Raw genomic sequence first — 142,911 nt, 5'->3', positions numbered from 1 at the left:
CCAAATTGCACAGAAGGTTAGTCACACACGCACACACACAACCACAAATGCACACGCATGCTGTGCAAATGCCCTAAAGCTAGTCAGCAAGCAGCTCTCTCTTAAATGTCAAAATATTTGACATTCTAAACACCCCCGCCTCACTCCAGATTAAGAGTGGAGAGAATGCAGCCAACATCGCCGGGGAGTTGGTCAACCTGACCCGGGGGCGGATCTATGCCGGTGATGTCAGCATGTCCGTCAAGCTAATTGAACAGCTGCTCGAGATACTGGACGCTCAGCTCCAGGCCTTGAGACCAGCCAATAAAGAGTCAGCAGCACGCAATTACAACAAGGTAAATTGTTGCTGTTGTCAGTGTGGATGTGTGCTTGACCTTTCCTGGAAATGAACAGAAATGTCAACGATGACGATTCTAAAAGATATCTAACAGATGTTTTTCTGCTTTTTTTTTAGCTGCAGAAGAGAGAACGCACATGCAAAGCTTATGTTCAGGTAAGATAGATGGATAGACAGCTAGCTAGCTAGCTAGCTAGACTGATAGATGTAACTGTCTCTCCCCTCTTGTTTTTCAGGCCGTTGTTCAGACAGTTGACAACTTGCTTGGTCCTGAAGCTCTTGTGTCCTGGGCTGATATGAGCAATGCTGACCAGTCACGCTCTGCGTCACTGCTATTAGATGCAGTAGAAAAAGGAGCGTTTCTCTTGGCTAATAACCTTTATGAAGCACGTTTCAGTGACAGGGCACCAAATGTTGGTACGCTGACTTTTTCGTCCGTTTTCTTGTCATATTCTCCTCAAACTAGCAGCTCATCCAGACTTGTGTGTACCTCTGGTCCTCTTATGCACAGATCTGGAGGTGTACGTGTTAAATACAGAGGCGGACATACAGGACCTGAAGTTCCCTAACACTTACGACAGCGACAGCATCCTACAGATATCAGCACTGGCCCTGCAACAGTACAGCAACAACGGTATGTGGCACATAGGAGAAACTGATCAGTGTTAGTTCAGGCAGGGCACATCCTCAAGCTCTGCTGCAATCAGGCAGATCAGCTGATCTCAGTGCCAAGCCACATGAGCTAATGGCTAAGCTGATACTTGTTTACTGAATCTTTAGGCTGCCTATAGCTTCTGCACACATATAAACCTCTTTGCTGTGTTAGCAGTGCCTGCCCTATCCTATACACGGGGACCTGGTGCTGCACTCCCATAACAGAGCCATAGCACCAAATATAAGAGCACTGCAGAAGGAAATATTAATCTTATTTTCACAGCAGTAGTTGTGACAAAGATATTTATTACAAACAGATTTCTTCTTAAATTATAGTTATTAAACCATGGCTAAGACTGATTGTTTGGAGAATTAATACTAGCTTTTCTCAGATAGTAAGATTTCAGACATATCATTATTCCAGATCAATTATTTCATGCTATTTTATATTGTTTTTTCTCCAGGCCAGGTGAAATTAGTCCTTTCCCTCTACAAGAACCTGGGCTCCTTCCTGACAACTCAGAACTCGACCCTGCGGCTTGGACTGGGGCTGGGCCAGAGCTCAGAGGTCATGCACAAGAGCCTGGTGGTGAACTCTCATGTCATCTCTGCATCTGTGCACAGAGGATCCAGCAGAGTGTATCTCACCGAGCCAGTGATCTTCACTCTTAGGCACCTGCAGGTCTCTTAACTCTGTTCAGCGTAAAAGTCACATTGAAATGAACAAATTTGTAACACTTTGCATAATTGCTGTGTCAAACATACTGTTTATTGATGCCTTTGTTTCCTCAGCTGGAGAACCACTTTGGTCCCAATTGCTCTTTTTGGAACGCATCAGGGGTTTCTGGGAATGGCAGGTGGTCTACACAGGGCTGCCGCCTGTTACACACAAACAACACACACACTACTTGCGCCTGCAACCATCTGTCCAGCTATGCTGTCCTCATGACATACCAGCAACCTGCTGTAAGTAACACACGCTGACACATAGCAGCATTTAATTCGTGGAAGCTACTGTTCGCCATATTGCCATTGTGCATTTGCACCGTTTGAGCACAGAATGTATTTTCAATATGTTTAATTTGGCAACTATTATGCCAGTATGGACGTACCACTGAAAACAGTCACGTTTTTTCTTGTAATTTTACATGCATTTGCTTGTGTGGTCAGACTAAGATCTTAAAAGTCAGATTTTGAGATGAACAGCTGACAGACTTTAAAGTTGAATAAAAAAAAAACTTGTTCCATCCTCACCCACCAGGAACTTGTCGATTCCCCCCGCCCGCCACGGCGCCCATTTGTGGTTGCACAGTTGGAGTTCACCCCTGCTGTTCTCTCTGAAATGTTGTTTAAAAATCAAGTGCAAAGTGGGTGATAATTTGGATTTGTGGCTGTAAAAGAGAGAGTGATACATGTAGCAGAATATTTTTTCTGCCATGAAATTAAATTTTGTGTTCTCAGTAAGATGCTCACTCTGTTTGGTATGATTGCATTCCTTTAAATAAATGTTATGTGGAACAAGGATAGAAACACAGCAGTTTTCAGCATGTGATATGCCCACAAACAAATGGGCATCAAGATAAATATCTATGAATGTCTTACACTTTCTTTCATGTCTGCTTTTCTTTGTCAGTTCGGAGCTGGTGTGGAAGAGCTTTTTGTCTATGTGGTTTCCTGGGTTGGCATCTCGGTAGCATTGGTGTGCTTGGCGACCTGCCTTACCACACTGTGCTGCCAGGGGGCGCCCTGGCATACAGACCACAGCACCATTCACTGTAACCTGTGGGCTAACCTGCTCATCACTGAAGTTCTTTTCCTTGTTGGTGCCAACAAGACTCAGTACACTGTTAGTGTTTTATTTCTTTTTATGATGATATTGGACTAGAAAACAATAGCATTTTAAAGAAGTGCGTCTTGATCTAGATAATAATTTTAAAAGCTTGACATAATAACTCAATAGTAATAAATCACTTTTTGGCTGCCTCCTGATTTTTCAGGTTCTCTGCTCCATCACCGCCGGCCTGTTGCACTTTTCGCTGCTCTCTGTGTTTTGTTGGTTGTGTCTGGAAGGAGTGGAACTGTACCTGCTCCAGCGGGAGGTGTTCGAGGGGCGGAACTCCAGGAGGAAGTATTTCTACCTGTGTGGATACTCTGTTCCTGGGCTGGTGGTGGCCGTGTCCGCAGCCATCGACTTTAGAGGCTACGGCTCGAAAACTGCGTAAGATGACTGGTCTGTGGGTGTGTTTGCTGTGTGTGGCTTTGACTCCACATTCTTGGAAGCTTGCATGGGGACAGTTACTCCGTTGTTTTGTCATCTCCTGCTTATTAATTTGTTTTTCTTAAGATTCCTATTTTCCTGTAATTCGTTGTTTTGTTTGTATATATTTGCAGATGCTGGCTACGCACAGACAATTACTTCATCTGGAGTTTCCTCGGACCTGTTGCTGTCATCATTACGGTGAGATTTCATCTCGTGTTAGAAATGCCAACCGTTTCCTGTTTGACTGTGTCATAGCGTCATGATCAGTAATTTTGTTTTAATGAGCATATATTTGACTGTGTTTGATCTTCCTCTTTTGCCATCAGTTAAACCTCATTGTGTTGGTGATGACCTTACATAAGATGCACAGCACCGCTGCTTTGAAGCCAGACTCCAGTCGCCATGACAACCTGAGGTTAGTAAGAGTCTCTCGTGCCGAATTATTATGTGTCATTGTGCAAAGCATGAATTGATAACTGCCGAATGAGGCAAGACAGATAAAAATAAATTGTGAGTCCGTTTTATTAAACATCTTTCGAGTGCATTTGTTATTATTAATGTTGAATGAAATTTCATTAATATCATTTAATAAAGGTAAGAGAACTGAAAGAAGAAGTGCAGCAACTGTAGCCTTTAAAAACCCGAATTAAATGCACTGCAGCAGTCTTGAATAGCAGCATGACCTATGTAGACTCTGCGTCCTTTTGAGTGAGTAAAGGTCAGACCTTAGCATTGCTGCAAAAATGACAAATAGAGGGAAGAAAAAGCATTCATTCAACAAAAGAGAAAAAGTCAGCGAGTGTGTATGTGAGTAATGTCGAGCATGTTCAAGGTAGTGCAGCCCACATCTGTCACAGCTTTCTTTCACAGTTCCTGTTGCTGATGGGGGCTGTCAGATACATTTGGCTTTACAAACCTCAGTGCTGTTACATGCTCCTTCCTCCTCTTTGTGTTAATAATTTAGCTGCCCTGTGAAATAGAGGCACAGTTGAATTTTATTCATTTTCAACGTGAGGCAAGTGAAAACCTATGTTTTAAATTGCTCATCAGAAAAGTAAAATATGTCTTTGCTTTGGTGTCTGCAGGGCATGGGCAGTTGGCTCCCTGACACTGCTCTTCCTGCAGAGCGTCACTTGGTCTTCAGGCCTCATGTTCCTATCTGCTCCATCTCTCCTCCTGGCTTACCTCTTCTCGTCCCTCAACACTGCCCAGGCTCTTCTTATCAGCATACTGCACTGCAGCCTCGCCAGGAAGGTCAGTGTCAGTGAGCATGAATCATTAAATAACTGCGGGTGTCTGTCAGTGGCATAATTTATTTGAAGAAAGCCGTCTTCTACATGACTAAATAATGTTTTAGGGTCAGAAGGATTATGGCCGTTGCCTGCGTCTTTCGCAGTGCTGCGCAACTTCCTCGTCCAGCTCTCCAGACTCGGTAAAGGGTGCCGCCCTTAGATCCAACAGCCGCTACACCAGCAGCCAGAGTCGCAGGGCCACGGCTAACAGACAGGTATGCTGAAGCACTCTGTGCCTCTTAGTCTCCTTCTTTGTGTCTGAGCCAGGTTTGAACTTCTGTAATATGTCTGTTTCAGAGTCGTATCAGAAGGATGTGGAATGACACCGTTCGCAGGCAGACTGAGTCGTCTTTCATTGCAGCGGATGTTAATAATACACCTACTCTTAACCGAGGTACAAGAGTTTATAGCTCAGATATGCTGGCTCTGCAGACAAAGAATGTGCCATTTATTTTCTCCCTCTTTATCATCAGCTGCTTTGGGGAACCATTTTCTTACTAACCAAGTGCTGCAGACTCATGCTGGAGCCTCTCCATATGACACAGTGCTGGCCCAGGGATATAATCAACCCTTTACCTCCACAGGTACATCCTAATACAGTTCTCTATACTCCCTGCTTCTCTGGCTATTCTTTTCTTCTCTTATTATTATCTTTTACCATTCTCTTATTTATGTATATGCACAAAACCCTGCAAAGCTCTAGGCTATGCTGAATACTGAGTGACTGTTAGACCACTATTATATACAGTAGCCATTTATACAAGCAAAAATTTTGTTTGTTTAGCTTTTAATAGCCTAAAGCTTTTGCACAGTACAGTGTTGTCTGTTTTTGTACAGTATGGATGCTTGGATTTGTTTGAGTTTGTTTAAATCTGCTTTAGTTGTTCGACTTGAAATAATTGTTTCTTTTTTGATACTTTTCCTCTCTGTCTTTCTGTCTTAACATGGACCAGTAGGAACCTTCAGAAACAAGCAGAGTATGAGCTCTTCCCTCTTGTGCTCACTTGAATCATTGAGCGCCACTCCCTTGTGCACTGTGCTTCAATTCATAGACTATCTGTGAAATGTTTGCACACAGTCACAATGCACAGACCATAAAGACATAAAGCACATTTCTCCATGTGGCTACATAACCAAACATTTCATTCAGAAATATTAATATCCAAAACACTCTCAGCAGGAACACCAAACGCTGCCCATTCATTCATTTGGTCATTCATATATATTTAATGCTAAAGTTCTTATGGGTTCCTTGGCTTTTTGTGACTGGCATTTTCTTTTTTCTCCTAACAGAGGGTGGCGTTTCACAAAGCCAGGAGTCTTGTGGGTTGGACAGTGTGTGTCTCAATGGAGGCTACACCCCCAACACCTTCACCCTGCACGGTTTAGGGACGACTCCTGGGTCCCGAGCTGGAGTAGTGGGCAGCACTGACCTTCTGAGGGACGGAGGAGTTGGAATGGGAGGGGACGACATCTCCCCGGGGCTCCTGACACCGCACGGGGGAGCAGATCTGAGCGGTGGTGCTGGGATGCGTCGTAATCTGTCCGATGCAGCAGCACTAGAGAAGATGATTATTTCAGAGCTGGTACAGAGCAACCTGAGGCCTTCAGTTCCCATGCCTGTTCCTCCTGAGCGCTACGGCAGCTTGGCGAGGCCGCACCACCACGACAGGCCGGCTCTCACTCACACTGCCACGTTAACGCGACACGCACAGCCGCCACAAGAGGGATGGGCTACCTCCTTGCAGCCAAGCACACGGCATAACGCACAAGAGGGCTGGTCACAAACAAGGCACCTCACACAAGACACTGAGACACATTCCACGACACGTGGACAAGATCATACCACAACGCCTCGCTTACAAGACGGCTGGTCACACGCGCGCATTTCTGGGGATTCTGAGTCCCGTGAGCTGCTTAAAGATGGGGACCACTCACAGCTGCAAGGTACTCTGGGACGCCGTGGGCTTCAGGAAAGACAGCAAGCGCGTCCCCCTGATGTACAAGCACGACCTTATTCCACTCTCAGCCGCACGCCTGGTACTCTGTCCCGCCACCGCAGCACTGCAGAGTCAAGTGGAGGGACGGACAGAGACAGGGAGAAAGAAAGAGAGCGAGACCGGGATCGTTATCGCGACAGGCCCCTCCCACCTCCTCCTCCACCTCCACCACAGGACTCAGAGCCCCTGTACAAGGCCCTGGAGGAGCCACTGCTGATGAAACAGAGGGAGGCAGGTGTAGAGACATGGAGAGGCGGCCAGGACAGAGAGAAGGATGAGACGTTTCTATTAAAAAGAGATGGAATGATGGATGATTGGAGGAGTGGAGGAGAGATGGGGAGAGATGAATCTTTTACCTCTCAGAAGAGAGATGGAGAGATGGACAAATGGAGAGGCGGGATTGACAGAGGGAGGGAGGAGTCTCATATGCTGGAGAGGAGAGATGGAAGGGTGGAGGTGTGGCGAGGAGCGGAGACAGAGCGGGAAGAGACTTTTATAACTCAAAAGAAAGATTTTGGGATGGATGGATGGAGAGGTGGAATAGAGAGAGAGAAAGACGAATCCCTATTTTTAAAGGACAGAGATGGTTGGAGAGCAGGGATCGAACGAGAAAGCGAGAAACAGAAGGACAGAGTGCTTGACGTGTGGAGAGGAGGGATGGATGTAGACAGGGAGGAATCCTTCCTGTTTGAGAGCAAAGATGGAGGTCCAGATGGGAGGAAAAGAGGGAAAGACAGAGGGTCTCTTCGGTATGGTGAGCGAGAAGATTCTGACAGCTTCTCTCTGCCCTTGACCCCAGATCTCGACCTTGATGCTGACTCTTCACCTATCTACGCCCGAGATTCAAACCCCTCCCCTCTCTACCCTGGAGACCGCCGCTCACCGCCGCTTAGTATCTTCCCCCGAAGCTCTCCGCCGACAAATATATTCGCTCCACGAGAAAGTAACTCCCCTCCCAACAACCTCTATTCCCGCCATTCCCCGCAGGTGTACAGCCGGAGCAGCTCCCCTCCTCGCTTCTACACCCGCAACTCCCCCCCGACCCTCTCGTACCCAGACAGCAGCCCCGAAGGTCCAGAAGAAGTCAGCCCCACAGGTCAGCCTCAGCGGCCATCTCTGGAGCTGCCGTACAGCCTCGGGCGACCCCCGCTGGGCCCTCGGCCTAACCACCTCCAGACCTTCTACCAGCCACCACCGATGGCATCCAATGGAGAGGCAGGGTACACGCCAGAGCCCTCCTCTGAAGGAGATGATGGACAGATGCAGCGGGTGACGAGCCTGTGACTAGGGCGGTGGTGATTGGGGCATAGAAATCAGGGAGGAGGAGGAAGATGGTGATAATAACAACACATAATGACGATCAAGCTGATGGAAACGATTATGATTATGTTAATGAAAAGGTTAATGATGATGGATGATTAACAGTGATGCCTATGAAAGTGATGGCTCCTCCCTGCTTCTATCTCCCGATCACCACGAGACTTCCCCCCTTTCCATGTTTTGTTACTTTTGTATGACTGTGATCCATTGATAACTCTTCCTCCTATTCCCCTCTCTCTTCTCTCTTTCCCTAAACCCTGCTGTGTCTTCCCATCTCATCGGTGCTTATCCTTATTGGCCTGTCGTCTAAGTTTCTATTGCTTCATCGGCTGGGTGTTGCCCCTCCCTGTAGCAAGCAAGCAGTGTGTCAAAGAAGCACTTGTGTGTTGCCAAAAAATCTTTTCAAAGAACATGTGCATGACTTTATAGTGGCTTTACAAGGCTACATACTGTAGGAGGAAGTGCTGAAGTGTGCGTGACGTACGAGTGTGCGCGTAGCTTGATGAGCACGGGTGTGCGCAAGGGAGTGTTTGTGTGTATGCGTGTCTGAGAGAGGAAGCGGGAGAAAGGGTGTGTGTATATACATCATTCTTGTATAATTAATGTATCACAGTGAAGCATTTTATCTATACCAACTGGAGGGCCTCTTAAACACATCCCCTCCTACTGATTTTGAACTCTTGACCAATCCTATTTCACATCAAGACCAAAACCTCTGCGCCCCGACCTGCCACTGACTGTAGGTGATGGAACTTTTGACTGCAGAGCCAGAGATCATGTAAAACCTCAGAACTTTTCTGCAACTCCCCCCGAGATCCTTGTACATATCGCCTCAAGTGTTCTGATTGTCTTGTATTGCTATTGAAGTTCAAGTAAACGTGAAAAAAAAGGTTCCTGTTTGTGTTTCTGTTCGTGCATGTGTAAATGTAAATGTGTCAACTTGCAGATGAGTTAGAGCTGTCTACTACTGCAGCCAGAATGATTTTAAAAAAAAATTACAGTTCAATCAGACCACTGGCTTATTACACCAACAGAACATTGTTAGAGTTTGTAGTCTAGACTCTGAGCTCATCTAACCCAGCAGATATGGTACATATAGGAATTGGGGAATGATGAGTAAACATGCCCCCTGGAGTCTACAGGTGAATGCTGAGGCAGTGGAGAGGTCGACACAGCAGGAAGCAATTCAGTGCAGCCACCTCATTGACAGATCAGAGGGAGAGATGGAAAATTCTGCAGCTTTAATAGACCAACAAGTTGGGAGGGTGTGCTTGGTATGTGATGTGAGGAGAGTGAGAAATGTTCGTGTCTAAGAAGCAATGTAGTCTAAGGTGACTGCCATTGGTGTTTTAAATTAATATGTTATTTTATAGGGAAATATTGAACCTTAATGCATCGATCTTACATCTAATTAAGATATTACATGCAAAGCAACAAATTCGAATGATAAGAGAGATTTCCCCAAAATAGACAGTAATGAGAATGAGCTCAAAGTCAATCCCGTTGCAAAATTTAAATGCTTTGGACACATCCATGCATTAATAATAGTGCAATGTCATTCTGTCAGGAACTATTTAGCGGCACAGTGATTGCTTTTAATTTTGATATTTTAAAGAAAAGTTGATAACACTTTTACATTTCCCTAAATAAGGTTTTGGATTCTCCCAAAGATGACGAATATAAGAAGAGAAGTGTGATGAAATGAATTCAATACTAAATGAACTGCAGTTGCATGGGTTCATCACAAAAACATATAGACAAAAAAAGCAGTCCATATAATAAATGTGAATGATGCTGTTTGCTTTCTTGTGCTATCTGCTTAAAGCTCCACTAATCAATATTTCTGGATTAGCCCCGAAACAGATCAAATGACACAGTGTAATGTAAAGTGTTGCTTGTTATGACAAAACAGCAGAGAATTATCGCCCACTTTCCAGCTCATTTGCACAGTGCTAATTGAACATCTTTGGCTCATTGTTTTGATTTTTACAGCTAATAACTCTACTGTTTTGATCCGGGTTCTCTTTAATCTTGTTTCAGTCGCAGCAGGCTGCTGTTTTAGGCAAGCTTTGATAAATCTACCCCGTGCCACCTGGCCAGCACCAAACAGCAAGAAGACAAAGTTAGTGACTTTCTGAAAAATTAGAAACTTACCCGTGGAGTCTGGGGAGACCAAATCAAAGCGAAAAGAGAAAAAATGTTGGAATTCTCAGGTGGACAGAGACGCTTTAGTCCAAATGAGAGATGACATGTTCTCTGTCTGCTTATGTAAACATGTGAAAGCTGTTTTACACGCTTGCAGTAGTGCCCCCAAGTGGTCAAACCCTTTAATTACATACATTACAATGAAATTTAAACAACTAAAAATAACTTTTATTTTTAATGATCTGTTATCTACAAGCATGCATAACTTCATAATGTCTGAGAACTAGTGGCATCCATCCTCTTCCATAAACAAAGATCCTGTTAGGAGTCCTCTCACTTACATAACACAGAGATGGACGGATGCATCCAATGAAAACACCCGATGCAAACCTTTTAAATGAATTGCTTTTTTGCTATTTGTGCTTTCCTTCAACAACATTCAGTGGGTGGATAAATAAACTACACAAAATAATTAACTTTTGTATGAAATATTTTACATGCTACATACTAAGTCATTGTAGAGTGCTAATTATTAACACTATCATGGACATAAAAAAGTGCTTTTACAGTTTTTGAATTGTAAAAAAAAACTATATATTTACAAGTGATATGTGGAGTGATAGTGATTCTGCGTTCAGTCTTGTTTGTAGTCTCATCTCACAGGTAAGTGTTACATGTGAAGCTAATGTCAGTTTCAAGGACAAAATGTTGACTGCTTGCTTTGACAGTATTTCATAAGGTCTGCTTTCCTTTTCTCCCCTCACTCTGTCAAAATACTGAGGTTTGTAGTTTGATTTCACAGGAAATGGTCTTGCATTCTTCAGATCTCTTGTCTGTCCAAATCAGTCTTCAGGCAGCAGGTGGATGCAGGTGGATGCAGGCAGATGCAGCGGTAAGTGGGAATGAGGTTTAGCAAACAGTATGGTGGGGTGACAGGGGGCTGTCAGGGGTCTCGGTCGGAGAGAGATCTGAACTGGAGCTTTTAAACATAGCCGAGATGTGGAAGGCCTGGGAGAAATATAAACACATGCCCAACTTGAGGATTAAGCAGACTTTGACATGTGGACACGCATTGATGCACAAAGACAAGCAGGCAAGTTATACTGACCACCCAGTAGGCAGTGAGAGCTCCCTGTATGTAGCCTGTTAATACATCAGACGGGTGGTGCCTGTAGTCTGAGATACGGGTCAGGCCTGTGTAGATTGCCAGCATAATCAAGAAAAACTGCAGCATGGGTCTCAGCAGCCGAGCTCCACGCCACGTCAGCCGTGCCTGCAGGTAAAACTATATTACAGAAACAAAAACAATATTAAATGCGCTGAGCAATACATTACAGATACAAGACGTTTACAAGTGAAGAGATAATTGTGGCTAAAGCTACGGATTACAGTGGGGAGGGGGAACAAAAGTTCTCTCTTTGTGTTGACGGTCAGGGAATTACAGCTTCCACCAGAAGGTAAGGGCTATGGTGGATGGTGATTGGATAAGTGGTTTCTGAGATGGGTTAAGATATGTTTTTGTTTTTTTGTGAGAGAGGTTTCATAAATGTGAGTGGTGTGGTAATGACAAATATATTTAATTTTGATACTACAAATGATTAAACATTGCATATGAAGGTTATAGGCGGTTATAGAATCTGAAGCATCTTTGAGAGTACTCAACACCTGTTTCTGGACTTATCAGTTATGGATAGTTAATTCAATTCAATTGAGTTTTATTTATATAGCTCCAGTCCACAATACCTCAAAGTGCTTTATATCGTACATAAAGGGTAAAGACCCTGCAATATTAGAAAGAAATCCCGAAATGGCAGAAACATGGCAAAAGACTATTCATAGATATTCATAAATATATATATTTATAATGTAAGCATTCATCAACTACTACCTTTGTATGCATTACTTTCTTGAGTCTTGGTGACCAAGTTCAACATTTTATCTATAATATTTTGCTAGCATTTGTGTTTGAACTCTTGATGAACAATTTAACTGTTAGCCATATTTTAGCTAAATAATGAGTAATAATTTTATTCATAAGATTAACTAGCTATTTAAAGTGTTTATCCGTTATGCTTAGGCAGCATTTGGTTTACTATTAGTTAACAGTGTCAACGAGCTAATGATGTACTTCTGTGTAGGTTTCCTCACCAGCTTTAATCATTTATGCATTCATCTTTTTCTCTACTGCTTAGTCTTACTTAAGTTTACTGTTCAGACTTGTATGGGTGCAGTTCTTTAATTTAATGGTTATTTCATTTTTTTGATTTAGTTGAGCTCTGTTAGCTGAAAACTTAGATACTAAAGAAATACCACCGGTGATACTTGTGCCCCTTCTTGGGAACATGGCTGGGAATTACTCTCTTAAGGCACTTTATAACCATTTTAACTTGACTTTTTATCCATCTCCCCTCTTTTTCACCAGTGCACTGTTAAAGCTTTCACGATAACTTTCAATACAACAGGAGGCAAATAATCTTGTTATTGTTTAATGGTAAATTAACAGTTAAGTGTTGTTTTATGGACACACGAGCAGCAAAAATTATTCTGAAATTATTCCTGATCTACTGTCACAGGTGTGTCACAGCCAACGCGCCACTCACATCATAAAACACCCGATATTGTGACGAGAGACTGTTGTGAGTCGGCTCTCATTGTCATCTAACAAAGTGGCTTCCACTTTTGGCACCCTAGTGTTCATTTGCTCAGAGAGATGCATGAAAATCACATTAAATTATCAACCCCCCACTCCCACCAAAAAAGGTACCATAGAAAGTCAAAAGAAGACAAAGTCAGGACAAAGAAAAGACTGAAAGTGCACAACTGTGCCTTCAGTTCCACTTATGAATTAGGCAGTGAGTTCCTAAGTTTAAAAAAGATTTTTTTTAAAAAAAAATTATGAATAATAATTTCCCTCTTAAAATAAAGTGGTGCTAGTGACACTGTGAGAGAACAAAGTCGGGTAGCTAAAGATCCAGATGTGTGCTCCTGAAATAATAGATGTCGCAATGACCCCTCTGTGCTTTAGTCACTGAAGGTGTGAAACACTGTTTTATATAACAGCAGCAACAGCAGTAAAAGTGATTCCTGTGCATCTGTTTCACTTTAAAGTGGGTAAACCCTCCTTAAAATGCTGTTGTAAGCTGAAAACTTTACAGTTTGTTGACTCAGACTTTGTCTAAGCCAGGTCCAAATCTTCCCACCAAAGGTTAATAGTGAAATACGCTCTCTTTGCATGTAATATAAATATGTAAAGTTCTATAGGACACTATAGAACATTTAAGATCAATCATGAACAATCATGTTATATTTTCTTTACGCTGAGCTTGTTAGCTGTAAAAATACTTGAATTTCTGCTGATGCACCATTTACGTCTGCATAAAAATGAGTACACATATTCACACACACACACACACGCACACGCACACACACACACACACACACACACACACACACACACACACTCTTGTACAATAGAGCAGCACAGTGAGACGAGGTCACACTCCTCCCAAAGCAGAACAAAGCAGTCTCTGTTTGTGCCGTATCTCCCTCCATTCCCTCATCTCTTATTCTCTCGCTCTTTGATGCTAACTGGACTGGGGATGAGTCCCTGTTTCATTCATTCTCTCTCAGCATTTTACAGAGTGATGGTAATTGGAAATTGGAGAGACAGTCAATTTTCTTTGCCAGTATGAATGTGTGGTGTGTGGGAGAGAAAAAGAGAGAGAGATAGAGGAAGAGAAACATTTTTGAAAAAGGGACTAATAAATAGAGATACTCACAGCTAAGTAGAGCATTGTGAACATTGCAAAAGAAGCATGGCCCGAGAAAAAGGACTTCCTGAAAAAGTGGAGAAGTATTTAGAATTGCAAATTTCAATACGACATTAAAAGCACAAATTCATGAATGCAGACACACACCTGGCTTCCTCCTCTAACTGGTGGTCAGGCTGGCGACAAGTCACTGTTTCAATGTAGGTCCCAGGTGTGCAGTTGAGTGATGCATAGGTAATGCCGCACACTGACAGGAAGTGCGGTCGCAGCCGTCCCACGCTGAGCTTGGCCATGTTGGTCAGTGATTGGCCAACACAACATCCAAACAGGAAGCACCCCAGCTCCTTGTACAGGCACGAAACGTATACGTTCCTCACAAAGGCCTTCGAGCTGACACCGTGGAAACGCACCCGATAACACTCGCCGAGGGCGATCTAGATTCAGATGCAACGTGAGAATCGCAAGATTACATGTTGTTGTACAATAAATGACAATGGGATGACTGATACGACAGGAATGATGAAGATGATGAATACTCACAGTGAGGCCGGTGATGATGATGCCACCTGTGATGAGTAATTCATCTGGTATGGCTTCTCTGTGCAGGTAAGGATACGTGATGCTGGGATCCCCACAAATGAAGCCTCTTCTGTAAGGACTCAGTGCCTTTAGCTCACATGCAAATAAAGGGATGGAAGCTGAGTGGGAGGAAGAAAAGGGAGAAAAATAGAATTAGACCAAAATTAAGTATTTTAAATCCCCAGTTTCCCTCTGGGTGAAAGTATTCTTTGAAAGTGATACATGGGAGGAGAAAAGAGGAGTAAGTTCTCATCTCAGGTTAACCAAGAAGAGACATTGTTAATGATAGACAAAAATAATATAATCAAAACATAAATTTAAAGCTACATAGAAGACAGATGAATAGGGATTTTGAGAAAGGAAAAAAGTTTGGGAAAGTAAGACGGTTACAGAAAAAAGGAAATCCAACTTTTTCTTTGGAGAACAACCATTAGGAATGTCGGGGTCGTAACACTCCTCCACTGGGACCAAAGAAACTCAGAGAACAGCCGAAAGCTCCAGTTTCCTTACTGAATAAAAGCTGAATCCACTGAGAGTGGAAGAGCGGAGCAAGGCAGCGCTCAGTAAAAGACCCAGTTTGGCTGCGCATGTGTGTATTTGTGTCTAAGTGTATGCATTTCTGTTGATGAGGAGAGAAAGGGGGGGTTGTTTGTGACTCCAGTTGAGCTCTTCCCAACAAAACAAAGCGTAAAAGCGCCAATAGACCCGAGCCAGAACCAGCCTCACACTGTCTCTGTTTGTCTCTCATGTCCTCTCTCCTTCTCTGCCTCCTGTTTGCATGCCTGCACGCACACACAGAAAAGACAAGGGTGGGGAACAGACATCAAAACAGACAAAGAAAGAGAGAAACAGAGACTTCTCGCAGGGCCTCCACCCTTCTGCACAGATCCAATCTGTTTACAGGCTACTTCTCTGTCCAGCTTGCTCCAGTCAGCCAGCATTACATAACCCCTCTCCCACCACCAATACCACTATGAGCTAGGGTCAACAAGTAGAGTCGTGATCATGTATGTGTACACACACATGTGATAGTCATGGATCGTACATTATTTATTGAATTCCCCCTGGCCTGACTCTACCCTGAGAACTGTATGTTGTCATGGAAACTGCACAATTCCCTGGGCAATGCACAAACCAGCTGGCACAAAGAGCTGAAGAGCAGCAGAAAAAGAGGGGTGGCATGTAGATGAAAGGGGCGAAAACGAACTTTCTGTCTCTTTTACTTTTCTGGTTTCCTCCTTTTTTCACCTTTTTATATTTGCTGCTTTTTTTTTGAAGACTCTAAGATCATCACGTTTATAAGTACCCAAATACCCACTGATTTCTTGATGAAGGGATGAAAACAAAGTGGAACAGCACTTAATATGGGCGACGTGATCTTATTGAAAGCAATAACAAGTGCACGGGATTTTGTCGCTGATGAACAAATTCCTCAATGACTCGAGACTGTAGGAGAACATATGGATTTAAACAAACAACAAATGACTCGCTTTGATAATACCCATATTTCTTGAATTATTTGGAAGAATTTAACAGAATTGTGCAAAAACATCCACAAACCCTTTTCGAGACAACAGAATGTTATTAGCTGATTGAAGTCTATCAACTCACTGCTGAATCGACTGCAGATTTCAGCTATAAAAACATTCACGAGAAAACAAGTTTCTTACGTTGTAGCCTACAGTTAAAAAAATACAGAGACCCATTCAGCATATCGGTTAGTGTAGTTTGTACTAATGCACACTGGCACCAGTGTAGTTGTAATTAATGAAAAAAAAAAAACTGCACGGAAGTCCAGTAACACAATGAACACAGGGCTGTATCAGCTTATAACACAGGGTTAAATGTTGAAGTATGTTATGCTGCGGAATACATGGCCTTGTACAAGGCAATGCAGACCCCTCAATAAGCAATATAGTGTTATGTTAAACACTGACAAATCCAATTAGCTAGGCCTTCTTACCAAGAAAGAGGCAGAGCAGGTCTAAGCCGACCAGAAGTTTTCTTTTGGATAAAGCCGGTCCAGTTATCTCTATGAGTTTCTTCCCAGTGCCGTTCTCCATCCCCAGGCCGCTCTTGTTTTCCGTCAGTTTAAGCTGGAGGTCCGCGCTGGAGACGGGCACACCGGCGCTCTGCGGGGCAAACGTATCCAACATGACGATTAGCTGCGAATTGTAGGTCGGTTGTAGATCTTACTGGCATCAGAAACTTGGGAGCGCCCTTTGGCTACTCATGTGCAGATCTCCAGGGAAAGTGAAAGTTAATCCAAAAGTTCCCGGAGTATTTAATATGCTACCTGGAGCGCGTGGTGACGTGTTTCTTCGCTGTCAAGGTGGAGAAATGTTTTACTCATGTTGGTGTCAGTCTGCAGGGCTCGTTCAGACTCGCTGAAGTGCCTCCGTCAGCTTAAAGATATGCGTGGTTTGCGAAACTAGTTGATAAAATCTCTCACTCTCTCCCTCTCTCTTCCTGTCAGCTCATCGAACATTAGGGAAAACAGGGAGGGAAAAATCCGCAAGTCCTAATTAGAGGCAGCACATCAGATATGTGTCACGGTGTGACGGTGGTTATTGCATGGATGCAGTCTGGAAGATATTTCTCCATCACTACTACTGTATGACTTATCGCCTACAAAAATGCAGGTGATGGGGGATTGGGAAGAAATCACAAGTAGACTAAATAAAACTTCTTATCACTTTAAAAAAAACACTGAGATTCGAAGTATTTTAAGTAATTTAGCCCACATTTAAAAAAAATACAAATATTTGCCATTGATCTGGACATATTTTACTTTTTGAGTCTGATTACTTTAGTACTTTTTAAATGTAATTTTTACATAGTTGTTTGAAAAACACATCGTGCTTTTTTTTATCGTGGTTTATTGACCCCTTCAAATATATCATAAGTAAGAATAATCCTCAACTGAAATCTATAGGCGAATTCTACAAGATGGTGGTAGAAGTAACAAGTGGAGAAAAAGATGTTAACAGTATTTTGAGTTCATACAATCTTAACAAGACTGAATTTTCTTTTCTTTTCTTTTCTTTTCTTTTCTTTTCTTTTCTTTTCTTTTCTTTTCTTTTCTTTTCTTTTCTTTTCTTTTCCAATACAGTTTAAACTCTCAGGCAAGCCTTCTTGAGCTCTTCTTTTGGATGCTGGTATACTCTTTTCTCTGTCAAGATGATCCCACTGCTTCAAGGATGTTGAGTTCCAGGTTATGAGGAGAGCAGTCCACGACTAACAGTGAGTCATCATATGTTTTTCTTTCCAGCTATGCTTTTCTAGAATTGGCATTATCTTTCTTCTATTGAGGGACACGAGTGCCCAAAAGAAATAAATTAACACATTATTAAATAAATGTGCAATTAATTATTTTGCATTTGTAATAAACAAACAGTTTATTAAATATTTAAATTAAATTTACTGATATTTAATTAATTGCTTGTTACAGATTTTTATTCATTAACAACACACTTAGTTAATTATTTCATGATGTATATATTTAATTAATTTTGGCCCTCCACGTTTTCCAGATCTCTTCCATACATATTGTGGATGATTTCAGCCATAAATTTCAAATTTGGATTAATAGCTCTATTTGACTCATTCACTGTGGTTTTTGTGAAATTTGGCATACCCTATTCTTTTCTTCCTGTTTCCTTTCCTTGAACGTAGCTTCTTGACATTCACCCTTCCACTGAGGTCAAAATTTTGAGGCTTCTAGTGAACAGAATGGCTCAACTGAAGGGCCAGATGGAACTTTCAGTTCCCGTGTCGGGTCTTAATAATATATATTTTGTTCTTCTTAATATGTCCCTAATACTATCCTAATAACTACCCTAATAACACCCTAATTCAATACCCTGTTGTACACAACAATATTAAGTTTATATTTTATACTGTGGGCCTGTGTTAAGCGGCTAAAGAAACAAAACAAAAAGTATTCCTTTAAAAATGGTCAGGTTTGTGCCTGAACTATAAATGAGTGAAAAAGTAACCAATGTCCAAAGAAAAATTTAGAAAGACCTTCAGAAAGTTTGGAGAACGATGACTGAAAACCAATTTAAAACATTACAAGTAAGTACTTTATAAAGATGTGGTTCTTGTGTCAGTGACAAATAATAGTAAAGTTCAGCTTTTGGAAAATACCCACAGTGGTTTGATGCCAATGTGTGAAAGAACTGTGGTAACTGGAACATGCAGTTCCATGCAACGTGAAACTACAGAGCCAGCAACCAGTTATTTTAGCTTAAAAGCTAGGCATGAAGACTGGAAACAGCTGATAACGTCTATACTGGATACAGTCTATATGACAAAAGGGAGCACAGTCTATCTACCGGCAATGCTATATACTGGGAGAAATTGACCCAAGCTGGTGTGCTGTCACACTCACGGGAAGAACCACAAACAATGTAAGTGACCCAAACACAGTGATTGGAACATGGGCAAGAAGTGGGTTATATTATTATTGTGGGCAGAAAACCCTTTTGGTCCATGTTCCTCTGGGAAGTGAAGGGACATGTGCTATGGTGCGGCTGGGAGCTCCACTCATACTCATTGGAAACCAGGTAAAAGCCATTCCACAACGCACCACACGTACTTTAACAGCCAAACGTAAAAGACACATTTTGGCAAAAAAGAGGGACCCAGGGTACCCATGCGTACGACCCCAGACTGAACTCTCCTACCTGGATTGACTCCATAGGGGTGCCCAGGGGAGTTCCGAACGAGTATAAACTAGCAGACCAAGTAGCTTCAGGATTTGAAAGTATATTCATCTGGGTAACGCCTAATAAGAATGTTGATCGCATTAACTATGTACATTACAATGTGCTGAGACTCTCTAACCTTACTAGGGATGCCATGGAAGGGTTCGCAGAACAATTGGGTCCGACCTCGTTGATGGGAGTGCAAAATCGAATGGCCCTTGACATGTTGTTGGTGGAGAAAGGGGGCGTCTGTGCCATGTTTGGAGACATGTGCTGCACCTTTATCCCCAATAATACTGCTCCAGATGGCTTGGTAACCCGAGCTCTGGAGGGCCTGAAAACTGTCTAAAACCATGCATGAGGACTCAGGTATCGACAACCCGCTGGAGAGCTGGATGTCATCCGTGTTTGGCCAATGGAAGGGTTTGGCTATGTCGGTTATGCTTTCAATTGCTACATTTTTAGGGATACTGGTCACCTGTGGTTTTTGTCTCATTCCGTGTGCCAGAGCATTGTTGGTAAAGGTAATAACAAGGGCTGTGGACCCCGGAGCGGTTGTTCCGATGTCCATAATGCCACTGATTTCTTTCAAAATGTCAAAAGAGGGAATGTGGAGATACAGAAATTATTTTACTGCTAGAATATAACCTGCATTATTAACATTGGATTAATAATATATCCTACAGCCTTGATATTGCATTAAAGATGTTTATTAAAGCTATGGCCATCACCTTAACCTTTTTATTACAGGTGCAGCTATGATTATTTTACACACATTGCATGTTTGTGCTCATTTAGTGTTGATGCTCAGTCTATTAAAGAAGGTTTTAAGCTTTGTGGAGCGCTATGTCTTCACAATCTATTGTGTAGGTGACTTGGAGCATAGAAGGATAGACAGCAAACACGCTTACAACACACATATAATCCAGAAGCCTGCCAGGCCAAAGGCCCGAAATTCATTTAGCTTCTAACTGCATTTCAGTTTACTTAGTAACAGATGACAGAAGACCAGTTAAGAAAAGGACAAGTACTCAGAGACCATCTAGACTTGAAATGTATTGCCATGTATGAAAGATGTTATAGAAAAAAGAACTTCTGTGTCTGTTTTTAGCCATCTAAGATGTACCTTTTACTGTAATCGATGTATTTGATCTGTAATCGACGCAAGAAGGGGCGTTAACCCTGATGTTATATAACTATTGCCAAATGTATTTTTAGCAGGAGATGGTGTGCTGATGTGATGCTGTATACTTCTCCTCCTGCGTGTGTTTTAATAAACTCATTGTTTGATTGCACTCTCCTGGGCCTCCGTTGGTTTGTTTCATTTCTCAACATTTTCGAACTCGTGACATTTTGTTCATTTATGCCTTTGTTTTTGTGTAGCAAAATCAGTAGCACCACTTTCCTAAAAGTAAGCAAACCAACGTGTACACTGAAAAATATCAGCACAACAAAAAGTGACCCTATTTACAATGACAGAAACAAAAAGTCCCAGTTGTATGTTTTCTTTTAGAAACTTTGTGGTGGTTGACTCCTGAACGAACCAAGGAGGGGAATAACCAAAAAGGCACCAAAGATATGTTTAAAAAAAAAAAACAATTTTTGCCTCGTCTTACAAGAGACGAGTACAATTAAAGACTTTACATTTTGCTGTACCCTTTTCCAGTTTTCATACACTTTAAATGTACTTATAAATTTCCATTTTTTAGATGACCTGGTGCGATAAGCTTGATTTTTTAATATGTTGCATTTATTTTCATTACGTGGGACATGGAAAACAAAAGCTTGCTCACAAGGAAATAAAACACAACAACTTTACGAGTCGTTTTATCCTCACAAGTAGTGTTACAATGTATAAAAAATATTCTTTTCTTTTTTAAATTAAGAGTAAATTAAGAAATTGGTGATTAACTTATTTTGTTAAGTGAAACTGCAGCACAACATTCAAGATAAACAGTTGTCAGCAGTAGGTGGCAGCAAAACCCCTATCAGTGGATGCTCTACTCTAGCAATTATCCTGGGGTTTAGCCATTTTTGTTTTTGTTTTCATACATGGAGGAAGATAGAAAGATAGCATGATCCTGACTGTGAAGTGAAAACACAGAGAGCTACTTCCCTGTGAGAAAACCCAGCACATCATAACGTTTGTTTGTTTTTTTGGTCAATTAGGTGAAGTGGGGCCACATGTAATCCTGACCACAGAAAATCCAGGACGAAATGTGCGTGGGTGTGTATTTGTGCAAGGTTGTACGTTTAGCAGTTGTTTACTTTATCTGAGGCATTTAACAGTGACATAGTTCCTCTTTTACCTTCCTCCGACATTTCGTCACTTTCCGTAAGGAAGCTCGAGCGTCATTTTGTAAAATGATTTTATTCTCATACATTACAAGGCCTCTATGCAACTTCCTCTTAACAAAGGTCTCTGAAATCTTTTAAAACAGCACGCAAGGTGAACAGATGTAGATCATAAATTCAGATAAACTAAATAACACACACACACACACACACACACACACACACACACACACACACACACACACACACACACACACACACACACACACACACACACACACACACACACACACACAGATGCTGTTCGTTTTTAACAAGCTCAATCTTTTTCAAAACAGCTGGGAAACTCTTGAGGAATTTGTCTGTGCTGCCTTATTTTTAATAGTTTGCTTATTTGTATATTTGTGGTTAGTTTCATTGAGGAACAGAAGACATGGGTTTGCCCTGGTGGAGCATATGACCTTCTACAAATGCTCGTAATGCTAAATTTCTTATTTTCTCTGTTTCAGACTGACTTCCTCATCTCAGTCACCCACACAGCAAGAATCCCCACATTTTTCCCATTACCGTGTCATGCTTCTCAGTTGTCATTCCTCATGATATTTTAATTAAGTACTTTTTTGTTTTTGTCTTCCCCAAAGTTTAAGGTTAGATAGCGTCACAAAGGCCATGACATTATCTAATGTTACTAAACAAAAAGCAATGGAAGATGTAAAACTTACCTGTGTATTATAATGTAAAAAACATTGTTATTGGGCTTTGCATGAATGCAGCAATAAAGGTTTTTGGACATCACTTAAACTTTCGAAAAAATCCCCCAAAAACTCAACAGAGAAGAAACTAAGAAAAACTTTGAGACAGTTCAGCTGAAAATCTAATTTGAGAGAAACTGAGCTGAAAGTTTTGGCAGAACTAACCTGTAGTCAGTCAATGTAAATAGTGACAGTGGCCCTCCTGTCAGGTCTGTACTGGAATGGTTCAACCCTGTGAGGTGAAAGTGCCTACTCTAACCCTGAGCCTACATTTTGGAGAATTAATAGCCCGCAGATACAGTTTATCTACAAAATATAGCAGATAAACTGTGGCTTTCAGAACATCCTTACTTCTATCTGGCATACATTTAACAAGATGATTGACACAATAGCGTCACACAGCTGCTTCAGATTTGTCCGCCGCACATCCATCACGCAAATCTTTTAATCTAGTGTGGAAGCAATTACAGTGAACTTACTATCATATTGGAATATTCACTTTGAGATGACCTGAGCTTTGAGACATGGCCCTTCACCCTGCTGGAAGGAGCAATCACAAGATGGGTAAAGTGTGATCATGAGGGAAGACATATGGTCAGCAACAATACTCAGGTGGAATTTAAGCAATTCTCAGTAGTTATTAAAGAGCCCAAAGTGTGCCAGTAAGCAATCCCCTGCACAACCAACAACACCACCAGCCCAAATTTTTGATGCAAAGGAAGCTCGATCCAAGTTTTTATGGTGCTTTCAGCAAATTTTGACCATACCACCCAAATGTTGCAACTGACATCGTGGGTCATCAGACCTAGCAACAGTTTTCCAGTCTTCAGTCGCCCCACTTTTTTGAGCGTTTACAAACTGATTAATAATAAGTGGATGTTTGAGCTGCTATCATATGTATACATATATGGAATGAACAGCTCAACTGTAGGTATGCAAATTTATTGAGCAAATCACAGTGAGTTTTGTACAGTGCATACAAAATATGTAAAAGAAAAATTGGGAGTTGAAAATTTGTAATCACTATAGACTCAATATAAACTATTGAGTTCCATGCTCTGTTTTAAACTTGTCTGTAGCCAACAAAATATCTTGTAAATCAGGGCCCTATTAGGAGACATAAAAGTAGAAGTATTGGAACTTAAAAATCATTCAAATAAATAAAAAGTGCCAATATTTCTCTACCACAAGTTGTTCACTAGTTTTCTACTTAACAGCACTAAAATGCTAAGCAATGATGTCAGAGATGAAGAAACAAACACAGGAACTAAACATGGCGCACAGGCACATAAATGTGTTTTATTGTATGCAAAATAAGTTTGTAAGTACATGACAGCAGAGCAATAATGTTTTTAAATGTTATTCTTACTAACCCATAACCTCTTTTGAATTCACGTGATCTAAAAAGTACAAAATACAGCACAAACATTACCCTCTGTGTGAACAATACACCATCTTTTTGGTTTCTATGATAAAGCTATATATATATTTAAATATTTTTTTTGTATACATTAGTGCCAGAATTTGCACTGTGTTTGTTTTCTAAGTGGTAGCCACTTCCTTTTACCCATGACTTCTTGTTCAGGAACAGCCACAAACATTCCCTTAACATGATCCAAAAATAGTATTAGAGTGCCATTACCATAAATCCCAATATACACTATGCTGACTCTACAGATCATCACCTGATGCTAGAGGAAGAGTCTTCACTAGTCATTCACCATCAATTACACAATAGACTGTAATGCCTGTGATCAGTCCAGTTAGTTCTTTTACAGTAACCCCCCCCCCCCCCCGCATGTATTCATATCTGCATTTAATTATTACTAGTTTTTTTTACAAGTTTTTTTAAAATGTGTAAGTCACTTTTACACTGGTGATAATAAATAAATAGAAACATAAACAAATGGCTGTCCATGTGTTTTTATTACTGGTTTATTGCTACCTTGACTTCCCTGTCTTGCAGCTTTTTTTATGCTGCACTATCCAGCAGAAAATTTCACTGTAAACTATCAAATAGTTGTTGATATATTTTAGTCTGGACCAACATCTAACTTCAGCATGACTATTTATATGAATGCGAATAAAGTGTTTATGTAGTATACAGATAGCAAAAAGCCCTTTCTCAAATGTGTGTGGATAGCGATGTCGGCGTAGACTCTATTGCAAGACGATCAGTGAAATGAGCACTCGTGAGGTAAGGAAAGGACAAAAAAGTAATTAATTGATAAGTTTATATTTAACATCTCATTGTAAATGTCACGTCTGTGCAGAAAGCAGCACAAGCATGTTCTGTTTGTTTCAACTTGAAATGTCAGTCACAAGTTATTAGCTGCTTCTATAGCTAATAACTGCCTTTTGTGTTGATGGTTAGTTTTTATAACAACTGCATAAACTGGAAGACAGACATGTCAAACATGTTGAAAAACTGAAGCATCCTGTAAGTAAGTTAATGCATATGTAAACATCACATTTTGAATTCAGAAAGCCAGATAGCCATGCCACTCTGATAGAATTCATGGTTTTGCGGCATGTACCTCGTTTGGGTTTCTAAACGTTCTTTGATGGTGAAGCAAGTGGTGACTGTGATGGTGAAACTGATATGCTAATGAATAGAAGACCAAGCTATTACATGGCATGTAAAATATTTAGAAAGACAATGAAATAAAATAATAATAATAGAATAAAGATAATAATATTGGCCAGTTATATTTTGACTTTGTGTAAGACAGAAGTTCCTTTCTTAAATAAAAGCATTACTTTTTTTTTTTTTTTTGAGAAAATCACTCTCACTATGTAATCCTTTTAGTGTCACTCTTCAACTCTTCGTGCCTTTCCCCTCTCTTATACAGATATGGTGGGGAATTCCCATACTTCTATTATCAAAGCATTGAACTGTACCTGTTAAGACTAAAGTTTGACTAGCTGAAAAGGGAAAATAGTTTTTGCAGTATTAATAGATTCCACCATCCAGCTCCTCTTAATAGCTGAACCTCTTGCGGTCTTTCTCTTTCTTGGGCTCCCTCTCTCTCCCTCTCTCTCTCACTCACACACACACACACACACACACACACACACACACACACACACACACACACACACACACACACACACACACACACACACACACACACAAAACAAAGGGATATCCCTAGCTTTTTTTTTTGTTTTTCAAGCTAAAGTCAGTCTCATTTCACATGCCTCTGGTGAAACTGCTTGTAGTTGCTCCTAGCAGATAAAACTCTCTCGCTCTCTCGCTTTCTCAAACGCAAGAAGGGATATTCCTGGTTATTTTTTGTGCAACCAGTCACACTGTCATTTGACATGCTCCTGGTAAAACTGCTCCTAGTACTCTCTTCCCCCCTCTCTCGTGCTCTCTCTTTCGCTCTCTCTCTCTCTCTCTCTCTCTCTCTCTCTTTATTATTATACATACAAATGCCCTACACTGTCCAATCACCCACAAACCCCAAACACACACCGACATAAAAAAAATGAAAGAAAAAAAAAAACTCCCATAAGGCCTAAGACAGCCGCGTCCATATTCGCTTTTTTCATGCGATCATTATCTCCATTGTGCCACTTTTGCCAGTCCTGCTTTGTTCAAAGTGAAAAGGTTAGCTATGTTTGACTGTTTCGGAATGTAGTGCAGTTGAAGGTATCGTCTCTTCTGTCCCTTTCGTTTTCCACCGCACTTCTCTAGGGTGCACTTGCGCAATAGCGAAGAGCGCTGCGGAAAATCTGCGCGTCTATTTTCTCACCTCCTGTAAGACCAGGGAAGGAGGGGGTGTGAATGTGTGGGGACGGTAGGGAAACCCATGACTTCCGCGTTTTTCCTCCCTGTCTGAAAGTGACTTCACGTACATAAATAGCTATGGGTGCTTACAGTTGAAACATTTAAACCAAGACACGCAGTGGACTCGGCGGACGAGCGGACTATCTTTTGGTCGTCAACCAACCAAAGCCGGACCTATAAAACTTTAAAGCTCGCTCAAACCTTTTATTCTGAGAAGATAAAAGCTGCTCAGTGTGAACTTTTTGACCGAAGCTCAAGCGACCCTACTGCGGATTGATGGGACAGCAAGCCAAAGACGTGGACGTTGAAGCGCTTCAGGAAAGAAGCCCTCAGCGTGGAAGGTGCCTGGACAATTTTTTAGTCATGTCCATCAGCTTTCTTTTTGTGGCAACCACAGCTCTTGCAGTCGGAGGAGCGATGGTTGTGATGGAACTGCGGTCGGACATGAAGTCCTTGAGTTCGCCCCCATCAGTTGGGACGCCGCAGAAGCAGACGGGAGACGCATCTTCCCCAGCATATAAGGTAATTAATTATTATCATTTTGTTCAGAAAGTTTGTATAACCTTTTACTTTATATCGTTTCTTTTCTTACATTTATCCATTTTGATTCACAAATTCTTTACTGTTTTGCCAACAGATGGAGAAATTTTCCTATTTACAAGCCGCCAACTCAAGTAAGTCTTTTACTGATTTTCCAAATATATAAAGCCATGTAACATAAAGTCTTTTGAATCTACAGAAAAAACGGAAGTTATAACATTTTTTTTGCAAAAGATTTAGAGTAGGCAGAAAATAATGACCTCGTGGTTTAACGTTATTGTTAGTCTTTTACTGTTTGCTGTTTATATGAAAAGTGTACATTTAAGTTTTTGAGAAAAATAAAAACCCTATTTTGCATTACAACAAATGGGGTTACAAGTCTTAGCAAATCTATAAGTGTAACCGCCAAATCTGATTATCTTGTGTAAACAAAAACTAAAATAAATGTAATTGTCTCCTCTTGCAGAGTTGGAAAACTCCACCATGCAATGGAAATCCATCTCATATGGTAAACGGACAACTGTAGGAAGCAACTTTGTCTTCGACCCAGAGCGGCATTCACTGACGCCAGTACAAGATGGAGCCTACTTCATGTATGTTGAGCTAAATTTCACCTGCACTTCCACATGCAACGCGGGTGTTCTCACGGTGAAAGTAGGTGATAAACTTACCTGCAAAGTGGAGCTTCCAGCAGGTATACTACCTGTGAGCAGGAAATGCTGGACTGTTGCTCAACTAAAAAACCAGGGAATGCTCACTCAGATGACAGTACAGAAAGGCCTAGAAGACTGGAAACTGGAGCTGCAAAGCTCAGGATTTGGAATTTTCCTCATAGACCCATAGATGCACATGCTGGAGTGCTACTGCTGTTATCTAGAAGTAAATGGACCCGAGACACGTGGGTTGTAACGAGTAAGAACAGAAGTCTGTTTTTTCATAAACCCACATAGTTGAAAACGGACAGGCTTGGGTGCCGTTTTTCACAGCTAAGACGAGCTTCCTTGCAAAGGTTCTAGGAGAAAGAACCTTATGAGACTCAAGAAAAGCTGCATTTGTGATAATGCAAAGAGAATATGGAGAGACTAGAAACTTGCCTCATTGTATGTAATTATGTAAAAATGTTTCTCTGTATATTTATTTGGTGATATGGAATTATTTATGTACTTATGTTGCTTTTATTTATAACTTTTATTTATAGAAATGTTTATATTTTGTATAGGATTTTTTTTAAATGTACAGTAGATGTCACTACACTGATATTGATGTGCAATATACAGATTTCAAGTTGTCATTAGGCCTCTGCAACCACAATAAAAAAAAAACCCTTTCAGGGATGCATTTAGTTCTTCTGTTGTTAATCTGTTCTTGGAAGCAATGAGTAACCAAGTGATGAGTGAGATTGTGCACTTATGCAGAAAAAAAGTCAGAGTTAATCAAAACATATCCAGAATTTCTAAAACATTCAGTTTATTTGTTTATTAATTACAATTAAGTGTAAAGACTCAACCTAAGAAATTGTTTTGCTTTTAAAAGATGTCTAAGTCCTGTGGACGAACCCATTGTTGAATGTATTTCTCTGTTATCCATATTAAAAACATGGATGTGGTGACATGAAGTATTTTTTAGTGTTAAATAAGAAAATGTGAAAGCGACTGTGACAAATTTTACCTCAATGTTACACACCTCATTCCGGGAACTGGATGCACATCACATCCTGTTTATTTACCATGATGTGTGGTGAAGAAAAAAAAAACCTATAAGCCACCAAACAAACACCTCCCGTATATACGTGAGATGGAGATGTCAAGTGAAACAAAATTTCATCTGGTGCTGTCATAATGAATGAGGATTTTCATGGTTCCAACAAATGCTCAAAGCAAAAAGCAGGCTTTAGTACATGTACATATAAAAAGATGGTTTTGGTCTAAAAGTAAGTACTGAATGTAACGAACTAAAACAAAGTAAGTTTAATCATATCCTTACTTTTAAAGATGAATGTACACTTTCTGCATATGACAAAAACACATGCACTATCAGTGCATGTGTTTTTGTGCATATGCAGGTACAGTGTTTTTCTTTTTTTTTTCTTTTTTTTGCTTATATGGACTCACTTTTCTAAACTAGTGATTTTCAAAACTGAAAGAAACATATAAATAAAGAAATTTCAAGTTCAATCAGTTGTTTATTTTTACAGGTACACATTTGGTGTGATGCATTGTTTTTGGGACCAGTGGTTACGAGTGAACCTACAGCTCCCGTTATCTTTATTGAAGTTGTTTACAGCTGGTTTAGCCCGCAAGTTTGTTGTTTTTGTTCATTCCTCTAAACGATTCAGTGGCGCACACAGCTGTACATAGCTGTACCTTAAAAATTAGGCAGATACATTTATAACTTTATTGACTTTTTATTTAACATTTAGCAATTTTCTGCCAGCCTTCCAAACATGGACAAGACTTGTTTGGTGCTGTTACACTGCTGTAATGTGTATAGCTAAGTTAAAAAAATCTTGGTTCACTTATGGCACATCTGCAGTAGTGTCTTTGGACACGAGAAGTCACCACCTACCAGCATTGCACCCTTAATAGGTGACTAGGTAGTGGCAGGTGTTCCACCTTTGGTACAGCTTCCTGCAACCAGTCAAAAACCCTGGTGAACCTGATTGGCCAACTCTTTGACTCCTGCTTTGTCTTTCATGGACTACAAGCGGGCAAATGCGGCGTTGCAAACTTTCTGTTAAGAAACCTCCTCGTAATGTGTTTCTACAAACTGTAAAGCTTAGGGCAAAAGGCCATAAAGTTGTTTAATCTCTCTTTCTTGTATAACAATTACTGTTTTTTGGGAGTTTCCATCTTTGGTGAGTTCTGCTATATGCACCCACATATACTTAGTGTGCTAGCAGCTGAGAAATCTTTGGTATGATAAACTTGGTTTGTAATACATGTCCCAGGTTGTTGTGGTAGTTTTATAGTTTTCTTCTCTTATTTTTACTCTAGAACAAATGTCTTTACTTCTAATAAATTTTTATTTGTTTATCTTTGAGCAAAATCTGAAAACAAAAGGGAAAAAGTTGCTGCGTAGTTTACCTTTTTTGACTTCATGTTGTTTCCTCAGTGATTTTCCTTATTTCATAGTGCAGTCAAATAGTCAATAGCCTGTCAAATAAACTTCAGTTCTATCTAAATTCAGATCAAGTTAGATAGGACAGTAGCATTGTAAATAAAAGACAGATTTTGAAAAGTAAACCACTTCTCTGCAGCTTTCTTAGCCAACTATAACCGTCACCGCACATAGAAACTCGTGAAAAGTTTGCACGCTGAATAGTTTATAGCAGCTCTGTTGCAGCACATCAAATTGCCCTTATACCTTTATGATTAAGTGCTGGTTTCCCCACACATATGCAACAGTGCAATTTCATATGCTTTGTCAGTCACTCCTTGTGCCACAACACCCACACACACCTCAAAGCATGGCAGCTCCTGCCAAAGAAAACACATACCAACATGTACCTGCAAGCTGAAAGAGAAAGTGACCTTTTTTCACCTTAAAAATGAACAAAAAACCCCCAAATTTACAGTAAATTCCAAACAACGGAACTGACAATATTTTTGGCAACAAACATGGATAATAAATCTGATTTTGCTGACTTAAAAGTACTCTATCAAAATTATTTTCAAACATTTGACCTGTTAACATATGCATTAAACAAGATTAGCTGTAAGATTACATACAGTTGATGCATGATGGCAACGTACCCTTTACTTGCTTACAAGAGACAAGTCTGAAATGGAGCTGTAAAAGTGCTTTCGCTGAGGTGAAGATTCACAAAACACTAGTCAAGCTTCTTTCTTTCTTCATTTTAAACCTTGCATTGTGTATGGCTGCAGCTGCTTTTCAGGACTCATGTGTGTCAGTGTCCCTGTTTGCACATCTCTGGCTCTTACCACCAGATCTGTGAATGTGCAGCCCTTGAAACGTATTGCATTGTGAATGTGCATGTGAATTTGCATGTGCATGAAACACAAGACTTTTACTATATGTGGAATTACTTATTCCCTTTTCAGTGGACATTTATCACGTCAAACAGATCGTTACTACTGAAGCATTAAGGTGCAAGCAGCCTTTTATTGATGCATCCTGTTACTGTTGAGGAGGAATGCATCAGATTTTATGACCTGAATACATGCTGTGTTTGAAAGCTCATGATGTTCACAAGAAAATTTGTCAGGTTAGTAGAATGAAGCAAAATGTGCCACGCTTGCTTCTGAAATGTAGTTGAAGTTGAAGAAATGTAGTGAAAACAGAGACTTGAAATAGTATGTAAAACATGGGTGTAAAACCCAAGAAAACTATGTAAAATAAAGCACTAACATAAATAGACAATGGACACATTGCACCGCTGCAAGTAATAAACCTCAGCAACATGATATGTTTGTACAACCATTGCTTTCGAGCTCAAGTTTGCAAAGACTATCTTGGTTTGAGCCTGTTCCTCTCTGCACAGATGCTTATCTGTGTATTGTGGCAGGAAATGACCCAAATATTTCAAAGGTATCTGAGGTCAGTCTTTCCACTTACTTATGTCTCTGTCTTAGTGGTGATTTAGTTACCTGTCTCTGCACCTGTCTTTACTAGTCCATGTGCTTTAGTTTTATTCTCACTCCACATCACACACTTTCATTTTTCTGTCTTTCCACTCTACTGCCATGGAAGAAGCCATTTTTGGCTAATGAACCCTCATTGACTATCTATATGGTTTACTTCTTTCCACTTGAAACTGCTTCAGTGATGTGAAACTTTCCCCTAAAGTGTGAAAGTAGCTGAGTCAGGAACACTAGACCCAGCATCTCAATACCCCCCCCCCCCCCCACTCCACTCCCTCCCCCATTTTCTCCTCACTGCATCCTTACTCAACCACATCCTGCACTTCACACACACATATAGTGCCTTGCAGACATTGGTGTTTGTTGCATCTCTCAATATGCAGCTATGTAATGTGGGTTGTCTGTGGTTCATCACAGTGTGTTTAAGGTATCCAAGCTGTTTCCAAATGATTTTATGAGTGTTCACACAGTTTTATATGTGAACAAGAAAAAAATCTGCCGCATCTCATTCTTTCACTTATGAGATATCTTCTTATTCGTTGTTCTTGTTGTGTGTCATAATCAGGATATGATACTGCTTTGCAATTTGTTTGATGAAAAAAACATTATTTATTTTAAACAAGAAACCACATTGCAAAAATAGCATTATATAACCTGAATATCAGATACTTTTTTATAAAACAACAAAATGTTATTTCTTCATTGGTGATCCAAATACATACACCGGGTACAGCATATATTATCTATTTTGTGCATATATTATACATAGAAATCATCCAAACAGATGGTGTAAAATTAACATTGAGTAAATAGAATAAGATAAACTGGCACACACGTGTCTTTAGGGATATACCATAAAGGCCCCCATAAAGTTAAGAGTAGACCCTCCATGAATCTTCGTTATATTCTTCAGTGTCACATAAATTTCATCTCCAACTTGCAGCTGGAAAATCCCAGCCAGGTAACTGTTCCACAAATCTTCTGAAGCCTCTGGAGGCTTCAAATGAGGTTTTGAGGTTGAGCAATGAATACTAGAAGAAAAATATGATAGGTGTCACATTTAAATCAACTCAGCACAAACATAAAAATTACAGACAGGCAACACACAAATAAGCACACCAATAACAATGGGAGAGAGGAAAGAAAGGAAAGAAAGAGTACCTTTTTGATTGCATAAGTTCTATAGGCTTATCATAGGCTTTGGTCTCCTTCAGGACTTTGTGCTGGCTAAGTGAACACTCTTCTGCTGCATTCATAATCACTTTGGAGTAGATATAGTAGTAGCCCTCCTTTTCTACTGTCAGTCGGCCTTCTTTATACGTCATGTCTTGGGTGACTGCGTCACCCTCTTTTGCCCATTGCACTATATCGTTCGTCCCCGGCTTATTGGAGCCTTGGATAAAGAGAGAGAAAGCAGTTGCTTGGACCATAATTTATCTGAAGAGCTCATATGCAGTGTTCATGTTTGAGTGATGAGGGGAGCCTCTTACCCAGCAGGTGAGCAAAGGGTCTCCTCTCATCTCTGCTCATCTTCCTACCTGTTCAAGAAAGCAAGGGCAGATCAACTAATTGATCAACCAGTGTAAAAAAACATTTTTAAATATACACATAAAATTCTTAAGATGAAGTTGTGGGGAAAAACAATACAAAATTTCAACGTGTTAGCAGTCTAATGGTCTAAATTATATGATGATTTAATTGTTCTGGCTTCCCTTCACAGACAGTCTTCTATGCAGATCATGAATTATCAATGAATCATGTTAAGAATGGGCATCTCAATACCTCCCACCAGACTTTCTGGCTTGGGGTTTGTCCGGTTCTTAAGGTCAGGCTCATGGTTAGAAGAAGAAGCCTACAGGGAAGGAAAGATAAATACAACACAACAAATACTGAGTGAAAATCTTTGTGTGTTTGTCAAAATGTAGGAACCTCATGCAATAAGGGAAGGTGTCCTTTAGAGATGTATGGAAAAACACATGCACACTAAATGTAAATTCTGCAAATACATTATATATATATATATATGTATATATACAAGTAATGTTTTACACATTAGATTATTTTTGTATGAAACCACATACTCCAATATTTTTTTCAATAGTAACCTAAATGTAACAATAATATTTTCAATAAAACCTGAGATCTTAGGTTTGATTTTTAAGTGCAGTTCATATTATATACAAACAGAGGGCATAACACGTGAGAGGCAGGTGAATAATAAACAGCATTATGAAACTGTCTTTAAAAAAAGTGAAGTTAATGTTGCAGCTTTGTGCTTGAGATACAAATAAAGGGAAGTACAACTAGAGAAAGAGTCCAGTTGAAAAACGTGTCACTATCGACCTATAGCTTAAAGAGCAAACGAGGACCCACACCGAAACGCATTTAGCCCTGCAATGACATGTCTCAATATGACGTAGGGGCAAGCAGGGAAATTCTAAAGAGAAGGAATTTCCAGTCAGTCCAAGCACTGACACTTCTCTCTTCTCTCTTACAGCACACATGTACGCAATCACACACAGACCTCATGCTCACCTCTGTCCTTTGGTAAAGTTTGTAGATTAAAAATCCCTCGACGATTATTCCCAACATGGCCAGTCCCACCAGCAAGAGAAGAAACTTTTGGAGCTGACTCCCCCACCTTGGTTTCCTTTCAGGGGGCATTTTAATGTAGCTGGCCTGACTGTCCACCACAAACACCTGGGGGCAGGCACCTGCGCCGCCCTCTGACATCCCACCAGATCAGAGACAACCTAAGATGTTAAGGGTAAAGGTCAAAGGAGATACTGAAGGAAAAAAAGTTGTACAGTAGAGTGTAAAGAAATGGGGGGAAAAGGAAGATCGGACAGGAAATATTTAAAAAAAGAATGTGTGACAAAGCAACAATCTACACATAAACAAATCAGTTATTTTACGGTCTATTTAGGTTAAGTAGCCATGATGCAAGCAGTTTCTGAAAACAATGTGATTTCTTCATATCCCGACTACTTGAACAGCACAGTGAAAGACAGCTTGTCAATCAAATGAAAGAATAATAAAAACAAAACTCTTGTAAGGGAAAGGGAAATTACCTTGGATTTAAATGTTCCTCCACCGCTCAGCCAACCATCCAGTGTAGTCTCTACACAGTCCTCTGAAGCTCGTTTGGGATATTTAATAGCAAATGTATTCTTAACGCATTTCAAAAATATAGACCTAACAACATTCTCTGAACTACGCTACTGACTCATTTATTAAATTTTTTTCCCTCTCTAGATATTTTCTCTCGGAGCAGATATTGGCACTCAGTCCAACCTCTAGTGTCCGCTTGCCTGCTGTCAACTATCGCAAATATTGCTTTTCAGCTCATATAAGGAGGAAATGAAGATGACACGGGGAAGGAGCAAAGACACAGAGACAAAGAGTGAGAGAGTGAGTAGTGTGCGTGTGTGTGGGGCACTCCCTACAACTGCTGAATATAGTTATCATCACAGCTGACACTTCCTTTTCTTACTCTTTAGTTTCTGCCTCACTGTTCTTGATGTTTTATTGAACAGTCGATGTTGGTTTTAAGTTGTTTAGATTTTTTTTTATCAGTTTCTAAGAAAGTCGCTTCATCTAGCTATGCACATTTATAGCATTTCTAATACTAAGCAAGTACGCAGTGTGATGTTAAACTAAGTACAGCAAAACCAGATGAGCTGGGGTGGCAAGTTGTAACACACATCCGCACTCTTGACCACTACCCAGCCCTCCCACCACAGTGTTGCACTATCACCCACATTGTAAGTGATAATCTTGCATTAAACCCCCCCTTTCACACATAAAATTTCTTTCTGTATTCTAGGTGTCTCAGGTGGATTAAGCAACTTGCTTTTATTTTCATTTTGAGGAACTTGCGGTGTTTCTTTCTCTTTTCTTTTTTTTTTCAACAAGCAACAGCTTGCAGTGATTGAGCTTGATGGTTTGCAGCAGTTTGGAAAAAGTGAGACAACGAGACATTTTTTCCTCACTTTTGTAAGTAGTATTGATGTAGTTCTCACTTTTTTCCTTTGAAAAAATGTTTTAGTGACATGTCATTTTTTAAATGTATTTACTTTTATTATCTAACATCCTGAAAGTGTGATTCATCTTCATGTAAATGTGGACAGCTAAGTAGGAGTACAGAAATGCAGGCAGTCTGTGTTGGTTATGGTTCTTTTTTTTTTTGTTCTTTCGCATTTCCTGTTTCATAATGCAATCCTCGTTTTGAATTGTGGTACTGAATGCTTTCTTTTTCTCCCTGCTGCTTAAACACTGTCTCTAATGTTATGAAGAAACAGTCTTTTTGGTATCCTCTTTATCATAACCTGAAACCAGTATTTTTACAATCTGTTTTCTGCTGTAGGAGGGGAAAGTTTGACGTGACATACTCCATATGGTGAAACTACACACACACACTTACTGACTTGCAATATAAATTACTACTTCAGACACATACATTTAGACACACAAACAGAGATATGCAGTGTGTGCACAGGGCACTTGCAAGTTGCAAGGAGGGCAGAGACAAGTCTGCTGCCAAGGAAGGCCTGACTGTAGTTGTTGTGGTCGTTGCATGCTCAGTCCAACATGAATGACAAAATGAACAGACTCTGACAGACCCAGTGGTGAGTTACAGTAAAAGTGCTAAGACAAACAAAAAAGCAAGACTAAAGGAACTTCTTTTATTTCAGAGAGTATAAAGTTGACTAGTTTTAGACACATTAAGAGAAATAAAACCTACTGTAGGAAACCTACTGATACATTCAGAAAGTGGGAGAGAAAGTGAAGGCAGAACTTTGTGATTTACACAAACCCAGCATGTACAATCCCCCTGTAAGCAGGGAATTCCTGGTCAAGAATACACACAATCCAAATAACTTTCATTGAAATAAATTTCAACAAATCTGTATTACTAAGAAATTAAAGGACAAATTAGCACTCACACTAACAAGCAAATTATAACTTAATACTGTAACAATACATAAAAATGGTAGTCATTGAATAATGTATTGAATTGAATCATCGCTGTAACTTAATGGCTCTTAAGATGAGATGCAAGGAAATTATCAAGAGCAGCACAGTGCAATGAAAGAAAATGGGTCAGGAAACAAAATGTCAGGGAGTGCAGACACTGAAGAGGAAGCATTTAGTTTGAGAAAAAATGTAAGTTCGGTAATACTCTGAGTGTAACTGCAATATTTGCATTTACTTTTAAGTAAATGAGATTTGAAAATGAAATTAAAAACTGCAGTATCGGTGAAAATCTACAATGTTACAGAATCCCTTAAACAATAGAATTGGAGTCTCAATCATCTGGGGGGGGGGGGGGGGGGGAATCTAGAGCTTTAGTCAGCTTACAGTGTTTAGTCAGCTTCAAACTGTGCTACTGTAGATGTACTTAAGAGATTAGGCAACATATTGCATAATTCATCTTTTTTACTTTTCTGCTCAAAATAACAAATTGGAAAACATTGAAATTTAGTGCTTTGGTTGGATAGCTATATTCTGAGAACGCCACACCTCTAATCCCCTCACCTAAACTGTTGAACCTTGAGTGCTTCATTTTTTAATGAATACTCTTAATAACATTAGCGACTTTATATCGGTATTATCTGAACGTATAACAACATCTAGTTCTCTATTCATATTTACAATAATAATTGGCAGCTTATTTCACAACAACCTTACTTTTATGCAACCTTTTGTTTTTACTTTAATGTGGTTCAGCTTTAATTAATATTAGCTACTCAGCTAAAGTTAGCTGCTAAGCTACTTTTAGCTACTCTATCAGCTGTGCAAGCTAATAGTATGTGGTTTGAGTTAATAACTACATGAGACACAGCTCTAAATATACCTTAAGGAAAAATATAAAGGTTTTACTTACCATGCAGTTCTACAGCAGTAGTTAGAATGTGGATTTAATTCAGTGGACTGCTTTGTATTTATCCATAGATAAAGACAAAGAAGAAGTGGGGTGCCACCTGCTAACTTTAGCCACTTTTTGCCTCCTTTTTGCCTTCCCTAATAGATCCATGCTTGCTTAAACCAGTTGATTTTAAATACATATTTGAAATCTAATATTTGAGTGCTCACTGCGGGTTAGGGACAAGACCCTGCCCCAAGTGGAGGAGTTTAAGTATCTCGGGGTCTTGTTCACGAGTGATGGGAGAAGGGAGTGGGCGATCGACAGATGGATTGGTGCAGCGGCTGCAGTGATGCGGGCGCTGTTGTGGTGAAGAGAGAGCTGAGCTTAAAAGTGAAGCTCTCAATTTACCGGTCAATCTACACCCCTACCCTCACCTATGGTCACGAGCTGTGGGTAGTGACCGAAAGAACGAGATCACGAATACAAGCGGCGAAAATGGGTTTCCTCCGAAGGGTGGCTGGCCTCTCCCTTAGAGATAGGATGAGAAGTTCGGCCATTTGGGAGGGGCTCCTGGGCGCCTCCTGGGCGAGGTTCTCCGGGTCAGACCCAGGACACGCTGGAGAGATTATATCTCCCAGCTGGGCTGGGAACGCCTTGGTGTTCCCCCGGATAAGCTGGGGGAGGTGGCTGGGGAGAGGGAGGTCTGGGCTTCTCCGCTTGGGCTGGTGCCCCTGCGACCCGGCCCTGGATAAGCGGAAGAAAATGGATGGATATTTGAAATCAAATCCATGGGCCCTTATTATTCATAAATTAAATAAATTGACATATGACATATTGACATGTGTAATATTACCCATCTGTAACCACTGTTGCTACCATGGTATTACTTGGATATTAACTGGTTATAACTTTGCTAATTGAGTGGTAATAACTTAATAATGTAATAATAATAATGTAAAAATGTGGAAATTACCACTTTATGAAATTCTTGTTTCTGCCTTGTTACCCTAATATTACCTATTATTTTATTTATTACTGAGCTTTAATATAACGTGCTGCCATACTTGTTAAGGCAGTAACTAATTATGCTGAACATATTAAAATAAAACAAAATAATGAAATTAACATCAACGGGTGATATAAGTTTAACAAATGAGGAGTCGATATTTTGAACAAGAATACATGAATGCGTTTATTTCAACATGAGCCATTTCTTTTTTGTAATTTCCATTTGTAATGGTTCATTATGTGCATTGCCTACTTCAATCATCTTTGATGCTTATTTGCGTAAAAATAATTTATATCTATATCTAGGGAAAACATTTGTTTGGGCTGTGGTTGGTACTAAAAGAGCACAAAGTAGGGCAACAGACAGAGATGGATGTGTCAAGGAGTGTCACAGTTTGTGTCCTATTTCAGAAGTTCCGAGACCCAGAAAATTACCCATTTTCCTTGAAACCAAATGTGCTGATTATACAGACTGTAAAGTGGTAAACCATGTCTGCAAATGTAACAGCACTGTTTCACACAATCACTCTATTTAGTAAACATAAAAAACTGTCTGCCTTGGTGCAGGACAGACATTGTAAACGTATTATAAATCTGCAGACTTTCCCTTCCAGGTTATGTAAATATTAAGGACAGAACTCTTAGATACATTTTAAATCAAACATCATAACGTGGCCTCCTCCATGTTTGACAGATCACATGGGATTCTTTGGATCAGGAGTTGTTCCTTTCCTTCTCTAGCCTTTTCTTCACATATTTATGGTACATGTTAAACTTGGTTTCATCTGTCAATTTTTTTTCCAGAACGGTCTAGGCTCTTTTATATGTTAACTGGTCATTTCTAATCTAAGAAATCTCTTTTTAACCACTGTAACTAGTGGTTTGTATGTTGTTGCAAACCCTCCATATTTTCATGAAGGAGTCTCTTCATTATAGACTTTCACAAGTGTCTAAGTAGATTATAGACTGCTTATAGAGTTGTACGTTACTGATCATGGACCTCCGGAGACCTTCAGAGCTACAGCCACCCTCAATGTTTGACTATAAATCCACTGTGGTGGTGTACATGGGAAAAATAACCAAAGTGTGTCGATATCCAATACTTTTTAATCGAAAAGTGAATTGTCAGAGAAGGACAGACACTGCTGCATATGACACCAATAATAATGATCATTAGGTTTTATTTAGACTTTGGAAGAAATGTTGAATACTGGCTTGTTGCTGATTGGCCAGTTTACTAAAAAAAAAAAACCCTTCTTGTTCTTCAAATGTGAGACGGCTTTCTGTGAAAAATAAAAGTTGGTTTTCAGTTTTGTTTTTCAGTTTATAGTGTTCACTGATTCGTTTATTAAAAAAAGAAAAAAAGAACAACTGAAACCATGAAATGGAAAAAGCACTGAGGTGGCACCAAAGTACTAGAACACTGTACCGTTAATATGTCACTAGATGAAATAATGAGAATTACTGGTGAGCTGTAATTAGGTGCAGTTACTCAATAGCATCGCTAAAGTACAGTTTTTAATGTATTCATAGCTTACGAGGCATTTCTGTGATATAGGAGGCTACAGTGTTGTAAAGATAGATAGATAGATAGATAGATAGATAGATAGATAGATAGATAGATAGATAGATAGATAGATAGATAGATAGATAGATAGATAGATAGATAGATAGATAGATAGATAGATAGATAGATGTTAGTTAATCAGTAACCATGGCCCAGTAATATACAGTGGGGCAAAAAAGTATTTAGTCAGCCACCGATTGTGCAAGTTCCCCCACTTAAAATGATGACAGAGGTCAGTAATTTGCACCAGAGGTACACTTCAACTGTGAGAGACAGAATGTGAAAAAAAAATCCATGAATTCACATGGTAGGATTTGTAAAGAATTTATTCGTAAATCAGGGTGGAAAATAAGTATTTGGTCACCTCAAACAAGGAAAATCTCTGGCTCTCACAGACCTGTAACGTCTTCTGTAAGAAGCTTTTCTGTCCCCCACTCGTTACCTGTATGAATGGCACTTGTTTGAACTAATCATCTGTATAAAAGACACCTGTCCACAGCCTCAAACAGTCAGACTCCAAACTCCGCCATGGCCAAGACCAAAGAGCTTTCGAAGGACACCAGGAAAAGTATTGTAGACCTGCACCAGACTGGGAAGAGTGAATCTACAATAGGCAAGCAGCTTGGTGTGAAAAAATCAACTGTGGGAGCAATCATCAGAAAATGGAAGACATACAAGACCACTGATAATCTCCCTCGATCTGGGGCTCCACGCAAGATCTCATCCCGTGGGGTCAAAATGATCATGAGAACGGTGAGCAAAGATCCCAGAACCACACGGGGGGACCTGGTGAATGACCTGCAGAGAGCTGGGACCAAAGTAACAAAGGTCACCATCAGTAACACACTACAACGGCAGGGAATCAAATCCCGCAGTGCCAGACGTGTTCCGCTGCTGAAGCCAGTGCATGTCCAGGCCCGTCTGAAGTTTGCCAGAGAGCACATGGATGATACAGCAGAGGATTGGGAGAATGTCATGTGGTCAGATGAAACCAAAGTAGAACTTTTTGGTATAAACTCAACTCGTCGTGTTTGGAGGAAGAAGAATACTGAGTTGCATCCCAAGAACACCATACCTACTGTGAAGCATGGGGGTGGAAACATCATGCTATGGGGCTGTTTTTCTGCCAAGGGGACAGGACGACTGATCCGTGTTAAGGACAGAATGAATGGGGCCATGTATCGTGAGATTTTGAGCCAAAACCTCCTTCCATCAGTGAGAACTTTGAAGATGAAACGAGGCTGGGTCTTCCAACATGACAATGATCCAAAACACACCGCCCGGGCAACAAAGGAGTGGCTCCGTAAGAAGCATTTGAAAGTCCTGGAGTGGCCTAGCCAGTCTCCAGACCTCAACCCCATAGAAAATCTGTGGCGGGAGTTGAAAGTCCGTGTTGCTCGGCGACAGCCCCAAAACATCACTGCTCTCGAGAAGATCTGCATGGAGGAATGGGCCAAAATACCAGCTACTGTGTGTGCAAACCTGGTAAAAACCTATAGTAAACGTTTGACCTCTGTTATTGCCAACAAAGGTTATGTTACAAAGTATTGAGTTGTATTTTTGTTATTGACCAAATACTTATTTTCCACCCTGATTTACGAATAAATTCTTTACAAATCCTACCATGTGGATTCATGGATTTTTTTTTCACATTCTGTCTCTCACAGTTGAAGTGTACCTCTGGTGCAAATTACTGACCTCTGTCATCATTTTAGGTGGGGGAACTTACACAATCGGTGGCTGACTAAATACTTTTTTGCCCCACTGTATTGCATGAAACTCTGAAAAGGACCATTCTGTATAATGAGTACTTTTACTTTATCCATCGTAAGTATATTTTGATAAAACATTTGTCATCTTATTTAGGCATTAGAACTACTACTGTCAAAGTCTTATTAATTTAGGGACCACACATAGCCCAAATAAATGTTCAGTGGCCCAAATAAGTAAACCAATAGCATAATAACCTATTTAAAAAAAAACCCACAAAAGCAAAAATCCCTCCTTTTTTGTGTGATCGTAAAAGTACATGTGAAAGTGTTTGCATTTAATAAACCATCCAAAACAGGCGGTGAACAGCTTGAGAGTTCTTAAGAAAAATAAATGCAATTTCAGCAATATTTCTCAGTGTTGATATCTCACTTTTTATGAGAAACACTGGGAATTACGTCAGCAAAGATCAGGCGCTTTACCATCTTAGCTCAGTGTGGTTTGGAAAACCGGGGATGATGTCTTTCCAGTAAGAAGGAAGTTACACTGATCCTGATTTAGCTCCCTGGGTGTGTGTACAGTGTTGATGTTATGTACAGGCCCGTGGAGTCTAGGCCTGTCAAAAACAAACACCATTGTGCCCGCTCGGCTGAATTCTACTGAGAACACTTTTACATCTATGAGTAAAACTAAGTCACACAGTTTGGTAGTGAAAACTTCATCACTGACACCTCATTGTGGGAATACCCAAGATCATCTTTATTATTCGATTAATAATAGCTTAGTGCATTCACAACAACCGTGGAAACTAGCATGATGAAGAGGACATTAACTCTGGACTGCATTGACCTTTGCAAGACAGACTTTGAAAAGTATCTTTCAGTTGTCTCTTTGGATACATTCACCAGCTTCTGAGTCCAGCTATGAAACATGATCTCACTCAGAAATTACAAAACAAACGAAAATGTGTTGAGGATGTTCTACACTCACAGTCGGCGACTCCAACTTCATTAATCCATGTCGGCACCTTGAGAAAATATTTCTCTTCTTTTGCACAGTATACTATATGAGGGATATTTTTGTACCTTAAATAATATTTCTCCATAAGCACAGTATGGTTGTGATTACCCATACAGGATGTATATTCGGTTTATTTCATACATTGGTTGTACAGCCTGTAAAAGTGGGTCAGTATATGGGCTATCATGAGGATTAAAGGTTGTCCCTTGCAGCACTTTATTTATATATTTATTTTACTGTAGATATAGGCTTATAACTTTTGTTTTGTATGGTAGCATGTGTCTGTACAAATGTCTACTCAACTGAGCTGAGCTAAATGTCTCCTTGTCAAAGTTGGTTGGTTGGTTGTCCCACTTCACATGCTCTGGTGCCGACTGCATGAGCCCTAAAATCATACACAGTGTTTTTTATGGCAATGTTTAGAGTTCATTTATCTGGATTTAACATAGACTCCCATACTGCGTTGTTCTCCCCCATCTCCGGGAGCGCGCCTACTGACTAGGTCGCATTTGTCACTGCATCCGGAGTCCTGTGAGTAGAGCATGTACAAGCTGACTCAGCGAAGACCTCAGCCCTCACTGATTGGAGGAAGACTGCTACTCTTCTTTCTCTGATTGGCCCGTAGCAGTACCATCTATTGCGGGCCTCCACCCAATCCCGGCATCGTAAAGTTCTGCTGCGGAAGAGGGGATGCTAAGGAGATGGCTCAACTTAGATAGCCCTGTGTTTTTCCAATAATATTTTCGCCATGGATGCACTTTGGAGGAAATCTAGAAACAGAGGACGGCTGCTTGTGTTTGCAGCAGTCTTTGTGTGGTATGCAGGGTCTGTGAGCTGTTTCGGTCAGAGCCAAGACAGCGAGTTTACGTTTCTGTTGCCAGCAGGAAGATCCGAGTGTTTCTTTCAAAACGCAGTAAAGAACGGTACGATGGAGGTCGAATATCAGGTAACTGTGTATGGGGGGTCCGAAGAAATAACCACTCAATGTCTACACAGTTTATTTCATAATAGCAGCGATAGCGGAACATGTTGTAGATGCCTTGCGTCACTCCTTTCAGCTAACGTTAGCTGGCATGCATGCATGCATTGTGCAGGTATTTTAATAAGCCACCATTAACGTCACTTTGAAGAATAATAAGTTATTACCAATGCATCTTTTGTTCCACATTTTCCTGAAACGGTAAGCAAGTCAAACCAAACCAACACGTCAAATCAAATCTAATTTATCTGCCACCGTTTTATAAATAAGGTGCTTCCCGAAAGTCAGATGCTTTCCCTGTACAGATCAATGATAAAAAAAATAGCGTACCGGAAATAACATAAAAGATTTTAATCAGTCACGTGTCTGATGGTTTCAGATCCTGCTGTTCGAGGTAAACCCGTGATGCCAACTCGCTGTAGTTCTTGACCCAGCTGGTACTAGGACTAATACTAGAACTAGTAAAACCATGGTCTAACAACCCCCATGGGAAATGTCTATGCCAGTAAGAAGTGTGTAAAACTGACAGTGACTCAGATCTCAGTTCAGACAGTCTCTTCATACTGATTCATTGTGATTCTGTGTGATGCAAAAAGAAAGAAAGAAGAAACAGTGAAGTTTTCCTTTTTTTTAAAAAAAAAAGTTTGTGAGTTAAAGTGTTTAAGAATCATGACCAAAATAATTATGAATATGCAGTAGTCTTTGCTCTAAATGAGCAGCTCTATTTTCTTAGGATTCATTGTTTGCTGTGTAAAATCAGACTGCAAAGAATCAGCAACATCACCAATCTCATTAAACGGCAGAAATATTAAACAGTATCTCAACAATAATGCAAACAATAATGTAAAAAAAAGATTATGTAAATATAACAACAGAGACCAGTTGGAAAATCAGCTGAACACAGAAGTAGAAAAGTAACTGTTGGGCATGGTATTAAAAGTTGTATGCTGCAGAAAAATTACAAATTGCGCAATATACAAAAAACAATGTGGGACCCAATGTTGTGAAATTATATTGTTCTAATTAGATGATTTAGTCACTGATCTAACTTGTTGCTGATTCATGGAGGAAGGCATTATATTACCTTTATGACTGTCCAAACAAGGCAGCACCTTGTAAGTATCAGTTTAAACAGGCTTTAAGACAGGAAGTAATACAAGTCAACCTGTTGTTTGTTTAGTGGGAGAGTCCCTCTTGAAAGTGTTAGTATTAGTTTGGCTAGAGACTTTTCTTTTACTGCAAAATGTTTGACATTTGAATTTGAAGGTGCACAATGTGCTTATGTGAATGTCTATTTTTCCAGGTAATAGCAGGTGCTGGTATGGATGTAGACTTCACAGTAGTCTCCCCTCAGGGCATCCGGCTCATATATGAGTCACGACGCTCTGATGGAGTCCACGTGTAAGTGGCCTGAATCTGTGATCATTCTTCATATATACCCTGTGGGTTATTACAACTTAGTTTATATTTGATATTTGCATTCTCTGTTCTTTCAGGGTGGAGCCCACAGAGGAGGGAGACTATGAAATCTGTTTTGACAACAGCTTCAGTCGCTTCTCAGAAAAGATGGTGTTCTTTGAGATCATTATTGAGGGCCAAGGAGGAGATGTGGGAGGAGATGATGAGTGGGCGGGCTTAGAGGAGCCTGAGGGAAGCCTTCTTGAATACAAACTGGAAGACATCAGGGTGAGTTTTAGCTTTTTGAATTCAAGCAGAAAAAGGGCAAGTTGCATCATTTGTTCCACTGATAAAAATCCTTTTACTGTCATTGATACCTTATTGCGTAATTAACGTCACCACTAGGAATTTAAAAACGCCGCAGCTTTTTTTGTCATCAGTTCCACACACCTCGTCTGGTTTTACAGAAACTTTCTTCAGAGTGTGTCGTTTGTTGTTATAAAAATAGTTCCCAAGCGAGGAAGTTTGGACATCCTCACTCAGTCCACTTGAAAATGAGTCATCATTAAAAAAATAAATTCAAGTGAATCATAAAACACACAGTGAATACTCAAAACTGTCATCATGATATTTACAGTGTGTTTACTGATTCACGGCGTAAACTCATGCATGCTGGAAAGCTGCTTTTCATTGACTCAAAAGGATACGGTTTTTGATTCGTTCACATAAATACTGTAATTTTTATAGTAATTTACTGTTATTTAATTTATTTTTTACCTTAACTGTTTGTATCCTCTTCCCTTTACTTTAATAAGTTATTAGTAAAATTAGTAATTTAGTCCCAGTTTGTGGGTAATGTAGACACTGTGATGTCATCCATCGCAGTGTCTGGGTTTAAAGCTTCAAAGCATTTTGGACACCTGCAAATGTTGTCTGTTTGTTTTTGAGGCTTAAATTCACCATATTGGGGCAGGAGATTGTTAGTGCTCTGTTATAGGCTACCACCAGCAAGCTTGGTTAGCAACTGTGTTAATACGGAGTACGCGTGTGGCACACCAACACACATATGCCTACCAATTATAGCTAATTACAAGCCAAGTGAAATACTTGAAATTCACTCATAAAAACTGGAGAACCAACTTCTTGGATGGTCTCACAGGCAGACATAATATTTGCCATACAGTCTATTAAAAATTTGCCAAAAATGGCGAAAAAAGCACAAACACAGCGTAGCGGACCAAGTGAAGCACTGGAGCTACAGATTAGCCTGTGTCGGCGTGCCTCTTAGTTCACATGGACACAATCATGAAAGAATATTAAAAAAAAAAAAAAAATCCATGTTAGTTTAGTTGTGACAAATGGGGCAAACTGTTCATAGAGACCAAAGTCACTGTAAACATGCTTTTTAATGGTGTAAACTTGGACATTTTAACATGCGAGTTTTTGTGTTGACTCTCTTTTGGAGCTTCAAGTGGCTTAAAGAGGAATTTGACTATTTTTGGCACTATTTTGCCTTGGCTTCGTTACTTAGCCCTGGTGTTTGCCACTTGGTGTTAGTGTTCTTTGACTGGCGTCCTCTTTTAAAATTACATTACACTGTTTAGGAAAAAAATCATTTCATTAGAAATACTACACTTTGCTTTTAGTGTGTAACATCTGCTTCACACTAAGCATGTTGTAAGAAACTCAAAATGGTATAAATTACATAAATATTTCACAGGCTCCAAAATTATATATGCAAGGGAAATGCACACTATGACAAATGGTTATTTATTTACGTTATTTTACCTCACCGGATATTAAGGGAGGAGAAAATAAAAAGCAACCATCATACAGAGAAACAGTGGGTGAGAAGAGGACGGGAAGATGCGACACTGAGAGATGAATGACTTGATCACATCTTAATAAAGCCTTTCTAACATGTGATCATGTGGTCATTTACAGTTGATTTACAGTTGACTTACGACGCAACTTTCCATGGTGGTTATACAGACTTAGAAATTAGCCACAACTTAACCATGTGTCTGAAGCAGCGTATACTCTGACACTCATCTGTGAAGTGATCAGATCATTAAAGTATTTGAGTAAAAGGGAACTGAATTTCGTTTGGGTTTTGAACACATTTCAAACTATTTTATTTAACCCCACTAGAGATGATGGAGAGTCCCATATATGCAAGTACAGCTTATGAAACTGAAAAGGCCTTTTAGTTGAAAGGTGATTTTTCAAAAACCTGAAAGATGTCCAGCTGCTTTCGACCAACACTTACTACACATACTAGTATGCTTCTGCTACTAGCCTCTACTTGGATAGTGTTTTTAGAAAAGGAAATCATATGTCTTTTACCTGTCATTCTTTGATATTCAGTTCGAACAAATTATGCTTGAGCTGTGAGACACAGACAGGCAGGGGAAGTGGGAAAGTTTTAAAAGACAAACTAATACACTCTTGGTTTTGTTTTGTTTTTGTGGGATTTTGCCGACGATATAGAAAATGTCAAATAACATCTGCTTCAATCTTTACACAGTGTTTGCCAGTTTTGAAGACTTAAATACTGATGCACCTGCTGGAAAATCATTGCCTACTTGGCAAGTCAAACTAGTTAAACTAAACCACACGATTGCTGCATGACGTATTATGGGTTTTCTAGCTGACAAACTTACATTTGACATGAACTGAAACGGCACAGAAAACGCATCTCTAAGTTCTGTTTTGACACCAAAATGGAAGTTTAGAAAAGTCATTAAGCCATTTGCAACTTCTATTTCTTCCACTTTACCAACTACACAATTGAAAGCTCGGTACTTTTGAGACCAAGCATAGCCTGTCATTTTTTCCCCTCTCGTTTCTTTTTCAAATCCCTTAAATCTTTGCTCCCTGTTGCTATCCATGTTTTCATGCCGGGCTTCATTCCCCTCAGGAATCCATGGAATCTCTTTACAAACGCTTGGAGCGCAGCCGACAGATGCAGACGGTGCTGCGCGCTTTCGAGGCACGGGACCGAAACCTTTTGGAAGATAACCTGTGGAGAGTCTCGTTCTGGTCGTGTGCCAGCGTGGTGGTGATGTTGTGCGTGGCTCTTACACAGGTAAATAAACATCTCAGCTTCACAACCTCAATAAGGGAAAATGATTTGTTTTGTACTTTAGGCAGACACTTTTCAAACCTGATATCCTGCCATCTTTGTTCACAGGTCTACACAGTCCGCAAACTGTTTGATGATAAGCGGAGGGTCCGCACATAGAGGGATTGTTTTGAAGTAATACATGACAGACCGGGAAGAAAATCAGCTGAGAACAAGGCATTTGGTTACCCATTCAAATTATTACTATTGTGTATTATTGCTCTTATAATCCACATGGACACAAACAGTCACAATAAATTCTGCTGGAGTTGTATTTAATTTCTGAGACCTTGTTCCACATTTCTTTGTGAGCAATAAGTAACATTGTTACACCCTTAAGGGTAACCAGATGAGTAAAGGGTTTAGGAAGTTTAGGTTAGTTAGTCATTTCTGTCATTTAGTGCCTTTAACGTCAGATCTTACCACAAGCCATCGAGGAAATGTTGTCCTGTTGTACTGTCCCATACTTCTGAAACTGTGTAAAGGTTTTGGGAAATTTTCACCAAAGGTGTCATTACCTTTGAAGGTCAATAGTGTAACAACACTTAACAATTGATCTGTGTAACTTCTTTGACTGCTGGTTTACAGGGGATAACATTGTGCAATAGTGTTGCTGGCTTATTTGTCCTCAACAGATCCTGCCATCGTAACAGCGATTTTAATTGTCATCACTCCAAGTGTTTCCTCGGTTATAGCCTTAGGGATGTTTTTCTTTTTCTTTGAGAGGTTACTGATTTATTGTTATGTGCCATTAAAGGACAGCTGACATACTTACAAATAAAAATGCAGAACAAGAATGAGGGATTATTTTTAGTGATTAATGATGACAAACGCGTGTCAGTTCTCTTTTAGACTTGTATACATGCAGGATGTATGTGAATGTAAGTTCATGTGTATATATCAGGATTGTTACATGCATGTTTGGTTTCTGACATTTTGGCTTCTGGGGAATCAGATCGGCCTTTTTTTTTTCTTCTTCTGATGTTTGTGTGTGAAAAGAATGTAATTTTGATTCTACTCAGCTTTTTATTTTTTACCAGATGCATTGTGTGTGAGATACTTAAAAATCAAGTTTTCATGGGAGTCACTGATCAGAATAAATGCATTTTTACACAGAAATACTTTGATGTGAGGATTTTTTTTCGGGATAAAAAGCAGCTGCAAACAGAACTGATTAAAGAATTGTCTTTATAAATAAGTCACATGATGAATTCCACATCAGTCTTGAATGAATAACATGCAGTAGATCAGCATGCCAAGGTAAACACACCTAGTAGGACAGTTAAGCTAAATGTTATCACAAAGCTTTGCCTTCAATTTACTTTTATTTCCTCAGGTTTGATAAACATTTCTGATAAAGAACAAAACAAATAATTTTTTCATGATTGCTACACAGTAAATTAAATAATAGAAATACTAAGTAAACTTAATAGTCTACTTGAATATACAGAGGATGCCAGCATTTCTCATTCTAGAAGCCAACGCATACAGAGTGTCAACTTTTGTCCAGCCACGACTTCTCTTGTAATGTATAACCATTATTTCTGCATGCACTTGTTATTTAAGTGTCTAGCTTAACAATTATACGTAGGACAATCTTCCTCCTGCTGTAGAGTCTGAGTTTCCCTCACCAGTGGTTGGGACGAGCAGGGACTTGCGGTGGCCGCCTGTATTAAAAGGTCACGAGAAGAAAAAAAGATTTTGGGTAACGGTATCAGTAAAACACAGCGGACAGAAGAAAAGGTGAGGAAGAACAGGATTGCATACCTTTAGTAATTCCTTCCCAGCTACATGAACGGCAAAACACCAAAAGCAACTAGCTTTCATCATGCTTTGCAGAAGATCTTATCATGCCGCATACAGAAAGTGAAATTTTTCTCTTGGTCTCCTAATCTTACAAATCAAAAGTTCTTAACCTCAATTCTGTGTAAATGCTGTCACAAGAAGCATGTTCTGCATGTTTCACTCTTTGTGCAAAAAAAAAAAAAAAACTTGAGAAAAGTGAAGAAGAAGAAGCTGCAGCCACCAAACACTTGTCTTTTTCTATTCATTTATTCACTCCATCACTTCATGAAGAAGAAGAACGTCTTCCTTACATTTTTTTCCATTATGGCTTAGATTTTTTTTAAGTAATTATAATTCCTTTCTTTACTGTAGGCACTAATGAGGATGAACAGTTGTGGGAGGTAATTGTCAGACTGGGTGTTTGACTGGGTAAGTTCACTCTTACCTCAACTACTGTATATTTATTGTTGTTAAACCAGAAAAAACCCCACTGCTCCAGCAGCAGTGGGTTTTTCCCCTCTTCTGTCTCTTGTTTACTTGGTCTTTAAAACAGAAATGGTAAAACCTTACCCATAAAAACTTAATTAGTCAAAATTATCAAGCATATAAAATACTGGTCACTCTAATTTGTATAAGCCTGTTTGAAGCTGAGAAAAATTGAGAGAAAAGTGCGGTTTTACTTATTGAGGTGAATAGTGTGTAAAATTGCTGACAAAATATTAGCAAGTACACATAATACAAAAAGTTATAAATTGTATTGTTGTAAGACACATTTCAATTTAAATGCACAATGAAAAATTCAGCCTGACTTGCTGGTTCCACACTTTTGAGCCATTAAAGTCATCAAATTTATCCCCTTTCATAATACTAAATGCAGGAAATGTCATTATGTACTTGTTAAAAAAAATCTCACAATTACATACAATATGCTTCTGAAATGCACAGACTGAAACAGCATCAGATTACTACTTAACAGTAGTCTAAAGTTACAGGAAAAAAATTAGTGACTATTTCTGCTTAAAAGAAATATATAAGTGTAAACAAAGTCTTTAAGACCAGATAAAAAAAAGGTTTCTAATCAAGAAGCGAGGGCTCTGAAGGACGTATGATAGTAGGTCGGTTGGGAGCAGCCGGTGGTCTTCTGCTGCAGGAAAAGAGAGGAGAAGAGGTATTGGGGGAAGGGAAGGGGAGGGAACATGCAAGGAAAAATATTATCAGAAGGTCATGCATCAGTTTTTCCCAAACCACCAACAAAAGCCTGAGTAACACATAGTGCAGCCCTTCACCAAATGTTTCAGTGCAACTTTCCCCAATACCAAAGCCACACAAAAAAAGCTTCAAGGTCTGTATGTGTGTGTGTGTGTAGTTTTACCTAGGAACGCCCGGTGGCAGCGCTGGAGGCACACGGGCCGGCCTTGATGGGACTAGAGGAACAGAGTTGGGATCGCCTGGAGGCCGGGAAGGCACGGGAGGTCCAAATGCTGGTGATGGGTTGACAGCAGATGGAGGACCTGGAGTGGCCCCCCTCACCCCTGGGGGTCGGCTGGGAGGGGCCCCTGATGCGGTGCCAGGACGGGATGCTGGAGGACTGAAAGAAAGATACGGAAAGATATTTAATATCATGTCAAAAACAAATGTCATATATTTAATTTTAGCATAGCATATATTTAAATAGGGTAAACGATACTGTCTTTTTTGATGTTCCAGCCGACAGAACTCATATTATGTGACTTTTATACTTCAATCTGTTTCATTACTGCAAAAAACATGAACATAGTTGGATGCTGGTATAACTGAAAATGCTCTTTTGCATTGGTGGAAAAAACAGTCTTTAGCTGACCTCTGCTGGACATCTGGAGTAATAAAATGAGTCAAGCCTAGTTTGTCTGTTTTGCAGAGAACTAACATTACTTTGGGATATTCAGTGGTTTGGAAACATTGAAACAAATCAACAGTGACTATATGTCTATTAATAGTAACACTGGGTCTCTACCTGGTGACCACAGATGTCAGTAAATTTAGAGTGAACTTGTCTTTGTGTTGCCCAAAACACAGATGTTGTGGGTACTTCCCAAATCACATGAGTTCATTGTTAATACAAGTGTGAAAAGGGTTTTAATTATTATTAATATTGTTTTTTTATTTCCCTTTATTATTTCCATAGTCTCAGCAGCTTTGTTTTATCTTGTATTTAAGTTTTAATGTAATATTTTATGTAAGTGTTGTGTGAATTTGTCCAAAATTATGTTGTACCTTGGCTCTTTGGCAATCCAGGTATCGTCGACGGGTGGCGGGACTGGAGTAGAAATCGTGGTGGTGCTGATGTCTCCGATGATGACCAGAGCTTCTTTCAGAGCGTGGTACATCCTCAGCATCTCATCTCTCCTCTGAGCCTGCTCTGCTGACTCCTCCATCAAGCTGCCCTGGTCCCCTGCAGAGTACAGGTAGGCAAGCAGCTCTGAGTGGATGAAGTCCTTGGCCTGGAAGTGCGAGTGGGAAAAGGGCAGCAGTTTAGAAAACGAATTCTAATAAGATTTGGTATTCCACATTTGAAAAGCTATAAATAATTTTGAGCAGGACTCTATAAAGTTGCTTTTTAGATAAAGTGCAATGTTTAAATTATTATATAATTATTCCCAGCCCCCCTTTTTAACACTGTTTTAGTCTTTGCCAACTCCTGAGGGGAAATGTATGACTCTTTTATCTGTACCACTACACTCAGCAGCTGTCTGCTTCCTGCCTGCTTTGAGTAAAGTCTCCGACTAATGTTGAGTCACAGCAATAAAGCAGTAGACATACGCTGTTGATCATGAGATGCATGATGGTCTTGGGCATGAGATCTCTGATGGACTTGTTGACAATGCTGATGTATGAGTCCACAAGGTTGCGGATAGTCTCCACCTGTCGCTCCAGCTGCGGGTCCATGGACACGGTGTCGCTAGAATTAATCGCATCTTCATTCTCAGTCTGCAGGACACCAGACAGATGGACAGAGACAGACGAAGCAAAAATGACCATGAATAGCAGGTGTCTTTAGATAAAAAGTTAACACATTTAGAAACACCAATTCTGGACTGTACCAGCAGAAGGGTACGATGCAAAGGTATTTCAACACAGCCAGGCTTTCTTTTGTGAGCTAGCTTTAAATAAATATATGAATAAAACCTCCGTCAGAGATAAACGATAATACAATTCCTTTGTGAATCGAGAGTTTCTTCTTCAGCCTCTGTGTGTGCTCACATAAAATGAGACTTGGTGAAAAAGGCACAATAGTGCTAGGAATAAGTGAAGTCCTTGCAGATGGTGGTTAATTATCATGAATTTATAACATTATATTAATTTTAACGCTGCTGCTTTTCACTTCTAATGTGACAGCTGCACATTAAAGGTGTGAAACTTTATACTTATACGTAAAAGATTAAAAGATGTAGGTCTGACACTTCCCCATAGTCCAATTAAGGAGACATGTAAATGACTTTTGGGCAGATCAAAGCAAAACTGATTTTGCTGCTCAAATATTCCATTTTTAAAATCTGTCTTCTATAGTTGAAGCTGTGTAAAATGGAATTAGCAGCAATTTGTCAAAGATAAAGATATTTGCATGTTGTTCCTGTGACAATGCAACAGTTTGCAATGCACTGTTGTGATTGTTATTGCAGTTTCCTTCAGTGTACTCTGAACATAATGCTTTGTAATACTCACCTCTGAAAGCACTAGAATAAACGGTTCCCCAGTTTTCTAGATTGTAAGTGTAACAATGAAATACCTGGTCCTTTTCTGGGTAAACACCAGCTCTCAGGAAGGAAGCCTTCCAGCTGTCAACATCCTCCTGAGTGTCACATGCCAGTTCAATCTGACGCAGGTCTTTGTACACATTCCTGTAAAAAAGACATGCACAAACTTTGACCAAAGATCATACCTAAAAAAACCAATCCCAGCATCACTGTAATGATTATAGTCGATTAAAGCATCCACACCTCTGTTCAGTATTGAAGATGGCAAAGACGTGCTTGCTGGACATGAAGCCCTTTTCCACATCTCTCAGCTTCAGGTTGTCAAGAGGCAGCATATACTTCTTTTCCTTTTCCTGATAAAAGAAACAGTTATGTATTGACAAGTTGAAAAGTAGACAGACTGAAATGCATAAAGTTATTTCAAAACAAACTCATTCACTGCTCGGAATAACTTTAAGACATTTCTTTAAACGCACACGTAAGATATTGCCATTGTTGGTATGCTGTAACTTCCGCTTTACTCCAGTAAATTATTACTTAACCTTTTGTCTTTGAAAGCAGCCTTACCTCTTCGTCTTTGTACCAGGACAGAGACTCGGCAGTCAGGACAAACCAGTATTCCTTGGATCCCCCTTTCATAATGCTGATGTTGATGGTGAGCCAACCTCTGCGGATGACCTGTACACAGTTAAGTCCAACAGTTGATTAAGCTGTACAGACAGGTGATCAACAGCAAGCAACCAGAATGGTAAAAACAAATGAAACCTAAACATACTCCGAATATATGCCCCAAAAAATGCCACAGCAACATTAAAAACAGCAACATAGCAGCCATGCTGGTGTAACAATGTTCTTAATAAAAAAAAGGAGATCACTAAGCAATCAGATCAGTCCGTACAGCATCAATAAATGCACCACAAAGAGTACAAACAAGTGATAATAGGTTCAAATGGAAAGTCACCTTCTTTGCATCCTTTTTACTGCCAGACTGATGAACAGGAAGACAAATGAACACACAGGGATAATGAGCAGACGTATGCAATACTTGAAATCTGGTTGGCGTAACCATAGATGGATTGCACAGTTGGTGCGTCAGCCTTGCAGACAATTTGTTACAGTGGATAGCTGTGACAAATTGGTTCAAAATGTAACTTTTATAGACCACTAGTGCACGAATTTCCCAGTATAATTAGTCATAATTGCAGATATGTGTCACTGTTAATTACTTAAAGTCTTAATACTGCAATTAAAATGTGATTTTTAAAAGAGCCTGTAGTTCAGCTTGGAAGGGATTACTGATGGCTAAATTTCATTAATCAAATGTGCTGGAGTGGAGCTACAAATTTCTTGTTTGTTTCTGTGGAATGGTCACTGACACAGCAAAAGAACTGAGCATCTGACCTGTGAGCTACAAAATAACAAAGCCACAGCTGTTTATGCTATGGCAGCAGTTTGTATCAGTCTATTCTGTTAAAACACATCCACACGGGCATCCTTTATGATTTGGCCAGTGGTTTTCAATTTCTTTGTGCCTGACACACACGGAGGGAGCTTAGGTACATTTGAGGCACATTAGTGGACCCTGGACCTAGCAGGAAACCTACAATCTCACTCCGTTGGCATTTTCTTCTGGTTTCAATCTTTCTAAGATTTTTAAGATGTCATGATTGATTTCCAAGCGCCTCTTTAGCTAATTTGGCACCATATCAGTAATCAGCTTCTCCTGACAAATGATGCACTGTTGGGCTTCTAACGCCGGTAAATCCTGCTGAAACTGCAAGTTTACAGACAGTTTTTCTACTTTCTTTAGGTAGTGGGTTGTCTTTACTGGTTTGCTGCAATTTACTCCAAACAACAAAGTTTTTCCAGAATTTTTTTTTTAGTACATGTGACTGTGAACTTATCGTAAGTTTAATAAAAATTGTCCCAAATTCCCACACATCAACTTGCCTTGTGTATACAGAACATTACAGTGAATTTTAAAAAAGGAAGCTGTAAGTTTTTTTGTTTGTTTGCTTTTTTTTAATGACAGCTACTCCAGTTCTCATAACACATCCTTGTTAGTGTAACTCTCACTTCCCAATTCCTCTCATCATGGAGTACAAATCTTGCTTCTCGGCATGGTCCGAATGACCATGCACTCTGCAGTGAAGAAGGAAGTGACAAATGGAGACGTGGGGGCTTCATACTTACAAGAATCTCTCCCTGGGCTATTTAAAGGAGAACCACAAGAAGAGGCAGAGGAAAGGGAAATTAAGGGAGAGTACTAGAGGGCCACAGACAAGAGTATGAACGTGTGACGAAACAAGGTAGTAATGGCAGGAGAGATAGGCTGAGACAACATCAAGAAATGAAAACAGAATAACAGCAGATGGAAGCAGGGTCTATGATGACATCACAGAGGCATGTGCACTTTAGATGAGGTGTAGACTGTATCTTTGATCACCTGATTGGGCATGGCTCGCTTCTTGGTGGCATTAGCTGCAGTCCTTTGCTGGGCGCTGTAGGAGGCAGATTTCATAACATCAGATACAGAACTGTTTTCAAACGGGGAACAGATGACGGAGAAAGTCAATAACTGTCACTACTCTTGGAATCTTTCATGCAACATAAAAGAATCTAAGACATCAGTTTCCTTTTGATCAGTTTGCTTAACGGCTACCCTGAGGTACCCCTGAGCAAGGTACCGTCCCTACACACTGCTCCCCGGGCGCCTGCTTAGTGGGCTGCCCACTGCTTCACTGAGTGAATGGGTCAAATGCAGAGAAAAACAAGTAATTTCCCCATGGGGATCAATAAAGTATCCATTATTATTATTATTATTATTATTATGATATATATTTTTTATCTTTAACCTCCTAAGACCCGAACTCTTCCACGGCATGCATTTTTAATTTCTCTTTGATATTTGGGCTGATTGGGGCCGGATGAATGTAAAAACAAAGAATTACCAGATTTTTTTTTACCTTATTTTTGTTTTTATGAAAAATAAGAGCCACATATGAGGATATTAGTTTAAAATTTGGATAGAACAGTAGCAGTATAATGTCCTCGTAAGTGGATATCAGGCCTTTGTAGAGCAGAATTGAGTATTTTGGTCTAAATAACCCAAAATGTGATGTCCACATATGTGGACACCAGGTCCTAGGAGGTTAAGGCAGAGCAGGATGAACTGTTGAGTAGCCTTTAAATGCATTTGGGTTTAGTAGAATTTCATTTTAAACTAAAAGGCAGAAAGATTAAACGTTAACCAAACCAAAATATATTTACACAAAATGCCCACTTTATTAGCCGTTCAACTGCCCATTAATGCAAATATTTAATCAGTCAGTCACTTTGCAGACAGTCAGTGCATTTAGGCATGTTCGAGCTGACCTGCTAAAGTTCAAACTGAGCATCAAAATTGAGAACAAGGTGGTTTAAGTGGCTTTGAATGTGGCACTATTACAGGTGTGAGGCGAGCTTGTCTGAGTGTTTCAGAAAGTGCTGATCTACACAACCATCTCTAGGGTTTACAACAGATGGTCCTGAAAAAAGATAATATGCAGCTGACGACAGTTCTCTGTGAGAAAATGACTTGTAGATGTCAGAGGTTAGAGTAGAATAGCCAGACTGCTTAAAGCTGATAAAAATAACCACTCGTCACAACCAAGCTATGAAGAAGAGCATCACTGAGCACACAACAGGCAGAAGAACAGAAAACTGAGGCTACACAAAAGGACAGTAAAAGACTGGAGAAATGTTGCCTGGTCCAGTGAGAGTCCGATTTCCACTGCTGCATTTGCATCAAAATTTTGCATAAACAACTTTCTGATGCAAATGCAGCAGTGGAAATCGGACTCTCACTGGACCAGGATGAGTAGGATGAATCCCTCCTTTTATTTTGCATAAACAACTTAAAAGGAGGGATTCATCCTACCATGTGTCAAACATTTAGGCTGGTGATGGTGTAATGGTGTGAGACAGGTTTTCTTGGCACACTTTAGGCCCCTTAATACCAAGTGAGCATACACAGTGAGCATACAGAGGCTCCCTGAGTACCTTTTTATGATTTTATGATTACAATGTACCTGCTTTCTGTTGGCTGTTCAACAGGATAGAGTGTCATGTCACAAAGCTCAGATTATCTCGAGCTGGTTTCTTGAAAATGAAAATGAGTTGAATGTTCTTAAAAGGCCTCCACATTTACTATATCTGAATCCAGTGGAGGACCTTTGGGGAGATGGACGTGCAACTGACAAATCCAACTGTGGTGCTATCACTTCAATATGGACCAAAATCTTTGAAAAATATATTTTCCAGTGCTTTGTTGATTCTCTGCTATGAAAAAAGGCATAAGGTGGAGCTCCCAAGGCAAAAGGAGCTCCACCCTAGGTACTAGGTGTACCTAATACAGTGCCCAGTGACTAATCACCTACAGTCATGGCTAATGATTATGTTTGTTCATTGTTAGAACTGAAATTGATGATTAAACATGTGGTTTACAACAGTGTGACGAAATATCTATCACTAAAACAGCACAAAAAGAAAAACAACTGCAAATTCTCACTTCTACAAATTCTGACACGTTAACTGACAAGTTACAAGAAACTGCTCTAGGGTAATTCCACTGACAGGTGTGAGGTAATCGGTGCCGCCCTTAGGTTGTATTTTAACTGTAAAGGTAAAATAATCCCAATAAATTTAAGTGAATGCTTTTTGTGTTGAGAAAGAATCTTAGCCTGTGTATGCATCATTTCAAATTTAGGCTTACTTTTTCCTGATACTACAGAACAGTTTGAAAGTTCCACACGATAAAGCTCAAGATTTGATTGATAAACTCTACACACTGAATTGATCTTAAAGAGGATAAAGCTGTTTACGCAGATGCCCTTTCTCACATGTGGCATATGAGTCTGCTTCAGATGAGTTTTCAGTTATGGGTTCGTGTTTGGAGCACACAGGAGGCAGGTCACATGACAGCCACTTGCTTGCTAAATGATTTAAGACTTAGATGTTTTCTGGTAGCAACTAGTGGTGGAAAAAGGCAGATAATGTTTTAGCCACTACGATTTATCATGGAAATGGAAAGATTTTACTATCATGTATATAATTAAAAAGTGAATATGAACCCCCACATTTACTTATCCTAATTAAACTGAATAATCTATATTTTAAGTTGGTCTTACTTGGCAAATCCAATAAAGTCCTCATGGTTAGTGTTTATGTAGGACAGCTCAATGTCAATCAACAGCAGCACCTGCCAAAGAGGGCAAAACATGACGTGTTGTGTACACAAACAAGGCAAGCTTTATAATTGTTCAGGCAAGCTCCATCTCTAGCACGCACCTGGTCTTTGGTTTTGCTGTCTCTCTCTCTGATATAAGTGGTGACAATCCGCTCGGTCTCCTCTCTCAGTCGGGGGTACGAGGTCAGCTGTAGAAAGCACACATACAGAGACACATGCACTGCTGCAGATTGATGCAGATTACACACGGATACACTGTTACTGCATGCAGGCTCAACACTGTAAAACAATCTGTGTCTCCTTGTCAGCAGCTACACTCAACCAGTGACAGTTAAGTTACACCATGAACACATGTTTGAGGTCAGACAACTAACACACAACACCTTAGGAGGCATGCGTTAACAAGTCCTCTATCAGCTTGAGATTTTTTCTTATCTATGAAAATGTAACCATATTATAAAACAGCACCGGGTTAATTAACCCCTTCCACTGTACTATAATCTCAAGCTCATAGAGAAACCAGGAAATCAGTGAGGTTAAAAGATAGGAAAGAGGGAAAAAACAGTCTGGAAGAGCATTGTGAGTGTCTCATTGTGGATGTGAATAGTGTAGAAAAGGTACACCACTTGAAATATACACAACACCAGCCACAGCTGTGCCATTTTAAGCAGCCACATGTCTTGTGAGAGGGGAATGGATTTGATATTGGTGAGGTAGTGTTAAATCACTAATCCCAGTGATGATGGGCTGAGTGGATTTCAGGATCAGAGTGGGAAGGGGCTCTTGGATTTGTCATTGGGGGTCCAGGGGAGCAGCAGGATGGATGTTCAGCAAAGCCTTCAAGCAGCGGGACACTGACAGGACGAGTTAGTTTATTGAATTTATCTGCTCTTTATCACTATTTAGTCTTAGCCTGTCTGTTTTTTCTCCTTCACTCTTTTGTCCTTTAGCTCTCTCTCCATAACCTCAACATGCCTCTCTGCTATTCATGTTTACCTTTTCAGTGCACTTCCTGATCAGGGTGACAAGCTCGACGACGACCAGGTCAACACATTTCAGACAGGGATCTTTCAGCTTAATGATCTGCTTTTTCACTATAGCTTCAAACGCCAAGTCTGGGGTGAACAGGCCTGTCCTGTAGTGATGCATCGTGGGAGTTGGAGGTTTAATATCAGGAGAAAGAGGAGGAAGTGTTGTATGTGCCATGGTGGGAGAAAAAAGGGAATGGTGATAAAAAAAACCAAAAAGCCCATGTTGGATGGAATAGTTTGGGAAAACAAAGCATTTAAAGAGGGGATGTAAAGATGAAGGTTGAGGAATATGACAAAAGGGAAAAACAGGTGGTTAGTTAGTTCTACTTCATGTTCAGAACAGAAACAAGCTGCAGGTTGATGGAGGTTTCAGCTTCCTGTACATGTGCAAGTTAGCTGGTCGGCTTATATCTTCTTTGTCGCTGTAGAAACACGACATCAAACTGTGTACAGGCAATCACAATAAAGCCTAACAACTTTGGTTAGTCCCACCTTCATAACACAATTTCAACTTGCCCAAAAAGAGTTCCCCCCAGTGTCAGCTATATGTTGGAGTTTCGCGATTGAACAGAAACAATAGCATGCTGAAATTTAGTTCAAAGCAGGGCTTTGATTAAGTATAATCTCAGGAAGCAGCTGTGGCTGTAGACGCTGTCTCGAGCTATTTCTTCAAACCAGGCCTGCAGCTTGTTTTTTGCAAAGAACCTGTACAGGAATGTGTCACAGCCCGTCTATCTCTTACTACACACTCCAATGCACTGCAGTACAGCCAGAACACGTAGCTTTATATTGTTTTCTTCATATCAGAAAACCTCAAAGCAGGATTATAAAATAGTTCTTTAAATTCCTGTTTCAGTTGTGCAATCCAAGAAAAAAATGTCCAGATGCACACAAAAATGGCTACTGTTGGGTGAAAAATTACATCTGGCAGTACAAGCTATGCATGAGTAGCAGTCGGGCAGGCGACCATGCAGTGATACCTTATTGGTGCACTGTCTGACTGTGTTGATGAGCTCCTGGATGACCAGGTCGATGCATTTCAGACAGGGCTCTTTCAGCTTAATGATCTGCTTTTTCACTATGGCCTCAAACGCCAAGTCTGGGGTGAACAGGCCTGTCCTGAAGGACATACAGACAAGACAAACATGGAGACATGGAGTAGGAGACACATGGGAACAGTGTGAAACAGGTACATACACACAGGGAAGGCATGAACGGAGAGTGGAGAAAAACAAACGAGGAAGAGCAGAGGAAAGAAAATATACATAAGGCTGACAAGCAGCCGAGAGATTACAGAAAATGGTTACAGAAAAAAAAAACACATTATAGCCAGGACACAAAAGAGGGACACATAAAGCGCGGACAGAAAAGAGGTAAGACAGGTGAGCAGACAAATGTGTGGGGTTTTTTCACAGCCTGGCTCAACTTGCCTGACTCCATGGATGTTCTTGATGGCATAGCTGATCTCTTTCCTCAGCTCCTTCTCATCAAACTCCATCTAAGACACAGTGGATTTGATTCATTATGTGTATCATCGGTGATACTTGCAGCCAAATTAACAGTAGCAACAGTCTAAGAGGCGCTTGTGTTCTTTGGGTAATTCAGGGGCAAATAAAAAATATATGACCTAAAAGAACTCAAAAAAACAAAGAAAAATAATTGTTTTTGAGAAAAGGGATGATAACACTTGTCACCTTCACTAGTTCAAAGGGAAACCGCTCATGAAAGATACGGTTAATCTTCGCTCCACCAGACAAGTTGGAAGTATCCACTTGATCTCCAGACCCTTCTATACACTTCTCAAAGTCCACACCAAACTGCTGCACCATCCTGCAGGTTTTACAAAATGAATATTAAATGTAATATCCTGTAGAGTTTTCATGCATCTGTGGATCTGGGTCTGTGGAAGTGGGTACTGACTGAAGTAACGCCTTTGTCTTGCGTGCCGGGTCGTCAGGACGGAAGTTTTTGTATTCCTCCACCTCCTTCTCCAGTGATAGCAGCTGGCTTTGGAGTTTACTGCGTAACCCTGGCAACGTGTCGCGGATGTGGTTGGTGAGTTGCTGTAAAGAAGTTACAAAAAAATTGTACGTTTTTATGAACACTTCTGTGCTATAAGTGACTGTCGTTGCCTGATATATGTGTTTGTATAATCAGGTGTGTGTCTCACTTGATTGAGGGACTTCTGGAGGTGTGGTGTACCCATGCGTTCTGCAATGTGCCTGTATGCAGGATGAGACAGGAAGAACTTCCTTTCAGCGGCTAAAGCGGCACGGATGTCTTTCTTCCCATCAATGTCCTTTTGACTGCGGTTCACCACACCAATATAGCCTAAAGAAAAGTACAAACAAGGCACCCAGGGAGTTTAGAAGACCAGAACCACATCATTTTTTGATTTGTAGTCACACAAGAAATTTAATGGACTTACTAAAGACCAGACAGAATTCACAAAGTGGAACATCCCCCCACACTTTACTAAAACAACAGCACATGTGACTAAAAAGTTCTTTTGGTTGCTAGGCCAAATATGTTAAAAATTACAAAACTAAATATTATACAAAAAGCTACATGCAGTTCCTACAAAGTTAATTTCTTAAACTCTGATTAAAACAGTGTTTGTTTTACATCAATTTAAAAAAGAAAACTCATAAAAATACTCTCAAAGGCTCAACACACACCCAGTAAACCTCTGTTTGAGCTCTTGCCCTTGGGGAGGAAATTCAGAGCTATTAAATCAAGGACAAACCGATTAAAGATCAGTTTCTTTCCTAAAGTAATTATTCCACCTAATGCTGAATAAATGCCCTTTGACTGCTGTTTTCGAAAGCAGTGGGAAGGCAATGTGTAATATGTGAAAAAACAAGAACACGTGACTGTGTTTTATTATGTTGTTTTTCCTTAGTTATTATGAATTTGCTTTCTTTTTATTGCTCTATTCTTCTACTGGATGCATTTCATTTTGTTGCTGTGGAAATGATAATGACAATAAAGTGTCAGAATCTGAAATAACAGGTAAAAATTGAAGCAAACCTTAAGTCAAAAGAGCCTCTTTGAAACATGAGCTGCAATTCCACCAATCCCCACTAGAGGCTATGCAGTAGCTTTTTTTACCCCTGTATTAAAATGTTCAACTTCTTGTTTATCCTCCTGACAACCAGGCTATTCATTTATGACCTCTGTAATGGACATTTGCTTTTTTGACTCATTTGAGCTACCCTACTAAGTCCTGATGTACTAAATAGAGGACATCCTGGACTTTCCATTGATATCTCATGTGTTTGGGTGGCCTCTTTTAGCTCCAAAGAGGCAGGAAATCACAAAAAAGTTCAGTGGGAAGATTCTTTTGTCCTTGGGTCTCAGGAGGTTGGAGTCAGGAACAAAATAGATTTGGTCTTTACAGTTAATCCCCCTGTTTTTATGGCAACCACATTATGCTTTATTATGTTTGTGGCTGTCTGAGTAATAGGTAGGTGTCGTGTTGTCTAGCATTTTACCCGAATGCACTCTAAAGAGCTGATGTTCAGTTATTCCAGTAAGTAAGTATTAAATAGGATGCTAACTAAAATGATGCTAACTGTGGCTGTTAATTGGCAACACAAAACTGTGTAAAACAACATCCTTTTACAAAGGAAAGTAATCAGCCATCTTTAAATGCACACTTAATCGGGCAATTATTTTGTATCATTATTAATATTAACTTCTATTTCATTGGTTAATGCAGCATAAAAACTGTGTATGGAATCATCAGTCAAATCTGACAAATAAAATAAGATAAAATACAATTTTAAAAAAGCTTAAACATGTGGCTGACTTGCATGCTGCTACCGTGCATCTTATGCACAGGCTAATCCATATTCCAAAGGCCACTGCAGCAACCTAGGTTCAAGTTTATCACAGATTTTTTGCTCCATGTTTGCTAATTTTGCCTAATTCTTTCCCTCCTGGTAGTTCTTTTTCCGCCTCATTCAATTCATCAATTAATTTGGGATTATTTGAGAGACATGCCTCTATCTTAAAATATCTCTGGCTGTTGTCCCAATATAGTCATGCGAGGTTTAAAGAAAACAACAATATAGCAAAACCTGTTGTCCACAAAACAACAGGTGATACTGCTGTGGGTATGGCGTGGGAGTTTTAATGCTTTGGTTTTGTGTCCGTACCTCTGCGGAGCGGCAGAAGTTTGTTTTCCAGGATGTCTCGTGCATCTGTCCCCTCGTCCATCAAGTCCAACTTTGTGATCACACCAATGGTCCGTAGCCCTGAAGAAAAGTCATAATTATGTTTTAGCATTCAGATAGATAATCTCAGAATGATTTCAAATAAAAACTTATTGTCATCAGCATTAATAACTGTTGAGTAACAAATAATTTGCAGTTGCTGTACAATCCCTGAAGTTGCTGCAAAAATTATACCGAAAAAGTTACAAAAAGAAAAATGTAGATGTGTGTAGGTCCGCATATTCTGAACATTGGCTTACCCTGAGGGTCCACCTCCTTTGCTATCTTGAGGGCATCTGAGTTGGCCAGGTCTGTGTTTGCAGGGGTAACAGCCAGGATCAGACAACTCTCCTTAGTGATGAACTGTAGCAACATGTCTCTGATCTGATGCTCAATGTCCTGGGGTTGGTCACCGACAGGCACTTTAGTCATCCCCGGTAGGTCAATCAGGGTCAGGTTCAGCACTGACAGAGAAAAGAGGGAACGGTGAAAGTGATCAGACGGATGTTGAGCACTGGCACTAAGAAGGCTGAGTTTGTAAACGTGTGTGTGGTACCATTAGGGGAGTAGACACGGAGGTTGATGGGGATAGGGGAGATGCCTTTGTTGGATCCAGTGAGACGGTCTGTTTCCGCTTCGATCTCCTGGCGGACCTCATCAAAGTCCACAAACTTCCTTCCTTTACAGTGCAAGAACTCTGCATACTCTACATGGAGATAAACAAGTTTTAGACGGCAAGGAGAAAACCGAATGGACTGGAAAGAAACGGCACAAAGTAACACAGCTGTAAGATGTAGTGAGTGAAGCTCAATTAGTGGCATAAATGATGCAATTATTAAACCTGTATTGATATGGATTTAGAGTGCAGGATTGTAAACGCAAAACAATCCTGTGTGGTACATTTCTCCAGCTTTCTTCAAGAAAGACCAGATTTTCAAGAACTACTTCCTAACAACTGAGAAACAACTTGCCTGCTTTACTGTTAACCAGCTGGAGGATGAGAGGGCGACGGGTGACGATGCCAGATCCTCTGGGCAAAAAGTCCCTGAAGGAGAGAAGCAGGTAAAGTTTAACACAACAAGTAATGTTTAATGGACAGGCTTTTCTTTTTTCTTTTTTCTTTTTTAGTTTCATACAGCGTTTACAGCACTTATGTTTTTTGCATTTCTTATTCTATTATACTTTATAATTCCTTGTGTTTAGTAATATATTTTACATAGCACTAAATCTACTTTTTTATTTGTTTTGTAACATTTTTCTGTCTTATTATCAGCTTGTACGGCATCTGTGAAGTGATCTTAAAACCGGCAAATAAAAGGTGCTTTACAAAAAGGGCTTGACTTATAAGTAAATACAACAACAAAAAACATCAATTTCATTTTGAAACTATATCAAAATCCTACATATTTAGCATCCCCTACCAAAATAAGAGTTCATGGTGTAAAACAGCTTTCATATACCATTAACTGGAAATGCAGGCCTCCATCTGAGGTTTTGCATTATTAATGCAAACCCAAGATTGACTTGCATCCCTGTTCAATATAAATAGATCAAAGACAAATAGATGTCTCCCACTGTTTGCCCTTCTCATTACATACACATTCATCACAATGGAAACTCCTGTCCGATAGAATCGTGATCATTTCCAGGTCACCGACTACACATCTCTCTGGGCCATGAAAATATGTCCTTATCTGTTTTTCTGTTTGCATGCCCAGCCAGCAGCAAGGTCCAAGTTTTATTGTAAGGTAAATAAGCCCCACGCACTAACATATAATGATTTGAAGCTATACACATGTATACAGCCTCTGCTTGTAGTCATTGCTGACAGCGCAGGGAGGAAATTGCACAACTGTGGACCCATCCTGTTTTTTTCTCTCTCTTCCTGTCACTTATGAAACCACAACATGAATCGGTTGAAGCAGCGGGTCATCTAAACTGGAATTGCAAAGGACACTGCTAACTGTTTTTTGTCCTCTAAACCAAGTACAATTTAAAAAAACAACAACTGATGATTTAGTCCACCAACACAAAATTAATCATGAACATTTTGCATTATGATAATCTTTTCTTTCTTTTTTTTTAAACAAACAAAAATTTAATTTTGGGGGATAATTTTACATTATAGCAAAATGTAAAAGGAACTTTTTTTCCCATTTAGTGGAGAACTAAAATAAGGGAAACTTGTCAACATTTTATAAACAATAAAATAAAACAATAAAATAGAAAAAAAAACCCTACATCAATAATCGAAACTGTTAGCCGGATGTGTCTGACAAAAACTAACTTCCACCTTCGTAAAACAAGTAAACCCCCCAATCTCAAAACGCAGTGCTTCATCTCTGAATGTCAGTGGAGCAACTAACAAACATGAAAACAGCTCTGTGCTCTTCTGTGGGTATCTGGTGGTACCCAGTGTGTCATATACACATGACAGTGCAGCTGGTGACATCACTGATGACCCCAGCACAAACACATCAATGCCTCTACTGTCTCCCTCGGCCACTGCTTGGGACTTGGAGACAAAAGGAAACGGGGAAAAAGGAGACATGGCAGCCTAATCCACATTCCCGATCTCTTGAACAACAAATGAAATCATTTGGACATGTAGTCGATTAAAGTGGTCCTGTTACTTTGTTACTAAACTCAAACTGTGGATTAGGCCCCTATAACTGCATTACGGCCATGTCACATTCCCCTTCCGGATTTTGTTTCAAGCTATGTCAATGTGTTTTTAATGTAAAATACTGATTATTTTACACAACGTAATAAAGTGAGCAGAGTGCCTCAAACATATGGCAATAATGTAACAGCTGTTTTACTGCTATTTATCATCAAGAAGAATCATACACTGCTTACTGGAATTCCTTCTAGCTCATTCATCAGCCTCACAAAGAAATTCAACAGTGCTTAGCATGCTGAAAGGGCAGAGTCAAGGCATTTTCATATATATACGATGGGTGTAACTGTCTCATAATAAATGATCAATCCACGATGACTTCATCATAACTGCTAACAACCTTTACATACCTCACCCTTGAAAGTAAAACATTTACCTGACCTGTGTAATTTGAGGACTATGAAGCTATCTTTCTTTTCAGAATGAGCAGTCTCAAGGAAAACAGCCTTTGTAAATGTTTGACAGAATGGGCCTAATAGGAAGCAATGACTGGAAAGAACAGTGGACACAGATCTAATGAGAAAGTCGCATTCTTGACTGTATAGTTCAAGAACATGGACGCTAAGACGAAAGCTTTTATTTTTTTTATTGCACTTTACTTTAACACTCGTTTTGTACCAGTTCTGCCAGTCACTAAACAAACAGCTGTGTTCTTGCGTAAAATGCGTAATTATCGATCGTGAATAGCACAGCTCCATAATGGAAATAATCTGTTGGAAAACTGGGAGGCTCCGACACACAGACGCGTAACCAAGTGTTTAGCTGGCGACTTTTACGCAAAAGCTCTGTGTTGTTTTTATTAAAAGAACAACGAGAGACTCCTGCCAAAAAAAGAAAGTTAAGCTTCACAGTGTCAGTTTTAGCCAATTCTACATATTAATGGTACAACCTCCCAACGAAATTCTCCAACACGGAGCTCTTCCCTGCACTCTGACCGCCGACGACCGCTATCTGAGGCAGGTCCAAGTTGCAGGTCTGGCCGATAGAGCTGAAGGCGTCTTGGAGCTTGTTGATGAGGGGAATCAAGTCTTCCATTCCCCGGTTTCCCATAGCTGCAGCTCGGTCAGCTCAGTGGGCTTTATTCTGCTCTCCTCCACGGTCAAACAGGAGCCAAGGGGGTCTCTTGTCCAGCAAACCAAAAGTTCCCGAATGGCAGTGCAGTCTGTCACAGGCTCGGGGAGTTTATTTCAGTACGACACGAGAGAGCTAAGAGTCAGAAGTCCCACCAGCCTTTAGTAAACTCGCAAGAGTCTTAAATGTGTGATCGCATGATAAAAGTCGCCACATTAGACTGAAAACTTCTGTCATCATCCGGTCAGGCGACACCCAGCCTCCGCCGGAGATTGTAGCTCCGCCTGGAGCGTCATTTTGGTCAGTTATTGGTCGTTTGGGATGTCTGTCAGTGTACACATACATATGTCATCATTTTTATGACAGAGCACAGTAGTTTTTGAACTTTGACAAATTAGAAAAGAGACTTATCTTATTCATAAAAACACTCGTTTCACCACTGGTACTAAGAAACAACGATTTTGAATTTCAAGTTTAATTCCTAAACAGTATTTTTCTTTGTTTTGTCTGTAATGTTTTTGCTTTATTTAATTTTTTTTACAAGGTTGACTGTACTTTTTGTCTCTTTAATGAAATTATTTTAGGAGCATCTGCAGTGAGGCTCATAACTTTCTTATGTAAACAATAAATTTACTTACATCCCCAGAAGGAATAAACATTTTATTAACAACAACCCTTTTCTTTATATTTCGTTATTTCAAAGAATCTTACACAAACTGCTTTGTTTTATGAAGCACTTTCTCTACTGTATTACCACATTAATTTCCTTTGTCTTTACTTTTCAGCGAATACAAAAGAATAAAACAAAACACTTACTTACTATGACAGACTGTTACAGAGAGGTATTTACAGGCAATGTGATAGTGAATTATGATATGGTTCATACAATGAAGCACACGATAACAAATACAGTTATCTACTTATAAGCAGCTGATCACCAAAGAGTCCACAAGAGGGAGTTGCAGAGCAAAATAAGATACAAACACTGAAATGCTCGGTGGTCAAACGTAAAACAGGAAATCATAACTGCATGCTTGAATTATAAAAACAAATAGGATAAAAATCATAACAAGACACAAGGAAAAGCTCATAGTAGTTTAAATATTAATTTATCTTAAAGAAATGGAAACTAAACATGTTTTACTCCATGTCAAATTGTGTGTGGTTTATTCATCAGCTGCACCTTCAGGTACTGCCAACCTCTGAACTGTATTAAACTGTTTCATTAACTACGACTGAAAAAGAAACAAACCGGGAACTATTTCTTAGGAATATTCATTTTCTTAATCAGTGATCAGATATTTAAGTGACGATACACTTTCTAAATATTGTAAACTACTTTTTGACCAATTACTTGTTTAAAAAACCCAATAATTTATGTTCTCATTTTTGTGACACTGAAGCGTCGACCATAGCAAATCAAATTTTTACTAAAAACCACTAACTGAAATCAGACGTGTATGCGACCTAAATATTTGTAATTGTAATAACTGTAATATTTAAACCACATTTCTATAGTTACACCTGAAGTGCTTCAACCTTTTTCCTATTATTTTAAGATTACAGATAGTATCTATGCATAGAGAATATTCAGCTCCTTCACAGCATCACTATATTATTGCTCCCCTTGTCTTATAACAGTTGAATAGAGAGTTGTCTCAGGTGCTTGATTACTGGTAGCACTATGTCCCCTGCCAGCGGAGCTATTTTTCTTAGTGTCAGGAAGTGTTTTTCCACCAGTGTGGAAACCCACAGTGGTATACTGAAGCATGTCTGCAGAAGGACTGATGACGTCTTGTCCCATGGGAGTAGAGCCATTTTCACTAGTGACAGGAAGCATTCTTTCATCTTTTTGGAAATCCACAGTGGCATAGTGGACTATGTCTGCAGGAAGATTGACATTGGTATCCTTCTGAAAGTCAACATTAGCATGGTAGACCAGGTCTGGAGGAGGGCTGGTAACAGCACAAACAGAGGGCAGTGAGCTCTCTTGCTGCCTCCGTATGTTAATCTCTTCATATTGATGATCTCCAGTATTTCCCTGGGGGAGCAATGAAGAGCAATGGTGGGACAGATGCAAAACTGTGCCCTCAATCAAACTAAACAGCCCCTCCCCCCCCCCCCCCCCCCCCCCCCCACACACACACACATTCTGAGCCTCAAAAATGCCTTCAAACTCGTGGGGGCCAGCATTTTATACCCAGATGTGACTGTTATTCCCCACATGCTAATTTTCTGTCCTCACAAAGATGTCCAAACATGTACAAATGCACACACACACACACACACACACACACACACGCACACACACACACACACACACACACACACACACACACACACACACACACACACACACACACACACACCTCTGTGTTATGTCCAGACTTTGTCCTCAGCTCTGATGACCCCTCAGCAGCAGTTTCTAAGATGAGAAGAATTTGAACATAAACAACAAGAGTTTTTTTGTGTGTGTTTGTTCTCACTGATGTCTTATCTATCTATCTATCTATCTATCTATCTATCTATCTATCTATCTATCTATCTATCTATCTATCTATCTATCTATCTATCTATCTATCTATCTATCTATCTATCTATCTATCTATCTATCTATCTATCTATCTATCTATCTATCTATCTATCTATCTATCTATCTATCTATCTATATTTAAATGAATTAAATATTTTTGCTTTTGTAGTTAAGGTCAGAAAAACCTTTCATTGAATGTTTTACACCAATCTTGATCTGATAAATTAAACAATTATATGTATTTGTTTATTGTATTTATGTATTTTCCTACCTGACATCTTGAGGACTTTACATCTGTATAGTATTAGCACAACCACAGCAATCACCACTAATGATCCCACACCCACACCCACTCCAATACCAATACGCAGGCCTGCAAAAAGGAGACAGCCATAGAGATATGGCTTAAAAGTTTATAGAATAGAGACTGTGGCTTAGTGTGTTTCTGCAGTAGACATTTGTGTGTATTTGTATACTGAGATATTAACTGCAACTGCTTGGCAGAGACACATACCTAAATGCTCATCTACATCTCTCTTCAAACGTAAACCGACTGATTCTTTGGTTTGAGTGTGTCTTTCAGCTGTGTGAGAAAAAAAAGAAAGAAGGTTACACAATTTTTGTTGATGTTGTTAATACTCAGAAAATAATCATTATACAGTAGCAAAGAGTGTTTTTTTTCTATTACTTAATTAATTTGATGTAGTATGAATGTAGGAAAAGCTTTAAAATGTATGAAAATACATTTAACAGTCTGAAGTTTATTCCCTTTTCCAAAGCCATCCAGTAGGCTGGAGTCAGCTTAGCCAATTCGAACCCCTGAGCCTTATCTTTGACACCCCTGCTATACATTTTTTTTGTATTTCCTATAAAGTAACTCAATTTATGGCTTCAGTGGTAAAATATGTTTATTGATTGTCAACAAATAAACCAGGACTAAAGTCAGAATAATTATAACCATGTGTCGAACAATAAAATGATACCTTCTACCTCAACCAATTTTATTGCAGATGGTTTTTCTTCTAATAAAAAGGTGTTGTTGTGAAACACCACAGCTATATATATATATATATATATATATATATATATATATATATATATATATATATATATATATATATATATATATATATATATATATATATATATATATATATATATATATATATATATATATATATGTATACAAATTGGGTACTTACTGATAGAAAGGTATATTTTGGTGTATTCAGCATTTGTCATTGTTTTACCAGATCCGCACCAATACGTTCCAGAGTCGGTTCTCCTCAGGTCACTGATGTAGACATAGAAGTAGTTCCTTCTTTTATTATCCCTCATGTAAAATCTGTCTTTAACTACAACTCTGTCTTCTTCTGTTGTCCGTATTAACTCATCACAGCTCAAGGGATTCTTTCCTTTGCAAAGGTATTTTTCAGTGTCCTCTTCACTCTTAGAATAGTTACATGTAATTGTTGCAGTCTCTGAAGTAACACCAATTATTTCATGTGGTTTAACCTCGTCCCAGTCTTAAAAAAGGAAATGCATGTCAGTGCAGCTATTTTCTTTACAAACTGCAACTTATAAATGTGTTTTCATTTACTAAAATTATTATTACGTTAAATCAAAAATCAGATCAATACTCACTCAAAATATAGAGGTGGATCTCAGTTAAACAAGAAGTGGATGTACCAGATTTTATACTACACTGGTATTTTCCAGCATCTTGTTGGGTCAGTGCAGAAATGATCACAGTGTAGACTCTTTGCTGTTTATCATCTCTGAGAGAAAATCTGTCTAGTCTGGTGTAATTTGAGTCATAAGATGATATCAGATTATTGCAATAAGAGCTTGCATCTTCTCTACAAAAGGATTTGATTCCACTTTCTTTTACTCTTGTATAGTTGCAGTTGATGGTAGCCGAGGCGCCAAGAAATGTGGTCTGGTTCACTGGTTTGTTGTAGCCTGTCAGAGAGTTGAAGCGTATGAAGCAAAGATTAATTTCTCACTCAAAGTCAGCAGATGTGTGTATAGTGCAATCAGTGCAACACTTAAAATTACTAATCTGTTTATTAGTAGAGTGTAGATGCTGTTTGACATTTTTTTTAGGCAGCAAGAAGACAACCTGTATTATTAATACATTAATATACAATAAAAAGCATCACTCATGCTGTTCATTCATAAGTTCATTTTAGCACCTATGCAGGTGTATTAGGGCTGCCACGGTTAGTTCACCAGTCACGATTATGTCACCTATCAAAATCGTCGATGACTAATTTAATAGTCAACGCTCATTTGAAGCTTTGTAAGATCCTGAAAGACGCAGGAATGAGCTGTAGGATTTAATAGTGTAATAACGGACTGAAACAGAAGATGGTAGCAATGCTGCTGTTAAACGCCAACGAAGAAAAAGTAGTATGAGTTATTTGTGCCTGAGCGCCCTTAGAAAAATTTTTGCAAGCGAAATGTTGCATTTTGAGGAGAAAATAATTTTGAGTGAAGAAAATTTTAATTTGAGCAAACATTGCTGTGTGCAAGAAATGTATTTCAGTGTTTGCTCTTATCCATATACACACACAATAACAGCCCCTCTCGCTCAGCTGTTGGCATTTGCTCTTGCTCAGTTCTCTGCTCTGTGTGCTGACATCTGCGGATCTGCTCTCTATGGCAAGCCATCAGGGCCAAAAATTACCACTTTTCTAACCCGTCTCTCAGTGTGTCGTTAGCACTCACAACATCTCTGCTCCGTGCACACTTAACTCTTTACAGCATTATAAGTGTGCCATAAAACCAGCCAATCACAGACTTGAATGTAAAAATTCTGATTGGCTGTTTCGGTCTCCAAGCAGCTCGCTAGCTACTGCATTCCGGAAACAGGGTCCAAAATGTAGCTAAATCCATTTTCGGTTAGTATGTTTAATTAATTATTTTAAAATATCTATATATTTTTAAGGTCATTGTTAGTTTAAATCTAGTTTAAACCAAACCACTCCACTGGATTTACTTGTGACTATAGATGTCTGTTAAATCTATGTACAACATTTTCATCAGAACGGAAGACTAAAGGTATAAAAACAGCAATAAAATAAAAAAGAAAGTACTCAAAGAAACTCAGATGCACAGTAATGAGTATCACTCGCGCTGTTTGTTAAAATAAGCTAATTTTAGCTGCTATACAGCGTTATGATTTAACCAATGGCTATCTTTCATGTTTTGCCTCTGTCAGTGCGCCCCAGGGCAGCTGTGGCTACAATGTAGCTTGCTATCGCCAGTGTGTGAATGTGTGTGTGAATGGGTGAATGACTGAATGTAGTGTAAAGCGCTTTGGGGTCCTATGGACTAGAAAAGCGCTATACAAATGCAGGCCATTTACCATTTAAAACTTAATCACAGCAACGTTTGTAACTATAGCTGTCTGATAAATGTCGTAAAAACATTTTTCTCACAACTGAACAGTAGAGGTATAAAAACAATCATAAAATCCAAACACCTGTAACTACCTAATTACCTGAAATTTGTATTCAAGTATAGCAGTAAATAACTCAAATTACTAGCATGCCTCTGTGCAGAAGTATTTTGCTGGTTGGTTTACATCTTTGTTGTACTTACAGTTAATGTTGACACGTCTGTCCTTGTTTCCCATTACAGACAAAAAGCTCACAGCAGCTGTTATAGAAAATTAAATGAATAAAACTATAATTTAATCATAACACTTAAAATGAGTTTCAGCCCCAAGAAAATCAAATAGAAGAATAATCTTACCTGTTATTAAGTGGATGATTTGTAATGATGCTGCCATTGCTTTGGTCAGAAACGTTTTATAGTTTTCCACAGTTTTAAGCTAAAATTATAATATTATGATCCAAAATTTTAAAAAAAGCTAAATAAGCTGCATGCCCCTATGATCAGTCATGACACCTGTACTCTGCTCTCATCAAATTGTTATATTCTCACTTGCTTGTGATGTCTCTGCACAAAAGAGAGAGTGCCAGCTTTGTTTTTCCACCACAGAAGTTCAAATATTTGCATGATGAAGAAACAGGATTTGAATCTCTTTATGCAGAGTGATAGAAACAGAGATAGAAAAGGAGAAGAGAAAGAAACAGATGGAGAGCGAGAGTGTTGACTCATAGTAGCTAATCATCAGCTGCATGTTATGACGTCTTTCGCTGCTTCAAGCAAAAATATTCATCATAAAACAATGTCCACAATGTCTCTCTTATCTTTGGATCAAAATAATTATAATACCAGATATTAGTTAGCAGGTGTTCTACGTATCTACCCATTGCATGAAAAAGTATTAATGTAGTCTATCCAGAGGCATGGAATTATGAAAATGTAGTAGAGTTTTATTATAATTAAATTTCCGGATAAAGTAGCTGTGTGCCTGCACTTTGATTCCAAAATAGTAGAGGCTGTCTTTGTCATGGTCCCTTTGTCATCGTCTAACTGACTGTTTTCTGTCTGTCTTATCCCACTCGTGCTTTCTGCCTCTCCTCTCTACTGTCCTCGTTTGTGTGTCTACATGTGTGTTGTGGTGTTCTGGATTTTATGCAGTGGCCTTACTTAAGGGAATGGCTGCACTTAAGTCTTTGCTGAATTGTTGCGCTACTATGTCAGTGTAAATCCCAGCTCTGGTACTAGTTGGTTTGCTACTTTTGTTTTGTAAAGAAACTTACCTGTGTCCTCTTGTATACAGTAAACCTGCAGAGTTACCTGTTAGAGACCAGTGGTGTACAAACTGTGGAGAGCTGACTTGGAGAGAATCCTTGAGATTTGGGAATCAGGACTAGCATTGTTATGGGATTCATGTTTGGGATTGTTATTGCACATCCTCTTTGTAAATAAATTCACTGGTCTTTTAAGAGTCCTGCATTTGAGATCTGCTCTACCTGGTGGCAAACGTGACACTCTGATTTGCACAACTAACAAATTATGTTTTACTTAATAAAATACAGTGTGTGAATGTCAGATTTGGCACAATTTAATTGATGGGGATGTAGATGAGGAGAGAGAGAGGCAAATAAAGGTTGTGTTGGGAAAAATAAGAAGGCAGAATATGTTAGACAACTCAGATCTTAACTCTTAAGATTTTCATGACATGGTAATATGTAAATTACAGTGAAGAAAATACTACTACTACTACTACTAATGATAATAATACTAATAATACGACTCACAAAATGCATCCAACCAGAAAATAACTGTAGACTGTAGTATGCTCAGAAATGACACTTAGAATATGATGAGACTTATAGATTTTTTTATTACATTTGGCATGTGACCAGTTCATTACTGGCAACCCCAATGACCACTACAGAGTGGCCAATACAGTTATTGACTCAATTATTAATCATTAAAAAAATCCAAAAATGCACATGAGATATTGATTGTAAAAGTAAGGGGAGGCACAGAGACTGCTTATGTATAGGGCAAAGAGTTTTGTGCTGTGCCTCTGGTTGTGTATTCAGAGTTACAGTAAAACTATGCCTCATTTTACATGGTAGTTTGACAATACCTAGTTACAAATTTTGGGTCCAATCCTATTGTGTATTTATTACAGGTAATAACACACAAGACTTCACTATTGTATTTATTTTTGGCTGCTGGCATGACTACATAGTTGCATGTTACGCCATTCACTTATATGCAAATAATGCAGTTTGCGTCTGTATATATATATATATATATATATATATATAATAACAATAAATTAATAGGTGTTTAATTGTTTTTGTGCATTAGCAGCTTTTTCAATCTTTATTTATCTTACAGCTTCAGTATCATCTTTGCATCAGCTGTGTGCATTTACAGTTTTCATTCCCTTTATCAGGTTTTAGTTCTACAGTTAAGTGGCCTCCAGTTAAGGGTGTGGTGGGTGTTCAGGGAGTTCACTCATTTTTTACGGTGATATGGTTTATTGGCATAGTTTATCAGCGCTGTTAAACAGTGATGGGAATAACGGCGTTACAAATAATGGAGTTACTAACAGCGTTACTTTTTTCAGTAATGAGTAATCTAACGAATTACTATTCCTATCGTTACAACGCCGTTACAGTTACTAACAAGAAAATGCGGTCCCTTACTATTTTTCAACAAACAGACGGTTGAAGCTGTGTTCAGTAGCTGACTACGTAAGTATCAAACAAGCCTTAACTAAAGTATTTGATAAAATTATATGCTAAATTGAAATCCATTCAACATTTCTCCATCTATTTTAGATGTATGAATAATATTTATGCATGGAAAACACATCCCAGCTTGATGATGTTGTTGTTGTTAACCCTATTTTGTGACAGTTGCATAGAGAGTTGGCTCTGCTGCTGGAGGATTGGTGGCACCGCCCTGCACAGGAGAGGAGCCATTTCTGAATATTGACAGATTCATAGTGGACCAACTTTGCATGAGGACTCACAGTAGCATAAACAGTGTGCAATGAGCTCTTTTGCTGTTTCTGTTCATTTATCTTATCATAATGATTAGGATCTCCAGTATTTCCCTAGAAAGAAAATAATAGGATGATAGATACAGGTGTAGTGCTCATATGCAAACTACACAAATACACAAATACACACACACACACACACACACACACACACACACACACACACACACACACACACACACACACACACACACACACACGTACCTCTTTGTTATATCCAGACTGTATCCTCTGCTTTGACGATCTCTCGACAACACAACGTGCTAAGATGGAGGAGGGGGAGGATTTGAATAAATGTAAAGGACATCATATTTGTTTTTGTGTCTGTTTATCCTGAGCAAGTAAATCATGTCATTTTAACTGTTAACACTCTGTTATAAAAATTTGAACAGAGCGTTTGTTCAGACGGGCCACAAAGTGAAGCTTTACTGTGATCCTGGCAGATCTGGCTGATCTAATGGCATTTTTGTCAAATTTCTAGTCCTCACCTGACATCCTGAGTAGTTTCTGTCTGTACCGTATTAGTGCAATCACAAAAATCATCAGCAATATTCCCAGACACACCCCAATAACGATAGGCCAACCTGCAAAAAGGTATAAACAACAATGCATACAATTTATTGCCCTCTGGAGTCATGTATAGACTAGAGCAGGAGTCCCCAACTCCAGTCCCCGAGAGCTACTGTCGTGCAGCTTTTAGATGCATTCTTGTTCCAACACACCGGATTCAAATGGATAGCTTGTTACCACGCCTTTGCCAAACTTGATGGCATGCTGAAGAGGTAATTCAACCATTTGATTCAGTTGTGTTGGTAGAGGGATGCATTTAAAAGCTGCAGGAGAGTAGCTCTCGAGAACTGGAGTTGGAAACACCTGGACAAGAGGATCTGTCTCTGTGTCATACCTATGACATCTGGTGCAAGTGTTGCAAAACTGGGACTGGAGGATGCAGAAGTGGAGGGTGCAAGATTGAGTGCTGGATTGGAGGTTTTCACCCTGGAGTTTCAGTGTGTGGAACTGGATTATGTGGAACTGGAGTGTGTGGAACTGGAGTGTGTGGAACTGGAGTGTGTGGAACTGGATTGTGTGGAACTGGAGTGTGCGGAACTGGAGTGTGTAGTACCAGACCTGAGACATTGGCTGCATGACCTGGGACGTTGTGTGGAATGAATTAGTCACAAAAGTAATGACTGAGATTGCTGCCTACAAAAAAAATACAATTTTTTTTAAATGCAAGAAACTTAGTTCATTCTATCCTTCAGAGATTGTAAAAGTAAGTATTAGCAGAAAAAAATATTTCCATATAAGATCACAGTAGGAATGGCACAAAGGAAGCTGTGAACAACAAAATATTGCCGTAAAATGTCATTCACTGTCATATCAGACAGTGATACTACTGTTCATGACTGCTGATGGAAGTAGGATGATTCTGAAATGTACAAGATTCTGAAATGTTTGCTGAGATTCAACTCAAGTCAAAGTTTATTTATATAGCACATCCATGGACCAAAGTGCTGTACAAGTTAACAAAATATCAACTACATAGAAAAGGCCACTAAATCAACAATATATATATAAACTAAAAATAAAAAAAATCCAGTCAAATGTTTCAAAAGTGATCAGAAACTGTTTATAGTGCAAATAGAGTCTTCAAAGACCAAGTTAGTCAACTGATCTCAAATAATGCAGCTTGCTCTCTGGAAGAACATGCAGCAACTGAATGTAGCTGCAGTAAAGGCCTAGCAGGGCATATCAAGGAAGGAAACATTTAGCATTTGGTGACGTAAATATCTTTAAGGTGAAAGTCTGTACCTCAGTTGTTTGATTTAAAATCTACAGTGGTGGTGGTGTATAGAGTTGAAATTACAATAGTTGTACAATAGAAGTGAAGAGCAGAGGTCTTCAGCAAGGAAATAAATAGAAATACGTGACTTTTGATGATATCCCCATTGTTTTGAGTCAGAATCCTTTTATACATTAAATTTAAGCTAATGTTGAATTAAAAACTTCTCCGCAATCAGTCAGACCTGTATTTTATTTTGATCTAGTTATATTCTCACCGCCACACTTTCCATATTGCTACACAAATGAGACAGTGTCGTGCCTTTCTTTCTAATATAAATGGCAGTATTTGCATGATGTTACAGAAAGTGGATTTGGATCTGGATGTAGATGGAGCTTTACACAAAAAGTGAGAGAAACAGAGGGAGAATGGAACAAGACAAAATGCTTTATACAACACAGAATCATGTCTACAGTGTATTTCTCATCTTTGCAACGAACTATTTATTAATTTATTAATTATTTTATTAATACATAATTCCATTCACCCAGCATGCAATTATGAAGCTGTAGCCTGAAACCCGTATGAAAAACTATGCATATCTGTCGTGCAGTTGCAAAAAAATAATTTGCATAAAGGTAATGCATTTGCATTCACACAGCCACAAACACACAGAGACCAAGTATGCATAAATAGAAACAATACTGAAGAAGGAATTTTGTTTTTGTTATTTTTGTCCCTGCACTGCAAAATCTCCAGTGTTAAATTGACACTAGAAAGTGTCTACATGTGTCCACTCCTTTGAGTGTTAAATTAACACTTTTGACAGTGTTATATTTCTACCAGTAACCTAGTCAGTGTTAAAGATTAACAATGGCCCTTTCTCACTGTCCCTCTTCCCCTCTGTTTTTCTTTTCCTTCAGCTTTCTTTCTCCCTTTCCTATCCCCTAGTCATGTCTGCCCCGTCTGTAACAACTGAAAATAAAATAAAATAAATAATAACAACAAAGGTCGATCAAATGGACCAATACGGCAAGGCCGTGATGATCCACTTGGTAAAGTAAATCCATTGGGTATTCTGACGGCTAAAGGACCAAACGGGACAGGCAAAAAAAAAAAAATAAAAAAAATGAAGAGGATCTGCAAGGAGGAATGGCAGAGGATCCCCAAATCCAGGTGTGAAAAACTTGTTGCATCTTTCCCAAAAAGACTGGCTTGACCTAATATAGACTTGGCTGTATTTGATGAAAAGGGTGCTTCTACTAAATACAGAGCAAAGGGTCTGAATACTTAGGACCATGTGATATTTCAGTTTTCGTTTTTTTTTTAAACTGCAAAAATGTCAAGAATTCTGTGTTTTCCTGCCAATATGGGGTGCTGTGTGTACATTAATAAGGATAAAATGAACTTAAATAATTTTAGCAAATGGCTGCAATATAACAAAGAGTGAAAACTTAAAAAGGGTCTGAATACTTTCTGTACCCACTGTATCTAGATGCATTATTCTGTGGACTAGATGGCCCAATAATGATTGTACACAGTGACATGCCACTGATGTTAGCACACACACTACCATAGAAAAGAAAGCAAAATATGTCCAAAGGAGGGTGTTGTGAAAAAGAAATGCATAAACAGAAGAAGAAGAGTAAAAAATGAAATTAATCATTACATGTGGCTTTCTGATAAAGAAAAAAAAACTTGTCTCAATATTTCAGACTAAGTCAAATATTATTTTTTCCAATAGAGCTTTTGGAAACTAAACTTTTGATTGATGCCACATCAGATGACACTATTGCTATTATGCTTTTAAAAATCAGAATATGAGATTTAACCTCTTTTGTTATTGAAACAATAGAATACTTTATGAATGATATGACCAGTGAATTAAAGACATAACCAAGTTTTTCTGGTATAAACGTGCTTTTAATTTTACATTAAACAGTAGAGTCTATCACTAAAATATATGACCAAATTATTTTATTAATAGAACTATATATAACATTTCTTCATCTTTTGTAGGTGCATAGGCAGAGTTTATACATAGAAAACATTCTTCACAGAGTGACTATATTATTAGTGTTGCCCCTTTGTGACGTCTGAATAGAGAGTTGGTTCTGCTGCTGGAGGACTGGTGGCTTCCTGCTCTTTTTCAGTGAATCAATTTTTATTACTGTCAGGAAGTGTGTTCCCGTTTTTCTGAAACTTGGCAGATTCATAGTGGACCAGGTCTGCAAGAGGACTGACAGTAGCATAAACAGATGGCAGTGAGGTCTTTTGCTGTTACTGTTCCTTTATCTCATCATAACGATGATCTGTTATACTTTCCTGTTAAGAAAAAGGAGACCAGGATGATAGGATGATGATGCAACTGAACACACACATGCATTCACACATACCTCTTTGTTAGCTTGTATCCTCTCCTTTGATGATTTCTCAACAACGACATGCTGAGATGGAGTAGGAGGATTTGAATAAATACAAACGAAAAAATATAAACCATAAATTGTGTGTCTGTTTATCCTGAGCGAGTAAATGTTCTCTTTTCAACTGTTAAATCACACACTCTGTTTCAAAAGTTGAGCTGAATGTTTGTTCAGAGAGGCCACAAATTGAAACTCCAATGTAAATCAAGATGATCTGGCTGATTTGATGGCTCAGCTAAACACCTTTCTATGCAACCAATGAACATCTGCAAGCTGCTTTTCAGTATAGCTTCACCCTAGATCCTCCATTCATGCTATATCAGATTTAATGAGTGTGATATTTATAATCCCCGATGCCCTCTCTGTTCTACAATGCTGCACTCTCTTTTAGCTTTTCATATATGGACATTGAGGGAGGGACAGGTCTCCAAAATGGACTAGTGATCTTCCATTGACAATGGTTGAAATATTTAGGCGTAACTCACATTTAAGAAAGTCTCTGATCTGACAGCTGATACTGTTAAATATAGATGAAACAGAATGTGTATGTATATTTCATGATATTTCCAGCCCTCACTTGGAATGAGTGGATGTGGATGAGTCACTGTCACTGGAGAGAGGGGTGCCGACAAAGCCATCGCCAGAGGCAGCACTGCCACTGGTGCTGGCGTCAGAGAAAGTGCCACCACCAGGTCTACCAACTGAGTCTCAGTGAGTGTAAAAATCAAAGCACAAATTTTTTTTTTTTCAGGATAAATGTAAAGACTTGAGGATCTTTATTTCTGTGTTTCTTAGTGAGACATACCTGTGAAATGTGGTCTAGTGCTGGAGGCAGAGCCGGCACCAGAGGCAGAGCCAGAGCCGCTGCTGGAGACAGCACCAGGACCACCAACTGCTTCACTGTGGCTACAGTAAAGGCCTTGTATGTCAAAGAAAGAAAACTTAGCATTTGGTGATGTTCATAGGCTCAAGACTTCAGGGAGTCACTGACCTAAACAAATTTTCATCTAAGTGTTAAAATCATTCCTTGAATGTGTAATTATTTTAGTTTGTCCAACAGCTTTAGGCCCGTTAAAAATTGGGGCCTGTGGACAAAAGTGGTTGTAATTCCTAAATGTTAATACAAGACATTTTTTTAAATAACTTGAATTAAAGGCCTTTGCACCAAGCATGTTGTGACAAAACCATAAAAAATTCAGAATCTTTTGGAAGAAAAACTTATTGTGTAACAGTGAAAGCATCTTTTGCAAAAATATGTCCTCAAAAAATGCATTACAGAAAAGTGGAGTAAGTGCTAAGCAATGATGGGCTGTTTGTGACGTTTCTAAACAAGAAAAGATAGAAATATCTAGATCATTGCACATTCAGTGCATTTTGAGACACAGGGGCACTTGTTAACAAATGCAGTGGGCCGATTGGTCAGGTGTATTTAGTCACATGCACAAAGTTGGACAAATTGGGCTTGAGCTGCAAATCTGTCATGTGCAATTAAGCATTTGGTGTGAACGGCTGCATTAAGAATAGGTGAGTCCAAAAACATATTTTTAAGCCAAATATTTCTATGTGTCCAGTATGTGAAGTCCTTTAAGGTGTAAGTCTGTTCTTCAATCTCATCTATTTTTTTTATAAATGTATAGTGGTGGTGTACAGTGGAGAAATTCCAAAATGTTCCACTTTCCAAAATCTGTTTGACCACTTTATTTTATTTTACTGTGCACATGTGATAAGTTTTATTGAGTAAAAAGCACAGCTACAAAATCAGCAAGAAAATTAATACAAGTACCCAAGTAAGTAGAACTACCTGAGAATTTGTGTTCAAGGATTGTATTTAATTAGTTAACTTACTTATATATCATGCAAAGGCATTTTTTTTTATTGTGCTTTCCATTGTTACTGTGCTTACAGTTTATGTTGAAAAGAATGATAATATTAAAAATGATAATGATATTACCAGTCAATATGCAGAGAGTGAATTTTAATAATATCCTCATTTTTTCAGTCAGGATCCTTTTATATATTTAGCTAAATTTTCCCAAGATCAGTCACAAAAAGGAATTATGTAAAAATCTACTGCAGCTACTACTGCTGTAGCTTGAAACCTGTGTGAAACTGTGCATATCTGCAATGCAGTTAGAGCAAATAAAATTCAATTTACTCTCTTAAAAAAAACAAAAGGGTTCCATGATGCAAGATCATCCTGCCAAACAAGAAACATGAGAGACACAGAAGAATGTTGAGCGCATTTTCTTGAAGGAATTTGAGTTAAATTGTGTCATATTAATATAGATTGGTAACATTAATTGATGTAGAGAATAGTGATGGTAAATTTGATTCTTTTTACTGAATCGAGTTTTAATGAGTCACTCACCAAAGTGAATCGGATTTTTTGAGTCATTTGTTTCACTGAGTCAGTTGACCAGAGAGTGAAAAAAATTTACATTTTCACTCAAACTTAATTTGTTTCTCTTTTCATGTATATCCTACTGCTAAGATGAATGATTCTAAAAGAAAACAACTATTTTATAGAGCAAAAAAGAGCAAAACATTTCTAAAAGTAAGCAATTCCCTATCAAAATTGCTTAATAAACATTTATTTTGTTTATTTTATTTTATTAGTATTTTCCTTAAATGTGTTAAATATAAAGAAGAAGCTGTGAGCCGGGAGGGAGGGGGTGAGTGAGTGATTCGTTCGCTCTATGATTCAGCACAGGAAGGGAGGGGGTCAGTAGGTCAAATGTGCTGCTAGCATGTTAGCAGAGCGATGCTACTGTGAACCGAGGAGCTATTTTCTTGATGTGAGCTTCTACTCAGGGTTTTTTCTTCCAGTTCAGAGCAGAATTTTTTTTGTTAAGATACTGGATGTTGTGTTTTTCTCCACAATTTTAATTATAAGCTAGATAAATTGCTGCTAACAGCAACAGGAATGAGTCAGTGAGTCAGTTGGGCTTGTGAATCATGATTCATGAGTCAGTAAAGTGATCCTCGAGTATTGAACAATTCGTTCATGATTCACACATCACTAGTAGAGAACAAGCTTAAATGTTCTAAAATGGTTTGCAGCCTGGAGCCCCTTCCAGCTCTCACAGGGCAAGAGGCAAACTGACAAGGTTCTCAGCAAACTGCAGTCCATTTGTATTTACATACAGAACAACACTAAACACTAAAGAAACAATTGACAAGTAGGTTCTGGGGGCACACATATCATCTGTGTGTTTTGTATTCAGACTCAAAGTATAACTCTGCTTTCCTTCAAACAGTTTCTTACTTACAAAAGACCTTCTGGTGACTGATGGGTCTAGTTGTCTTACCCAATCACAGCTCTGTCAAAAAGGCATGCAAAATTGTTGCTACTGCTCAGTCATCTTCAAAGAGGAAACAAATGTGCAGAATTTGAGTTGTTTATGAAATACTTGAACTGTTTATTTTCAGAGATTTTATTTAAACAAGATTTTAGACACAATAAACCTGTTTTAAATCATTGGAAAAAGAGATGTGTTGTGCTCAGTGCTCAACACTCACTGCACAGTCAAATGGTAAATGGTCTGAGTCTGAATGGTCTTTTTTTAAACTTTGGTTTCAATCCATCAGGTTTCAGGTCACCAAGTCAAAATTCAAATTAGGGCTTTGATCCTATTCTAGGGACCTTAATCAAAACAAAGCTACGTTAGACACATGCGAATGAACCCACAACCTCTTTCTTTGCTCATATCACTTTCTCAGTTTCAGTCTCATATAAATAAGCATGTATACAATAGAAAAACAGAGTCTGAAAAAATCTATGTATTGTTTGCTATGTATATAATTTTCACATTACACATTATGCCTGATATGAAGTTAAATAACAACTTGGAGCTGGATTTTTAAAATATTTAAATCACAAGAAGAAAATACATGTTATAATCAAGAAGTGAAATGTTCCAGTAGAAATACTTTGTCTAACATCAGCATTGAGTTGAGATGTTGCTATAGATTGTAGATTCTTCTGATGATTTTGGCTTAGAGGATGATTTTATAGACGCTACACAGTCGGGTGCAGCCATGCTGGACTCTGTTTGATTTGTGAAGGTAACAGTCGTGTAGATGAGATTGCCTGAGTCCTTCTGAGGCTCTGATGTATCTTGATGCTGATTGGCGCTCTTAGTTCCACCATCTGTTTCTTGATCCTCCTTGGATGGAGAGGCATTCTTGTCATTGCAGGCATCTTGTTTTTGACAGGACCTGAACACCAGGTCATAGTACTGTCCTGTAAAGAGGTAAAGACGAACCAGCAATCAGTCATTCCTCTGATATCAAAACTACCCTCATCCTTACTCGACTTTGACTTCCTGAGAATAGTTAGTTATGTAGTTCCACATTATTGAATTAATCAGCCAGTGACAACAACTGTGGTGTTTGAAACGGCTGTTAAATTAGTATTTTGAAGCTACGCAAATAAAAGTTTGTTAATTTTTTATACCAGATGATGCATTGATGTTGCTGTTTCGATGTCTGAAGAAAATCAGAAGTCCCACGCCCAGCACTAGCACCACCACACCGAGAGTTACTCCAGTATACACCACCGTCTCTGAAAACATTATAGGTCTTATAAATCAGCAACAATATATCACACTGGACTTTATCAGATATATGTACACACACACACACACACACACACACACACACACACACACACACACACACACACACACACACACACACACACACACACACACACACACACACACACACACACACACAGCCATTTCCTTACCAGAAAGAGAAGCATGTGTATAGGCTGCCTTATCTTGGTTAGCTGTGCACAAATAACAGGAAGTGAAGTAAGTTAATTTTGCCTCAGCTCTGCTGAGCTAGTGTTTCAGTTTTTTTTCACTGTCTGGTGCAGAAAACACAATCTGAGACCCTGTTGTGAAATACTATTGTCAATGACAAGAAATTTGAAAGTCAGAACAGATAACATAATGAAAGCTTTACGTACAGAATATAATCAACTCACCTAAAACTGTAAGGATTACTTGATTATATGTGTCCAAACCAACTCGTTCAATTCCACACCAGTAAGTTCCAGAGTCATCTTCTTTCAGGTCAGAGATAGTGACACTGAATGTATTTCCTTTATCTTCAATTTTGTATTTTTTATTTGAAATGGTAGTGCTGCTTATGAGGATGTCTTGATATGTGCATTGTCCTTTGCAGAAATATTTGACGGTGGAGTAGGCGTTGGAGTGAGAGCAGGTTACTGTGATAGAGCTGCCCTTGTTTCCTGTTACTGACATAGCTTTAGTCTCCCATAATCCTAGAAAAAACACACGCGCACACACACAGAGCACCAACAGTCAGATCATGTTGTGGTTTATAATCAGAAGTATATATTTGAACTATACTCTGTATTATCTGTAGTTCATCCACTATCTGAAGCCATTTTTGCTGTCTTCTCTTTAGGACTACCGCCTTTCAGCCAGCATACGTTGAATTGGCTGTTGCAGAAAAACAAAATAAGAATAGTTGGTAGGCAGCTCTTCTTAGCTAAAAGACAGAGCTTTCTGTTTCTGAGATAACCATATTATGAATATGCCCTCTCTTACGCATCATACAGAACCAAGTGTGGAAAAAAATGATTCATTACATTTGATATAATATATAATCCTTTTTACTTCCCAGCAGCACAGAGTCCATGTCTATAATACCAAATACAGTTAAAAGAAAACTTTCATATTTCATTGCATTAATCATTAGCCTTTTTTAGTATTATGTGCAAATATAGTTTAATATTCAGTATTTTGCTTACGTACAAAAATAAGCAAGGAGCTTATTTTTGGTTTTGGGGTTTGTTTGTTTTTTCAAACATCAACATAGTTTTATTCTAGATGCTATGCTTACATTTTTTTGGTCTTTGCACTCATTAAACAACTTATTTAATCAAACCAAAAACTAACAGTTTTTAATCAAAACTATTAGCCACTATGATGTGAATAGTCGGTGGGAGGATACTCCGGCTTCCTCCCACCGTCCAAAGACATGCAGTTTGTGGGGATAGGTTAATTGGATAATCCAAATTGCCACTAGGTGTGAATGTGCGAGTGAATGTGAGTATGAATGGTTGTCTGTCTTTGTGTGTTAGCCCTGCGACAGACTGGCAACCTGTCCAGGGTGTACCCCGCCTCTCGCCCTATGACAGCTGGGATTGGCTCCAGCGCCCCCCGCGACCCTGAAAAGGAGAAGCGGTAGCGAATTGATGGATGGATGGATGGATGGATGGATGGATGGATGGATGGATGTGAATAGTCAGTTGTTTATTTGCTGGATAAAGGCCTGCAGTCTTTTTTTTGTAGTTTTCAATAAGTCTTATGTTGAGCAATTCCAGCTATTTTTCTTTGGGAAATCTCTCAAATTCCTCCAGATTTAACCTCCAGATTTAATATTTCTTATGGACGTTGGTCACCCCCCAGCCTTTCAATGTGATTCAAATCAGGGCTTTGTGCAGGCTAGTCAACAACCTTCAATTTAATCTTCTGGAGGAAGTTCTTCAGCAGAAGTGACATATGATTATTTTTGGTTGTTGATGTGTTTGAACACAAATCAACAGCCAATACCCAGTTTTAATGCTGACTGCTTGAGGTTTTATTTAACAATCTTCAAATCTTCCTTCTTTCCTCATGATTTATTCCACCTTGATGAAATTCCCAATTTAAGAGACACTGAAGCATCCCCACAGCATAATACTCACTGTGAGGATGGCTTTGGATTGTATGCCTCTCCCATTTTCTGCCAAACATAAGCAGCGCGTCTGTGGCCAAAGAACTCCAGTTTTGTCTCATCTGACCAAAGGACACACTTACAGTATGCATAATGGTTTTCCAGGTTATCCGTGGCATACTCCAGTCTTGAAGATGTGTCTTTTGCAGAATTTTAGTATTTCTTTTTCTCCCAAAAAGTTGATTCATCTGGATGTAACATTTTCAGTGGGCGAAAAGTTTCATCACTAAAAAAAGTAACTTCTTCAGTCTGACTGCAGGTTTCCCCAATCTTTTAAACAGTACATTTGCATAATGACTGAAACTAGTCCACTGAATGAACAAAGGGCTGGGAGGTCAGTTCCTTGATCATTAATATGCAAATTCTCATGACCATTGATCAAAGCCCACTGATCAAAGGCCATGAGGACCATTCACAGAGAGTTGGGGAATGGCTGCAATCACAGCATTGTCCAGGATGTGTACATCCTCATCCTTGAAAGAGTGTCCACTGGCCTGTAGGTGTAAATAGACTGCAGAGTCCTGGCCTGACAAGGTAGCTATTCTGTGTTGTGCCATCCGCTTCACCAGAGGTTGTTTGGTTTCCCCAATGTATAAATCCTGGGAATACTCCTGGCACTTGACAGCGTACACTATTTTACTCTGTTTCTCCAATTTTTGGTGAAGCGTGTTTTGGGTTTAAAAGGTTTAAAAGCCACAGAGACACGGTGTTTAGAAAAAATGCATCTCAGCTGTTGTCCTTCTCTCTTGGATCGACTTTCTTTAGGTGCCTTCTCAGCTTTTACAAATGTCCAGCTGGGATAACCACATTTACTCAGGGCCTTCTTGATGTGATTCTGCTTCCCTGGCCGCTGTGGTATTCGCTCTATGTTGTAGCGTCCTAATGACACCCAGTTTATGCTCCAGTGGATGATGAGAGTCAAATCTTAAATACTAATCCTTGTGCGTAGGTTTACGGTACACATCAGCTTTTAGATATCCCCCGTTAGTGATGGAAATCTCACAGTCTAAGAAGGCTAACCTGCTACTTTTCATGTCCTCCCTGGTCAATTTGATGTGTTGGTCCACCAAGTAAATGTGATCCGTGAATTGTGGAACATCCTGAGATTTGATTTTCACCCAGGTGTCATCCACATACGTGAACCAATGACTTCATGGTATTCCAGGGTAGGATAGCAAAGGGTACATCTTTTCGCCATCTTACAATGCTGTGATTGTAGCCATTCCCCAACTCTCTCTGAATGGTACTCATTCAGAGAGAGGGTCTTTGATTAGTGGCCTTTGACCAATGTGCTTTGATCAGTCATCTTTGACCAATGGTCATGAGAATTTCCATATTAAATGGTAAAATGATAAATGGTCTGTATTTGTATAGCACTTTACTTAATCCCTAAGGGCCACAAAGCACTTTACACTACATTCAGTCATTCACACTGGTGATGGCAAGCTACATTGTAGCCACAGCTGCCCTGGGGCGCACTGACAGAGGCGAGGCTGCCGGACACTGGCGCCACCGGGCCCTCTGACCACCACCAGTAGGCAACGGGTGAAGTGTCTTGCCCAAGGACACAACAACTGAGACTGTTGGAGCCAGGGCTCGAACCGGCGACCTTCCGATTAGAAGACAAACTGCCAACTCTAGAGCCAGATCATCCCGAGATCATCAAGGAACTGACCTCCCAGCCCATTGTTCCTTCAGTGGTGTTAGTTTCAGTCATAATGCAAATGTACTGTTTATAAGATTGGGGAAACCTGCAGTCAACTGAGACTGAAGAAGTCAAATGTTTCTCCCATTGAAAACACTACGTCCAGAGGAACAGAATCAACTCTTGGGGATTTACTTACCTGGATGATTGAGCATGCATCAAGATATTTCTTGTTCTGCAACCTTGCAGTGATTGTCTTCTTTGAAACTACAGTTCCCAACTTAGTTATTCACTAATTTCTTGGCAGTTGTTTTCAGGTCTTTAGCCACATCTCTTTTCTTTTTGAAGTCTTTGAAAGATTTCTTTTCTTGTGTCTGCCAGGATTATTCTGTACTGCTTGACTCTCTTTGAATTTCTTGATGATGTTTCTCACTATCGCTCAATCCTACTTTGATAATTATTTTTGTTACGCAAAATTTGTGTTTAAATACGCAAATGAGGCATTTCCCATGAAATGTGCAAAGGTTTTTGTAAAAGGATCAGTTAAAAGAGGACAGTAAACTTACCTTCCAAAAGAAATATCACAAAGATCACAGTCATCTCCATGCTTCACGTAAGGTTTCTTTTTGTTACCGTCCTTGGGCTTTACTTTAATCACCCTGATTCTTTGCCCTTGCGAGTCTTTCTAAATGAATACCAAGTCTGCTTTTCTTCACGGGTTCCTCTTTTTCCTTTCACTTCCTGTCTTTCATCAGTTTCCTCTGTCTGATTCTCTCCCCAAAAACCATGACCATCAGCATGTCCCTCCCATGCGCTTTTCTCACAATGAGTAATCAAGAGGTAACAGGTCAGTAAATAATAACTACAAGAAAAACTTCAGATATAAACCTGTTTGTTTATTTTGGTAAATATTATAAAAATTGTAGAGCACAGTGACACTGCTTAAACCATCCACTCAGATTTTTTTGTTTTTCTTTTTTCTTTTTGCCATTTAAACAAAACAAAAATATACACTTAAAGAAATTGCATAAAGATCCAAAAGTTTTGAGTTACTCAGCTCTTTCTGTCATTCAAACACTGTAAAAGGATAAAACTAATATATTAAATCAGGATCTGGATCAGGATTGGTCATTTGATTTCATTAGTTGAATTATTAATTACAGATTTACCAAGCTACTCTATATCACTAGTACTTTTTGTGAGAGGCTGATTGAAACCACACTACTAAGACTTAAGGTATGATTAGCCCAGAATTATCTTTTGACATTTAAACAGTTCATCTCCTCTTTAATAGGTTCATGTTTAGGACAACTATGTACATGAAGACTGTGATAGACATGCTCTTCTAACTGGCTGAGATCCAGATGTTGGTACTGGCAGATATTTCCTAGTACATCCACATCAACATATTCACCAACGCCGAATGAGAGAGCAGACTCCCGATGCTTTGGTAGGAAGCTGGAGCAGAGGTCAGGTGGTGGTGGTAATGGTAAAGATGAAGGATCACTGCAGTTTGGGGCTGAACAGCTGCAGCAACATTGAGGCTCAGCTTTTAGACCTGGCATCATAGTCTCATAGTCAGACGTTATCTGCAAGATACCAGAAGAACACTTAGAGTGAGATCATGTTTTCTTTGTGCACCACCACACCGAGAGTTACTCCAGTATACACCACCGTCTCTGAAAACGTTATAGGTCTTATAAATCAGCAACAATATATCACACTGGACTTTATCAGATATATGTACACACACACACACACACACACACACACACACACACACACACACACACACACACACACACACACACACACACACACACACACACACACCCACACACACACAGCCATTTCCTTACCAGAAAGAGAAGCATGTGTATAGGCTGCCTTATCTTGGTTAGCTGTGCACAAATAACAAGAAGTGAAGTAAGTTAATTTTGCCTCAGCTCTGCTGAGCTAGTGTTTCCGTTTTTTTTCACTGTCTGGTGCAGAAAACACAATCTGAGACCCTGTTGTGAAATACTATTGTCAATGACAAGAAATTTGAAAGTCAGAACAGATAACATAATGAAAGCTTTACGTACAGAATATAATCAACTCACCTAAAACTGTAAGGATTACTTGATTATATGTGTCCAAACCAACTCGTTCAATTCCACACCAGTAAGTTCCAGAGTCATCTTCTTTCAGGTCAGAGATAGTGACACTGAATGTATTTCCTTTATCTTCAATTTTGTATTTTTTATTTGAAATGGTAGTGCTGCTTATGAGGATGTCTTGATATGTGCATTGTCCTTTGCAGAAATATTTGACGGTGGAGTAGGCGTTGGAGTGAGAGCAGGTTACTGTGATAGAGCTGCCCTTGTTTCCTGTTACTGACATAGCTTTAGTCTCCCATAATCCTAGAAAAAACACACGCGCACACACACAGAGCACCAACAGTCAGATCATGTTGTGGTTTATAATCAGAAGTATATATTTGAACTATACTCTGTATTATCTGTAGTTCATCCACTATCTGAAGCCATTTTTGCTGTCTTCTCTTTAGGACTACCGCCTTTCAGCCAGCATACGTTGAATTGGCTGTTGCAGAAAAACAAAATAAGAATAGTTGGTAGGCAGCTCTTCTTAGCTAAAAGACAGAGCTTTCTGTTTCTGAGATAACCATATTATGAATATGCCCTCTCTTACGCATCATACAGAACCAAGTGTGGAAAAAAATGATTCATTACATTTGATATAATATATAATCCTTTTTACTTCCCAGCAGCACAGAGTCCATGTCTATAATACCAAATACAGTTAAAAGAAAACTTTCATATTTCATTGCATTAATCATTAGCCTTTTTTAGTATTATGTGCAAATATAGTTTAATATTCAGTATTTTGCTTACGTACAAAAATAAGCAAGGAGCTTATTTTTGGTTTTGGGGTTTGTTTGTTTTTTCAAACATCAACATAGTTTTATTCTAGATGCTATGCTTACATTTTTTTGGTCTTTGCACTCATTAAACAACTTATTTAATCAAACCAAAAACTAACAGTTTTTAATCAAAACTATTAGCCACTATGATGTGAATAGTTGGTGGGAGGATACTCCGGCTTCCTCCCACCGTCCAAAGACATGCAGTTTGTGGGGATAGGTTAATTGGATAATCCAAATTGCCACTAGGTGTGAATGTGCGAGTGAATGTGAGTATGAATGGTTGTCTGTCTTTGTGTGTTAGCCCTGCGACAGACTGGCAACCTGTCCAGGGTGTACCCCGCCTCTCGCCCTATGACAGCTGGGATTGGCTCCAGCGCCCCCCGCGACCCTGAAAAGGAGAAGCGGTAGCGAATTGATGGATGGATGGATGGATGGATGGATGGATGGATGGATGTGAATAGTCAGTTGTTTATTTGCTGGATAAAGGCCTGCAGTCTTTTTTTTGTAGTTTTCAATAAGTCTTATGTTGAGCAATTCCAGCTATTTTTCTTTGGGAAATCTCTCAAATTCCTCCAGATTTAACCTCCAGATTTAATATTTCTTATGGACGTTGGTCACCCCCCAGCCTTTCAATGTGATTCAAATCAGGGCTTTGTGCAGGCTAGTCAACAACCTTCAATTTAATCTTCTGGAGGAAGTTCTTCAGCAGAAGTGACATATGATTATTTTTGGTTGTTGATGTGTTTGAACACAAATCAACAGCCAATACCCAGTTTTAATGCTGACTGCTTGAGGTTTTATTTAACAATCTTCAAATCTTCCTTCTTTCCTCATGATTTATTCCACCTTGATGAAATTCCCAATTTAAGAGACACTGAAGCATCCCCACAGCATAATACTCACTGTGAGGATGGCTTTGGATTGTATGCCTCTCCCATTTTCTGCCAAACATAAGCAGCGCGTCTGTGGCCAAAGAACTCCAGTTTTGTCTCATCTGACCAAAGGACACACTTACAGTATGCATAATGGTTTTCCAGGTTATCCGTGGCATACTCCAGTCTTGAAGATGTGTCTTTTGCAGAATTTTAGTATTTCTTTTTCTCCCAAAAAGTTGATTCATCTGGATGTAACATTTTCAGTGGGCGAAAAGTTTCATCACTAAAAAAAGTAACTTCTTCAGTCTGACTGCAGGTTTCCCCAATCTTTTAAACAGTACATTTGCATAATGACTGAAACTAGTCCACTGAATGAACAAAGGGCTGGGAGGTCAGTTCCTTGATCATTAATATGCAAATTCTCATGACCATTGATCAAAGCCCACTGATCAAAGGCCATGAGGACCATTCACAGAGAGTTGGGGAATGGCTGCAATCACAGCATTGTCCAGGATGTGTACATCCTCATCCTTGAAAGAGTGTCCACTGGCCTGTAGGTGTAAATAGACTGCAGAGTCCTGGCCTGACAAGGTAGCTATTCTGTGTTGTGCCATCCGCTTCACCAGAGGTTGTTTGGTTTCCCCAATGTATAAATCCTGGGAATACTCCTGTCACTTGACAGCGTACACTATTTTTCTCTGTTTCTCCAATTTTTGGTGAAGCGTGTTTTGGGTTTAAAAGGTTTAAAAGCCACAGAGACACGGTGTTTAGAAAAAATGCATCTCAGCTGTTGTCCTTCTCTCTTGGATCGACTTTCTTTAGGTGCCTTCTCAGCTTTTACAAATGTCCAGCTGGGATAACCACATTTACTCAGGGCCTTCTTGATGTGATTCTGCTTCCCTGGCCGCTGTGGTATTCGCTCTATGTTGTAGCGTCCTAATGACACCCAGTTTATGCTCCAGTGGATGATGAGAGTCAAATCTTAAATACTAATCCTTGTGCGTAGGTTTACGGTACACATCAGCTTTTAGATATCCCCCGTTAGTGATGGAAATCTCACAGTCTAAGAAGGCTAACCTGCTACTTTTCATGTCCTCCCTGGTCAATTTGATGTGTTGGTCCACCAAGTTAATGTGATCCGTGAATTGTGGAACATCCTGAGATTTGATTTTCACCCAGGTGTCATCCACATACGTGAACCAATGACTTCATGGTATTCCAGGGTAGGATAGCAAAGGGTACATCTTTCGCCATCTTACAATGCTGTGATTGTAGCCATTCCCCAACTCTCTCTGAATGGTACTCATTCAGAGAGAGGGTCTTTGATTAGTGGCCTTTGACCAATGTGCTTTGATCAGTCATCTTTGATCAATGGTCATGAGAATTTCCATATTAAATGGTAAAATGATAAATGGTCTGTATTTGTATAGCACTTTACTTAATCCCTAAGGGCCACAAAGCACTTTACACTACATTCAGTCATTCACACTGGTGATGGCAAGCTACATTGTAGCCACAGCTGCCCTGGGGCGCACTGACAGAGGCGAGGCTGCCGGACACTGGCGCCACCGGGCCCTCTGACCACCACCAGTAGGCAACGGGTGAAGTGTCTTGCCCAAGGACACAACAACTGAGACTGTTGGAGCCAGGGCTCGAACCGGCGACCTTCCGATTAGAAGACAAACTGCCAACTCTAGAGCCAGATCATCCCGAGATCATCAAGGAACTGACCTCCCAGCCCATTGTTCCTTCAGTGGTGTTAGTTTCAGTCATAATGCAAATGTACTGTTTATAAGATTGGGGAAACCTGCAGTCAACTGAGACTGAAGAAATCAAATGTTTCTCCCATTGAAAACACTACTTCCAGAGGAACAGAATCAACTCTTGGGGATTTACTTACCTGGATGATTGAGCATGCATCAAGATATTTCTTGTTCTGCAACCTTGCAGTGATTGTCTTCTTTGAAACTACAGTTCCCAACTTAGTTATTCACTAATTTCTTGGCAGTTGTTTTCAGGTCTTTAGCCACATCTCTTTTCTTTTTGAAGTCTTTGAAAGATTTCTTTTCTTGTGTCTGCCAGGATTATTCTGTACTGCTTGACTCTCTTTGAATTTCTTGATGATGTTTCTCACTATCGCTCAATCCTACTTTGATAATTATTTTTGTTACGCAAAATTTGTGTTTAAATACGCAAATGAGGCATTTCCCATGAAATGTGCAAAGGTTTTTGTAAAAGGATCAGTTAAAAGAGGACAGTAAACTTACCTTCCAAAAGAAATATCACAAAGATCACAGTCATCTCCATGCTTCACGTAAGGTTTCTTTTTGTTACCGTCCTTGGGCTTTACTTTAACCACCCTGATTCTTTGCCCTTGCGAGTCTTTCTAAATGAATACCAAGTCTGCTTTTCTTCACGGGTTCCTCTTTTTCCTTTCACTTCCTGTCTTTCATCAGTTTCCTCTGTCTGATTCTCTCCCCAAAAACCATGACCATCAGCATGTCCCTCCCATGCGCTTTTCTCACAATGAGTAATCAAGAGGTAACAGGTCAGTAAATAATAACTACAAGAAAAACTTCAGATATAAACCTGTTTGTTTATTTTGGTAAATATTATAAAAATTGTAGAGCACAGTGACACTGCTTAAACCATCCACTCAGATTTTTTTGTTTTTCTTTTTTCTTTTTGCCATTTAAACAAAACAAAAATATACACTTAAAGAAATTGCATAAAGATCCAAAAGTTTTGAGTTACTCAGCTCTTTCTGTCATTCAAACACTGTAAAAGGATAAAACTAATATATTAAATCAGGATCTGGATCAGGATTGGTCATTTGATTTCATTAGTTGAATTATTAATTACAGATTTACCAAGCTACTCTATATCACTGGTACTTTTTGTGAGAGGCTGATTGAAACCACACTACTAAGACTTAAGGTATGATTAGCCCAGAATTATCTTTTGACATTTAAACAGTTCATCTCCTCTTTAATAGGTTCATGTTTAGGACAACTATGTACATGAAGACTGTGATAGACATGCTCTTCTAACTGGCTGAGATCCAGATGTTGGTACTGGCAGATATTTCCTAGTACATCCACATCAACATATTCACCAACGCCGAATGAGAGAGCAGACTCCCGATGCTTTGGTAGGAAGCTGGAGCAGAGGTCAGGTGGTGGTGGTAATGGTAAAGATGAAGGATCACCGCAGTTTGGGGCTGAACAGCTGCAGCAACATTGAGGCTCAGCTTTTAGACCTGGCATCATAGTCTCATAGTCAGACGTTATCTGCAAGATACCAGAAGAACACTTAGAGTGAGATCATGTTTTCTTTGTGCTGAGTAAACAATGTGGCATTTTCTGCAGTCAAATTACACATTACAACACTATTGTGTATCTATAGGCATACATGGAGTATATAGATTTTGATTCATCACCTGTAACTATTTATGATTGTATTTTTGTTAGCTTAGAATGAGCCTTTTCTACAGAGCCTTCTTTAAAAAAAGATTCAGTAGGCCAGAGCAGACAAACCACACATTACATTCAAGTGACAGCTGCCAAAGATTCTCCCACATGTTTTGTAAGGGAAAAGTGAGGACGATAGTCAGTTTGTTGGTCATCAACCTCATCCTCAACTCTGGTCCTTTTCAATTAATTAATTTATTTTAAATACATTATTGAAAAATAAAATAGATAAGTGGTAAAAAAAAGGTTTTTAATGAACAAGCATCAAAATGGTTTTATACTCTATGGAAAGTCACCACTTCTGTTTATGCCCCAGTGGGGGCACAGCCCACAGTTTGAGAACCTCTGCCTTAGAGGAAGGGTTCATTGGAAATAAATACATCTTCAAAAACTACCAGTTTTTAATCAAAGCAGAGACTTGGAAAATTAAAGAAGTCATCACACGAGTAATTACACACAGATTTCAACTACACTACAGGGCTAACAAGCATATCATTCTCCAGTGTATTTTGTGAACATACCTCCATGTCAATTCCTTCGGCTACCACTAATCTGAAAACATGTCCAAAGAAGTAGTGGAGATGGTGGGACATATTGTAACAAAAAACGAAACTTTTAAAGCTTCCAAACTAAAAATCCAGACCTTTTATCAGGCCAGAGAAGTGGGCATGAGCATTAAGACACAATGCATGTGTGATCGTGACACTCACTCACACTGTTTGTGGGAATCATTTTGCTACTCATAAGATAAACATGATAAGACTTTAAAGCCTGAACCATGAAATAATTCAATCCAATGTAAAACAAATGCATATATGAGTTTTAATTTGTCTTATATTGCAGTTTATTGCTAAAATGTATTTATTCATCTTCAAATCAGACTGATGCTGTATAAGTCTCAACTGTATGTATCAAACTAGATGTTAAGGGGATAAGTGAACTTTAGATTACTGTATACTTTTTGCTATGTTGGTCAAAGTGTTTTTATTTGTGTTATTACAGCAGAGAACTTGTCAGCAATGTTATTGTTTTTGTAGGTATCTCTGCTAACACACAGCTTACATTAGCTTTAGGAAAATAGTTATCAGAAAACATTTGCCAGGTAAAGGTATTTTGTGAGCCTGTCAACTCCATGCAGTGATTTTACTATTATTTCCTTTCTGAAGGTGTGTTTTTCCAGAGTAAGCTTATGACATGTTATGTTCTACCTTTATGACTCATCACTGACATCCTCTTCACATTTTGACCTGTTATTGCGATATAACCTTAGGTTTCATGAATGTTTCACATTTCATAAATGTTACTGACTAATAATGAGAAACTTCAAATGTACAGTGTTGAACCACTTTGCTGTTGCTTATACTGCTAGCATATCTAAAAGTGTCTGTGGTGGACAAACCTCTTTATTCTGCGGTGGGATTGATCTTCTGTGTTTCAGAACCAGTAGAAGACATAATGTGAACAGACACACAAACATGAGTGCTGCCACGCACATAACAGCAGTCAGGACCAGCGGCAGGTGGAACAACAGCTGAGGTTCATATGCTGGAACATTTACACAAATACAAATCTCAGTGCTAATAAAACAGATGAAAATACACGCGCACACAAACACATCAAACACATCACTTACTCTCTATTGTGTCTTCACTATTGGCTGGTATTACTTTTACAGGAAAATGAAAATACAAAAAGAGGAATTTATAAATGAGCAAATAAAATGAAAGTATGCACAGAGGTACCCCGACTTCCTCCCACAGTCCAAAGACATGCAACTAATGAGGTTTGGTTAATTTGTGATTTTAAATTGCCCCATAGTGTGAGTGGTTGTCTCTCTCTATGTGTTAGCCCTGCATACGATTGGCAGCCTGTTCAGGGTGTGCTTAAGGCCACCCTATAGTGGCTGGGATTTAGTCTCTGGCCCTCCAACCCTTGGAAAATGCATTGAAAATTCTAATTGAATTCTTATTCAATTTTTAAAAATGCTTTTCTTTTTCAAATTGCTAAATATGTTACTGCAGCGTGACTTTTTCTTTGCAAGCATGTAAACTACTGGGTGGAAAAGTTTTCATGAGACTGAAGTACCACTTCTCCTTGCTAAGAGTGAAATTGATTCTGTGCACGTGTTCAAGCCCAAAATAGCCTCTAACCACCCTGTTTCGCTGTTGGTCTGATATGCTGCTGCATCGCTCTTTTCCTTTTTTATCTTCATAAACGCTTCCATTTATTTTGGCTGTTCAGGCCAGAAGTCTCAAACTTTCAGCAGCAGACATGGCTTCCTTTCCGATCATGTCTGTGAAATACTGGTATGTTACCCAAATGATTTAGTCTTGTTTACTTCCTCAGAAGAAACCTCCAGTCAATTGACGAGAAAGTCCCTTATGTTCTGAGTTTCACTTATGAAACTATGAACGTTAAACTACACTAATGCTTAAACGGGGGAAAAAATGTCCTTAAATACACTTGAATATTGCTTGAATGTTGTTTACATGAAAAGGAGATAACTGAATCTGACCTTTTGTAACAAAGCAATAACACAATCAATAACACAAATTTGCTTTTGGTCAGTTAATTATACAAAATTAATTTATAAGTGTGTACTTTAAAGCTTTTCAAGATATTTTCACATTTACATAGAAATATTTTAAAAGATAAAGTTAAAATAAAAAGTAAGTCCAACTTTTCGACTCCACTGTACATCTTTACAGAAACAGAAACCTCATGAAAGCAGAACATGGAATTAGTACGACTGATTTCTCATGAATGTCATTTATGGCCTATTATTTTTGGGGTCACAAACAGAATTCATAAGAGCTATAATATTTTATTCCTGTGAATTCATCACCTTGCTGAACAGCACATATACCTTCTATTTTTTAGCCTTAGTTAACTTATCTAACTTACTTATATCATCTCAGTTGATGTGATGTGACAATAAAAGTGATTTGATTTGATTTGATTTGATCAGTTGTGGTTGTCCTATGGGACAATTCCCACTAACCAGAAACCAGTCTGCTCTGAGTAGTTGAAATATGCATAACTGGAGACCATATTTAGCCAGCCAACTGAGAACTGTGGTGTAAATATTTATACTATACCTTGGGAAACATTCAGTTTTATGGCGCTGTGATAATCAGGTTGGAGGCTGATATCCACTCCACACTGATACGTCCCACTGTCATTTAACCTCAGTTTATCCACCTTGACAATGAAGAAGCTTCCAGTGGTGTTGTCGTACATGGAGAAGCGTCCTTTGGTCTCCCACCGGTTATGTTTGTCTGTCATTATCAAGTAACTGGAGCATTCATCAATACGGCACAGGTACTTCAAATTCTCCGTCAGGCCATTTGGATATTCACATCTGAAGACAAAACTCTCACCTTCCACACCAGAAAAAACTGTGGTTTTGGTGCTGATTACTGCTGTCATAAAACATTGGTGTTAGTTACACATTTTAATTATTTTTGTAATAAGCAGTCTAGTACTAGGTTTTAAATCTAAATACTATAAAACTCACCTTGGATGTGTAGTATAGTAATAATGACAGCTGTAGTTATTCTCCATGAGTCTAAGATGGTTCCCATTACTTCTAATTTACCTTCAGGCCAGAGTCAGGTTCTCCCCTCAGCCACTGAAGAAGGTAACAACCTGGACTAATGATTGTCTCCCTGTGTTCAGTCAGGTGCTTTCATGGTTATGGCTTTGAAACTCTTCCTCTTTCATGTAAAAAACTGTACACCCATAACATTCAACCACTGCAGGAAGCGGTTTCATTTTTTATAATAAACCAACTGTGCACCAGTTATTCAGCACGTTTAGTGACTGTCGAACTTTCTTCAGCATTAAGCAGGTAGAGAGATTTTATATTTTTCATAGAGATGGTAAAAGAAACTAATGTTGGACTAAAATTTGGTAGGTTCTTGGAAAAATTTTCCACATAGCCTGTTACTCCCAAGTCAACCCCCCCCCCCCAAAACAAACAAACAAAACAAAACAAAACAAACAAACAAACAAACAAACAAACAAACAAACAAACAAACAAACAAACAAACAAACAAACAAACAAACAACAAACACTCTTGAGGTCTAATATAGCATTTATTAAGTATTCGTATTAATTAGGGGTATTTGCATGTTAACAGGCATGATTAACAAGACTTGGTTGGCCAACTAGGTTTGCCAAGCAGACATTTAAGTAGAAGATTTAGTTTTTTAATATTAGACAAAATGAAACTATTATTTATAGAAAGCATTAAACAAAAAGCTTAGAGGGTTCAACATTTTTGTTTGTTTCTCTCTGCTGCATCTTTTTGAAACTGCTTCATGGCTTATTTCCAGTTGGAAATTATCAATTTTGTCTTTGTTTTTATGTTAGATGTACTGTCAACAAGTCACTGTCTTTTTGACAAATAAATTACGCCATCTTGAAAGAGCTTTTTTTTTTTGCTGCATTGAAAGCTAGGCATCAGTGTGACATTATATTACAAAAATATGATTTTTTTGTAGTAAGGTACAGGAAGTTCATATTTGGTTATTTATATCAGCCCTCACTGCCAATGTGTCTTTATTCACATGACCACTAGGAGTCATCGGAATACATGCGTTTCCTGTGGTGACCTCTATTTTTTTTTTTTTTTAAAGGGAGCTACTGAAACTACCCTCCCACAAAATACTTCCAGATAAGCATCAACCTCAAAATACACTACATGTATCACAAATGCAGAACTACATCATTACTACAACTAACTAAGTGAAAAAGTGCAAATCACTTTTACTACAAACTCACACCAAAGGCAAATACGCAGTCTAGCTGCTAAATGTATTCATTCACTAGGGATGTAGTCCAGCACTTCCCCTGAACTTACCTAGAAATATTAACAGTGTCAAATGGTAGTTCACACACATTTTTTTCTCCAGTGTAAGGTAAATTTGATTAAGACACATATTAAACCACATGTGTAATCAAAACACTTAACAGCACCATTTAGTGTAAAAGCTTATAATGATGGAAATAGGTTTTGCTTATAACTGTCAGAAAAATATATACATTCTATCTTTGAGATCAACTCTGATTTACTCCTGATAAATCTAAACCAAACCAAAGTGTTCTGGGCTTCTCTTCGGTGGATTCACAGGGAGCTCTGGAGACACAAGGAGATGCACTATTAGTACCGCTCGTTGTATTTTTGGATGTCAAAGGTTTATCTCTGTGTTTCCTACACTTGCTAACACCTGTTCTTTCAGATATTACATCTGGCAAAGGATTTATGTAGATCCCAGAGTTATTATCGTGGTCATTTTGATGCTCTGCGGGTGGATGTTCTGAAGCTGCAGCAAGTTTGGACACGGATATGTTCTCATAGATATGAAGGTGTAGGCTAGATGTCGTTTCTGTTGGTTCAGTTGCTGGTGGATCCAGTCTTTGATGGTGTGTATGAATAGAGGAACGCCCAGGTAACTTCTGAAGATGCTCTGCTCCCTTGAAAACAGACAAAAATAAAAAAACAAACATAAATAAATAAATCAGAATTTTCTTATATGTTCAAAATATTTATTTTATTTTATTTTACTCACATGGCATTGAATAGCATTACTTATTAGCTGAGTAATTACTATGTGAATTAGACAAAAATGTATAAATCTAAATCTTTCTACAGTAAGGATAGAGGCATGCACGGTGCCATCAAAATGTATTTCCCCTATTCCTGATTTCTCAGTTTTTTGCATATTTCTTGCACTTAAATGTTTCAGAGCATCAAATACATTTTTGTTTATTATTTAAAGAGAACTGGAGTAAATACAAAATGCATTAAAAATGTTTATTAAGGAAAAATAAGTAATCCAAATCTTTCTGGCCCTTTGTGAAAAAGTAAATGCATCCTCTTGTTAAATCATCAAGTAATTAATTAACCTGTTTTTGAAAAGCTGAGTTCAATTTCACTACACACCTAGAATTGCTAACGTCCAGACCTGTTTGATAAAGAAAACACTTAAATAGAGCCTGTCTGCCAAGGAAAAGTAGGCTAATGGGAAATTCACAGAGAAACTCGTGGATTCTTCAACTGACCGCTGCGGCACACCTGCACCAGGGCAAACCTCCGCCTACCCCACTCCTGCTTTACAGGTGAAAATAGAACAACAGGACCGCTAGTCTTTGATTTTATTTATTTTCTGCTGTGTTTCACTTGCATCTATTTGAAAGAGTGAGTGTAAACACACAATAAAATATTTTATGTGCTGGAATGTGCAGAAAATAGGTTTAAATGTTAAACAAATTTCTTCCAGTCAGAGAATGTTGCATATAATTAAATTTTTTGCTTGATGCATAAAGTTAAAAGATTAAAACTAATAAAACAAGTTTTAAAAAGAGACTTTTCCATTTGATTACATTTTGTATGATGGATTATGCAGAAAAATGGCAATATTGTTCTGTTTGTCCTGATTCTCCCTAGTTGGTGTCTGACCTTTTTTCCTGTGCATCTTTGCTGATTTGATGAAAGCCCAGTCTGGTTAACCACATGTTTTGAGAGTTTGTGTTCCAGAGGGTGTTGGGAGTCAAAGACTAGGTCCAATCAAAGACCAGACTTAAAGATGCTTTTGTATGACCTTAAATAGGCGATCAGGCTTAAAAAGCTTTCCTAAAGTGACTGAATTTCCTCCACAGTGATGTGAAAGACTCGTTGTTAGTTGTCACAATACTTCTTGGCAAATAGCCCTTCACAGCCTGGAGGCGTGTTTGGCGTCATTGTCCTGTTGAATTACACATGACAGTCCAACTAAACGCAAACCAGATGGGATAGCATGTTGCTGCACGATGTTGTGGTACTCATATTGGTTCAGTGTGTCTTCAATTTTGAATAAATCCCCAACAGTGTCACCAGCAAAGCACCAGCACACCATCATGCCACCTCCTCTGTGCTTCACGGTGGGAACCATGCATGTAGAGACCATCAGTTCACCTTTTCTGCATGGTGGGTGGAAGCAAAGATCTCACATTTGGACTCATAAGACCAAAATACAGATTTCAACTGGTCCAATGTTTATTCCTTGTGTTTCTTGGCCCAAGCAAGTCTCTTCTGCTTGTTGCTTTTCCTTAGTAGTGGTTTCTTAGAAGCTATTTGACCATAAAGGTCGGATTCGCACAGTCTCCTCTGAACAGTTGATGTAGAGCCATCAGGCCATCAGACTGCTGAACACGTCATAGACACCTCAGCTTCACTACTGGAACTTCAACATTATGCACTCCACACTGTATATAAATGCCACTTGTTTTGCACATATTCAACTCTGTATATTTTATATATTTTATTATTATTATTATTATTATTATTTTATTTTATTTTTTTACTATTTAATTTGTAAAAATGTGTATACACACACACACACACACACACGTAGGAAAATATTTAGTATACACATCCAGAAATGCATACACTATTATATATTGTACATATATTTATTAGTTTCAGGTTGGCCATTATTGTATTTTGCTCGTTTGTGTTGTTGTGTTTGCACATCTCTGTTGCTTGTGGGGCTCGCACACAAGAATTTCACTCGCATGTGCTGTGCCAGTGTGCCTGCACATGTGATGTGACAATAAAAAGTGATTTGATTTGATTTGTGATTTTGAGCAGGGGTGCCCAATCCCGGTCCTCGAGAGCTACCGTCCTACAGCTTTTAGATGCATCCCTACTCCAACACAGCTGAATCAAATGGTTTGATTACCTCTTCAGCATGCCATCGTGTTTGGCAAAGGCCTGATAACAAGCCATTCATTTGATTCAGCTGTGTTGGAGTAGGGATGCATCTAAAAGCTGCAGGATAGTAGCTCTCGAGGACTGGGATTGGGCAGCCCTGATGTAGAGGAATATCTGCTACTGGAACATTGATCTGGGCTCCAATCTGAGGTGTGGTTAAATTGCAATTTTTGAGGCTGGTGACTCAGATCAATTTATCCTAAGCAGCAGATGTGATTCTTTGTCTTTCTTTCCTGGGGCAGTCCTCATTTGAGCCAGTTAGCCCTTTTTTTTTTTTTTTTTTTGCAATTTTCTGGACTGACTGACCTTCAGTTCTTAAAATAATGATGGGTTAGGGACTGTCATTTCTCTTTACTTAGCTGATTGATTCTTGCCATAATATGAATTCTAACAGTTTTTAAATAGGGCTGTCAGCTGTGCACCAACCTGACTTCTGCACAACACAATGGTCCCAATGCCATTAAGAAGGAAAAGGTGACTACATCATGAAGCTCACTGAGAGAAAGGTGTGCAGAGCTGTTACAAAGCAAAGGCTGGCTACTTTCAGGAATCTAAAATATAAGACATTTTTTGAGTTATTTATATTTTTTCTTTGCTGCAAATATCCATAAATTCATACATTTGATGTCTTCAGTATGTATCTACAATGTAGAAAGTAGTAAAAATACAGAAAAATCATTAAATGAGAAGGTGTGTCCAAACTTTTGACTGGTAGTGTATGAGTTTTCTACTCAAAAAGGCCTCTGTGTTCTTCTTTAAATGTAATTCACTACAAATTAAACAGAAATGTAAAATGTTAGTCAGTGTACTTCTGAGACACTTGAATGCAGAATTCAGTTTCTCTGTGTACCAGATCACCAGACATAGCCAGACTATCTCTCCCCCTTCTCACTTTCTTAATTGTGCTTAGTTAACCATCATGTTGCTTGAAGGTTAGTATTTTTATCTTGCTACTTTTAACAGGAAGACAGTAGAACTTATCTTTGCATCTAATGGTGTCAGTGAGTGTGTGCTTCTGAAACAGGAGTGACTTCCAGTGCCAGTATCTGTTACTTTGCAAGAATACCTTTTTAGTTGACCCAGATTTATCACCAGAGCTATACACAATATGACTTTTGACTTTTCAATTGTAAGGGGAAGAAGCATTTTACTTAAAATGTCAAACCATTCCTTTAGCACAACACTAATGTAACACTGTGGTTTTAACACATCCCCATTGAAAATTCCACAATATAAAAAAATGAGAAATGACTTTTGGAAAACCCCTCGTCACATACTTACATTTGATGTATAAAAAAAAAAAACCCCAATCATATTCTACTTTATTTAATTTGCTGTCTAAGGCAATCACTGATCTCTAGGAGGGAATGAACCTCCTGATAGTGTGATCTCCAATTTTCCATCTCATACCTCTTGTTGATGCGCACTGCTGACATCTGTGTTGTTGAAGCAAACTTGTAGTTGAGGTTTTGAGGTTTTTCTGTACTTCCTGAAGCATACTGTTAGCATCAGGAGACATGCCATAGCAATGCCCCCGACTGCAGCATACACAATGGTGCCTGATGAAAACAAGATTATAGAATCATCTTATTCATCAGTAACTTATACACCAATCACATCCTCAAGTGGAAACTCACCTGTGCTGATTTTAGGTTGTTCTTTAGTGGAGAATGATTCTGCAAAACAGGACTCAATATTACTTCTTTATGTAAAATGTATCCAGAATTTATATTTGTAAGGACTGTAAATCAATAATTTGTAATACATTGTTTTTATACCCATTGAAGGTTTTGTAGGCTTAATGGTGTCTGTTCCAGTTGTTAACTGTGTTGTGTTGGTATTCTGATATGTCCATGTGGTAGGAACATCAGGTGTCTCAGTTTCAACAGCTGTATAAGAGAAAGGGGCAAATTATGGTACTATTATTAACTAATCAATATACAATATATATATTCTAAAAGTAAAAGTTTTTCATTCAAAATTTAATTCCGCAATAAGATCACTGTTTTTAGATACCTTTATTTTTTATATATATCTAGGGATGTTTTCTGCAAAATAAGTTTTATGTCATGGATATATAAGTGGAATTTTTAATATACTGATGCAAAAAGGAATTGATGCATTTTACAGATGTATTCACTTCAGGTGTCCAGAAGCTAGTTTTAACAACTTTGTATTAATATAGCTTATCGAGAGATGACTTAGAACAAGAAAAACAAAAAGTTAAAATAAACCTATTTGATTGTTTTAATGCTCTGATGTTTCTAATATGTTATGAACTGGATGTTTTTCTTCACTGAGCCTCCAAAAATACAATAAAACCACGTGAGAAGAAAAAAAGGGGAAATAAATCTTTTGAATCTTTTAACAAGAAGATCCAGTCAAGCCACGAGGGGAAATTACTTGGAACCACCAGATTATAAACCGGATTATAAAATGCATTTTAATTCACAAGCTATGCTTTTATATGCAGTAATTTTTTTCTGAAATAAAGAACTATAAGAAACGTGGAGTATTTTTTTTCCTTATCTTTTGAAGTAAGAATGCAGATGCATAATTCAAATTAAGCGTACTGATAGAATAAACTCAGAAGAAATAAAATGATGACATACCTTTCTTTACTGTGAGCTGTATCTGAGTGTATGTGTCCAAACCAGGCCTGTCCACTCCACACCAATATTTCTGATGTGAGTCTGACAGCTGGAGATCACTGAAGGTCACAGTGAAGGATCCATCTCCAGAATCCACCAGAGTTATCCTCCCGGACTCTGCTCTTCCACCAGATTTTACAGTAGCCAGCCTGTCTTTCTCGCTCCCACATGGATCTTTGCAAAAGTATTTATTATACGTCCATGCAAGTCTGTGTGAGCACTTGAAGGAGACATTTCTGCCCTGAAATCCTTCTATCTTCATCAACTTGTTTCCATCTGCCAACGTAGCTGCTAAAATTGGCAAGATATAGTGCATCCCGGAGTTAAACAAATGTTAGAAAACATTAATACGTTAATTAATTACATTAATATAATTTTTCTAAGCCACTTACTGCAAAAAAGACAGATGATATAGATGGTCTTCATTTTGGCTGATAAACTGCCAGCTCAGTGGTTCTTATCTTGGTGGTCCTTTCAGGTATTTACGACTGGTCAAACTCTTTCAGTTTGCTCCACCACTGTACGAGGTTGTGCACATGAATTGAATTATATTGTAAGTCACGATCGCGATAAAACTGTAAACTAGTCGAAAATATTTACCAAGTAAATGAAATCACTGTCACATACAAATGATTGCGAAAGAATACAAGGTGCGAGCTTACTATAAGCGCACAGAGCAGTCACGGTGTGCAGAGAAGCGTTTGTTTGTGACGAGTGGGGGGCAAACACGCCTCCGCAGATGTGTCACAGCTGCACTCCTCTCGCGTGAATTGACCTGACTTGTGAAAGCAAAGAAAGGAAGGAACTGCTTCAAAGAACTGACACCTACACAAACTTGATGACGGCCTCAGTTAACTGACAGTTACTCGTTGACAGCAGCACAGTTTTATGCCATAGTTGTCTATATTTTTTTCTTTTAGCACGTAGCGTTAGATTTGTGATCAAGTCATCTACATCTGTAGATGAGTTTGATAGTGAATACATTTTAAAGTTCTGAAACCTCCCTGTTTAAAAGCTTAGCTACAGTGTTTTCCTTCTCCAAACAGGATTTTACTCATTTTAATCAAAGACCGTACTTTAATTTTGAAAACTGGTTTACTTCCCGTCGACATCTGTGTAAGTAACAATAGGAATTACACCAGTTCAGTCCAGCTGGTTTTAAAAAGAGGCAGAGGAATCACACAGTGCCAGCCAGTGAGGGGCACAGACACAGCAGGGCGAGGAGGAAGCAGCAAAATGGTCATCAAGGAAATCTGATTTGAAACTAGATCCAGACACAGAGGAGGAGCCGGACTCAGCAGTAACAGCATTTACAATAACATGCAACTGATTAAAGACTGGTTATACTCCCACTACATTGCTGTCTTAACCTCTTGGGTATTTGTGCTATGGTTGTTTTGACCAGAAGAAAATCCAACACTGTTTCAGACTTTGCTTTAATTGGTCTTTAAAAAAAAAAATCAAAAGTTTTTCAGTTGAAAACACCTGATTCTATTTCTGCTTTCAAATTAACTGGTAATCCCAGAGGGTCATTTAATTTTGCCACTCATCTTTGTAATATTGGGAGGGAAGAACTTGATTTAAATTTGAATTTTCAGTACAAATGTGGTAACGGCCCTCATATATTTAATAATATTTAATTTCCCCAAACATATTTACTATTGATTTCATTTTCAATAAACTTCTCACATTGTTGCCTGACACCTACAACGTCTCCTTTACAAAAAGCAAAAACAGGAAGACGTGAAATAATGATGACTCCAGTATTTGCCTACATTTAGTTTCAGTTGCATGAGCATCATTCTGGTGACTTGACAAACCAAACCAAAGTAGGAACAGAAATTTAGATTCACCACAAACCTACAACAACATACTGAATACATCTTACTTTATACTTCTTATATCTGCATCTGTTGATGTCGATCAACAACTGTGCAGTAAGCTGCACATGTAAAAAAAATGTATAAAATTCACTTTTCATAAGGTATGATTTAAATTTTTTAAATTTTAAAATATAAAATAAAACATAGAAAAGAATTAACAGTTTGCAGACTGTAGAACTAAAATTAAAAGATCTGCTAGGAGTTTTTTGTGCATTATTTTTTTTCAGCTCTGCAGCTGCCCCACAAGGTGGTGAGGATGTGCGTGGTTTATTTTTTATTTTTTTGTGTGTCTGTATAAACAGACTGCAAATCAATTTCCCACTGGGGACAATAAAGTTACCATTGTTACCCCTGTTCTGTATACAAAAAAAAAAGAAAAAAGGTGTCTTTCTCACAGATACTTTATTCAGCACACCAAAAATGTTTTTTCTTGGTTCAGCACCAACGTTTCTCGAGCTGACTCCCCTCTCACACACACACACACACACACACACACACACACACACACACACACACACACAAATCACAACAACAGTCACCTGAAGGTACTTTACTTTACATTGTAAGGTAGACTCTACAATAATAAATACAGAGGAAAACCCAACAATCATGATCCCCTATGAGCTAGCACTTTAAGGACAGTAGAAGGAAAAACTCAATTTTAACAGGAAGAAACCTCCGGCAGAACCAGGCTCAGGGATGAGCAGCTATCTGCTGTGACCAGTTGGAGTGAGAGAAGCAAGACAGGATAAAAGACATGCTGTGGAAGAGAGCCAGAGATGAATAACAAGTATGATTCAGTGCAGAGAAGTCACACAGTGAGTGAGAAAGGTGACTGAAAAAGAGATACTCAATGCATCATGGGAATCCCCCGGCAGCCTACAACTTTTGCAGCACAACTAAAGGAGGATTTAGGGTCACCTGATCCAGCCCTAACGATATGCTTTAGCAAAAAGTAAAGTTTTTGGAACTGCCAAACCACCTTTTTTGCATGGTATTCAAGTTGTGCCTGTTTATCTTTTGTATGTTGTTATGAATTGTACTGGCCAAATAAGTAAAAGTGCTTTTAATCTGAATGCACCCAGGCAAAGAAGCTTTGGTACCTTCATCGTCCAAAGGCATCAAGAGAGAGAAAGCGAGAGAGAGAGAGAGAGAGAGAGAGAGAGAGAGAGAGAGAGAGAGAGAGAGAGAGAGAGAGAGAGGCAGAACAAGAGAGGGGAAAGTGGGCAACCCTGCCTTGTCCCATGGTTGTTACATCTTGTGAGGCTGTGGGAGTGTGTGGGTGTGCTGTTCCTCTCTCTCCGCCTCCTCCTCTCTTGCTCCTCCCCTCTGTCTTTCTTTTGCTCTGCCCTAGCTGATGCCCTTTCCCTCGTTTGGCACCTGAACTCAGTCAGCAATTACCTCTCAGAGGTTACTTGGGAAGAATTGTGTGGTGCAGGGTGGTTGTCCTGTGTCTCTACATTGCTTTCTAGGTGATTGAAAGGTCTTATTGTGTGATTGTGCTGCCTGTGGTGTGGAGCGTTGGGAGAAGTGGAGACAGTAACTGCGCCAAGTGAGTAGTGTGGGCCTCAACAGCAGTAGAGCTTGCTGCTGCTAGCGAAGGGTGGGCCTGTGGGCCCTCGGAAGTGCACTTTACTTTGTTGTTTATTAGTTGTTTTCTTGCTGTTGTTATCTTTTTCTTATTTAGTCTTATTGATAAAGTGGTGTTGCTGTCTCTTTGTGTTAAGAGTATTTGTAATAAAACCTTAATATATGCTAAACACCTTTGTTTGGTTTCGTTTTCATTCTTTTCCGGTCCTGTTTGTTACCGCTCCCCACACTTTCCCCTAGATCTCATTTGTGGGGATGTAACAACACTGAATGTAAACAAGGGAGAAATAAGGTCCCCTGTTAGTACACTTGCAAAGGGTGAGTGGTCTGTCTTAATCATTGCAACAAACTTCTGCTTAAACCCAAAGTGTTTTAATACTGTCCATGTATATTCCCACTCTAGCCTGTCAAAGGCTTTCTCCGCATCATGTAAGAATACTGCACATGGATTATGATAGCCATCTGTGGCATCTATGATATGCAACAGCCTTCTTATGTTATCAGATGTGAGCCTCCCTCAGATAAATCCTGTCTGGTCTGCATTAACTAAAACGTGAATAACTCTTTCCAAGCGCAATGCGAGAGACTTGGCACATACTTTGTAGTGATGGGATCTTTTTAGAGAACCGGCTCTTCAGGTTGTTTTGTTGCTTTAATTAATTTATTATTAACAACAATATGAAATTATGCACAAAAGGAATTACTAATGCAAAAAAAGTGGTTTTATTCATATATATTTATATATAAATATATACGGTGGCCCCTAGAGACAAAACACGTACAAATTCCAAAACACATTTCTAGCATTAACTGAACTTCCCAAACAGAGCTTCCTAGATCACTTAAATTACACAATTGAAAGCATATTGTTTGTATATTTATACACAATCACTCATATATATTCAAATAATAAAAAAAAAAAGTTCATTTACCTGTTACTACCACACACCAAATCCGGTGGTTGGTACTTCTGTCAGTGCGCCCCAGGGCAGCTGTGGCTACAATGTAGCTTGCTATTGCTAGTGTGTGAATGTGTGTGTGAATGGGTGAATGACTGAATGTAGTGTAAAGCACTCTGGGGTCCTTAAGGACTAGAAAAGCGCTATACAAAGTCAGGCCATTTTACTTGCTGGCTTGTGTAGCCACTAGGTAACAAAAGCTCAACACTGCCCCTAGCATCCTGTAGCACTTCTGCTGTGTTTTGTACGTGTTTTGAGTTTTTATGTGCTTCGGAGTTTGTACGTGCTTTGTCTCTAGTGGCCACCGTAAATATACTTTTATTTATTCACTCCACATAAAATGTAATAAATAAATCATATAATACAAAAACCAACTATTCACATTTCAACTTTTAACTATTTCCAGCTTTTTCCTGCAAACTACAACACAATTAAATATAAATTAAAATATGAAAACAAAAAGAAGATGCACATTCTCTGTCATATGGGCCTGCATGAATAAACTTTCTGAATCCTTTATCATCTGCAACTGAAAATAGTTGTGGATGACTACTATACCTTTCTAATGTGACGTTGTTGTCCCTGGCTCTCTTTCTCTCTCTCTCTCTGTTCCTGTACTACTGCGAGTGTAACTACTGCCCCTCCCCCTTCTTCCCAGCACAAAGCACAAGGCTGGCGTGCGGAGTGAAGCGGAAAAAAGTGCAAGAGAGAAGGTGAGAGAAAGAAAAAATACCCCACGGCCCGCATTGTTCACGTCAAAGATCCGGCTCTAAGAGCCATTTCGTTCGAGACCGACACATCACTAATACTTTGAGATCAGTTGTGAGTAGGGATATTGGTCTGAAACTAGATCACTCAGAGGATCCTTTACCTTTTTTAAGAGAAGAGTAATAAGTGCTATTTTCTCATCTCTCTGGAAAGAGACATTCTGGATTGCAAAATTAAGAGTCAAGCATAAGTGAGCCGATCATATCCCAAAGCCATCTATTCCAAGATTTAGCCTTTTATTTAGACCTTTCAGCGCTCTATGCAGCTCATCCAGAGTTAATGGGGCCTCCAACCCGTCCTGAGCTGCTTGTGAGATTTGGGGTAGTTCCAAACTGTCAAAACTCTTACAAATAGACTCCTTGAAATTGATCTCTGATTTATACAGATTTTCAAAAAGCAATATAAAAAGGCAGTGGTATTGCTTGGGGGTTTGTTGCAATTTTACCATCTGCAGCTTTTATTACTGGGATGGGTGTCCTTGTTTAAGCATAAGTACCAACAGATGACAAGGACACTCTGATTCAAAATAGTACTTCTGTCTGGTTCTATGGAAGATGAACTCTGCTTTAGATAAGGTTACTGCATTGTATTCATCTGTCTGTGATGCTAGGAGTGTAGACTGGTAATCTAACTTTTTTTTTGTAAATTCTGTAATAATTCTATTTGATTTTCTAAAATAGAGACCTGAGCAACTTTTGATTTTGCCTGCACAGAGGAGAATGAGATGCAAAAACCATGAATAAAACATTTTGTAGTCTCCCATAAGACCTGTGGGTCAATGTCTACATTGGTGCTGATATCTAAGAAATCTTTCAGCTGGAGCTAAAGCATGCTAAGAAGAGTAGGGTTGATTAACAGCGATGTATTCAGTCACCACCTAGGGGTCCTAGTCTTAGTATTAGGCAGGTCGATGCTCCATAATAAGGCCGAGTCATCAGATAACAAGATTGGCTGAATAGAAGTACTACCTGAAATTAGGCAAGGGCTAAAAAAAATGTAATTTATCCTACAGAATGTCTTGTGTTTATTGGAGAAGAATGTATAATCCTTGGTGTCAATGTTCTGCATATGCCAGAGATTGATAAGGGTGAGATCTCTAATGAGTGCATTCAGCAGAGTGGATGAGAGATTAGTTGCTGCATCTGGATTAGATTTATCAAAAACAGGGTTAATAACGGCACTGAAGTCATCTCCCAACACTAAGGAACAGTCATTTTGTTCTAATAGTGCGTTGGCAAAATAGGTAAAAAAGTCTCTGTCTGGCTCATCTGGACAGTATATAGATACGAATGCTAATTTGTGATTTAAAATGCTGCCAGTGATAAGTGCCATTCTCATCATTTTAAGCACTTTGTTAGCAGCCTGTTGTAAAAAGACACTTTATTGCCATTTCTTTAGTTGATTCTACAAAAAAAAAAAGCCCATGATGACAAAGTTTGTTGTTATTAAAAAATTTTTTTAAATACCAACAATGTGAGACCCAAAGAGCTGGTATTAAAAACCTGGCATAATATGTATGGTGTGTAGTTTGTTTTTGAAAAAAATATGAGGAAATTGGACAAATGGAGGGAAAAGGTGGCAGGCCTGAAACTGTATATGACAACATGAAATTAAATGGCTAAAACACTTTGACATAGGAGCTGTGAGACACACCCGGCCTTGTTGAAGCTTCAAGAGAAATGGTCTCAGTGGAAGGGTGGGTGTCAAAAAGTAATGCTTAAGGAAGAAAAACAGAAAAAACAACTGAGATATGCCAAATAACAACACCTGGAATGAAAATACGTGACGAACCAAAATTTGAAAAGTTTGGTTCCAGTTGTGTATACCTATCTGTAAAATGTGGTGGAAGCTTTGATATTTTTGGGGCCTGCATTTCAGCCAGTGGTGTTGGCGATCTTATCAAAATTGATGGAATTATGAATGCAAAAATGCATGAACAACACTCTTTCAAAAATAATTGATAGAAGGCCCCAAACAAGACTCTTGATTACCCAGGATGTTGACTGGATATAGCTTGTTCTGTGAACAACATAAAAACAATGTTTAAACTGTGTGAACACTTTCTAAGACATGTATTTGTTTATTTTCATATATTATTCATTTTCACTTCACACAAGCGAGTGTGTGAATTGCGGCCATTACCAGGTAATTCATCTGAACATGGTTAAAAATGGGAAAAAGGGATAAATAGTATTTAAAGATTATTTCTTTGTAAAAGATTAAAGGTATAAAACACAGACAGTTTAGTTTGTCCTGCCACTCTTGGTCTTTTATTCAGTTTAAGCTGTCTTTTGGCTTGTGTCCTGTTCTTTAATTTATCACTATCCATCTGCTTCTCCAGTAAACATGGCTTCTATAACACTACCCATGCAAGAAATGTTGAAACTTCCCTTTTGCTCTTCATTGTAAATTACAGATCAGTGTGGTGTTATGTTTCAAAAAAAAAAGAAAAAAAGAAGAAGAAGAAGTTTCACCGTTTTACAGTAATAAAGTCTGTTTGGGGTTGTTTATATCAGTGCTGACCCTCACAGTGTCTTTATTAATATGACCCCTGGGACGGACAAAAATCCAAGTATCTGGCATGTTATATGAGGATAGAGTATCTGTAAAGACATGACATTACTCACATTTTCACAAGGTGTCACTAATTGCAAATGCAACCCCTGTTCTGTGACAACAACCACAATATTCACAAGTATGGTCATGAAGGTAAAAAATAGACGCACCACAGCATACTACAGTGACTAAACTTCATCTACTGAACTTCCCTCTTACTCTGACCTTAACCAGAGGAGTCAACCATATGAAGTGGTATTTCAGACCTGGTTAACCTTATGTGAACAAGCTTTTTATATTCAAATGCAAAAAAATTTTGAGTTAGGGTTCAGATCTCTAGATTCATGTATGTCCAAATTCCTTTGGAAAAATAAACCCCCACGTATAAGCTTAAAAACACTACAAAAGACCAAGGATAAAGGAGGACTAGAACTGCCTAACTTTCAGCACTACTTCTTAGCCAACAGGCTTCAGTTTATCTCAGGATGGCTAAAACACACCCTCTTAGATGAACCTTGGCTAGATGTAGAACAAGCACTCTGCAATAATCTAGAGATCTCAGACCTACCATTTATCAGCTCAAACATCCAACGACATGAATGCTTTAAAAGCATCAACATCAGCTCTTCTCTGACAGCATGGTGGGAGTTTCTAAAATTGACGGCGTCTTCATTAATCCCATGCAAACGTACACCTATCTGGAACAACCCTGACATATTACAAAACAATAATATGATAAACTTTTCAGATTGGAGTGATAAAGGAATCAAATATTTAGAACATATACTAGAAGGAACAGAATTTATTTCATTTGACGGACTAGTTACACAATATGGGATCAACAAGAAAAGATTTTTAGAATATCAACAAATTAAATCCATAGTAAAAAAGAAATTTAAACCGGGTCAAGTTGAACTACAAACACCACCAAGTGTGGTTCAATTTCTTACTCTTAAACCCCCCAAATTACTATCCAAAATATACAGAATGCTTTCTAAAACAGATGAATCAATATCACTTCCTATTGCAAAATGGGAAGCGGATTTATCAGTTAACTTAGACCTAAACTTCTGGTCTCACCCATATGGAAAAGATATATATAAATCTTATAAAGTTTGTATCTGTCTTGTGTGAAACTTGTATGAAAAGCATACAAGAGTGAAAACAGATATAAGATCCCTTGAAAAATTATATAATGAAACTTGTATGTTTTGGATACTTACTAAAACAATGTATGAAAGTAATGCGAAAGTGGCCACTTTCATGAGTAAATCATATAAGTTTTTACTATTTCTTTTCTGTGTGGGCAGATTTGCTTAAAAACCTTTCATCTAATTAGAAATCCCAGTCTTCAATTAATTCAATACAAAATATTACATAGAGTGCACTATACAGGTCATCGGATGTTCAAGATGGGCTTTACGTCTACCAACAACTGCTCACACTGCCAAACCAATTCACCGGACAATTATATCCACGCTCTTTGGTTCTGTCCACCAGTGCAGAAGTTTTGGCGTGAGATATGTGAAGACTTATCGAAGTGTCTGAAATGCAACATTCCAACTTCCCCCTTAGTGTGTTTGTTGGGCAGCTTAGATAATGTCACTTCAGAAAAGAATATCGCCCATATGGTTTTCACTGCCCTATGCATAGCCAAGAAAACTGTCCTCATGAACTGGAAAAATAAAAATAATCTTAATTCTAACCAATATAGAAATTATCTATTAGATTACATTAGTCTTGATACAGCCTCTGCTACCACATCAGATCAATTGCTCTGGGCTCCTTTGATCAGCTCCATCACCTAGTGGGGGTGGGGGGTCATAGTCTGGTCCCGCCTCCACTGTTGTGATTGGTGTGGGGGTAGGGACAGGCTTAGGGCGTCGGGGGGTTCCCCGGAGGCATCTTCCTTGGGGGGCTCAACCCGGGGTAGCGGTCATGTCCGGTTAGGGGCTCTGTTGGCTCTCAGGTGACTGTTTCCTCACGGCTGCGTGCAGCGGGGCTAGGGGAGGGTCTGTGCTGACGGACGTGGGTTACTGACCTGGTAGCCTGGCTGCCCCTGGGTGGGTCCGGGATGGGCGTGAGGTTCTGGGGGCGCTCCGTCTCTGGGCTGGGACCCGGACCGGGCCTCGGGGGCTTGGGTCCTGGTTGGTGTGTTGCCGGGGTTGTGGGCGGGTGGGTGCATGGGGGCCCAGCCCTGGAGCAGGGTGCCGCCGGTGTGTCGAGCCACCTGGGGGGCTCTTCAACTGGTGGGGGAGATTGTCACATCTTGCAGGAGCTTTCCTCTCCTCAGGAGCTCCCTCTGCAGGAGGGGGAGATACAGGAGAGGTGGAGGAAGATCTCAGCCTGGGTGTCTATTGTCTTATGTAGTCTGGAAGATGAGTGGATGGTGGGGTGGGTGCAGTTTTCTCTGTGGTGGGGTTGGGTGGACTGTCCCGGGCTCTGTGGGGCCGGGCGGTGCTGCTGCACTGGGCCCCGGTCTGGATGGGCCTGGGCCCCCTTTCCCTGGCGGGTCGCGGAGTATGGGGGTGCCTACTGGGGTCAGCGGGGGAGCTGGCCCCAGGGAGGGGTCACTTGCCCCTCCCTTCCTTCCCTCCCCATCTCCAGCTGCCTCCCTCTTCCCGCTCCACCACAACCACCCACACATGCAGGGCCTTGGAGTAGGGGTATGTCACCAGGGTGCAGAGGAGGCTACCCCCCCCCCCCCCCCCCCTCTGTCCCCTTCGGGCTGCCTCTGCCTCAATTTTATCCCACAACTTAGACATTCACATTACTCACACTCTCATTACACATACATATAGGATCTTGGGGGTGGGCACGATACACGGAGTCCAAAGTACCATCAGGGTGTACACCCCACCCCTGGCATCGTTGCCCACCTCTCAATTTTAAATACACGTAGACATTGAGGGCTAGCAGGAGGGACCATGCGCTTACCTGCTGCTCTCTGGCAGGTAGCTCCAAGCCCTCCTGGGTTTTAAATGCACCTTAGAACACACATGCATCAACACTACAATGAGCGGGTGGAGGGAGGTTTGGAGTCTTCTCTCACCCCCATTCTCTGCGACCTGCTGGAGCAGGGGGGCTAGGACTAGGAGGAGGAGTTGGCCGTCCGACTGCGGTCTGGAGTGTGGAGCCTTCCTGCTGCTGCGGAGTCGGGGCGGTCTGCCTCCCCCACCGCAGGGAAAAGGGAAACACCACCTGGGTCTGGGTGCAGACCCGGTTTGTAGAGTATGCTTGGGGAGTGTGATCGTGTGTACAACGTCTCTTTATGTCTGTCTCCACGTTGGTTGAGTGTGGAGTAAGTGCATATGAGAGCATGAGGGTGGGAATGGATGTTTGTATCTGTGTGTGCCCGTATGTCTGTGTCTATATGTCAGGTTGGGTGTCAGGCGCCACCTCTCTGGGGACATCTCAGGCCCTCCAAGGTTTGGAGGCCTATCTCCCCCTACCACCACTTCCCCTGCCAGTGGTGGACCCCCTCAGACATCGGTGCGTTGGTGGTTCTTTGTGTCCGGGGGTGGGCGTCCAGGTACACACCGGCTCACTCCTTGGCGGCCGCTTATCGGGGCCTGGAGCCTGGGGCTCGCTCGGGCCACTTCGGAGGTGGGGTGCCCCCGGCCTCTCGGCCTGGGGCTCGGTCACTCAGGCGCAGCTGGCTGCCGGCGGAGCTCACGGGCGCGTCACTGCAACTCCCCCTGGCTTCTGCTCCGCGGCTGCTGAGTGAGCCCTCATCTGGGACTCTCCTCAGCTCTTTCCGGGACAGTGGCGCAGCTGCCCCTCTGTTGGTCTTCCTTGGTCTCTTGTGTTCTGGGGGCCTCTGGATGTCTGGAGTTTTGATCTCCTCCACACCTGCTTCACGCCCTGGAGGACGGGGCTGTGGCCCCCCCACACCCTCTAGCAGATTATTACATGAAGGAACCTTTTAAAAAACAAAAAACAAGCGCGTCCATGCTCACAGGTGTACACATGGGTGATCACACCCACAAACTACACCCTTTTTGGCTCCTACCTCAAAGCACACTGTGTTCTGTTGATCTTATGTGCTGCACAATAATGTTTAATATTTAGTATTTACTGTCATATTCCCATATATCATTGTGATGTTGTTTATTCTATTACTCTTGTTCTCTTCTGCTTGCTTTCTTTTTTCTTTCTCAGCAGGTGATCCAGGTGATTGATATATGCATTTTTTTTTCTCTGCCCGTTCTGTTGGTTTTTGTCTTTTGCCCTTCTCCCCCGTCCCTCTTCTCAGCTGTTTCTCTTTCCCTCTTTCTTTCTCCCCTTCTTTCCCCCAGTCAAGTCTGTCCCGTATTCAGTAAGTGAAAATAAAATAAACAATAAAAGGTGAATCAAATGGACCATTACGGCAAGGCTGGGATGGTCAGTTTGGTAAAGTAAATCCGTTGGGCATCTTTCTTTGCCTTTAGACAACAATTCTGATGGCAAAAGAGCCAAACGGGACAGGCCAAAATAAATAAATAAATAAATAAATTTTTGAGTTACAGAAACACAGGCAGCTACAGTGGTGAATTAGAAATAACCACAGTGAAATTTAGCATACACCCTCAGTGTGACGAAGATTTCAGATGAAGCTTTTAATACCCGGAGTATTCACTTGTCGAGGAATTTCCATAAAATTTACACAAATCTCATATATCTTTGCGATTAGCTCTGATTTATTCCAGACAAATCTAAACCAAGCCATCAAACAGCTGGTTGTCTGACACAACAAAAAATCCATAACATCAACACAGCTGGTACAACTTCTAATGACTTACTCTCACTTTGCTCCAGCAAATTCAACCCCGAATATATTTTATGCTTTATTTTATTCACAGTGATTAGAGACCACCCTGATCACTGCCTTTGATAGCAGTATCTGATTCATACCTCTCTTGTTTGCATTGCTCAGATCTGCCCTGTTGTTGATTATGGCTCACTCAGTCAATGCAGCTGCTAAAGCCATTCATGTTATTAGAAGAAGGCATCTACTTCAACATTTAAATGAATTCATGTATAAATTTAGGATTTCGCTTACCACATAAAAGACAGGAGATGAAAGAAATGCTGGAAAAAGTGCCAGCTCTGTTGTTGCTACAGACTCTGCATTTGGAGTTACAAAGTTAAAGGCTTATAGCACCACTGTACGCATTTGCAAATGAAATATATTTATTAATAAACAAGAGCCGGTCATGAGCCGATCCAATGACCTCTTTCAATACATACACAGCATGCTTCATGACCCTCAGCCTCATTGAACTGCCACACACAGTGTTACTCTGTGGAGGAAGCATGAATGTTACTTTCCTCCACATTTGTTTACACTGAGAAACAGTTTTTCAAAATTAACTATTGAAGTTAATCTTTGCTGCGTGTCACTAGATGCACTGACATTTATCAGTGAATTACTTTGTGACTGGAAACAGTTTTTAAAATGAAAAACGAATGGATGTGAATGTTCTCTATTGGATTGAAATCTGATGACTGCGCAGTCCATTTATCTACAGAGAATTTATTGCCACTTTCAGGAAAACAGTTGAGATGATACGAGCTTCGTGACATCATGCTAGAAGCAGCCATGAGAAAATAAAACATGGTCATTAAAGGATAACCATTCATACAAGGCATGATGGATCCATGCTTTCCCATACTTAACATCACATTGTGATCACAGAGCACAGCAGACATGGAGTGGAAACAATAACTTTTAATTCAGTGTATAGGCATATTATAATGAAAACAAGTGTTGCTCATAATTGGAAAATGTATTTGTCTCCAAATGTCCATAAAAAGTACAGATTATAACTTAACTTCCTGAGGTTCCTGCAATCACAGGTTCTTTCATATATTAAAGATGGCAAGACATTAATGTAGATGCCAGTTATTATTATTCATTTGAGCCCTCCATGGGCGAATACCCTGAACCTGCCAGAGGGCTGGAGAAATAAATGGCTTTATAGACAGCAGTGAGTGTGCTGCATTTGGTTTATGTGGGTTTAAATGTTTGTAGATCTGATCTTTGTTGATGAGTAGAGACAGAAGAACTTGCAGACAGCTTGCTACAGTTGTTTGTTCTCGTGTCAGTGTCATTGTACCCACAACTGACCTATTAAAAAGTGACAAAAAAGTGTTGAGATATATAGATATATATAAAAATCCAAAGTTTTTAATGATACATATGAAATATGAAAGTTTATGCGCAGCCAGTTGGCTTTGCTCTGCTTAGTTTAACTGAAAGACAGAAAGCATGGGGTATAGGCTATCAAACAAATTTAGTCAAATTTAATCCATTAAAGACAAAAGACAAACAAACAAACACACAAAAACCAGGTGCATTTTTAAGGGAGCCGTCAGCCAGACGATTTCTTTGACATGATTTGTAATTTTGTTTTTAGTTTTGTCGACTGGCCATTTAATGAATACTTGAGGAGTCAAGGAGGCTCTAATAGAAGTAAACTGAGATATAAAAATGTTAGCAAGTGCCCTCCGGGTATGCTTATCTGGTAATAGAGCCAGACAAACCATTTCTCCCATGTCCCAGTGTCTGAAAATCTCAGACAACCACCTCCTGTTTTGCCATTATATTTAAGAGAAGGACATGAAAGTGGTTTTGGTACAGAGTTGGGGTTGTATAACTCTCATGATTTACTTTTCAATATAATTCTGTAATTCCACCCAGAAAGTTTTTTTTATATATAACTTCTTTTATATTCCTTCTTCCTAACAGGTGTCTTCCATTTTCTAACTCATACCTTGCTTTCATTTGAATTTCTGGTGTCTGCTCTGTTGGTGTAAACCTGTAGTTTATTGTTTGATGTTCTTCTGGATTTCTTGAAGCGTACTGCCATCATCAAGACAGAGATCAGAATAACACCCCCAACGGTAGCACAAATGATGTTGCCTGATGTATTAAAAAGAAATCTTGAATCATGTAGCCTTTATACAACTTTTTCTTCTTATAATGCATAATATCAGACAGAACTTATACCTGTTGTGGACTGCTTCAAGGTGGGATTCGGATATGGCAATGTAGAAGAAATATCAGTCTCATTTTCAACAGCTGTGTAAGAAGAAGTGGTAGAAGAGTTATTTAGAGAGATGATAAGTTCTGTAAAAATAATACAAATGAAATCATTAAAATGCTAAAGTTTGTCAAACGTATTATCTGCTTACTATACTTTGATATCGAAGTACGCAAGGAAAAAAATGTGTCTCAGTTATTTTTTTTTCTATTTTGATTAGAGTATTGTTGGATACTTTTGTTTGGGGTTTTTTTTCTGGTACAACTTGTGATATTTGCTCGCTTCAACATGAAATTCAAAAATAAAGTTCTCTTCTTTTTTCACTAAATTACATTTAAAAAACACTTTACATTTTCATGTCAGTAGTTCTTTTTTTGCAATATAATGTTTTTCTGATTGTTGTCATAGTACTGGGTCATTTTGACCCAGTGTTTTTGAGTTACTGTGTTTTGGTGTTATTTTGTATTGTATGTGGTTTATGTTTTAGGTACCTCCGGTTTTTTAAATATTTTAATTATCCTTTCATATATTAAATACTTGAAAGTATTTAACATGCGGAAAAAAATCACAGCATTTATGTTCAGAGTTTGTAACAATGTTGTTTGTAATATATTTTTGCTAGTAAGAAATGAATATGTAAAACTTTACCAACCTTTAGATACAGCTATAGAATTCACTGTAGTGATGCATTTTTAATCAAGCTAAAAGAAATAGGATTATACACGTACATTTCATTACTGTGAGCTGTACATCAATGTATGAGTCCAAACCAGGCCTGTCTACTCCACACCGGTATTTCTGTGAGTCTGACAGCTGGAGATGACTGAAGGTCACAGAGAAAGATCCATTCCCAGAGTCCACCAGAGTTATCCTCCCGGACTCTGCTCTTCTGCCAGATTCTACAGTAACCAGTATGTCTTCCATGCGTGTGCATGGATCTTTGCAAAAATACTTATGGTTTTTCCATGCAAGTGTGTGCGAGCATTGGAAGGAGACATTTCTCCCCTCGAATCCCTCTACTTTAATTATGACTCCTTCTGTTAGTTCAGCTGCTAAAACAAATGACATTACATTTGACATTATAAGGCATCAAATTGAGCATTTAAATTAATTAATGTATTAATTTTAGGTAGTCACTTACCATATAAAAAACAGGAGAAGAAAAAAATGCTCTTCATTATGGCTGATAAAGTGCCAGCTCTGTAGATCCTTCTCATTCTAAGTGGTTGTTACGGGCTCTGCATTTACAGCCTAAAAGTTAAACACTTGTACCACAAATGGAGAACAGACCCAATCCTGCAGGCTAAAATATCAGCTGCATTCTGTTTACGCAAACTGATCTCACTCTTGAAGGTTTGGGGGCAGACATCAAGGGAGGAGCAGGTCCTATAGTCTCTTTCAATCTGACATGTACACAACATCCTTCATGACCCTCCGCCTCCTTTAACTGTTACACAGTTTCTTTGTGGTAGTAGCATGAATGCCATTTCCCTTCACATTTGTTTATACATTAGAAAAAAATAAGGTTTGCGAAAATAACTATCAAAGTTAATTTTTACTCTATGTCATTAGATGTGCTGACAGCTATCAATGGAGGGAATTTTGGCAGATTCTGTGTAATTGCTGGACTGCACGTCTTTCCCTTCTCCAGACTAACATTTCCAAGTAAAGATCAAACTTTGATTCTATAGATCTCTAATTTCACAAATTGGAAAGCACCTGATTTTATAGAGTATAATTTTTGTTATCATTTGTCGATATTTGACCTATTATATAGAAGAATTATAGCTGTACCTCCACATCCCCAATGCGTTCTGTTGAACTGATATCTGGTGACTGTAGTGACCATTCAATAAAGAGAATTTATATTCAAGAAATATTTCTGGTTGACTTCATGTGACCAGAGATGTTATGTCACAAATGTGTTTATACTGCTTTTCTCTGACTTTATCACTGTCCTCAACACATCATGTGTACAGTATACAAATACTATAGATGTAGTCAAAGAGCATAGTGTACTAAAATATTTTTGTTAAAGTCTCAAAGCAGAGCCACTTCAAAAACTGAAAATGTTTTATTGTCACTATTTCAAGTATTCTTACATACTTATATTTGCTTATTATCTGCTTAGGAATAATGCAACAAAACTGACCTAATATCATAGCAATAGCAGTTATATGCAGTTATTGCTATGTCTATGCAAATAAAATACAACTCTATAAAGGTAATTCCACTCTTCTATTTGCTTCCTGTATAATAACCAGAGACAAAGGTGATGCCCAGTTTCTTCCACAGAGCAGGCTGTTACATTCAGTCTTTGACTTTTATACACGCCTGCTGTATGTATAACAACAAGCAACACACAAGTGTGAATTAAATGGGTGAGAAGTCTTTAAAATGGTTCAAATGTGACCTAAAGCCATATTTTTTAAAAGGGATCAGAATAAAGAGTGCAAAGGTGGAACCATAGTACATGTGTGCAGTGCTTACTGGAACACTACTTTGAACTTTGTAATGGCAAAAGTTGTGGCAAATGTTCTCCTTTGCAGGTTTAAAATCAATACTGTGTGTGTGTGTGTGTGTGTGTGTGTGTGTGTGTGTGTGTGTGTGTGTGTGTGTGTGTGTGTGTGTGTGTGTGTGTGAACACCTTACAAAAAGTAACAGTAACAAGTCCTGTAGTTGCGAAACTAGCCCAAATCATTACCCTCCACCCCTCCCATCACCCATAAGCATGCTATTTTGGTTGTGACAAAGAGACGCTCTAAGCATCACACCTCAGCTTAAGACCAGTAATACAAAGGTGGCTTTAATGTTTGCCCGCGCAACACTAAATTTTATGGGCATGATACAGTTTCTGCATCTGCCTAAGTCCACTTGTGTCAGAGTAATGGGAATTTCATCACCAGACAGTGAACTAAGGCTTTGCACAAACATCTGTGTACCTGTCATTGTTTTGTGACCACGTGGCGTCATCAGTGAAGACACTACTACAATGTGACAACTAGACATGGTTACTTTGCGACTTCAAAGCACTATGACAGGAGTGACACCTCATTTGTCATGTCTGCAGCTGCCTGTGCAGTGTAATCCACACTTAAGTACATCAGTAAACTTTTGTTTATTCTCCAAACCAAAATCATATTTACTGGATTTTGTTTCACTCCAAAATTTTGTTTCACTCCCCACCTGCAGTAGTACCATGTCTCACTAATGGAGTCCTGCCCACAGTTTGAGAACCACTAGCTTACAGGGTGGTCTTAAAGAGAGAAGTGATGTTTCAGATGAACTGGGGGACTGCTCCAAGATCCAGCGGATGCTGTGGGCATCAGATATCAATTCAGGAAAAGTGAAAGGACACTGACATCAGTGTGTATACACACTTAATTTCAGTCAAAGGATGCTATCATTGGGATGAATAAAAAAAAAAAAAAACCCAGTATATATATGATATGTATAAGCTACATATCATTTGTTTATTACATGAACACTTGAATAGCATAGAATAGAATAGAATAGAATAGATCTTCAGTGTGAACTACACATCACTGTGATATTATATTATTTAAGAGGTTGATAGTAATTAGTCTAATTTGGGTTACTCATATCAGTGTGCAGTGGTGTCAGCTATGGCGTCAAGGAAGAAGCAAAATCCAAGTCTTTAGCATAATGAATTGTATACACACTTTATAGTAAAGATATAATTCACTCTCATTTTCACAAGTTCTCATTAACTGTGAAGACACAGACTGTTCGGTATTTACATGCTGACATGCAACCACAACAGCACATGCTCATGAACATAGGCACAAAGTGACACAATGCTTACTAACGCTTCCCCTGAACTTAAGCAGAAGTATTAACCTCATGAAGTAACATTTTACACTTTTAACTCTGAGCAGAGAAGCTTTAAAACGTGTACTTAAATGCAACAGAAGTTTAATTTACACAAACACATATAGCCACAGACATGAAATGGAAACATTAACAGTACGACTTACTGTACAAGTTAAATAATGATGACAATGAGGGTTGCTCATTTATTATTTATGGACTTGTCCATGAATGTCCATAAAAACTCATATCTTTAAGGTGAACTCTCCTTTATTTCTGATAAATCTAAACCAAACCAAAGTGATATGGGCTTCTTTTCAGTGGATCCACAAGGGACTCTGGAGACCAGTGTTGGGCAAGTTACTTTGAAAAAGTAATTAATTATAGTTACTAGTTACTTCAAAAAAGTAACTGAGTTAGTTACTGAGTTACCAGATTCTAAAAGTAATTAATTACTTCAAAAGTAACTATTGCGTTACTTTCCTTCGGGATTAATAAAGTATTCTGATTCTGATTCTGATACTTTAAAAAAAATGTTTAACCCTCTGGTTATTTTAACCACTTTTGATTTTTCCTCGACAGTTCACCTTTAAAAACTATTTACTTTGCCTTGTTTGGTATCATTCTTTTCAGCACAACCTCACGTGTCTGAATTTACAGTTATGTTTTCATTTTCAAATACTGTATTAACACAATTCATCTAAAATAAGACAAAAAACAACAAATCCGAGTAGAAAAAGTGATTTTTTTTCACTGTAACAACCACAAACATGTTCATTGAATCATATTTCATAACCTTAAATGCAAATATAAATTGTGAATTTTTAAATCATATGCACAAGTTTTGCAAATAACAAGTTATTTGCAGCCATTGCGGGGCGATCGTGGCTCAAGAGTTGGGAGTTCGCCTTGTAATCGGAAGGTTGCCGGTTCGAGCCCCGGCTCGGACAGTCTCGGTCGTTGTGTCCTTGGGCAAGACACTTCACCCGTTGCCTACTGGTGGTGGTCAGAGGGCCCGGTGGCGCCAGTGTCTGGCAGCCTCGCCTCTGTCAAAAGTGCGCCCCAGGGTGGCTGTGGCTACAATGTAGCTTGCCATCACCAGTGTGTGGATGACTGGATATGTAAAACGCTTTGGGGTCCTTAGGGACTAGTAAAGCACTATATAAATACAGGCCATTTACCTTTTACTCTTTTTTTTTTATAACCATTTCAAACTATTTACATAACAATCAGCTGTTCTGCATTCAATAAGATGCCACACAAATTATTTGTGCCACTCCAAAAAAATAATTTCCGTCCACTATAAAGGAGAACATCACAGCCTGATACCTGCAGATCTGACAGCAGCAGGTGTATCACTCCTTTTTCTACCTGGAGACAGCAGTCGCCTCATTGTTTTGACACACAACACAAAACTATCCACAACACTACACACTAACTACACAAGACAACACATTAACTACACCCTCCAAACATGCTAAACATCACAAATCTCTCACATCTCAAAACTTGCTCTCTCTCTTTTTCTGCTCTTTCTCGCTCTCTCTCTCTCTTACTCTGTGTTAGCGGCGCTAACGGCTGCAGACAGGAAGATACTGCCAGCACCGGAAACGTGCTTGTCATCTCCGAGCATGAAGTAAGGAGAGCCTTCAAGAGAGTGAACACCAGGAAAGCAGCAGGACCAGACGGCATCCCAGGTCGTATCCTAAGAGACTGCGCATACCAGCTAGCTCCTGTGTTCACTGAGATATTCAACATCTCTTTATCTCAGTCGGTGATCCCCACATGCTTCAAAGAGTCCATCATTGTTCCTGTCCCGAAGAAACCCCACCCTGCTTCTCTCAATGACTATCGCCCTGTAGCCCTCACCTCAGTAGTGATGAAGTGCTTTGAACGCCTGGTCAGAGACTTCATCATTTCTTCACTACCAGACACACTGGACCCACTACAGTTCGCTTACCGTCCAAATCGTTCCACAGACGATGCCATCTCTCATCTCCTCCACACATCACTCACTCACTTGGACACTAGAAGGGGGAATTATGTTAAAATGCTCTTCATAGACTACAGCTCTGCATTTAACACCATAATTCCCTCCACACTCACCACCAAGCTGGAGCATCTGGGACTCAGCTCATCTATGTGTCAGTGGATCTCCAACTTCCTAACTGGCAGACCACAGGCAGTAAGGATGGGCGGACATGTCTCAGCCTCCACCACTCTCAGCACTGGAGCCCCCCAGGGGTGTGTTCTGAGCCCCCTGCTGTACTCTTTGTACACATATGACTGTGTGGCCACTACCAGCTCCACCACCATCATCAAGTTTGCTGACGACACCGTCGTGGTGGGCCTGATCTCAGATAACAACGAGACGGCCTACCTGAAGGAGATTAGGAATCTGGAGAACTGGTGCCAGAGGAACAACCTCCTTCTAAACGTCAGTAAGACAAAGGAGCTGATAGTGGACTTCAGCACTAAGCAGGAGAGGAACTACCAGACCCCCGTCATCAACGAGTGCCCAGTGGAGAGAGTGGACAGCTTCAAATACCTCGGAGTTCACATCACGCAGGACCTGTCATGGTGCACCATAGAGAGCATCCTGGCGGGAAACATCTTAACCTGGTTCGGGAACAGCACCATGCAGGACAGACGAGCTCTACAGAGGGTTGTGCGGTCAGCTGAGCGCACCATCCGCTCCAAGCTCCCTGACCTGCACTCAATCTACAGCAGGCGGTGCTGGACCAAGGCCAGGAAGATCGTGAAGGACCTCAGCCATCCCAACAACAGACTGTTCTCTCTGTTGAGGTCAGGAAAGCGATTCCGCTCCCTGAAGACCAACACAGAGAGACTGAGGAGGAGCTTCTTCCCGCAGGCGATACGGTCTCTCAGTCACACCACCACACAGTACTGACCCACACATATAGTTCTTACACACACTGGACATTCTGGACATTGTTTCACTTCATTACTTAAATCACGCTGCTGTTATTGTGTATATGCTGCTGTTATTGTGTATATATTTATTTATATTTCTTCATACATTCTTATATAGTTCTATATTGTGTATTTTGTTGTACAGTTATTTTATTTTCAACTTTAATTTATATATTTTATCTTATTCTCCCAGTTAAATTTACCCTTCATTCTAATTTGTGTTGTACAGTTATTTCATTTTTAACCTTAATTTATATTTTATTCCTTCCTAGTTAAATTTACCCTTTTTAATTTTTCATATTTATTTCCTATCTTATTCATAGCCTTTTCCTTTTTTGTTTTCTTTAGGTCACGAGCAGTTGTCCAAGCATTTCACTACATATCGTACTGTGTATGACTGTGTACGTGACAAATAAAATTTGAATTTGAATTTCTCTCTCTCTCTCTCTCTCTCTCTCTCTCTCGCCATCACTCCTAAAACTTCCTTTTTGTTCATAAGCAGAGTGCTTGCTCGCGCTGTCCTTAGACAGCATGATGAAAATATTGAGGAAAAAACACGACATATATATTGTTTATCATGATTCTGGTTTTACGTGGCCTATAAACACAATTTAAAAACTGGTATATATCACATTGTTGCTTTGTCATCTTGAAGTGGTCGTGTGATTGGCTTACCAAGACTACTTTATTCTTCCTCAGTCAAACAGCAGCACTCATGCGATTGTTTTCCCCCTAGCTCAAGGGGGGCAAAAGTGATTTGTCTACCAGAAAGTGATTGCCGTCCGCGGGAGCGTGTACAGCTTCTTAAAGCTGTAGCGCCCAAATTACTTACAAATACTTCCGTGCAACTGATATAAGGTGCGGTAAGCTGAATACAGCTTCAACTGTCTGTTTGTTGAAAAATAGTAATGCGATTCTTGTCAGTAACAGTAACGGTGTTGTAACGATAGGAATAGTAATTAGTTAGATTACTCTTTATTGAAAAAAGTAACGCCGTTACTTCTAACGCCGTTATTCCCATCACTTCTGGAGACACTGTTTGTGCAACTCTCTATATTTTTGCATGTCTTACGTTTAACTTTGTGTTTTCTTTGAGTACCATGATCTGTTCTTTCATGCATTATGTTTGGCAAAGTATTAATGTGGATTGCAGAGTTATTATCATAGTCCTTTTTGTTCCCCTGTGGGTGAATATTCTGAACATTCAGAAAGATTGGGGGGGAAGAGATGTTTTCATAGATGTGAAGGCGTACACTTGCTGGGGAATCAGATGTTGGTATATCCTGTCTTTGTTGGTGAGTAGGTACATAAGAACTCTTAGGTGACTTTTTCCTACACTTTGTCCTCTTCTTATTGTGATCATAACCACAGCTGACCTGTTGGTAAGTGAAAAAGAGACAACAAATTAGCACATTCTTATGGGACTTGCATTTATTGGATGTTTGTACTGCCATTATTGGAAAATCGGGAGAAAATCTGGAGAATGGTGGCTCTGGGAGATTTTCGGGAGGGGCACTGACATTTGGGATTCTCCTAAAAAAATCGGGAGGGTTGGCATGTATGAGTGCATGTACCAGGGCATCCAGGACATCAACTACAGGAAGGCAACACCTGCCTGCAACGGTGACGCCTCTGTACCAGATGCGCTGAACTACTTGTATGCATGGTTTGATGCTCAGAATGAATTGCTTGTGCTGCCTTCTGGCAAGAGGTACGGGAGCATTTGGGCCTCACTGTCAGACTGCAAAACAGTTTCTTCCCAGAAGCCATCAAACTCCTGAACACTCAGTGACTGGGCTGATACACACAGATACGCACACACGCATGCCTTCATACATGTCACTACCAACCACTTATCTGCACGATCTCATACACACACACACGCACACCTTCATATATCAGTTACATTTTGCACATCGCTCAGTCTTTTGCACATTCTATTGCACTGTTGGGTCTGCACCGTCTTGTGTCGGTATCATTCTGTTTTTTTCTGGTGTTGCACTGTTTTTGTTTTGTTTTATTGCAATTTTGCGCATTGCGCTTTATGCAGTCTGGTGATTGACAATAAACCCACTGGATCATGACCTTGAGTAAACTTAGTTCAGCTTAACTCAGTTGCGCCGCGATAGGCTATCAAACAAGCTCTGAATTTGATCCATCCAAAAGACATGTTTTTTGACGAGGGTTTTCAGGCAGAGGAATACTTGAGGAGTTAACAAGATTCTACTACAAATAAAACTGAGATGTAAAATTGTTAAACAATGCCTATCAATGATGCTATTAGACATACTTGGTTTTGCTGCAGGTAGAGCAAGACTTCTACCAGTGAATGCCATGAGAGTGGTAGTGGTAACTTTTTATCTAATGGTATATTAATCATTCTGAATCCAGACAGTGTAATGTCTGTTGATACACACTCACTACATTCCTGTAAATTCAGCTTTTTAGTTATGTACTACAAGCACAGCTTTCAGATTGACGTACATTTTTTGAGTTCATACCTTTCTTTTGTTTGCACTGTTGCAGTACTCATGTTGTTTAAGTTTTGAGGTTTTTCTGGACTTCCTGCAGCATACTGCCAGAAGCAGGATAACGATCAGACCAACACCACCAACAGTAGCACACACGATGGTGCCTGATGAAAAGAAGAACATTTCAGGTCTTGTTCATGCAAACACTTTAAATGATATTATCAAAGTAAGCATTACCTGTTTTGATGTTAGGTCCTTCTTCTGCTGTGAAGTTTAGGGCTGTAGGACAGATTGGAATATTGTGTCATATAAAGTTATCTATTATTCATATGAATAAGGATTGATAAATATATTTATACCTGTTGAAAGTTTAGTGGGCTCTGTGGTGTCTATTCCTGTTGTTAAATGTGTTGTGTTGGTATTCTGATATGTCCTTGTGGAAGACACATCAGGTATGACCGTTGTCACAATTTTAACAGCTGTATAAAAAGAAATGGTGTAAGAGGCATTTAGACTATTGGTATTTTTATTTTTGTAAGCAATACAGGAAATGTATGGTATGTAATATTTAAATAAATGTAATAATTGTAAACGTAAATAATTGTAAAACGCAAAAAAAAAATGAATCCAATGATTTTCAAATCTTATGAACTCACATTTTATTTACAATGGAACACAAAAAATATCAAATGGTTAAAATGAACATGGAACATCTCTCAAAAGTCTGGAAAACCAAGTAGTTATAAAAATAAAATAGCTGGAGGAATGCTTTGCAGATATTTAAGTTAGTTAGCAACACATCTGCACCATGACAGTGTATAAAAAGAGTATTTTAGAGAGGCCAGGTAATGGAAGCAGAGGTTAGCCAATCTAAAAAAAATAATGTCCACAAATTGTGGAACACTTTCAAACTAGTTCCTCAAGAATCTAAAAAAGTCTGTGTGGGCAAGAGAGCCTGAAAATCAATGACTGATGTCCCTGATGGCTAGGTGCTCAAATGGCACTGAATTTAAAGTAGAGATGGACCGATCCGATATTACGTATCGGTCTGATACTGACGTAAATTACTGGATCGGATATCGGAGAGAAATAAAAAAATGTAATTGATCCATTAAATATCAAAAAAGCATGACATGGCGTAACTCGGCTCATAACCATAGCCATAGCTGGACTGGCCATCGGGCATACCGGGCATTTGCCCGGTGGGCCGCTGGCGATTTTTTGTTTTTATGGGCCGATGGATTTTTATTTATTTATTTTTTTTAAGGAAGGGTATCTATAATGAAAGGTGTTGGATTGGCCAATTGGTCATGATCGACTCTGGGCTGGACCAATTACAGCCGAGGAGGCCGGATGCACCCTCCCCCTTGTTTAGCAATCACGTGATTTTCGCGCATTGCATGCCGGGAACTAGTGGCAAAACAATCCAAGTACCACATCAAATGCAAGCATTTGCAGCAACGCAAAACGTTCATTCTCCGGTTCCAACACCTTCTTGTGTTTTTCTTTGCCGCACAAAAAAGGAATGTACAAAACAAAAGGAGAACAATGCCGGTCCGTACAAAGACAGACTCGACGAAAAGACAAAGAAAAGATACGAGGAAAAATCAAAGGAGTGAAAGGGTCAGACCCTTACGAGCACACAGAGTGGACAAAAGACGTCAGCGTGCTGCCCAACTTTCACCACGCTCAGATTTATAATTATACGGTTCTTGGAGTGAGTGCATGCACTCATGAAGTTTAGTAACTTCAGGTCACTGCAACAAGCCCAGGTACAGTTTACCGACGGATGGGTACAGGACCTTGAAATGCACCGTGTAGAACGAAAGACCACGGTAGGAACAAAGGTAAGTTTACCAGTCTCACAAATCGTCATCATAAATACACATTCGTTAACAGTTTATTAATATAACCTTCGAGCTCAACGGTAATTAATTAGTAGTGGAAATAATTTCTGGTAGCATTACAGAAATGTAGCAGTGACAATAATATTGTATGTTGTAATCGCACTGGGCAATTAGTGATACAAAACAACTGTTTTATCCTGTGAATAAAAGTATATGTTTTTGTCAATGTACCATAATAACAGAAGCGAAACGCAATATTGTGTCAGGACAATTCATTATTTATGCACAATAAACAAAGGAGCATAGCGCGACAATTTCTGTTCAGTGCCAGACTTGCTTGTAACCTATATCACCAATTATGTTAAGAAAAATTACGTATTAACTACTACAAAACTCTGACCTTTGTGGGAATGCTTGGAGCAGACTAACATGTGAGCTGGAGTGTTCTGAGACGTTATATTTGGTATATCCAGACCATCCGTCGGCTCTTACTTCGGAAACATGGCTTAAAAAATTTCTCTTCAACGACATAATCCGATAAAAAAAAAAAAACGATCTCTTTACCCGTCAGCTTCCCGTGGCTGTCATGCGACCGGCTATTGCAGTTAATAATACAACAGCTTGTTGCCATTTTCTGTGTTTCTTTTTATCGCTGTGTAACCGAGTTCAATTGAAAGCCTGCGTGCACTAGTACCTCTTGCCACAAGTTCCCAGAATCCTTTGCGGTTTTACCCCTGAATGACGTCACATTTTCAATCTTTATCCTGGTGGGCCGGTCTCTAGTCAAAATGCCCGGGCCGATTTTTTGTCCCAGTCCAGCCTTGACCATAGCACCTCGGAGCAGTGTGCTCACGTGATAGAGTGGCTGTGTGTATTTGTAGCCTCGCTACCAAACCAGCATTTCATCTCGGAGGAAGTTATCCCACAGAGAAGTAAAGCAAGTGTGTAAGTTCATCTCTGAATGTTTGTAAAGCATTCCCACATTAAGCTTAACAACCAATATATGGAGCGACTGCCTCTTCTCCCTCCCTCTCCTGTTGCTACTTCAATCATGAAACTGCTTAATAATCAGCTGATCGGCTTTTCTGTCATGAGTCCGTCTCTCTTCTTTGTTTTTGGCCCACTTCGCGCCAGAAAGAGGAAACCAGCAGCTGAACAACAGCAGCATGTTTAAGCTTGATAATCTGTTGTTAGAATTTATTTATTATTACTTTCTACACCAGGATCGTTTTCTACGTAGCTGACGGCTGGTAACTGTGCAGGGGCGGATTTAGCAAAGTTTAGCCAGGGGGGCCGATAGGGCATTAACAGGGAAAAGGGGGCACAAAGACATACTTTTAGTTCTTATTCTCATTTAAAATGTCTAGCTTTTAATCAATAATTGTCTGAATCTTGCACCCAAAGTTTTAATCTTATGTATAATATATAGAAGTCCATTACTGTATATAGTAACTGTTAAGTCTAATATACCCTAGTAAGCTATACTACTTTTTCCTTTGGGAGGATACCATCTGTGCAGTCTGCAATTCTGTAGAACAGGGGTGTCAAACTCAAATACACGGTGGGCCAAATTTCAAAACTGGAACAAAGTCGCGGGCTAACATTAATATTTATTGAAAAAAAAATCTTCCTCCAGATATAAGAATGAATCTTTTCTTATGGACTCAAACAAGTTTTGCTGAAAAACTGAATATGGAACAAGCAAAGCTTAATACTAAACAATATATATATTAGCTGTATAATACCAGTAGGCCAGCTCTAATAGTAATTTGGTATGGCTTCGCGGGCCAAATTTGGCCCGCAGGCCAGAGTTTGACACCTATGCTGTAGAAGAAACATGTTGCATCTATTTAATTATTCTTGAAAAATAATTTACTTCTGTGCATTTTTTTTTCACACTGTATCAAATTAAAGTTGATTACATCGATTAAGCATCATGAGGTGGAGGGTGGGGGGTGGTTCCCTATTTTTTTTTTCATCAGAGTTTGCAACCCTATTAGTTAGGTTGCTTACTCTTTAAAATACCAGAATAGGAAGGATGGAGTAGGTTTAAGTTTATTAGATTGATCAGTGTTGCTGAACTATGAAATATTTTGGGTGCAGTGTATTTTTTACATACAGGTATAACAGAATAGCCCAACAATGTTCAGAATTTAGTCTTTTTGTCCAGAGAGCCCCACCAAAGTGTGTAATGCCTTTTTCAAGAGATGATTTATGGATTTAAAAAATAATTTTAAATCCACTATAATAAGTTAGAAAAGCTGCATTTTTCAAAATACTCTAATATGTTTTATCTAAAAAGATTTGAGAGAATAATAGAATAAAGAGGAAAATACAAAATAATAGAAATTTCAGAGCTAAAAGAAGTTGTGGGCTCCAGTCAAACCAAAAGACAAAAAAAGTGAACCAAAGGATTATGAAAATTTTAAAATTAATTATTAGTATATTATTTTATACCGTCTATCTGTAACATAACTTCAGCAGTGGTAAGATACTTGTACGGTAAATTTAAATTTAAATGTATTCCTCTTCTAGTGAAATATGAATGTGTAAACTTTACAGAACTTAAGGGTATTAATGCATTTTATTTAAAACTGATTGTATAATACACATACCTTTCTTTACTGTTAGCTGTACCTCAACATATGTGTCAAAACCAGTCCGCTCCACAGCACACCGGTATTTCTGTGAGTCTGACAGCTGGAGATTGCTGAAGGTCACAGTGAAGGATCCATCCCCAGAGTCCATCAGAGCAATCCTCCCTGACTCTGCTCTTCTGCCAGGTTCTACAGTAAGTAGTATGTCTCCTGTGCTTATACATGGATCTTTGCAGAAATACTTGTTGTTGCTCCCTGCGAGTCTGTGTGAGCACTGGAAGGAGACACTTCTCCCCTCGAATTCCTCTAAATTGATTATGGTTCCATCAGTAAGTGTACCTGCTAAAATTGAAAGCATTGAGTGCAGAATTAAATGCACTGAAATTACCATTTAAATATAGCTTAAAGTGGTAACATTGTAAAGTCACTTACCATATAAAAGGCAACAGAGGAATGAATTGATCTTCATTGTGGCTGAAAAGTAACATCTATGTAGGGTTTTTTCTTATTCTAAGTGGTTTCTTCTTGTCAAATATATCTACATGATCCACTGTTGTCCGAATTTGCCACAATCATGATAAAAGTAAACGTGTTGACAGGTATTTTCACAGTTTGCTATATAATTACATAACAGGGAAACCCCAGTGCAGACGGATGTGATTGGTGAATGGTGGAAGACAGACTTGCTTCTGCAGTCAAATCAGGTTTGCTCTCATTCTAACTTTCAAAGGTGTGTGGGCATAAAAAGGAGGAAACAGCACCAACACAGCCTCCTTTGTAACAGCCTTTTTTAACTGTGTCACCAACACTGGCTCACAACATAAGTGCTGTTTTATGTCACATCTGTTTATATTTAGACTTAGACTTTATACTTAGATTGCTCTAAAGCAGTCTGCAGTAAAAGAAAGGACAGAAGCTCCACCTACGTGCTACTTAAACGTTGGCAACAGACAAACAAACAAACACATACGATGTGATTTAAAAGCTGAACAATTACTAATCATAAAAAAGAACAAAGCTGACTTTTACCATATCAAAGCACCAAATCACAACAACAGTCACATCAAGGCACTTTATATTGTAAGGCAAAGACTCTACAATAATACAGCTCCAACAATCAGATGATCCCCATCAGGAAGTACTTTGGCGATAGGGGGAAGGAAAAGGAAGAAACCTCAGCAGAGCCAGTCTCAGGAGAGGGTGTCTGTGTCTCTACCATTCTTCCCTATTAAAACAGATTTTTTTTTCTTTAACTGCACTGCTCTCACAAACAGCAAATACTGCCGTTTTCATTAGTACAGCTGAAGTTTTCAGTAGCACAGCTATATTTTTAATATTTTTAGTTTTTATCTCAAATCGCTGAGACAAAAACTGACTGGTCGAGAGTTGGCAGGTATAGAGAAATCTATGTAGGACATCTTTTTCATGAGAAAGTCATTGTGTTTTAGAGTTGTGGTTTTGAGGCTTAAAAACTGCCTCTGACTTCTATCACTAGGAACATCCTTCCTGTAAAGTAAGTGGCAACGAGTAACTAAGACTTTCCAGCAGACATATATGTGTACATGTATACAAACACATGTCTGACAGATGATGCAGTCATAGAGCATAATAAAATAATTTCCTATATAAAAAAACAAAAGAAGTCAAAACAAAATTTATTTTAGAAACTGAAAAAATGTTTTCATATCATCATAGCAATTTTCTGTCTCCTTATCAATAATCCAGTTACAAAATGACGTACAACATTCACACATTAGCGCTGTTATTTTTTTTTCTATGCACATAAGTTTGAACACAACTGTGTAAAAATCACTTTAGTCTTCTATTCACTTTCTATTTAATTATATGTTGCTATACTATACAAAATATAACTATACGTTACACAGACATAGCTTGCAACAAATGTCGCACAAGTATAATTTTTGGTGACGGCACTGGCATCTTGCAAAGGTTATGTCATAGGCTCTGTGTAGATTCATTGCGGAAGGATAAATTAAGCTTTATTATAACACTGCTTTGAAATTTATGAAAATAAATGGTGGTGGTCAGAGGGCCCGGTGGCGCCAGTGTCTGGCAGCCTTGCCTCTGTCAGTGCGCCCCAGGGCAGCTGCGGCTACAATGTAGCTTGCCATCACCAGTGTGTGAGTGTGTGTGTGAATGGGTGAATGACTGAATGTAGTGTAAAGCGCTTTGGGTTCCTTAGGGACTAAGTAAAGTGCTATACAAATACAGGCCATTTACCAATAATCTTAGTAACAAATGTTATTATTTTCATTTTTACAAATAAATCCTGTAAACTGTTTTTTATGCAGTTCTTTCTAATGCCTGTGTCTTTTTTATAATATAAAAAATTATCAAATACAAAAATGTGGAAAAGTATGAATTATATGGAGAATTATATTCAAATAGTTTCATAAAACACAAAGAAGAAAAGAAATTCTCAGGACACGAAGAAACTAAAGTGGGGTTTTTTGTCAAGAATTTGAAGATCCAGTACATGGTAATGTTTCTCTGCTTTCTGTAAGGTGGGGGTGTGGAATGTGGTCTGTCTATCTCCCCTGTCTTTAGACACAGAGTCTCCTGCTTACAACCTTCTCTTCATGATTCAACAATTAAGCATGTCAAGAAAACAGTGTAACACATTCCCAGCAGATCAAGGATACAGAGTGATGCACATTTATCCAATGGACTAATATGTGAATATGTTCTGTTAACTCAAAAGTATAATGAGAACTAAACTACATACAGCTCACACACTCTATTTTAAAGGGTATAATATGATCTACAGCAGTATTCTAATTCAACTACTTTGATTACATATATAAGGTAACATATAATAACAGAATAATTTAATAATTCCCCCTTTTGATCTCTGAAAGAGATCACTTACAACATGCACTCCAGGGTTGCAAGGTCCAGGTTTTCTTGATCCTGAGGCCCTCTGTCCCCCTTTAACGGGTGGACCATATGTGGGATGACCTCTGTGTTCACGCAGTTCAGATGCAAGCAAAGTTAGATTTACAACCATAACAGCAGTTACAGATGACACTCCCATCATTCCCAATTTTCCCACAGCTTTATTTTGGTGCTCCAGTTTTCCACTCCCATTTTAATGCCCCCTTATACCTTTCAAATGTACTTAGACTAGAACCTCTGTCTAAGGAGCTTTTAACCTTTATTTTTATTGCTGCAGCTACCAGTGTCTTCCAGTTGGGTGATTCTCAGCTTCTTTCTTCGTCCTCCGGGGTTAGACCACCCTTTAGTCATTGCACAGTTCTGGGGATTATTGCGATTTCAAACAAGGATCTGTGTGTTTTGGGGTCACCGCCGTGTCCCCCTTTTTGCCAAGAGCCTCTCGAACCTCGTTGGTCTGGTGTTCCTGGTTTTCGCCAACCCCTTCATGGTTATTGCTGTGTTTGTGGGATCCATCTTCTCCAGGAGCCCAAACGTCATGACACTTGACCCCAGTTGCTGTCTCGGCTGTCACTGTGTCTGACTCTGCTACGGAGGATCCTCGCATCTCTGTGACCTCGTCTGGTGTCTGTTCCTTTCTCTGTAAGAGACAGAAAACCAAAGCACCTCTCTTCCTAACCCTAATAATCTAATGTTCTTATCTACTGACCTTCTAGTGATTCAGAATTGGTCTAAAACATTCAGAATGTCCCAGGGACTTATTCTAATCATATCTTATGTGTGTGTAAGCATGTTTGCATTTCGCCCTCCGCACTCAAGGCATTTCTTACACTTTATCAGTCACGCCGAACGAAGCTTCTGACCTTCAAAAGGCCGAGTGCCAACTCGTTATAAGCACATTTGCAAGGTGTGTCTGAAAATTATTGAAACCCCTCTTTTTAACAAAAGACAAAAAATTAACAAATCTTCTAAACGCTATTCAGTTCATTTCAATGAGTAATGATTAAACATGAAAGTGATAGTTTATGCTTTTTCACTGATTCTCTAAAAGGTCCGTCTTCTCGGACCGCTATTAGCTTAAGCTTTACCATTCCTAAATTATTAAAGACACAAATGAAGTTATAAAATGTTCAAATAATCCTGGTTTGATGTTAAAGCTCAACCTTCCCCCCCTTTTTTTGACACATTCCAATGTGTCAAATCAACGGAGCTAGAACATTCAAAAAAGTTAGGCAGCTACAAAGTTTCCCAGACTCTTAAGGTGATCCGCGTGTAACGTTCTGACTCAGGTATTTAATATTTTAATAAATCTCGTTTAATTAACTGCCACTATTTAAACTAAACTTAAAGACATAATTTAAGAAAAGATCACAAAGAATAACATGATATCAGTGTTTTGTAAGCGCGTGCGGCCTTCTATGCTCGAAGCCTTTTCCCTCAATAGATCAGTCAGACATTCGCGCTGACTGTAGCTTTTAACCCTTATTAACTTGAGCACAACTCTACAATGAGCAACAAGTTGCAATATGTATAAAAACGATCATGGTTACACCTGCAATGAAAACCATCACTGGCGTCTGACAGGGTGGTGCTGCATACTCTTCCTTTAATGTCACTATTTTCACCCTGTTAATTAGAGTGTTTAAACCTGAAGTCGACTACGTCCACAACAAGTCAATACAGCTGTAAATGTGGCCAATTATCAATCTATTACCAATCAATAACAACAGATAACTTCTATTTTATGCATACTTTTAATCAACCACTCACCCAGAGGATCTCCAATCCCAGCAAGTTCCTTCTCCTCCTTTAATGAGTCTGTCCTCCTTCCATGCCCTGGTAACCGGTCCATCCAGAGCCATATGATCTCAAATATACATACGACAAGCCAAACCACACCTTGGTCACACCAACCCCTTTCCACCCCCAAGATGTCCAATGCCATCCTAGTATGGACTGTCAAATGTGGCTTTAACGCTGACTGTTCTGACAATCCATTTTATAACGTTCCTGGTCAGATTTGCCAATCTCTGCACCAGGGTTGTAATAGTTTTGCAATTTTCATCAGTTTATATTAGTTTTTACCAATTCTTTGCTAGTTTAGTGTAGTTTTTATTTTCTGAAAATCCTTAGTTTCAATTTAGTTTTATTTGTGTTTTGCAAAAATTAAGTGTAACAAAATCCCAGTTCCATCATATTAGTCATGCTCTTCTGGTTATCCTTGGGTGTTGAGACTAATAACTATTAACTCTTGCCGCACCGAGTGGTCCTAATTTTGGTTCAAGTGAATTGATAACCTTTTGAAGGCGATTGTTTCACACCTTTATTTAGATGTCCCAGTCCTGTTGTCTCGGGATACATCACACTGCCTTATCTGGGGTTAGCTGTTTTCTGGGGATGCGGGTTGAGTGGGTGAGCTCTTCAAGGAGGGGGAGTGTGCTCCCCCTGATGAGGTCTTCTAGGTAAGCTAGGTTAACCTTCTTGTGTGAGCTTTTCAAGTGCACTTTAAGGTTAGTGGGACTTTTAGTTTTATAAATGTCCCTCATGACCCCCTGATGACCCAGTATTTCATTTTTTGCACACTGTAGTACACATTTTAGTTTTTGCTTGTAGCTTGCATACTCTACTTGCCACTCCTCTAAGTCCTGATGTTTCTTAGAGAGGGCAACAGTACCTTTAAAATTATATCACATGTGTGGGGGTGTGGCCTTGCCAATTGTTTTGCCCACCTTTTCAAAATGGCTGGCGTGCCCACAAGGATATTTCATGGAAAAAGAAAGGTAAGCTTGATATTTATATTTAAAATGTTTTGTTAAACTCAGATTTTTATTTTATTCTTTTTGCAAGTACCCCTCCTCGGTGGCGAGAAACTGTTGGTGTGGTCAAGTGGGTGCTCTAGAAACAAACGCTCAGGACAGAACAGTTATCAGTCATGTACTTCCTACAAATTTTGCATATGTTTTATTTCATATTGATCCTCTGAGTGTAATGGTACATTTTAATTTGAATTTATCCAAACTAAACACAATATTTTCTTTATTTACTTTGCTCTTGTTCTTTTGCAGTACCACATCCTATCAAATGTCCCTGTCGATTATATTCTACATTTAATAACTTACTATTTCAAGTGAGAACCTAAATCATGTGGACCAATGTTTATTATTGCATATCTCTATTCTGAATGTGGCCAGTCATTCATAGGTATTGTTCCATTTTGGCGATTTTCCTCTATAAAATTTAATTGACTTTTTTACAGTGGCCTGCTGTGGTTAATAATAACATATTCCAGTCATGAGTGGTATCAAAAAGTCCACTGTAGCATTTGGCATTCCCAATAATATAACATGATACCTTAATCAAAACACAGCTAATATAGCACAGTTTTCTTAATGCAAACATCAGTAACTCAAAATCAGCAACCACAGTGTTAAGTCTGCAGTTCATACTTATGTGAAGCTAGAGTCTCCTCCTCCAGTCTCTCTTATCCTCCTGCTCCTGAAAAAACAAAACAAAACAAAGCGAAGCATCCACCCTTCTCTTGTCGCCTGGGTGAATTGTTTATGAATTGTTTATTGGCATTTACTAATCCTAAAGTGGGTGCAGTCCTTGTCTCAGTATCAAGTCAGTCAAAACTTTTAGTCGTCAGTCCATCACAGTCCATTCACATGCATACCTCCATACACATTCATACCAGATGTTGCTGATAATGGAGTCTCACGCGCAACCTATTCAAGCCTCCATCACCAGCAAGATGACGTCATCATTTTAAAGGAAAACAATTCCTTGTTGTTTTTTGGGCCGGATTGACTCGGTGCAATCCTTTTAGACTCAGAACTTCTCAGTGTTCCCTATAAGTGAATTTCTCCCAAGCCAATTACAATCATGGAGAAGCACACTTTGCAACTGTTTTTGTAAGAATATTTCATAGCGCTTTAAATTTCAATCTTTCAGGCCTTGTTTAAAGAGCTGATTGTTAAATCATGAACTCACAAAATATCAACATATCACCACCGGTGGATCACACCTCTCAGATGTTTTTTCTCCAGTGCACTGTAACAAAAACGAAAACAGACATAACCAACAAAATACTACTAAAATAACACAAATTAGGGCCCGTTGCAGACATGTCCAAGCATAAAACTATCCCTCTCTCGCTTACGAGAAAGAACACAAGCCAAAGCTCACTGATAAAATCAAGCTAGCGCTAAACAAAACCAAACAATCAACCAGAAATTCACAGGAAAATTTTGCTTCCTGCCGGGACAATATTGTGTGGGAATGAGAACCTCAGGTGCCGTAACACCTTTTGTTCCTCCTTGAATTAAAACTCAATCACAGAAAATGCGGTACTCCGACCTAAAACTTACACTATTAATTCATCAATTTCACTCTGTGCCACTGTTCCTCATCAGGGCTGTGTGAAGCACAGCAAAGAATTCAGTCAAGGCCTTGAGCCATAAACAGACATCACGCACAGACATTGTTTTCATAACCAAACCGTTTTAGAGCTTATTCCTAAAATCTACATAAATGCCTTCTAGGTGACATATAACACATTCTAAGTCATCAATGGCTCCTCATAATAATTATGCATTGGGATGTTTGTGTGCAGCATTTTGCATATCAGCATAAGCAAAGCATTCTTCATTGCATCAGCGTGTATGTGTGTGTGCGTGTGGATCACTCTTCATTGCACAAGCGTGTGCATGTGTATGTGTGTGCATCACTTCTTAGTGAATCAACATTCCCGTGTGTGTGTTTGTGTGTGTGTGTGTGTGTGTTTCTCTTCATTCTGAGTCAGTGCATGTAGAT

The 142,911-nt window shown here is 39.2% G+C and overlaps 9 protein-coding genes across 20 annotated transcripts in view; 3 read left to right on the top strand and 6 right to left on the bottom strand.

Moving 5' to 3' along the window:
* The window catches only part of adgrl1b (adhesion G protein-coupled receptor L1b), a 26,833-nt gene extending 18,192 nt beyond the window's left edge, over window positions 1–8,641 (top strand). For 2 of the 5 annotated variants that reach the window (XM_026170286.2, XM_080302768.1), the window contains 17 exons: window positions 1–16; window positions 150–335; window positions 455–493; window positions 574–754; window positions 849–971; window positions 1,456–1,673; window positions 1,784–1,957; window positions 2,625–2,837; window positions 2,989–3,209; window positions 3,383–3,449; window positions 3,578–3,666; window positions 4,337–4,505; window positions 4,609–4,758; window positions 4,841–4,937; window positions 5,017–5,127; window positions 5,497–5,520; window positions 5,837–8,641. The exon at window positions 1–16 is cut by the window's left edge and continues 88 nt beyond it. In XM_026170286.2, coding sequence (XP_026026071.1) covers window positions 1–16; window positions 150–335; window positions 455–493; window positions 574–754; window positions 849–971; window positions 1,456–1,673; window positions 1,784–1,957; window positions 2,625–2,837; window positions 2,989–3,209; window positions 3,383–3,449; window positions 3,578–3,666; window positions 4,337–4,505; window positions 4,609–4,758; window positions 4,841–4,937; window positions 5,017–5,127; window positions 5,497–5,520; window positions 5,837–7,827 — 4,069 coding nt within the window. In that variant the 3' untranslated portion in view covers window positions 7,828–8,641. The remainder of the gene's footprint in view (window positions 17–149; window positions 336–454; window positions 494–573; window positions 755–848; window positions 972–1,455; window positions 1,674–1,783; window positions 1,958–2,624; window positions 2,838–2,988; window positions 3,210–3,382; window positions 3,450–3,577; window positions 3,667–4,336; window positions 4,506–4,608; window positions 4,759–4,840; window positions 4,938–5,016; window positions 5,128–5,496; window positions 5,521–5,836) is intronic. The other 3 variants (XM_080302767.1, XM_080302765.1, XM_080302766.1) reach the window with 3 other exon arrangements.
* A 1,573-nt stretch (window positions 8,642–10,214) lies between these two features.
* On the bottom strand, window positions 10,215–16,749 carry LOC113023865 (phospholipid phosphatase 3-like). 2 transcript variants are annotated; one of them, XM_080302769.1, is made up of 6 exons: window positions 16,321–16,749; window positions 14,319–14,476; window positions 13,926–14,212; window positions 13,788–13,845; window positions 11,117–11,293; window positions 10,215–11,016 (listed from the first exon to the last, which is right to left on the bottom strand). In XM_080302769.1, the coding sequence occupies exons 1-6, from the start codon at window positions 16,511–16,513 to the stop codon at window positions 10,918–10,920; spliced, it is 972 nt and encodes a 323-aa protein (XP_080158895.1). In that variant the 5' UTR covers window positions 16,514–16,749; the 3' UTR covers window positions 10,215–10,917. The 2 variants fall into 2 exon arrangements, with proteins under 2 accessions (XP_080158895.1, XP_080158896.1); XM_080302770.1 differs by lacking the exon at window positions 16,321–16,749 and adding an exon at window positions 14,767–15,076.
* A 9,190-nt stretch (window positions 16,750–25,939) lies between these two features.
* On the top strand, window positions 25,940–27,788 carry LOC113023244 (uncharacterized). The gene is made up of 3 exons (XM_026169270.2): window positions 25,940–26,428; window positions 26,544–26,580; window positions 26,913–27,788. The coding sequence occupies exons 1-3, from the start codon at window positions 26,183–26,185 to the stop codon at window positions 27,287–27,289; spliced, it is 660 nt and encodes a 219-aa protein (XP_026025055.1). The 5' UTR covers window positions 25,940–26,182; the 3' UTR covers window positions 27,290–27,788.
* A 3,844-nt stretch (window positions 27,789–31,632) lies between these two features.
* On the bottom strand, window positions 31,633–34,381 carry LOC113023243 (tumor necrosis factor ligand superfamily member 14-like). Of its 2 annotated transcripts, none has more exons than XM_026169269.2 (6): window positions 34,119–34,381; window positions 33,583–33,800; window positions 32,830–32,899; window positions 32,538–32,585; window positions 32,209–32,440; window positions 31,633–32,078 (listed from the first exon to the last, which is right to left on the bottom strand). In XM_026169269.2, exons 2-6 carry the CDS (start codon window positions 33,778–33,780, stop codon window positions 31,889–31,891), a joined length of 738 nt encoding a protein of 245 aa, XP_026025054.2. In that variant the 5' UTR covers window positions 33,781–33,800; window positions 34,119–34,381; the 3' UTR covers window positions 31,633–31,888. The 2 variants fall into 2 exon arrangements, with proteins under 2 accessions (XP_026025054.2, XP_026025053.2); XM_026169268.2 differs by having other exon boundaries at window positions 33,583–33,833; window positions 34,119–34,370.
* An 8,476-nt stretch (window positions 34,382–42,857) lies between these two features.
* On the top strand, window positions 42,858–48,841 carry tmed1b (transmembrane p24 trafficking protein 1b). The gene is made up of 5 exons (XM_026170281.2): window positions 42,858–43,167; window positions 44,504–44,601; window positions 44,697–44,886; window positions 47,519–47,686; window positions 47,792–48,841. The coding sequence occupies exons 1-5, from the start codon at window positions 42,970–42,972 to the stop codon at window positions 47,840–47,842; spliced, it is 705 nt and encodes a 234-aa protein (XP_026026066.1). The 5' UTR covers window positions 42,858–42,969; the 3' UTR covers window positions 47,843–48,841.
* A 52-nt stretch (window positions 48,842–48,893) lies between these two features.
* On the bottom strand, window positions 48,894–67,705 carry dnm2b (dynamin 2b). 3 transcript variants are annotated; one of them, XM_026170278.2, is made up of 20 exons: window positions 67,286–67,689; window positions 64,688–64,761; window positions 64,273–64,422; window positions 63,977–64,180; window positions 63,660–63,758; window positions 61,670–61,830; window positions 61,420–61,562; window positions 61,194–61,329; window positions 60,930–60,997; window positions 60,480–60,618; window positions 58,570–58,656; window positions 58,410–58,480; window positions 55,688–55,742; window positions 53,809–53,919; window positions 53,485–53,594; window positions 53,274–53,385; window positions 52,307–52,474; window positions 51,761–51,987; window positions 50,880–51,095; window positions 48,894–49,389 (listed from the first exon to the last, which is right to left on the bottom strand). In XM_026170278.2, the coding sequence occupies exons 1-20, from the start codon at window positions 67,444–67,446 to the stop codon at window positions 49,350–49,352; spliced, it is 2,532 nt and encodes an 843-aa protein (XP_026026063.2). In that variant the 5' UTR covers window positions 67,447–67,689; the 3' UTR covers window positions 48,894–49,349. The 3 variants fall into 3 exon arrangements, with proteins under 3 accessions (XP_026026063.2, XP_026026061.2, XP_026026062.2); XM_026170276.2 differs by lacking the exon at window positions 48,894–49,389 and adding an exon at window positions 49,756–50,651 and having other exon boundaries at window positions 67,286–67,705; XM_026170277.2 differs by lacking the exon at window positions 48,894–49,389 and adding an exon at window positions 49,756–50,648 and having other exon boundaries at window positions 67,286–67,705.
* Window positions 67,706–68,938: 1,233 nt separating this feature from the next.
* Window positions 68,939–73,936, bottom strand: LOC113023242 (uncharacterized). 2 transcript variants are annotated; one of them, XM_026169267.2, is made up of 8 exons: window positions 73,760–73,936; window positions 73,607–73,663; window positions 71,645–71,962; window positions 71,203–71,526; window positions 70,515–70,583; window positions 70,272–70,373; window positions 69,837–69,892; window positions 68,939–69,508 (listed from the first exon to the last, which is right to left on the bottom strand). In XM_026169267.2, the coding sequence occupies exons 1-8, from the start codon at window positions 73,794–73,796 to the stop codon at window positions 69,083–69,085; spliced, it is 1,389 nt and encodes a 462-aa protein (XP_026025052.1). In that variant the 5' UTR covers window positions 73,797–73,936; the 3' UTR covers window positions 68,939–69,082. The 2 variants fall into 2 exon arrangements, with proteins under 2 accessions (XP_026025052.1, XP_080158890.1); XM_080302764.1 differs by having other exon boundaries at window positions 71,251–71,526.
* Window positions 73,937–84,066: 10,130 nt separating this feature from the next.
* LOC113023239 (uncharacterized) lies at window positions 84,067–90,629 on the bottom strand. The gene is made up of 5 exons (XM_026169266.2): window positions 89,613–90,629; window positions 85,642–85,941; window positions 85,399–85,440; window positions 85,105–85,212; window positions 84,067–84,891 (listed from the first exon to the last, which is right to left on the bottom strand). Exons 1-5 carry the CDS (start codon window positions 89,650–89,652, stop codon window positions 84,590–84,592), a joined length of 792 nt encoding a protein of 263 aa, XP_026025051.1. The 5' UTR covers window positions 89,653–90,629; the 3' UTR covers window positions 84,067–84,589.
* A 4,794-nt stretch (window positions 90,630–95,423) lies between these two features.
* LOC113023238 (uncharacterized) lies at window positions 95,424–107,422 on the bottom strand. 3 transcript variants are annotated; one of them, XM_080302763.1, is made up of 10 exons: window positions 107,118–107,422; window positions 106,687–107,016; window positions 105,853–105,963; window positions 105,712–105,750; window positions 105,485–105,633; window positions 101,550–101,796; window positions 99,835–101,458; window positions 99,416–99,736; window positions 97,717–97,862; window positions 95,424–96,137 (listed from the first exon to the last, which is right to left on the bottom strand). In XM_080302763.1, the coding sequence occupies exons 1-7, from the start codon at window positions 107,149–107,151 to the stop codon at window positions 101,406–101,408; spliced, it is 963 nt and encodes a 320-aa protein (XP_080158889.1). In that variant the 5' UTR covers window positions 107,152–107,422; the 3' UTR covers window positions 95,424–96,137; window positions 97,717–97,862; window positions 99,416–99,736; window positions 99,835–101,405. The 3 variants fall into 3 exon arrangements, with proteins under 3 accessions (XP_080158889.1, XP_026025049.2, XP_026025050.2); XM_026169264.2 differs by having other exon boundaries at window positions 99,416–99,739; window positions 99,835–101,796; window positions 107,118–107,421; XM_026169265.2 differs by having other exon boundaries at window positions 99,835–101,796; window positions 107,118–107,421.
* Window positions 107,423–142,911: the final 35,489 nt, after the last annotated feature.

This window comes from Astatotilapia calliptera, chromosome 6 (genome assembly GCF_964374335.1).
Source record: "Astatotilapia calliptera chromosome 6, fAstCal68.1, whole genome shotgun sequence".
Lineage (NCBI taxonomy): Eukaryota > Metazoa > Chordata > Actinopteri > Cichliformes > Cichlidae > Astatotilapia > Astatotilapia calliptera.
Note: the sequence above shows the minus strand (reverse complement) of the source record. Positions and strands in the feature narration are given on the sequence as shown.

Coding starts and splice junctions, on each gene's coding strand:
- LOC113023865 (XM_080302769.1), bottom strand. CDS start 16,513: ATGTTGGATACGTTTGCCCCGCAGAGCGCCGGTGTGCCCGTCTCCAGC. Junction 11,294..13,787: donor TCACAATGCTCTACTTAGCT/GTGAGTATCTCT, acceptor TCTGTAATATAG/TTTTACCTGCAGGCACGGCT. Junction 11,017..11,116: donor CTCTCACTGCCTACTGGGTG/GTCAGTATAACT, acceptor TATTTCTCCCAG/GCCTTCCACATCTCGGCTAT.
- LOC113023244 (XM_026169270.2), top strand. CDS start 26,183: ATGGGACAGCAAGCCAAAGACGTGGACGTTGAAGCGCTTCAGGAAAGA. Junction 26,429..26,543: donor CATCTTCCCCAGCATATAAG/GTAATTAATTAT, acceptor TTTTGCCAACAG/ATGGAGAAATTTTCCTATTT. Junction 26,581..26,912: donor TTTACAAGCCGCCAACTCAA/GTAAGTCTTTTA, acceptor CTCCTCTTGCAG/AGTTGGAAAACTCCACCATG.
- LOC113023243 (XM_026169269.2), bottom strand. CDS start 33,780: ATGTCAGAGGGCGGCGCAGGTGCCTGCCCCCAGGTGTTTGTGGTGGAC. Junction 32,900..33,582: donor AACTTTACCAAAGGACAGAG/GTGAGCATGAGG, acceptor CCTTCCCTGTAG/GCTTCTTCTTCTAACCATGA. Junction 32,441..32,537: donor ACCCTTTGCTCACCTGCTGG/GTAAGAGGCTCC, acceptor TCTTTATCCAAG/GCTCCAATAAGCCGGGGACG.
- tmed1b (XM_026170281.2), top strand. CDS start 42,970: ATGGATGCACTTTGGAGGAAATCTAGAAACAGAGGACGGCTGCTTGTG. Junction 44,602..44,696: donor CGCTCTGATGGAGTCCACGT/GTAAGTGGCCTG, acceptor CTGTTCTTTCAG/GGTGGAGCCCACAGAGGAGG. Junction 44,887..47,518: donor ACAAACTGGAAGACATCAGG/GTGAGTTTTAGC, acceptor CATTCCCCTCAG/GAATCCATGGAATCTCTTTA.
- dnm2b (XM_026170276.2), bottom strand. CDS start 67,446: ATGGGAAACCGGGGAATGGAAGACTTGATTCCCCTCATCAACAAGCTC. Junction 61,330..61,419: donor AAGACAAAGGCGTTACTTCA/GTCAGTACCCAC, acceptor TAAAACCTGCAG/GATGGTGCAGCAGTTTGGTG. Junction 53,920..55,687: donor AGCGAGCCATGCCCAATCAG/GTGATCAAAGAT, acceptor AACTGTGTACAG/GTCATCCGCAGAGGTTGGCT.
- LOC113023242 (XM_026169267.2), bottom strand. CDS start 73,796: ATGGCAGCATCATTACAAATCATCCACTTAATAACAG. Junction 70,584..71,202: donor CAAAATATACCTTTCTATCA/GTAAGTACCCAA, acceptor TTTCTCACACAG/CTGAAAGACACACTCAAACC. Junction 69,509..69,836: donor AGTCTGGACATAACACAGAG/GTGTGTGTGTGT, acceptor TTGCTCCCCCAG/GGAAATACTGGAGATCATCA.
- LOC113023239 (XM_026169266.2), bottom strand. CDS start 89,652: ATGGAGATGACTGTGATCTTTGTGATATTTCTTTTGGAAG. Junction 85,213..85,398: donor TACACATGCTTCTCTTTCTG/GTAAGGAAATGG, acceptor TAATGTTTTCAG/AGACGGTGGTGTATACTGGA. Junction 84,892..85,104: donor CAACATCAATGCATCATCTG/GTATAAAAAATT, acceptor ACCTCTTTACAG/GACAGTACTATGACCTGGTG.
- LOC113023238 (XM_026169264.2), bottom strand. CDS start 107,151: ATGAAGACCATCTATATCATCTGTCTTTTTTGCA. Junction 105,751..105,852: donor GCCTACAAAACCTTCAATGG/GTATAAAAACAA, acceptor CCTGTTTTGCAG/AATCATTCTCCACTAAAGAA. Junction 101,797..105,484: donor GCAGTGCGCATCAACAAGAG/GTATGAGATGGA, acceptor TCTGTTTTCAAG/GGAGCAGAGCATCTTCAGAA.